This window comes from Cupressus sempervirens, chromosome 7 (genome assembly GCF_028749045.1).
Source record: "Cupressus sempervirens isolate cs-2001-9-10 chromosome 7, ASM2874904v1, whole genome shotgun sequence".
Classification (NCBI taxonomy): Eukaryota; Viridiplantae; Streptophyta; class Pinopsida; order Cupressales; family Cupressaceae; genus Cupressus; species Cupressus sempervirens.
Genome location: NC_143124.1, coordinates 40,694,605 through 40,838,783, shown reverse-complemented (window position 1 = coordinate 40,838,783; position 144,179 = coordinate 40,694,605).

Here is a 144,179-nt window from a genome sequence, read left to right as displayed (position 1 = left end):
ATGATACTCTATTTATAGAAAATGATGACTTATGCAAAGAATTTATATAAGAAATGAGTAAAAAATTTGAAATGTCCATGTTTGGTGAGATAAAATTCTTTGTTGGTTTGCAGATTCAACAGAACAAAAATGTTGGCTATATCACTCAGTCTAAGTATATGAAGGAGATACTAAAGAAGTTTGGAATAGGAGGTTCAAGACTAGTTGGAACTCCCATGTGTACTCGAAATAATCTTACCAAAAATCATGACTCCAAAGAAGTAGATTAGACCTTATACATATTTGTGATTGGGAAACTACAGTATGTAGTACATACAAGGCCTAGAATTGCCTTAGTAGTTGGGATAGTGGCAAAATTCTCAACAAAATCTAGAGAAAACCACGTCATGAAAATCAAAAGAATCATGAGAAATATAAAAGGTACTGAAAATTATGGCTTATGGTACAAACTTGGAGGTGATCTAGACCTAAAGGTTTTTACTGATGCTAATTGGGCAGGAAGTCTTGATGACAGAAAAAGCACTAATGTTGGAGCATTGTTTCTTGGTAAAAGACTAGTATCTTGGACAAGAAAGAAACAAAATTGCACATCCCAATCCACAACAGAAGTAGAGTATGCGGCAGCAATAGTAAACTATTCTAACATTGTTTGGTTCAAACAATTGTTGGAAGGAATGAAGGTTGAAATCAAAGAGCTAGTAGTCATATATTGTGATAGCACTAGTGCAATCAACATATCAAAGAATCTAGTGATGCATTCCAAAACTAAGTACATTGCTATAAAATATCATTTTGTAAGAGAATTAGCACATGATAAAGAAGTTAGATTGGAATATGTAAATATAAAAGAAGAGATTGCATACATATTCACCAAACCATTACCTAAGGATACATTCTTGTATCTAATAGGTAAGCTAGGGATCATTTCCCTATCTGAATCTCACTAAATAAAGTTTAGTGATGCATCAACAGGAACTAAGTTGAAGATCAATCAATTGATGCAACATTGTCAAGAGCATATTGCAGATGAATTAGTACTCAAAGTACATTGATACTAATCATAACTATTATCTTTGGCATGTGTTGTCAAAGATGGAGAAGTGTACTGTCATATTTGTATGTATGAATTGTGGGCCTTTGAACCTCTCACACACTTCAATGTGGTCATTACTTGTGGAGTCATGTTGGAATAAACATGGACTTGTTTATCCAAGACACCTGACAACATGACCCATTGCCTTCTAAATAGAAGGATATTGCCTGTTTATCCTCTCAAAGTTGAGGTGTAGGCAACTAGACCGTTCTAGAACAAAGGGTTTTGAATGCAATTAAGTCTATATGATATGCAATTATTCAAAATGAAAGATGCAATTAATCTAATAACTTGTAAAACAAATTAGACTATATGTATGCATATTAAAGCTATATGATATTTTAAATCTAGGAAATGAAAATCTTATGCTAATGATGAGAAAATGAGTGCACGATTCAGTAGAGATTCAATACTAATTAAAGTCAACCTCTGTAATGAGGAATTAGGAGTCTCTTAAATAGAATTCCTGGAATCCATCAACGGTTGAGATCAACTCAGATTGACGGTTAGGATTGAAGCCAAGATTTAGTTAAAGTGGAAGATTCCCAATACAAATGTAGTTAACTAACTCTAATCCTGAGTGCAAGAAATAGTTAACTCAGATTCACTTTAGTGTGGGAGTAAGTGATTTAAGTCACTTCTAATTCAAGAAGTAGTTAACTAGGAATTTCTATTTTGACCTGAGAAATAGAATTTGGGAAAGATATTTAATTTAATAAAATGAGATATGACCTCATAAATACCTTTTTCATTTAATTGAATAATTACATTCAATTAATTAAAACAAGCATAAATATTAAATTAAATAAATTTAATTCCTTAGTACATTAGCCTTAGAAGATAATTTAATTTAATTAAAGTATAAATACTTTAAATTAAATTAAATCTTAATAAAAAAGGTTTAATGTGACTAATATGAGTCAATACTATAGAAATTAAATAGCTAGCATGATTAATGTAGATTAGGGTTTTCTACATTTGACAATTAAGTCAAGTAGTGAATATTAGAATAAGAATTGCCTAGTTAAATAGGACTTTAGCATTGATCAGATAGACCAGAATTGTTAGTCATGGCAATGAGCCAATTTTGGGGTATTACATTTTGCCCCTCTTTGAATGAATGTGAGAGTAGCACATTCAATTCAAAGAAAATAAAAAAGCATGGTACAAAGATCAAGCTATGAGATTGGTTCCAAAATTGATGAGACAAAGACCAATTGATAAGCTTTTAAAGACTATCTCCAAGACAAAGCTTAATCCTAAGGGATCCAAGTAGAACACCTAGATACCTGAATTGATAAGCATTTTAAAGGTTTTCTCTAGAATTAAATATAACCTTTAAGGGTTTAGATAGAACACCTAGATACCCAAGATTGATAGAATTTTAAAGATTATCTCTAAAACTAAGCTTAACCTTTAAGGATCCAAATAGAACACCTAGATACCCAAAATTGATAACATTTTAAAGCTTTTCTTTAGAACAAAGTTTAACCTTGAGGGATCTAGATATAACACCTAGATACCCAAGATTGATAACATTTGAAAGGTTTTCTCCAAAATGAAGTTTAACCTTTAAGGATCTAGATAGAACACCTAGATACCCAAGATTGATAGCATTTAAAAGGTTTTCTCTAGAATAGAGCTTAGCCTTTAAGGATCCAGATAGAACATATAGATACCTAAAATTGATAGCATTTAAAAGATTATCTCCAGAATGGAGCTTAACCTTTAAGGATCTAGATAGAACATCTAGATACTTGAATTGATAGCATTTAAAAGATTATCTCTAGAACAGAGTTTAACCTTTAAGGATCCAGATAGAACATCTAGATACCTGAATTGATAACATTTAAAAGATTATCTCTATAATAGAGCTTAACCTTTAAGGATCCAGATAGAACATCTAGATACCTGAATTGATAAAAGATAGCAAGATTGAATTATGAGTGATGGAATCATCCTTAGAATGAGGCTTGATCCTTAGGAGTTGGGGTTTAGATTTTCCTGATACTTGTCCATCACACTCTTTATAAGATGCGATAGATGAAAAAGATGTAGAAAGAGGGGAATAAGATGCCTTGAGTGATGAGGACATGAGATGGGAACAAGATGCCCAAAGCAATAAAGATTCAGATTGATTTGAGATTCCAGTTCAATGATATAATCATCCTGTCCCCTCGAGAGTGAAATCGAAAGATGACACTCTAGAAATATGATGTAAAGTAGTATGTTGATAGATACAGAAGAAATATAAGAGTTAGAAGAATAGAGAAGAGATTAGAATGATCAAAAGAAAATTTAGAGTCAATTCAACGTGATTTTAAGGTCTAGAAGACCAAGTTTAACCAAAAGTTGACCAAAATTGACTTGAGTTGACTTTTTCCAAAATAAATTTTGAAAACATGAAGAATTTTGAGTGGAAAAGATTCAAGAATCACAAAGTATCAAAAAAATTGGGATTGTCCAAGTGTTCAATCGCGTCAGTCCCAAAATTTTAAAACACATTTTTGAGCTGCTTAGGTGTGTCAGATTTCGAATTCAATCCTGAAAATGGATCCAGAGTAGTCAAATTAGCCAAGGGGTGATTTTCATGCAAATCAAAGAACTTTGAAAAATTAGGTCAAAACCTATATAAGGGCCCAAGGGGTCATTTTCAAATCATTTATGCTTTTTGTCTTTAGTGAATAGGACCTCTAAGAGGAAGATGGCAGTCTTCGTGTGATTTCATCATTTTGAGCACTCCTGATGGCATAGCTAGTTAGTGGACTATGAACCTCTAGTGAGTGGACGATAACCTTGCTTCGTACTTTCATTTTTATGAATTTTGAGGTCTATTTAGCACATTTTTACCATGTTTTAGGAGGTTGTCAATCGAGTCTCACACGAGATTATCCTTTCTCGCGTAAAGCCATTCTCTTCTTGCATGAAGATACACCAACTCGGTGTTTCTTCGCATGTGTTGGTGGAAGATCTCACACAGGAGATACCCACTTCTCATGCAAGATGCATGAGATTAGGAGCATTCTTCACACATGACATTTTCTTTCTTGCGTGAAAACTTGATTTCTCACATGAAGAAATGAATTCTCACATGGAGAATTGGATTCTCGCACAAAAATCCAAGACAACATTTTAATTTAAACTTGCATTTTTTTGATATTTAACCTTGAATTTGCTTTCATTTCATCATTGTTTTGACTTGTTGACTGAGTACTAACTATTTTCTTGTTGCTATTGTTTGTGTGTGTAGGATGTCTTTGATGATGTCACATTTAGGTCCCATTATCTACCCTACGGAGTTCTATTGTGGATTCTTAATGACGTAGACTTGGCCCACATAGATAGATTGGGCTTATCTTCCTTATGCTAGATCTTAGTAGTGCTGGTGAATCACAACTTACTAATAGCTTTGGTGGAGCATTTCCATTTAGAAAAAAATGCATTCCACTTGCCCTAGGGAGAGATGATAGTCACTCCAGTGGACATTTATAGGATCTTGTGCATACCCTTCCATGGACAAAGGGTAGTCTATGATGTCTGCCTTGAGTATGCATAGAGGCATTGAGGGCCATATTCTAGAGAGAGTTAGCGATAGGGTGAACCATCTACTAGAATGAGCTCATCCACACATATGGTCTGATGCACAGGTTGGATTTAGTGTTAGCCATTTCTATCAGCTGCTTCTTGATGCTAGATAGAGGATAGCATAGATTAGAGTATGGGTGGGGTGTCATGCTCCAGAGGATGCTCGACTCACCTGAGAAATTTTGATGGGGTGAGTGCATGCTCTCTCATATTTTTTACGAGATGCATGAGATTTTCTATGATGGGCAGAAGAGTATGGCCACCGATGTGTATGTACTTCAGATTTGGGTTTGGGAGAACCTTCCTATGTGCAGACCATTTTTCAAGGATGCCAGAGAGCCCATGGAGCCCTACATTTGTAGATATAGAGGGCATCTTACCTAGATAGGCCTGGGTAAGACAAAGCATTGGAGTACCCATCTTGATGACTTAGTCTCTGTCATATGGTGGCCCTAGAAAGAGAAAGGGGATCGGGATGACACTCCTAGAGAGCTTAGTTGGATATTTTGCTTGTGACCATTGTTAGGCCAAGCATCGTAGATCATTGAGTGGTTCCCCATCACATAGATATGGAGATAGTAAAATTGTCCTTAGGACATATCTTGGGAGTACTATACATATGCTAGGTTGGTGCGAGACTTAGTGGGGTTGGTTGGCACAATTGGATCTCAGGTGTTCCATGATTGATGTGCACAACCTAGTTGTGACATAGTGGGACTACTTGCCCAAAGTATTAGATGCAAGGATAATTCTTAAATATTAGGCACACTTCATGAGCAACCCCTTCCCATGATTCATAGGTCCTTTGGAGATAGCATCATAGGCCCCTCAGTAGGCACTAGTATAGGGTCTAGTACGACAGTCGGCACAATAGTAGCCACCTCAACAATAGTCACCTTAGGTTCTACACAGGGTCAACCATAGTAGGTGAGATAGAGGGTATGATAGGTCTAGATTCCCCCATGGTAGATGGGGTTAGATCCAAGTGTTTTGGGTAGCAATGGAGAGTAGGGTAGGTGGTAGAGGCCATAGACAGAGGAGAAAGCACCCGCAGAGCAGGCACCTGAGATGCTAGATGAGGAGATGCTAGAGTAGCCTACTATTGGGCCACAAGATGTACTATGGAGATACAAAGAGTGGATCCACTAGGCCTCCTAATAGTTGGGGGAGCTGTAGATATAGGTAGTAGTGAGAGATGCATGGATTGTTGAGTAGGATCAGGAGATCCTGAGATTAAGAGATTCAGTGGAGGCTACAAGTAGAGGGAAAATAAGCTGTAGGATGAGGTAAGATTGTAGGTGGTGCAAGAAGCCTACTATTTCATAGAATACTCTACCATAGTGCTCGATGAGGCTCAAAAGGTTCCACATTTTCACAGTATGCTTGCGGGTCTGGGGGTACATGTCCTCTTGCCAAACTAGATGTGCTGCCTCCTCCTCCTCCTCCTGCTCTTCCTAGAGCTAATGGTATGAGACAAAGCTAGATGTGATGTTCCTTGCCTTCGATTTTAATATTTGGCTATGTATTGATTAGTATGCTAGCATCATTTTGTACCATTTTGATTAAGAGTGCTTGAATGGTGCCCCTTTTTTGTATTGACACATTCTTTTGATCATGATATATATATGAGCTTTTGAGCTGAGTATCCCTATGTACATGTCATTTTTGGTATCTATGTTTTGCTTTGATGTACATGAGATGTTTATGTGATAATTATGAGATGTAAAATGTTATATAATGGATGCATGTTTGATTTGATGTGATGTGATTATGTAATGTAGATGACATGAGTATATGGATGCAATGCATATGGAAATAAACTGACATCTTATGAAGTGTTGCATGCTTTTGCTTGACAGTGACAAGTATCCCATCGAGGAACACAAGAATATGAACCAAAGAACCAAATGCTTGTGCAGCTATGAAGAATCCTGATACATTTGAAGAGATCCTCAATTCCCCATCACAAGGATAGAAATGGAGATGCAATTAAATCACATGCTTATGCAAGTGAAGTATGCAATGCAAGACTATGCTAAATGCAACCCTAGGTCTGGTTACCAAGCCTCAATAATTTATCATCACTGAGCATAGAATAAAATCCCATATGTCCTACAATTCCCATTGATATTGTAATCATGGAAATATGAATAGGACATATGTTATTGGTTTGTTGGGATTAAATGCAAGCATTCAAGGCATAAGAAGCCAGAATGACTAGAACATTTGTCCCTTTTGATATAGCAAGTCGACATAAGAATCAAAGCATAAAGGCTAGGATAACCAAAATGTTGCTTGCATGTAGACACACCAAACACATGGAAGATCCTTCTTATCCCAAGTAGCTAGAAAGTGTGTTGCCTAAAATGACCATTGCATCTATAACCTAGGACAAAATTCGTCATATATACTCATAGTGACCTATGCATTTAGTTAGTAGGATGAGCATCAAACATTACTGTAGCATAAAAAGTTCACTTCAATAGACAATGAAAAGAACCAATCTTATTGATTTATCCTTTTAAAAGGAGTCGAGGTACACATGGTCATCTGACATGAGATGGAGGCACTTATAGTGGACACCCCTCTTTCATGAATATTTCAAGTTATTTGAAAATAAACCACAAATAAAAAATAAAGAAAAGATCATACCCCCAGTCCTTGCTTCCCTAGTCGATAATGACATCATCAACTTGCTCGAGGGGACATGAAAAAATAAAAAAGAAAAGAAAACTAAGAGAGATCAAGCTATCCAAAGAAATTCATCATTTTGAGTCTACAATTTTGTGTTATAGGATTAGTGTTACTATCCAAAAATTTAATGGAGAAGATCTCTTCAGGAGAGTGACAACAGTAAACAGACGCAACCAGGATGACTAGTGACTGAGGTCACAAAGGAATCTTTGAGATGAAGAACCTAAAGAGGATTGGATGATAGCAGAAAAACATAGTCAAAATGACTGGTGACTGACACAAGAGAGATCTTCGATGAAAGAGGCTCAAAACATGACACAAGAAACAGTAGGAAAAAACAGTTGAGACAACTAGTGACTATTGCGAAAGAGATTCTAGAAGGAGAATCTTGACAAAGAGTGACAATAATGACTGTAGGGAGAAATAGTTGAAACAACTAGTGACTATCGCGAAAGAGACTCTATAACACTATGGGATGGTTCCCTTGAGTTATGACAAGATTTTAATCCATGGATCCATGAGTGAAAAGTAGGAAAATAAAGTAGGAATTGAAAGCATGAAATAAACTATACATGAAGTTAGAAGATGTGCGACAAGATGGAGTGTTAGGAACAAGAGGCACTTGTTTACTAGGTTTTCACCTTCTTGGTAGAACTTTTCTTTTTTTGCTACCATGACGCCTGTTTCTAGGTTTTCATTGATGACACTTTTCTTTTTTTTTTTTTCAATTTTTTTTGTATTTTTCTCTTTTTGATTTTTTTTTGTATTTTTGGTTTTTTCAAATTTTTAAATATTACCAAGGCACCTATTGCTAGGTTTTTACCAGGGTAATGATTTTTTTAGGACTTTTTGCAATTTTAAGGTTTTTTTTAGGATATATAAATATGTACATAGATCTTCTGAGACCAGATCAGCTGTAGAACTATTTCAGGTGGAGAGTGTTGATAGGCTCCTTGAGCACCTCTCCCTTGGCTATTGAAATTTGGTAAGCACTAGATCCAAACACTATAGTAATGATGTAAAGACCAAGCCAATTTGGTTCAAACTTCCTTTTTGAACTTGTTGTGATGCTCAGGATTTTCTCTCAAGATGAGATCACCTAGTTGGAAGTTGCATGGCTTAACTTTCTTATTGTAACTTCTTGACATTTGTCGCTGATAGGCTTGAAGATGATCATACACCACTTGCCAACATTCATCCAATAGAACTAGCTCTTGAAGCTAAGATATTCTATAATCTTCATCAGTAATGAGGCCTTTCATAGAGATTCTTAGAGTATGAATCTCGACCTCTATCGACAGCATATCATCCTCTCTATAAACTAAAGAAAAGGGCATTGTATCCATTGGAGTTTTGATACTTGTTCTATATGCCCATAAAGCCAAATTAATTTGAAGGTACTAGTCCCATCCAAATTTATTGACTATGTTATGCAAGATCTTGAGCATCGCCCTGTTGGATGCCTTTGCTTGGCCATTACCCTGGGGGTAATAGATAGAAGACCAATGCTACATGATTTTAAACTTGTTGCATAGTTCCTTGAGGTCTTTTTTTTGAACTATCCCCCATTATTAGTAATAATGGAGGAAGGTACATCATACTTGCATATGATGTAGTTTTTGATAAATAGAGCTATAGTTTTTCCATTAGCTATTGAGAGAGGTACTACCTCTACCCATTTTATGAAGTAATCTGTAGCTATAATAATGAACTTGTGTCCATTAGATGAAGATGGGTGAATCTAACCCACCAGATCAAAGTCCCATTGTTGAAATGGCCACAGTGTGATAGATGGAATTAGCTCCCTGGCTAGAGCATGAATCAAGTTCCCATGGAGTTGGCACTATTTGTAGGACCTGGTGTACTTGATTGCCTCTTGCTCCATGTTTTTCCAATAGTAACCAGCTCTAATAAGTTTGCAAGCTAGTCTCAAGCTATTTGAGTGAGACCCACAAATTCCCTTGGAAATGTCAACTAATGCATGTTTGGACTCTTCAAACTCTAGACACCTAAGGAGTGTTCTATCAAGAATTCTCCTAAACAAGTCATTAGCAATAATGACATATTGTGAAGCATTGTGGATAAGGTGATGCTTTTCATTTCAGGTTAGATCATCTAGAATGGTTTGGTCACATAGGTAGGAATAGATGTGATGATAGTGAGATGAATTATGTCCTATAAAAGAACAAATCATCCTAGATTTAGGGGTATCATAGGTAGGGTAGAGTGATGCTTCCACCAAGAACTCATGTCAAAGATCATTCTCTGGCATTTATAGTAAGGAGGCCAAAGTAGCCATAGCATCTACTATTTTATTATCTACTGGAGGAATTTGTTGGAAGGTGATGTGAGAAAAGTACTTCTTCATGTCACCAACCATGTGTTTGTAAGGGAGAAATTTCTCATCCTTTGTTTGATATACATCATTAACCTGCTTGATTATAAGCTAAGAGTCTCTAAAGAAATTCAATTGATCCAATCTCCATTCAACTACGATCTTCATTCCATTAATTAGTGCCTCTTATTCTGCAATATTGGTTGTGCAAGGAAATAAAATCTTGTATGCTTTAGGCAAACAAATCTCTCCATGGTGTTATGAAGAGTATCCCAACACTAGATCCCTGTTTTGTGAAGGAATTGTCAAAGAACATTACCCATATTTGGTGTGTGAGCATTAGAATTGATTCATTAGGAAAATCAATGTTCATCGGGAGAAGACTCTGCATCGGTGCATCCGCAAGTCGATCAACAATTTCTTGTCCCTTGATAGCCTTTTTTTCAACATACTAGATGTCAAACTTTCTCAGTATCATGACCCACTTAGCTAATCACCCTGTTAGAGCTGCCTTGCTGAGTAAGTACTTTAGTGGATCAATTTTAGTTGCTAGTTGCATAGTATGAGCAAGCATGTAGTGTCTCAACTTCTAGGAAGCAAAGACAACTCTCAAGCAGGCTTTCTCAATAATGCTATAGTTCATCTCATAAGAGATCAACATGCAACTTAGATAGTAAATAGCTCTTTCCTTATTATTGTTACCATCTTGAGCTAGAAAGATACCTAGAGATGTTTTAGTTGCTGAAATGTATAGAATCAAAGGCTTCTCATAAATAGGAGGCATCAGTATTGGTGGATTAGCGAGATATTGTTTTATTTGCTGTAAGTTTTGCTCACAATCCTAACTCCAGTTATATTTCACACCCTTATGTAGAGTCTTTGTAAAAGGTTGTGATCTATCTGCCAAATGTGAGATGAATCTACGAAAAGATTAGAATCTTTCCTGTAAACCTCTCATTTGACTGATGTTATGAGGTGGACGCATATCCATGAGTTCTTGAACTTTTTATGGATCCACCTCAATTCCTTTTATAGACACAATATATCCCAATAGTTTTCCTGATGTGATGCCAAATGCACATTTCTTGGGATTAAGTCTTAAGCTAAATTTCTCCATACGATCTAGAATGGATCCCAAATCTTGAAGATGAATATTGCACCTTGCACTCTTGACCAAGGTATCATCCATGTAGTCCTCCATGGTCTTATGCATCATGTCATGGAAAATTATAGTAATATCTCTCTGATATGTAGCACCAATATTTTTCAAGCCAAATGGCATCATGTTCCAATAGAAGGTTCTCCATGCACAAATAAAAGAAGTCTTTTCTTGATATTCTAGTGCAATTTTGATCTAATTATAACCAAAAAATCTATCCATGAGTGGATACATCTCATATCCTGCTATCATGTCCACTATCATATCAATGTTTGGAAGTGGAAAATCATCCTTACGATATGCTAGATTTAGATCTCAGAAGTCTACACACACTCTGATAGATTTTTCATGTTGGAAACTGGAACAATGTTAGATATCCACTCAGCATAATCAATGGCACGTATGAAACTAGCTTTTAGGAGCTTCTCCAGTTCAGCTTTGACGAGAAACACAACATGAGGATGCATTTTTTGAAGCTTTTATTTAACTAGTTTAATGCCTAGTGCAATAGACAAGTGATGCATGTTGAGATCAAGATCTAATCCTGGCATGTCAAAATATGTCCATGCAAAGTTGATCTTCATTTCTTGAAAGAAAGCAATAAATTCTTCATTTTCTTCTTGAGACAATGACTGTGGAAGATGTATCATGTGGGGGTGTTTCTCTATTCCCAAGTTAATCAGATTCAGTGATGATATTTCTTGAAAGTTACTTTGAAGAACTTCAAATATCTCATGTTAGGGCACCTTAGAGAGGTTTTTACCCTTGGATATGTCTTTTATTTTTACTTTTTTTGGTTCTGATATTGCCACAATGTGGTTTTCACCATCAGACCTTCTATTTTTCTTCTTTTTAATTGTATGAATGAGATATTTGATATTAGCTTCAGTCATATTGACACTTTGTTCACTGGTGGAAGATGTTACTTGTTCGATAGCATTTAGATATCAAGCAAGAGCATTGTCATTCTAGAATGTTGGGACTCCATTGGGTATATTGGAATTCTATTCTATAAGCTTAGGATATGTGAGTGAGAGAGTAGTGGTAGGTTCAATTGCATTCACGGTATAGTCATGGAATTCTTGGACCAGCAATTTGAGGCCTAGAGCAGCTTTCTTTGTAAGTGTGTTTGAATGCATAGGAGCACTAACATCATCAACTGAAGACTTGAGAACACTAGTTGGATCAGACTCGTTAGACATAACCCTAGATGCTTCACCCACTTTGAGTTAGTTTTTGTAGACATGAACTTGGTCAATGTATTTTTCTATAGTAGCCTCTTAAAGAGAGTCAAATTCATATTCTCTAGAATCCGTGCTATAGGGTGATAGACTGTAAAACTCTCCAAGAGTGATTGGGACATATTCTCCTTCTTCCCCCATATTTTTACAAAGATACTCAATACCCAAAGGCTAAATAGACTCTCCTTTCTCTAGTTCATTATGATATGTGTTAGTAGTGTCCTTAGATGAGTTATTGGTGCTATTTATAGCATTGGCACATGGCACAAAGTCATCTAGTTCAGAAAATAACTTAGCCAAATCATGAGGAATAAGATAAGGATAAGGATCCTCACTATCATCACTATCTTCATGAACGTCAGATTCATCTTGTGATTTATTTTCAATGAACTCTTAGGTTTTGGTATGAATTTATTGATCCCTAAGTGAAAGGGGGCTTTCTTAAAGCCTAGACTAGAATTGTCACTATTCCTTCGAGCTTTAGCTTTGAGAGGATCTATTAAACCATTGTTATTGCATTTGATAGGACCATGTCCTTTATAGCTGTAGTGCTTCATGAGTCTAAGACCAAGACCATATTTCTCAGGTGTGATCTCATGAGCCTATTCTATGAGATCAACTCGTGTCTCATCTTTGTAAAGCTGTGCAACAATAGCTCTATTTTCACTCTAGTCTTCTAGAGGATCTGTAGCCTTGACAAAAGTACCATCCAATTTAGTCTGAGGTGTCAATAGAAATGGCTTCTTTGCCTCAGATGGTCTTCCATAATGACATTGAGACTTAGGAGGAGCATTCGATGACACGATTGGTTCCATCTAGTATTCACCCATTCTAGTTTATTTCTGCTGTAGTGACTATTCAGTCTACTTTAACTTGTTATCATGGTAATCTGTAGATTCCTTGTTGGTAGGTACAAAGTTTTCAATAGCTTTTAGCATGTTGCAAGTGTAGCTAGTACTAGTGGGAATAGTGACTTCAGAGCCATGGAACATAAATTTGATGCATTGGTGATAGGTAAATAGTATAACATGCATCTCATGTATCCATGGCCTTGCAAGCAAGATATTATAAGCTAAGGGAATGTCAAGAACTTGACAAGTGACATCCCTTTCTATAGGATTGACATGAAGAGGCAACACCACAAGACCTAAGAATTTTCATTCAAATTCATCATATGCTTTAATGGTGATCTTGTGATGAGGATTGATAGACTCTTTAGAATAGTCTAATTGTCTGAGCAAAGCTACATAGACAATGTTCAAGCTAGCTCCATTATCAATGAGCACCCGATAGACACGTTTCTGTTATATCATGACCTTGATATGTAGAGGTTGATTGTGCGGGTGACTCAATGAATTGTCATCCTCCTCAAAGAAAGGCATGTAATAGGGTGAGGCTAGGTGACCTATCATGGATTTAAATTGCTCATGATCAAGATCTTGAGGAACATTTTCCTCAATGAGGGCTTTGTCTAGAATCTACCTATGAGAAGGGAAGATTTTAAGCAACTCAAATATTGTGATTTGAGTGTTAGTTCATTGTAGTTGATCAATAATACTGTAGCTAGCAACCACATTATTTTTCATAGGTTTTGTATCTTTTCCAAATGGATGAGCAAGGGGTTTATCCTTATGTTGTTCTAGTTTAAAAGATGAAGGTGCAGGGCCTTTGAGAACCAACTTAGCACAAGAAAATGTGATACGGTTAGCATAGTTTTGTGATAGTTCATAATCAGATTTATTCAAAGAAGGACCCCTTAAGACAAATGGTGTCTTAGGTTTAGCGTTATCTTGTTTTCTTTTAATGGTAATGACATTATAGTATTCAACATCTATAGGGTCAACCATGTTAATCGCGTTGTCATTGTTGGAATAAGTGTAGTTGACCTTGTTGTGAGGTTTTGGTTTTCAACTTTCTCCTTTTTCATAAGATGAGAATGGCTCTTTGAAAGCCTTATGATCCATATTTTTTTTGTTTCCATCCAAAACTATATCACCATCATCTATTAAGTCCTAGATCTTGTGACATAGATTAATGCAATTGCTAGTTTTGTGACCCTTGTTTTGGTGATATTCACAAAATGATGTCTTGTTCCACCATGGTGGTCGAGGTTGCAGATCGTAAGGATGTAAGTTATCCATTGGGGATATGAGTTTTTTTTGCAATAATGTTTTGTAAACCACATCAAGCAATTCACCCAAAGGTGTATACTCTCTCCTGGGATGCATAGCCCAAGAGTTTCACAGCCTATTCCTAGATGTCTATTTGTTAGAAAGAGGTTTTTTAACCTGTTTAGATGCTTTGAGATTATCAATAAGATTGAACACTACCTTAGTAGGTTTGGGAGTTATGTTGTCAACAATTCTATCATGTACAACTTCTCAATTTTTACTTGCTAGAGGTGGGGTCCTTGTCTTGTGTCCTTTTGAAGCACGAGTTCAACTTTCTTGACCATGAATTGCTCTATGCAGATAGCTTATGTTACCATGTCTTCAAAGGTGCGTTGACCTTGAAGTTGGACTTTGTACCTAAAATCAGGTAGTAGGTTGCCAGTGAAAATGTCAAGCTTTTTCATTTTAGAAATCTTGTGTGAGAATTTAGTGTAGAGTTATCTCTACGTTTGGAGGAATGTGAGGAAAGGTTCGCCAATTTTTTGTTTAAGATTACACAAATCTCAGATATTAACAGGGTGTCAAATGTTGTATGAGTATTTTTGTATGAACAAGTTGGCAATCTCATCAAATGTCTTGATACCTAGAGGTAAGTGTGAAAACTACTCCATAGCCTGACCACCTAGACCCCTAGGGAAAAAACACATGAGATATGCCTATTTATGCATGAATTCTATAGATAAGGCCCCAAATTTTTGTAAGTGATCTTGGGGATCTTTGGTTCTAAAGTATTTGTCATACTTAGGTAGTTCTACTCCTCTTAGAGAAGGAGGCATATCTAGGTTTTTGTCAAATGGAAATGGACAATGAATATAAGGAGTGTATGTCTTTACAGGGTTGTCTTTGTCTTTCAAAACTTGAGCTAGTTGGTCTTGCATGATTTTAAACTATTTTTGAAGTTTAGAAGTTTTAGTTTCCTCTTTAGGTGTGATTATAGTTTCAACATTGAAGTGATGAGGCAACTTAGCTCCCTCTTGTGCAAGTTTGATAAAGTATTTCTCTTTCTCTTTGTTGAGGAGGATTTCCATGACCTTTTGGAAGTTCTCATCTTTACAACATTTTTCTATGTGTTTGATAAGTATTTCCACCTTTTCCTATTCTTCATCAGTGTCATGGTCTTTTCCTCTATCATTCTTAGGTTGATCTTGATGTCTACTGTGATTACCATCTTTAGATTCATGATCAACCATTACAGGAATGCATTCAGTTTCAGTATGTTGTGACTGGAAATGTCTTTTAGAAAAGAACTTAGTGGTGTTATTGACCCGCCTCAAAATAGGTGTATCATAGTCATGCTCTAGGCCATGCTTAGGAATAATATATTGAAACTAAGGACTATTTTTTCCACTATGAGGTGCATTTAATCTTGTCAACCTAGAGACATAAACTTGAAGTGGTTGGCATAGTATGTGCACTAGGTCTCATAATGAGTCTCTAAGCTTATGCTGCAGGAAAGTAAAATGCAAGAAAAAGAATTTACACTATTACTATAGGAAACTAACACATTTAACTCTATGAATACTAGAAATACAATGAAAGGAAATATTCCAACTTGGTTCATCCACTAAAACTATTCTCACATATGCTACAAGAACATTCACAAAGTGCGATGCTATAGGAAGGAATTTACAACTTCTACTTACAAGACTACAAATATTTGAAAATTAATCTATTCTATTGTAATCTAATCCACCTTCCAAGTGGTCCCCCTTGGTCCACTTCTCTAAACTACTAACACAAGATAGAAGCCAATAACTATTTCATTCCATTTTAAAAATTCATTACATAACACAAAACTATAAAAATGCAACTGTAAAAGTTAACAGTATGTTCTCACAAACTCTTTCTTCTTACTAGCTAAAAATAACTAACACACTTAGGTCAATTCCTACATATATAGGAGATCAGCACTTATTCCATAACTGAAAAGTAAATGACCTAGCTTAAAATCTATAGGAGAGAAAATAGGAAGATAACAACTGAAGACGGGAAGAAGGAATAATGGGTTAAGGAAGGATAATAAAATTTGAACATCTACTTGCCATAGAATAAATGTAGAGAAGGCAATTAGTCTTCATAGTTCCTCCTTACTCACTGCCGTGTCGTCTGTAACCATTAAAATTTCCTTTCCCTCCATTGTGGCTGTTCCTTAGTGTTCTCTTCTCCTTGAATGAGGTTGGCGCTTACCTTTTGAATTCCTCCAATCATCTTTCAGTCTTCATTAACAAGTTAGTTACAATATAAAAAAATGTTTGTAAATAAACATTTATCAAATTAAATTCAAATATAAGATCACACATTCTGATAAATATATGAAATACTGCATACTATATATAATACTAGCAAAAGATGGCATAGTTTCTACCCATAGGTTTATCGTAGGTTCGGTAAACATAGGTCCACAAATGTTTTGATAGAAAAAAATAAGAGTATCAACAAAGTATTTAAACAACATCATGAAATAAAGGAAATTTATGGTCTCACAATTTCTTTAGAGGTGTAGGACCTCTATTGATTTTAGGAACCTCTTGAAACACAGGATTCCTAGTTTACTTCAGATTTATAGAGAACCGTCTCTAAATTCGAGGTGATCTAATAGGTGAGGGAGATTTTGAAGTCTCCTCACTGGATGAACTAGAAATAGATTGTGTGTAAGCTAAAAAGTGACCTCTACCATGATTATGACCCTTAGCTCTACTTTGTCTAAGCCTAAGGGGATAAAACACATTTCCACTCGTTGTCGCCACAGTTGTAGACAAGGACAAGAAGCAAAAAATTGGACAAGGACTGCACTAGGACTAAGTCTCAAAAATGACAAAATAAGAGTGTTTTATACTAAGGCACAAATAGTCTAAGTTGAAGACTAGAACAACCAAAGATAATGACTATTTTAATACAAAGTATGACAAGCACTAAATGAAAGAAATCAAGATAGCTCAAAGATGAGACTAGTCAAAGTATGGATCACAAATCTTTAGCTAAGAAAAATGTTGCTATGTGGGACTATTTACAGATAGAGTACTAGTAAACTGATGTAAAAAACATATATGGTATAGAGTGAAAATATCTCTAATAGATCAATATGATAGTTTTGACTCAAGGTCTCATGCGAAGATACTCTGGGAGGCATGTGAGAAAGTTCACAAGGCCATGTGAAGACTTAGAAAAACTTGCAGATTTTGCATGAGGATGTGCTCTAGGCCTCACAAGAAGATTTGAAACTGTTCATACGAGAACCTAGATTGAGCTGTGTGAGAAAGTGATAGGACAAATTGATTTTGCATGAGGACTTGCACAACTATGTGCAAAAATCTAGACCAGACTGACAATAGAGTTGGATTTCAAAGAGATTTGTAAGATGTTTAGACTATTTGGACAGACTTACTAGACTAATTTGTTGGACAAACAACAAGGTTAACTCTAAAAATTGTTTGGACAATGTTTACATTTCAACCAAGACAAAGCATTTTTGAACAAGACATTGGGAAGCAAGTAGTAGTTGAATACAATCTGATCAAGGACAAAGAAACTTAGAGGGATGGGGGAGTCTAGATCTTTGTTTTTTTTAGATAGGTTTGGATTGTTTATTAATTGATAAAAAACATGTTGTATCCCTAGAAATAGAAAATGGTAGAGAAGAAAAAATCTTTGTCCCACATCTTATGTGCATGTGTGCACCTTTCATAGACGTTTCACCCCCTAGAGGATGCCCATGTTTTTGATGTATTCAAAGGACTCAATAGTATATGCTAAATGAGCACCCTTGTGGTAGGGGACAAGCATGTGTACCACCTTCCAATGTCCAATAGCATGCTTATGCTGAGTTCTATAGGAGAGATTCTTCCCCCTCCTTGCACAAAGATTATGCCTCCTTTTGGAGGTGAGCTAGGTGGCCTCTAACTAAATGTTTTTTACTTGGCTTCCATTCAAATTAATCCCCAATGGCTCTGCAAGTAGAGTTGAGACTAGCAAGCCACAACATTTGTTGGCTCCTAATTTAACAGTGTTTGAACAAATAAGTATGCAAGGCAAGAATGCATCTATGGGAAGCTATCTCCAATAATGGAAACAATTTACCAAGAACCTGGGCCAACTATAAGGCTATAATCCTTCTGCACTTCAGGCTCTGCAAAACCTAGGCAGGTATACCTACAGATTCTTTATATGGTACTAGTTGTCAAAGCATACACTGAATCTAATATGAAGCAGATAAAACCCTTATTTCTCCTAATAACTCATGAAATAACATCAATCTACAGTAGCTAAATGTGGATCTAGGAACCTCATAAGCTGAGTGAGGGCATTCTATTATAGCTCTTCAACATGAAAGGGGAAAAGCATTTGATTATTGATGTTGAGTTTCAAAAAATCTTCAAACATGCAGCAATATAAAAAGTGATCCTATAATTGATCAGTGCCTAATCCATTGGGAAATTCCATGAATTCAAAACATACATCTATGATATCAGGACATATTTTGTATACCTAGACATTAGATCTATCTAATCCCCTTGTGATTCAAACATCAGTGTTCATTTAGATCTCATTCTCACAAAATATCCTTCTCAAGTAACTAATAACCTTGTTAAACATATCAAGCATTTATTTGGCCCTTTCGTCCAATAGAAAAATATATCAAACATACAACTTGAAGGGGATGCAAATGGATCTTAGATCTTTGTTCTAAGACCATATAAGACTTACAAATTGCTGAGACATGAGACAAGAAACAGAATGAAACTAATGAAATTATTGCTCATATGTATTCATTTTCTTTGAAAATATACATTCAGGTGCATGAAATAAAAACATGAAACAACCTAACATCTCAGAACTATCCATATTATCTTTACACTTTCTGTTCACATAAGAGAAAAATGCTGAAGAATGAAGGTGGAATCACAGATCTGGATCCAACTAATTGGTCTCATAGAAAGAATGAAGATTTCCAACCCACAATGGTCTCATAGTAACAAAAAATTGGAACCTCTACAATGAGAAAGAATGAGAGATATATAGAAAGAAGGAAATTTTGGATTGAATCTGCACTCGACATCTGTCCTCATGAAATTCCCTCCTTTGCACTAAAAAGACTCTCTCTAATCTCTCTCCCCTTTGATCTAATTTTTGTTTCATCATTGTTCTAATTGATTTGAAAATATCTTCTTCTGAATGGTGAAAACCTATGTTGAGTCACCAAAATATCTAATCCACCTTATGAGAATACTAGTGAAATTGGGTTTTTACTGAGTGAACCTGACCCTAACTACATTTTTTACTACCTTTTACTAATATTCAAGTTATTTCCATGTTAAAAATCACAACTGAATTTTGATACTTGAATTTAGTTCCAAGATAAGAACCTAAGAGAAAACCTTGAATAACTTGAACCCACTACATCCTATGCACAAAATAACCTTGGAATCAAAAATTTCATCTTCTCACGATTCTGGTAGTATATGATAAGGCATACTTTGCATACTAGGAGCCTCTAGAATCATAGTTTGAAAAAGTCCTCCTCTGCCAAAAACTTCAGGTCTGTGACTCTTCAAATTAAAAATTTAAAAAATTTAAATTAACCTAAAGTTTAGACTTTAGGCTAATTTTTCTTTGAATTCAAAATTCCTGCATGTCAGTCTCTTGAAAAAATAATTTTAAAATGAAAATTTTAAAATCATTTTATTTTTCCTAGCCTCTTTAATTTTGGGTCAACTCTAGGTTTGACCAATGCCACGTGTCACTTCCTGATTGGACACCTAATTTGTATCATTTGTCATGTCAACATCTACTCTGGGACCACTTTCCACATGTCATTTCCTAATTCTTCCTCGCTATGTCACTATCTGACTCAACAATTGCCACATCATTAGAGATAGAATGAAACGTGTCATCCTCTGTCACATCATCACTTGCTTTGGGCCCAATGACACGTGTCGATACACTTCCACCCTCACTATGTTGCCATGGTTAACTAGCGAGCACCTCCGGTTGGCGAGTAAGCAATAACCCTCTGATCGGGACACTTGTCATCATCTAGGTGCATCTAGTTTTTTGGCACCATGTCATCATCATTCTATGGTTGGTCAAAATTTCACTTATGTCTCACGCCAGCTGATGTCATCCATGACTAGGCTAGGCCACGGGGGCCCCATGCTCAAGTGGCCTTCTAAAAAGCCAATGTATTTAAGAAATCTTAATGGTATTGTGCAAGAGTATTTAAAGTATTTAAAAATTTTCACCTACTCCATGTGGGATTATGTGTTTGAACAACACTTTATCTATTCATTTGACAGTTTCTTCCCAATACTTTGTTGATTACTCAAAGCTCACTGTAACTTTGGCACCGCACTCTCTATGTTTTTCTTTATATGAATGGTGGTATGCTTGACTTGTGTGAGCTTTTTTTTGTATAATTCATGGCGTTCTCCTTTGCGCAGGGTTGCTCTTTACTTGTGTACGACTGCCCTATTTATTGGCCTCTCCCTCTTTCTTGTCACATTGAAACTCCCATGTTCATCTTTTTTGCATGCCATAACCTTTATCTCTACTGTGGGGCTCCTCTTTTTCACCAACGTGGAAGTCTTCTTTGTTTTAAAACATAGAGGAAAAATAAAAACATTTATCTCTACATCACGTGTCAATTCCCTTTGTTCTTTGAAAACCCGTGGGCTCTCTATTGGAGGCTTTCTTTCTCATTGGTGCCCATTCCTCACTATGCAATCTTCCATAAAATGGTTCCTGCCAAATGTGAAGAACACCCTCTGTTCTACCTTCCATATATTGCGCTATGTGCTCTTTTCTTTATTGCCTGCAACTTCTCTCTACATTGCATGGGCATAGCTCTTTTCTGCTATGGTCTAAGGCTGAAGTTCTTTGTCATGGCATGTATATCAATGGGAAATCCACTTCTCATTCATAGGATGTCCCTCTATTACCTCTGCTCATGCAAATGTAATTGTCTCTACCCTCTAACAACTGCATTGACTTCCTTCAATGTAGGGTATTCTTTCTACTTTGCCTGCGTACTTCATGGGTAACTTTTAAGTTGGGCTGCTCCCCTGTAGACTGCATGAGTCTCCCTCCTTGCCGCAACCTCTCTATCATTTGAATGTTTTTTTTTGCTTGGGTGGCTTCATCTACAGCTTCTCAATCCACCTCTTTACATATAACACAGCCCATATCCAGTCATGAAATCCATTTAATGAATGTACAGACATTGATGAAGTAGATAAGTCAACATCTAATGCTATCCATTTTGTTTCCTCTACTCCATCATGAGAAATATCCACACCCTTTGATTTACTTGCATTTCCACGTCTACATAAGCAGGGCAATCTATTGTTTGATAGATGTGAGTGATGGATATTTCAACATCCAGGGTCTGATGTATTGAATAGAGAAAGAGTATTATCAACACTAGTATGACAGTTAAGACAAAAACTATCAATTTGAATGGGATAATAACTAGACATTGAATGTCTTCTCCTTGCTTATTGGTTGATCCTCTTTTTTAGTTCTAGATGAATTATGATATTGTAATACGTCTTTCAAAATGGACCAGACATCAACTTCAAAATAGTCTTTAAAATAGCATTTGTTGCCTCTCATAGTCCATCATTTAGGGTATATCTCACTCACTTTAGTGTCATCAACTGTTAGAACTCTTTTAATATTTCCTTTTTCTACCAATTTACTTGCAATGATTCCCTCAGATCATAATATTCTAAACACCATATCAAAAAGCTACTTCTTTGGAGTTGTCGACACCATTAGTTTTCTTGCACATGTCATATCCTTTTACTTATTTAAATTCAAATGTTAACAATGCACTTGATGAAACACTCTAACAATAACAATTACTACCATATCCCCTTTCAAAGACTTCAACTTGCATAGACCCTCAATCAGTCTGATGGAATCAGTCAGACCCCAAAGTGGGTCCGACTAAATTTTTTTTGTTTTCAAACAACTGAACCTTCAAACTGATCAATCGAACCCATCATACTGATTAGAACCAAGTTCGACCACTGATCAACAAATTGAAACTCAATTTATCACTTTCTTGCAGACTATCAAATTTGTGTTAGGAGGTCTGTTGGATGGCCTTAAAAACTGATCCAAACACCTGACCGGGCTCTAGAAATTGACCCACTGAATCTCTACTCCGCACTCTTGCAAACTATCGAATCTCGTCTCATGACGAATTCCCAGTCAAAATATATTGATTATCAAAGCTGCCTTCTTAGATTTATCTACAAGAAAACATGTTAGAAAACAACAAACTAGGCTCAGAATTGGCTCAAAAAATTGTGCAAATGAGCACACAGGGAAACAAAAAATGGGACACCGGTTCTCTATCATGAGGACATTATGAATATGCGATTTAGGCTCATGATGAATAATAGGGCGCAAATGGTGGATGTTCAAAGTGGGCTACCTTGATTTGTCGATAGGAAACAATGTCAGAAAGTGATTTTTGCAAATGAAAATGACCTTGAAAAGTGTGCAAATGGATTTGTCAAAGATCAAAAATTGACAAACTTGTAGTATTTTCAGAGGACAACATAGGGGTACAATCCATTTAACTTGAACAATCACGGATCTCAACATATAACATCACGAATAGGGGTACAAATAAATCTGCAAATGCTAACACCAGTAAAAGGTTACAAATTGCGTTTGGAATTGAGTTTGAAAACTAATCAAACAGATTTGTCAAGAGCTAAAAATTGAAACATAACATGTCTCTGATGTTTACAATGCAATGTAAAATAAAATTTAACATTTTGGTCAATTGGTCAAAAGTTATAGCACGTCAAATAGGGCTTCCTAGAATTATGTGCAATTTGCAAATGCATGGAAACATTAAACTACCAACTTTGAGGGACTCAAAACCTAGTCAAATGGACTCAAAATGACTCAAAATCTAAAACATAGGCTCTTAGGTATGGAGACTAGACACTCCCAAAGCAGTGAGTCATGACACATTTCTGGGTGCGAGATATTCAATAGCAAATGCAGCCTCCTATTGCTATTTGACACGGGAAAAAATGCAAAATTGATAAATGCTCAAAACAGGACTTCACGAAATGGTTCGGAGTGTCAATTTATAATCATGAAACACTTAAATGCACTAGATGGAGGGTGTTAGAAATATTAAACACCTTAACGGCTCAAAGGTACAGTCGAGTACAACCAAGTACATATGCATTTAAAAAATGTTTAAGGGCATGATTTTTTCAAAGGTACTCAAAATTTGGGATACAATTTTGAGCGCCAACACCATCATCTAAAAGTGCACACACTTGCTTAGCAAGATTGGGGCCGGCACTGGCCAGTGCAATAGACAGAGCCTCTCCTTGACATGTGATATCAAGAGTGAAGGAGAGGAAATTAATTAATCTTTGGAGTCTTTTTCTCTACAAAGCTTCTTTATTATAGTAAGTTGGAATCTTTGGCGAAAGGAGTGTGCTCACATGTGTCATTCTTGGAGGTTGGATCACTCTAACAGGCCCTCTAAATGATTGACTTGGACTGGTGGTTTGGATCTAAGGGTCTAAGTTTCTGATTTCCCTCAAGGGGAAAGAGTATAATCCTCTACCTTATTCCCTTTCCCAAACATGCAGAACATATTAATTATTGACTTAGTTTAATCAATCCAGACTTTTTGTTTTTCAAGATTTCAATCCCCTAAAAGGAAATCATCATCCCTTCATAAGAAAGGAATCGTACTAGAGAACCACTAAGCTACTTGCCTCCCTTAGAATGCCATCTTTCAGAGGCATCTAGGTTACTAATTTACCCTTAGTCATGACCTCCAAGTGGTAAAGAGCATACTCCTCTATTCCCTTGTCTTGCACCCTAAGAAGTTCACAAGCCCTATTTAGACTATGTTTATAAAATAGGGAAGAAGACACAATGTTTTGTGGGTTTTAATGTTTTCTTCAAAAACCTTATCTTCCACAATCATCCTACAAAAAAATAGTCAGTTAATATTTGGAGAGTTTGAATAAGGAATCTTTGTCAAAAATCCTATGTAGAAAATTAGAAAAATAAAATAGTAATGCTTTAGAAACAAACACGTCAGTAAAAGATAATGAACATCATGCTAAAAAATAACAAAATTAAACTTGTTGTTTCAATACTTTGCACGAAGTCTTACACAGGACTATGCAAAATCTTTCACTGATCCATTTGAGAAAATGAGGTACCGCATGAAGACTTGTGCAATAGGGCACTTTTTTCACATGAGGAGGTGTAGAGGTTTGAGTGAGACCCTCAAATATTCATGCAAAAATGAAATTTCTCATGCAAAAATTTAGAAAATTGTATGAGACAGTACAGATAGAGCAATAAAAAATGACATAAATTAATGTAGATGAGGCCAGAAAAATTAATTTTCTCGGCCCCATGTTGGGTGCTAGAAATGTATGTATGGATTGTGGGCCTCTAAACCTCACACACACTTCAACATGGTCATTACCTATGGAGTCATCCTAGAATACACATGGAGTCATTTATCCAACATGCCCGACAACACTACCCATTGCTTTCTAACTAGAAGGATTTTGCCTATTTATGCTCTTAGAGTTGAGGTGCAGACAACTAGACCATTCTAGAACGAAGGGTTTTGAATGCAATTAAGTCTATATGATATGCAATTATTCTAAATGAAAGATGCAATTAATCTAATAACTTGTAAAACAAATTAGACTATATGTATGCATATTAATGCTATATGATATTTTAAATCTAGGAAATAAAAAGCTTATGCTAATAATGAGAAAACAAGTGCAGGATTCAATAGAGATTTGATACCAATTCAATTCAACCTATGTAATGAGGAATTATGAGTCTCTTAAATAGAATTCCTAGAATCCATCAATAGTTTAGATCAACTCAGATTGACAGTAAGGATTGAAGCCAAGATTCAGTCAAAATGGAAGATTCCCAATACAGATGTAGTTAATTGACTCAGATCCTAAGTGCAAGACATAATTAACTCAAATTCACTTTTGTGTGAGAGTAAGTTATTTAAGTCACTTCTAATTCGAGAAGTAGTTAACTAGGAATTTCTATTTTGAACTGAGAAATAGAATTTGGGAAAGACATTTAATTTAATAAAATGAGATATGACCTCATAAATACATTTTTCATTTGATTGAATAATTACATTCAATTAATTAAAATAATCATAGTTATTAAATTAAATAAATTTAATTCCTTACTACATTAGCCTTAGGAGATAATTTAATTTAATTAAAGTATAAATACTTTAAATTAAATTAAATCTTAATCAAATAGGTTTAATGTGACTAATACGAGTCAATATTATAGGAATTAAATAGCTAGCATGATTAATGCAGATTAGGGTTTTCTGCATTTGACAATTAAGTCAAGTAGCAAATATCAAAATAAGAATTGCCTAGTGAAATAGGACTTTAGCTTTGATCAGATAGACTAGAATTGGTAGTCATGGCAATGCGCCAATTTTGGGGTATTACAATATCTCTCTAATTTTTTTGTTATTTCATAGAGGGAGAAGTTAGTTTAAGAGGGAGAATTTTGCAAGAAAAAGAAGTTCTATAAAGAAATATCAAAAGAGATTGGAATTGGTAGAAGATTGTTGCAAACTAAATCTTACTAGTAGAGGGAGTCTTTTTCTGAAAATTTCATTGTGTATGACATGTTGTGTTTCCATCAATGCCAAGGAGGGAGATTTTTGGATATAATTGATTAATTGTGTAATATCTTTGATCTTACAACAATGTCATATTAGTTAACAATCAGTGCATGCAATCTTACTCGAGAAGTGAAGACTATTTTTCATGTCTACCGAGCATTCTCATGCAAAAGACAATGTCTACCAAGTCCATTCAGGCATTGAAGGAACTCATGTAGAGAAAGAGTGTTAACTGAGCTTAATCAGTTAATGAAGTAAATTTGGATGGTATCAGTGGTGATTGAGTTCACTCAGTTACTAAAGGATTTTTGCAAGTTCACAACATTTACTAAGCTTCTATTGGTTAACATAGGAAATCACTTCTAAGTTAGTTTCAAACAAGATGGGTTGGCTAATGAAGGATTTTCTTGTTTTGGCATATGAAGCTTAATTATTTTTTCCATTTGTTCTAGTTGACTATGGTGATGAATATTAGTTATTCTAAATATATTTGAGCCAACTTGACAATATGGAAGGAACAAGTAAAAGGTCAAGTTGTGATTTCAAAGTGTACAAATTGTATTGAATCAATTGCAAAGGATGAAGAGAAGAAGAAAAATTGTAGGTTAAGCTAAATAACCTTGTGGAGTAGAAAAGCTACATTCAATCAAGAATGATTTAGTACAAGCCATAACAAAGATATGTAATCAAAAATTCAATTGCATCTCAATTAGGTTATTTCATTATTACTCTCTAACCATTGTAGTAGTGATCTAAATCTCTTAATAGAGTTGGTTTAACAATCATTTGTAAATCCTCTAACAAGTTGGAAATTCTATTGAATTATTTCAATATCGCTAAAAGGCCACTCATAATAGGGTGATTAAATCCTTTAATAGGGTCACACCTAATAGTGTGTTTTGTAACCTTTAACAGGGTTGGCTTCTAATAGGGCTCACTTCAGAAGAGTGAAAAATAATAACTAGTTACAATTGGTGGTTTTTCCCAAATTGGGTTTCCACATTAAATTCTAGTGTCATATGTTGTTCATGTTATATCTTTCATGCTTGCATTTAAGATTAAGTAATCACTAACAATATCTTATGATCTGCAAAGTTAAGTGGTTACTAAGTACATTCAACATTTACCGAGTTACAGTATCTTATGCATGTTTATTAAGCATCAACAATATTCAATTTTTAGATTATAATTTGTATTGACATCTAAGGGATTTGAGATTTACTTTAGTAGTAACTAATTCACCCCTCCCCACTTAGTTACTCCTCTTATATTTCCAATAGATATTAGTACAAGAAACATTTCCCAACATATTCATGTCACCTAAAAATGCTCATCCTAATAGAATATTCTCTATATTTTTGAAATATACCTCTATGTGTTGGAATATTCTTTCTTGAGTTGTGTGAAAAGTGCATTCATTAAATGTAGTTCAGAATATTCTATAGGAATCACCAAGTAAATTCAACAAGCCATGGGATGCCCAAAATGTATGAAATGCATGTGATCTTTGTAGCATATGGTAATATCAATGTGATGTGCCCCCCACCCCTCCATAAAGAATATGTGAAGCTATGTTTCTTTGAATTGAGTATAAGTTTGTAAAAAAGTCTTCTATTTAGGAAATATATCCTAAAACTAGCCATTTAATACCATATCAAGCATGTATGTGATGTGAAGGTATGATTCTGCAAGAGAGGAGAAAAGATGGGGCAAATGACTTGAGTGGGGTATGATTCTATGTCTAATACCTTTCCCAAGTCCTCACATTTATTTGCTAATTTAATCTTTTTCCAAACATGAAGTAACTTACTAATTGATTTTCATAATTATTAAATTCCTTTACAATAACAACTCATCTTCAAATGTCTTATGTTGTAGATTCTGTTGAGATGTTATATACATCACAAATGTTGGGTTAGAATTTTAAAGTAACTAATATGTTCCTAGACATTACTAATCTTAATTATTGTTCGAAGATAAGGCACAAGTAAAGATCATTTGTCTTGATGTTCTAACAAAACCCACTCTTGTAATTGCTCCTCTGACCACTCTTTGATCCAATACCTAATTGTCTAGTAAAATTTTTCACATATTTCACATGATGACATCTCTTGAAGCATTTTATCAGACAATGCACGTGCTTGTATTTACTATCATATTCTACATATTAGTTAACTAGGGTGTCTACAAAGAAAATGTTCATTGCAATTCCTCTATCCTTTGTATATTGATGGAGATAAATACTCTATTTGAAGCTCCTACCAATAGAAAAAAAACTTGTAAAGACTATTGAACTAGCTTCATACTAGCCACCTACATTTTATTGAAAGTTTTTGAAAGTCTTTTCAACACATCCATTTTGTGCATTTCCTACAATCATCACACCATAGGACAGTGTTTACTCAAGAAATTCCTTCAAAAATTTCACATGCTTTATTTACATGCATTTCAAGTAGGGTGTATTCAAATACAACATCTAAAAAAAGGTTTACATCCTTTGCACTTTGTAATTCCTTTAATATTTCATGTTTCCATACCAATATCAATTAAAATATTGGACAAGATTCCTTATTCTTTGTGTTTAAATTAAAGTCTATCTATTAGTGTGCATTTTTGCATAACAAATATTCTTAGAAGTTTTAGATTTCCTTTGAATAAGTTCATTTTGTGTAAAACTTGTGATAGTTTCACTCTACATGATGATATTATTTGTTGTAGCTTTAAAACTTTCAAAAGCCCTATCAAAAGTTCTATTTTGTGCATATCCACAAAATAGTAAATTCAATCCTTAAGATGACATCTCTTGATGACATTTGCCAAATAATAGACACCAATATATCTTGAGTTTTTGAGTTTATAAAAAATTGTGATTGATTTTAGTTTAAATTATCAACAATTTAATGCATATTTTAGACCATATAGATAACTACATTAATAAATTTATGCTCTGGTTGTTTATAATATGATGGATTGGTAACCAAGTCTGAGTATTGACATTCATTTGTTTATCATTTGGTCATTTTGATGGATTGTCACAGCCATACAATATGTAAACAACATTTATTTATTGGTCATAACAATCTATCATTGGTATAGTTCAAAGTTATCATGGATTTTTAGGCCAATATTGTAGGTGTGACTATTATTATGTAGATGAATTTAAATTATAATAATAATAATTATTTGGGTAAAAGAGGGCCATTTTATAAGTTTTCAATGTTAAAGTAAAAAATGTTGTCTCTCAGCTTATTTTACATAGATTGTTTAAAATACAGGTATGGTAGGCAATATGATTTCATGCATGTTCATACCCTATCATAGGAATTTCATGTTTCCCAAGCAAAAAAATGTGTTTTCTAATGTGGAGACTATCCAATTTATATGTTCCATGCATTTGGTCAAAATTCAGAAAGTCTTTTTAGTAAAACCATTAAGCAAAAATGTTGTGAGTAATATCTTTGATGCAACTACCATTTTTTAGGTGTTCAATTTAAAATAGTATAATTCTTGTGCAAGTGTATGTTATCACATTTTGCATGCATGTCTGGAAACATATTTTCAATGCTCCTAGTTTGCACAAATCACACAATATTCTAGTAGTGGTTCTACTAATTGATGCTGCTAGCCAAGGCCATTTTCTTCAAAATTTCACATTCGTTTTCAAATTTTTTTTTTTTTTTGCTCTTACGACATAGAACACCAACATGCCACAAGATCATATTCCTATGATTCATTTTATGAAACATTTAACATTCATTTTAGATTGTGCTTATTTGAAATTTTGTAAAACCTTTTCAATTTACTACATTTTATGCATGCTTGATAGTGATTTGATTTATTTCCCTAAGGATGATGAAGCAATCTCCATTTTTGATAATAATTGTAATTGATGCAAAGTCAACATTTATTGAAATTCCTCTATCCTATATGTATTTAACATATAGTCAGTTTGACCCTTTGTTTGATGTAGTAAAAAAACATTTGTCACATCCCATAAAAATCTCATTAATTCCCCTACACAACCCCTAGCCCCAATATAATTTGGACAAGGGGTCGATATTTTATTTTATTTTATATGAACCAATGTGTATATGTTTATTGTGAACATTGATGCCAATATTTATTATTATTATTTTATATTTATCATTTGTAACTTAATCCATTAATGTTATTTTAGTCCAATTTGGATTGAAAATATGGTTGGTGGACTTATGTGAGGTTTTTTTTTTGGTTGCAATTTGGGATACAAGATGATATGGACTTTATGGTTGTGTTGGTGAGAGACAATTAATTTTGATCCATTCTTTGTGTCATGACCTTCATTCTAGCTTGCTTCTACACCTTTTAGGTGTTTGGGTGTTTCTGTTTCAAACGAAAAAAAATTATAATGTTATGTTGGCTTCTTTTTAGTATTATGTCAATCTCTGGACTTGAAAATACCTCTCTTTGGCTACTCATATAGTCCTTGAATAAATGATTCAATCAAGAGAGCTTAAATCACAAAATCCTAGTAACTACCTATTCAAAGATGAGTTAAAATTTACATAACTAGTACAAGATGATAAAGCTACAAAAGTTAACTATAAAAATAATAGGTGACCAAAGTCACTTTCAAAAATGGGGAAAATTGAAATGTTGAACTTGGAAAGTGTCACATCCCCAATAGTTGACCCCACGATAGATGTTTGAGAAACAATGTTTATAAATAATATTTAACATTAAGAAATAAGAGCTTAGTAAACCACCATCATAAGGGAGCATGTGCTAGGATATGGTCTAGCTGTGAGCATTAAATTCAATATGATAATAGTAGAAAAAATAAAATTAATGTGTATGGTCTAAGAGAAGGTTTCCAAACCATAGATAAATAATTTATTTTCATCCATAAAGACAGTATGGCATTCCCTTCTTCCTCATCAATGAACCCATGCTAGAAGTACTAGTCATTAACATCTTAGATGGAAAGGATGATGACAATGTATCAATAAGACTCAAAACCAATAAAGATACCTTAATACTAATCGCAAGTTGGGATTTACTACGAGTTTTGAAGCTCAATTGGCCATAGTTTCAGAAATCCTTGACACTTCCTTCAATGAAAAATTAGATCCACTAGCCCTATCCACCTTAGATTAGAATTAAAATCCCATTCATATATATTGGAGACCAAGGGATAAAATTGATGGATATCTTTTAGCATGTTATAATACTTTCAAACAAAGCACATTGATCATTTGAAAACTACTAATCACAAGTTGGTTGTTATAAGTTTTTTAAGACCTTGTTAGGCCACCATTAAACATTAATCACTACTAAAATACACTATTTGACCCAATTAACATCAAGAAAAGGTAGATTAAAACTCCTAACCTTATAATCCTCTGGCCTTTAATTACCAAACCCCTCAAGTTTATCATAAAATTCAAATTCATAGACACAATCACTAGTCATAAGAAATAACATAACTTCATGAAAGTTAGAAACCTAAGGCATCAATCCACTCCCTTAAAACTCCGTAAATCACTCTAAAAATAGTCTTAATTCTTAGAGGACTCTCATAAATATCATTTCAGCTATTTGTACAATTTTCCCATACGGAAAAGAGGAGAAATCACACTTTTTTAATACAAACTTCAAAAATCCTATGTTCAGGTAAATTATTAAAAATGGATCTATTTGACCCTTTAAAAAAGTGTTATAAAAATTATTGTAAACAAGTTTTTTTTTTTGTTTCAAAAAAATCAATATCTTCCCATTGATCCAAGTTGTAGGTCTACAAATGTCTATATATGACTGTACTAACACATTTTTTTGCCTATAAACTCAAGGAAAATGTTTTTGGAACTGACCACCTTCACCAAAATGGATGTAACTTATTCAAAACTTAATAAACACTTATCAAACTAGAGTCATTGGAAATGGGACTCATATACCTTTTCATAAATGTAGGTTGTAGGGGTTCAAGACACTATAAGGATCTATACAAAGAAATAAAACTTGCATAAATTAGTTATAAATTAAAAAATCAGGTAAACTTGTATTGATTTATCTCCCAATTCATCCAAAAACCTCATGTCTTAGCCGAAAGAGGAATTTTATACATTTTACATCCTTCTCAAATTTTGCATCTAGCCTTTGGATCTGTTGGAAGTTAAAGATCAAAAGTTGTAATCCTTGCACAAAAAGTTATTGCAATTTTGTGTGACTTTTGCACTTTTTGTCTTAACACTACCAATCTAGACCAATTAAACCTAGACATGATAAAAACAACCCAAAAGGACCTTTTACATCTATTTTACCCATATTGGGAATTTTTTGAGCATCTTGACCAAATTTGACCTATTTAGGACCTTAAGTTTACATTAGACAAATGAATTTGTATGCCTTACAGATTGAGCTATAGTAATTCCACTTGTTCCATAAGAAATTATTAGAAGAAAAAATAATACTAATGACCTTACCATTGCCTTATTACATCCATCAAACAAAAATAATAGAATGACCTTGGGTGCTCTTGTGCTAAAAGAAATAAGAACTAATGTCATTTGATTTCCACAATCCATTAGTAATATCATGAGAAGATTTTCTGGAGCTTGATTGTGTCAAAATTTTTAAGCATCAACATTTCGGATCACACATAGTGATCCATCATCAGGATGAGGAGTGCAAGAGAATAGAGAAAAAATATAAAGTATCAGATTGGAGGGAGAAAAGAGATATAAAGGAGGAAGAGAGGGAGAAGGGGGTAGCTGAGGTAGCACACAGATTGAGAGGGGGAACACAAGGTAAGGAAGAAGAAGAAGAACCTAGATTCAAAAAACAAAGGGAATTAAAAAAATGAAAAAACTAAATAGAGGGCATTTGGTGTATAGGAGAGAAGTTCGAGATGCAAAAAGAATAAAAAATAAAATAAATAAATAAAATTAAAAACTGAATAATATTAAAAACTATATAAATAATATACTAATTTTTAATATTATTAAAAAACAAAATATTGCAATAAAAAGAACTAAAATTAAAAACTAATAAATAAAGAATTATGAAAATAATATTAAAATAAGAACTAGCTCTACATGGGATGGGAAGGGTGATATTGTTAGAATATATAGTCCACCAAAATAACTAAGGAGGGGGGGGGGGGGGGGGGGTGGTGAATTAGTTATCCAACTAATATCACAATTATCAACCTTAATAATGTTTAACCATATGAGAAATATAATAAAAAACTACAACAAGATACTCATGCACAATTAACACTAGATATGTTAAATAGGGAAACCCTTGATTAGAGGGAAAACCTTTGTGGGGATGGTACCCACAAGATAATATACTAATAAGAATATTCATAGTTAGAGGATGGATACTAAATTAGGAGTCCATAAAAATGTTTAGTACATATCAATCTCTGTTAGGAGACTTTGAATCCCTATTAGGAGTTGTGGAAGACAACTGGACCCATTGCCTAAACAACTTCAAGGTTAAGATCAATGAAGCCATTGTCCAAATGATCTCCATATTATTCCTTGTAGAATAATAGAAATGAAATATCCTTCCTTCCTCTTCTTGTTAGGATGAAACCATAGACATAAATAAAAATTACATGAAAATATAAACAATATTAGAAAATATTGAATTGCACATAAAAGAACACAAGACACCAAAATTTAACGTGGTTCACCGAATCTCTAGGCTATGTATAGAAAATAAAAAGTCCAATATTATTATGATCTAGTTATTACAACCTGATTACAATCCATAATCCCTTATAGCTCAATACCATTGCAAGAAGTAATTTTTGCATCACACATCATGAAAAGATACCTAACCCTAAGCCCTTTTATACAACTATTTTTGCCACTTTAGTGTTATAACATGTCGGCCATATGTTGGCGATAATTTATAAATAATTATGAAGTACACATAGTACTTATCTAATTAGTCACCACAAACTAATAATCTCCCACTTAGGCTCCACACTAAACAACAATCTCCAAATTAGAGACTGATCTTGTAGCACTATCACTACCACTGGGGGTCCCACTATATCAAACCACCCTAGACTCAGTTATTCTTTTATTCTGTTTAGTCTAGAAGATTAACCAGAGCTAAAGAGGAGTTCAACTTCTCCCTTGCCACTATCTTTGTAAGAATATTTTCTAGATTGTCATTTATATAGATCTTGTCCAACTTTAACTATTCATCAACCAAAACTAACCAAATGAAATGGTACCACAACTATTTTTTGTCTTTGAATGAAAAGCTGAATTCTTTGTAAGATGAATGAAAATCTGACTATTTGTAAACAAATAATTATCCTTTTGAGGGTGTACCAATTCTTCCATGAAGGACTAAAGCCATATAATCTCATTAGATGCCTTTGTAGTAGCAACATACTCTACCTCTATAGTGGATAAAGCATTCACCTTCTGTAACCTAGAAACCTAGCCCATGGCTACCCCACCAATAGTAAATACATAACCTGTAGTACTCCACTTGGTATCAAAATATCCTACCAAATCTAAGTCAACATATCCTTAAAAATTAGTGATAGAGCCCCCAAAATGTAGACACTTACTAGATGTTCCTCTCAAATATCTAAGAATCCATTTAACTGCATTCTAATGCTCAAGCCCTGGATGACTCATATACCAACTGATGACTTCCACTTTATGTGCAATATCTAACCTTGTACATACCATAACATAAATCAAGCTTCCTATAGCTGAAGTGTAAGGTACCTTGGACATCTTATCCTCCTCTTCTTGTGTAGTGCCTAACCTTGTTCACATCTTTTCTAGACATTGTTGTTGTTATTATCAGACTATGATAGACTAGTTTTATGGTTGATGGATTAGTGGTTTTGTTTTGAGACTATCATACATTATGTTATGGATTTAATTGGTATATGATGAGATCATTTAGACTTTACATTTCATGTACGCATGATGATTATTACATTTCTTTTAGTTATTGTTGATGATTAGTTAGATGGTTTATTATCTCATGTGCTTTATTATGGATACTTACCCCATACTTGCATGTGTATGGTGTCTGTGTTTTCTTATTGTATGGCATTTTTGATGTGATTAAGGAAGGGAGTCATAGTCACCTACTTAGTTAGGATCTACACGATGCACCACTTCCTGCCATTGTCTGTTTAGCTTAGCATTATATATATTGTATGTACATGCATGGTTTTTTTGCAGGTTGCAGGTACCGGGTATCGACTTCCCTGAATTGCCAAGATGAGCATACCTTATTATACTATCTCAATGATAAGAGAAGGGAGATAAATTCTCAAGTCCAAATCCTAAACCCTTAAGCCATTTGTCCTAGTGAGGTAGGACAAGTATCTGAATATTTTACCCATCGAATGTGTCAGATGACATAATTCATGATTTTTAACCCTTTAGATTGATTTTGTGTGAATTGCTCTATGATGGGTTTTCATATTTTATCTTGGAGGTTTATGATGAATTTTCAATTAATTAAGTCTTAATAAATAGATTTAATTAATAAATTAATTATTTGAGAAAATTACTTTAAAATATCATGGTCTTTGATACTTTGATTATAATTAATTAAATGTGAATTAATTGAGAAAAATGAATTAAATAAAAGAAAATTAGAAAATTAAAATTAATAATAATAATAAAATAATAATAAAGTAATAAATAAATAATAATAATAAAAGTTATAAGAATTAAAATGAAAGTTATAAATATTTGAATAGAAATTATATAAAAAGTGAATTGGAGTTATAAGCTTGCATGGGAGTTAACGTAACTTTCTATTTCTCTTATGTCAACAACACAGAGGTTAGTGCGTCAATTAAGCACATGGTGTCTACAACCCTATGACTCATGTAGAAGGTTGGAAAAGACCCATGCTTAGTTGGTGACACCTTCTAGCTATTTCTAGAAGCATTCTAGATGTTTCCTGAGAGCTCTTTATATTCAAGCATTCCTAGAAGCTTAGACATAGCGTTGGAGAGCAATTGGAGCATTGGAGGACTCAAGAACTCTGAAGAAGGCAACTTGCTTTGCAGGTTTTTTGAAGAAGAGTGAATTAACATCAGAATCCGAGTAGATTCTTGTGATTTGACTTATGCTATTTCCGCATCTTGCATTCCTTGTCTTCTTCATGTCTTCCATATGTCTTCTGAGGATTTTTCCTATTTTTATTGTATGCATTCTCAATATGGATAGTTAATTTATTTAAGAATTTTATATGCATAGATCTCAAAGAACACGAGGCTAGGGTTTAGATTCATAATCAAACCCATTAGATTAATTATTGGAAAAATTTTGAGATCAAAAGTTTATAGAAAAATTCTGAGGATTTGAATATATATATATATATATATATATCTTGTATATATATATATGTTTATATTTTTTATTTGCATACACATACACACACACACACACACACATATATATGTATACATGTTTATATGCTGTGATGTTTTTAATTCTGCATCTATATATATATATATATATATATATATATATATATATAAACATATATATATACATATACCTTCATATATATATATATATATACATACATATGTATATATAATATATATTTATTAAATTATCAAATATTATACCATTAATTGAAAACGTTTTGAAAAACGTTAAACTTTATTAAGAACCAAATCGCATACCCGAATGGAAAATCGCAGAAGCGATTTTAAAAAAAGTAATATGCATAAGTGGAGGGGGATGAGACCCGCGCCCCTGTGCCACTGCAGTCACAGTGTACCGGTTGTCGTAGGTACTATGACGATAGGGGTACACAGTACCCGCTGACATCGTAGGCCCTACGACCACAAGGTCCTACGTACCGCCAGTGGTTTATATGTTATATGTATGTTTATAACACTTGCCACATATGAAGTCGAGTTTTTTATTGTTATTAAATTTTTATATGTTAAATGGTATTAATTGAGTTTATTAATTTGATTTTGTAAAATGTAATAATAATTTATATATTTATATATATATGTATATATAGATATTTAAATATAAATATATATATGTATATATATAATATGTAAATATGTTAATAATAATTTGAATTATAATTATATAACTGATAAATGATTTATACCAAAGGTTCATTTCTTTTATAATGGTGAACTCTTGTTTAATTTTTAAGATTTAATTAATTGTTTTATAAAATATATGAAATTTAATTGTTAGTTTGGTGGGGGACGTTTTCAAACAAAGATTATAATTGGAAGATGGAATTTAAGAAAAAAAATTTATTCATCCAAAACGTACAAAATGTTCTTCCATTCATTCTCTAAATTTGGGAAACGTAAACTGAGAATCTTACATTCAAGATTGTAAACTTAGCAAAACCAAAACAAGTGTTTGCATTGTGTATTCTCTATGCTATTGTTTTGGTTATGGGTTGACTAGTGTTGACCAGTTATAGGATGTCTACCAGAGGCTTGAGAGTTATGTTATTTTGATGTCATGATGATGTTTTAATCTCGATCTTTACAGACCCAACCATGGTTATGTGATGGAATGCTCTATGTATTGGTTGTAACTACTGATTGTTATAGTTGAGATTCTTATGAATGAGACACTTGACTTAACCAGTTTTGGTCATCGATCAATTATCCTTGGTTATTTTCTAGTCACCATGATGGGACTATAATGTGGATTTTATTCTTGATGATGTCATGATGTGACATATTTGACTCAACCATTTTTGGAGTCTTTGATCAATATGATTGAGATATATTTTGGTTATTGAGAACCATTGGATACTTTTGATTATCAGTGAAACTTCAATTTCCAATGGAGAGCTGTTGTGTTCATGATTTTCTATGGATGCTTGCTCATGGAGATTTGATGCTTTTATGCACATTTGATGATTTTATTATGGATTATCTTTTGTGATTTTGAGATTTATGATTCCATGAGCTTAGGGTAGGATATCTGCATGTAGTGTCGGGAAGTGGCTTGCAATGGGGGCTGGGGCCCTAAGAGGCTGCCAGGGTAACTCATTGTAAGTTGGATTAATAAGTGATAACATCCACACCTAATACTAACTAAATGAACCTAAAAAGATAAGAGTTTTTTTTCTCGCCCATGCCTTGAGTGCTTGTATAGGCTAGGATGGGAGTAGTGAGAATGCATGGTTGCGACCTTGCATTCCATAGTATGCCTTGTCAGTATGAGAGGATACTAGTGGCTGCATGAGATCAGTATGGACCCGTGAAGTTTAGCTAACTGACATGGTAACTTGTACGTGATAAATGCGATGACACTTTTTCGCTTGCATAGTAGGTTCCTACATGTCATTGTGTGCCTCTAGGATTAGATGTTGATTTTGTGTTTGGAACCTTTGAGTTAGTATACTTCTAAGATTCCTAAACTTATAGAGATTTGTGCTACATGTTTTGAATAGTCTGTTTGGGATTTGAGATTATCTCCTCAGCACGGTGGGAGTGGACCACTTAGGTACCACATGGTTGAGTGTTAGTGTTTTTCCACTCTTATCATTTGAGATTCATTGAGACATTGTGGCTGATGCACCCTTCATGATGGTGGACATGTATCCTTTCATTGATGATTAACATATGTTGGATGATGTTATCTTATGCTTATAGTTACATGTTAGATTACTTTCTACATATGATATAGTATATGTTAGGAGTGACATTCCTACTATGTTAATACTGATGATCTCTTCGGTGATTGGGAATGTTATGCACGGAGGGATGGCTAGGGCCCACGATGGTCTAATGATGCTATTAACGGTTGGGAGGAACCATGCACTTAGTTTATTATGTTTGATCTTCTATGATGATGTATCATGTGATTATCTTTACTTTGATGTATCATGGATTAGAAAAAGATGATGTACCTTATTCTACATATTTATATTCTTTTGAGCTTTTCATACCCTGTGATATGTATAGTGGATGATTGAGCATTTGACATGTAATGTATAAACATTGGACTTATCATTATTATTTCATGTGGATATTGTACTAGATGGATTCATGTATGTTAGATGTTTTAGATGTAATTCAACGTTAAGGGATCTTTAAAGAATGTAATCTATTATGTATGTTATGTTTACTTTCAAATGGTCATTGCTATTTCTTCCGTTATTGTGCATAAGTTATATGTGGTATTTACTTTCATGTTTTTGAAGAAAAAAAAAATGTTACCAAACTTAGTGAAATTTTAGGTTAATTCTTTGGATCCCTTGGCGGGGCATTACATTTGGTATCAGAGCTTGAGTTTCTACATTGGGAGCTCTAGGTATTTTGAACAATTGGAACTTTGAACTAAAGTGTATCTTTTCAACTTGAAACTAGGTGAACTGAAATAGAACTTGAACTATTACTTGAATATTTTTCATACTTCAACACTTAGTTTCAAAACTAAAAAGTTTACTTAAACCTAAACATAGATCTGAACTTAGTCTATTGCAACATGTGATTGTAATAGTACTTTGTACTGTTGTAGGATGGTATCTGGGACTAGGTCTTCTATTAGAGGTCATGGTAGAGGCTGTGGTAGAGGCCGTGGTCATGGCAGAGCTATTAGTGTCCATGAGTCTACCCATGAGGGATCGGCTCATGTAGAGAGTAGGGAAGAGCACTCTAATAGGCAATAGGAAGAGAGATGTAGAGAGGACCAAGCTGAGTCTGAAGAGGTTGGTTTGAGATTGATGATGCAGACTATTCTAGAACATCTACCTCCTATTCAAGAATAGCCCAAAGTGCACTAGAAAGAACAAGAGCATAGACCTAGATCTAGGAGTGCTCAGAAGGATCGTTAGATGTCCATTGTATCCACTCAGATGAAGGATCTTTCAAGATCCAAGGTTAAGCCTTTCAATGGGCAAGGTTCTGGTTATGTGGTCGAGCAATAGTTTATTTCCCTCGACAGGATTTTTTCCATGCAGGAGTTCAATAGCAATGTTAAGGCAAGATTTATGATCACTAATTTAGAGAATTTTGGGGCCACTTGGTGGATGATTGAGGAGAAGAAGATGGGAATTGATATGAGCAGTGTCACATGGGAACTATTCTTAGAGAGTTTTCGTGAACAATTCCTACCAAAGGAATGGAAACAACAAAGGGCTGATGAATTTCATAATCTCAGACAGTAGACTATGTCAGTGATCAAGTATGAGCATAAGTTTTATGAGCTCATGTCTTTTTCAGGGTTCAATGAAAATTCATCTCAGTTGACACAACATTTTATTATGGGTTTGAATAACCATATTATTGGGGGTGTCAAGGTATTTGAGCCAAAATCCCTCAAGGATGCAGTACATTGAGAAATCCTTGTTGAGCAAAGTGTTAGCCTTGGTCAAGGTGGTTTTGTAGGAGTGCCAGCAACATCACTATCTAAAGGCAAGTAAAATTTAGGTGGTAACAAGAAGTTTTCTTTCTCTAAGGGGAAATAGTATCAGTAGTAGTCTCAGCAGATACAGCAATAGAAGGGATCAAATTCTCAGGCTCAAGGTGGTGGAAAAGGTTCTAACACCAAGAACAACCACAATACTCTATGAAATAAATAGAATCAACCCAATCAGCCAGCTCAAAGTAGCTAGTCTTTTGTTAGCAAGAACAATCATCAGCAATCAAATGTACCACCTATGGGTAGAGGATCTGGTAGAAATACAGAATATTTTTCATGTGGTCAAATTGGACATTATGCAGCTCAGTTTCCATAGTGAGCACCTCAATTTTCAGGACCTAGGCCTACAGTTTTAGAGCCTACAGTGGGTGATGCAGGTAGAGCTCATAGAGTTTTTGCAGTAGTTGATCAATGTCAGGAAGATCATTAGGGGATAGTGGTTGAGACCATAGGTGCTATTCGAGGTATATCTCTATCAGTATTGTTTGATTTTGGAGCCACAGATTCAATTATTTCACCATCTATAGTTTCTAAGTGTAAGCTGGATGTGGTGAAGCAAGATCATGGTTGGCAAGTGGAACTAGCCTCAGGCATTAAGGTCTCCACAAATTCTGTAGTTCATAAGTGTGAGCTTAGCTTAGTAAACTTTGATATTGTAGTGGATCTTCGAGTCATACCCCTTGGTTCCTATGATGTGGTTTTAGGCATGGACTGGCTTGGATCTCATAGAGCCAGTATAGATTGTAGGAAGAAGACTATTATGTGCCAAGATGACCAAGGGAATGATGTGAAGATAGTTGGGATACCAAGGCCTATATCTTTGCAAATGATTTCTGCTATGCAATTGAAGCGGAGTTTTCGTAAGGGATGTCAAATATTTGCTGTTATGGTAAATGATCTTGATGAGGAAGATCATATGAGGAAGACTTTAGATCACCCAATTTTGTAGGAGTACACAGATGTCTTTCCAAGTGAGGTTCCAAGCATGCCTCCAAAGAGGGACATTGACTTTAGTATTGATCTGATTCCTGGAGTAGAGCCTATATCTAAAGCTCCTTATCGTATGACTACATAGGAGTTAGGTGAACTACATCTTTAGGTAGAGGAACTTCTTGCCAAAGGGAGCATTCGACCTAGTGTATCACCATGGGGAGCTCCAGTGCTCTTTATGAAGAAAAAAGATGGTTCTTTGCACCTTTGTATCGACTACAGATAGTTGAATAAGGTGACTATTAAGAACAGGTATCCTCTACCTAGGATTGATGACTTATTTGATCAGATCAAGGGAGCTACAGTATTCTCCAAGATTGACCTTAAGTCAGGATACCACCAGCTTCACATATAGGAAGCAAACATTCACAAGATTGCTTTTCAAACTCGCTATGAGCATTATGAGTTCACAGTGGTACCTTTTGGATTGACTAATGCTCCATCAATTTTTATGAGTTTGATGAATGGTGTGTTCCAATCTTATCTAGATAGGTTTGTACTTGTGTTTCTTGATGACATATTGATATATTCTAAGATTCAGAAGGAGCATGAGAAACACCTACGATTGGTATTACAGTGCTTGAGAGACAATCAACTTTATACTAATGCAGCTAAGTGTGAATTCTTCAAATCAAAGATTCAGTATTTAGGGCATGTTATTTTAGGTGATGGTATTTCAGTGGATCCTGCAAAGATTCAGGCGATAATAGATTGGCCTACACCATCTAGTGTGTCAAAGATTCATAGTTTCATGGGTTTAGCCGGTTATTATTATAGATTTGTCAAAAACTTCTTTAGGATAGCACATCCTATCACTTCTCTTCAGAGGAAAGGAAAGAAGTTCGTGTGGATAGAGAAATGTAAGGAAGCTTTTCAGAAGCTCAAGGAGCTTTTGACCAGTGCACCAATTTTAGCTATACCTAATCCAGAAGGTGATTTCATGGTGTGTACAGATGCTTCTCTTGAAGGGATTGGGGCAGTGTTGGTGCAAAATGTATGAGTGATTGCGTATGAATCACGCAAGCTCAAGGATCATGAGCTAAATTACCCTACGCATGATCTTGAGTTAGCAGCAGTAGTTCATGCTTTGACAAGATGGAGACACTTCTTGTTGGGGCATAGATTTGAGCTACATAGCAATCATCGTAGCCTTCAGTACATTTTCACTCAGCCTAATTTGAATGCTTGCCAGAGGTGATGGATGGAGTTTATGTGCGAGTATGATTTTGAGGTTAAGTATATTCTGGGTAAGGAGAATCTGGTGGCAGATGCTTTGAGTCGTAGGAGACATGTGGTATCATCGATGACTCTTAGCATGGATTTGAGGAGTTAGACTCTTCAGGCACTTCCTACAGATTCGTGGTATCAGGAAGTGTGCAGAGAGATGGATTCAAGAAGACCCTTGGAAGGTAGGTTTGCAGGTTACATTCGAGAATCAGATGGTCTTTTAAGACATTTGGGGAGGATTTATGTGCCATTTTTGGATGAGCTTCACACCTTGATTTTAGCAAAAGCCCATCGTACACCTTACTCATCACATTTAGGTGTCAAGAAAATGCATGCTGATTTGAGATGTTTATTCTTTTGGTTTGGGATGAAGCGAGATATTGCTGATTTTGTGGCTAGGTGCCTTGAGTGTCAGAGAGTTAAGGCAAAACATCAACACTCGACTGGACTTTTGCAGCCAAATCTCATTCCTTCTTGGAAGTGGGATATCATCTCCATGGATTTTATAGTAGGATTACCTATGACTATTTGACGTCATGATGCTATCATGGTCACTGTTGATTGGTTGACCAAGGTGGCGCATTTCTCACCAATCAAGTCTTCCTACACAACAGCTTCTGTAGCTAATGCCTTCATGCATGACATTGTGATATTACATGGTATTCCTAGAAAGATAATTTTTTACAAGGATCATGTATTCACATTTGCATTCTAGACATCATTGTAGCATGAGCTTGGAGCGCAGTTAAACTTTAGTTTGACATATCATCCAGAGACTGATGGTCAGACAGAGAGGGTGAATCAAATTTTGGAGGATATGTTACGGATTTATGTGATGGATAGGCAGACACATTGGGAGGACTATCTCTAACTAGTGGAGTTTGCTTACAACAACGGGTATCATAGTTCTATTGGCATGGCACCATTTCAGGCATTATATGGACATCCTTGTCGTACACCATTAAGTTTGGATAGCCTTGAGGATCGCATCCTATTAGGTCCTAAGATGCTTCATGATATGGAGCAACAGGTAGTGCATATCCGTGAGCATTTGACTACAGCATAGGATAGGTAGAAGAAGTATGCTGATGCACATAGGATTGATAAGTAGTTTGCTATGGGTGATAAGGTTTTCTTGAGAGTGCATCTACGAAAGAGTCCAATCTGATATGGAAAGGGTTCTAAGCTAGCACCTCGCTTTGTGGGACCATTCAATATTCTAGAGAGGATTGGCTCGATCGCTTACCTACTTGCTCTACCACCCAGCCTAGCTCGCATTCATGATGTTTTTCACATTTCAGTTCTTTGGTAGTATATTCCTGATATTATACATGTTCTTGATTGGAATACGTTGCAGGTAGAGGATGGGCAGCTGGCTTTGGAGATGGTTTGTATTCTGGAGCAGCGAAAGTTGACCCTCAGGGGTCAAACCATCGAGCAGGTAAGAGTCCAATGGGACCCTACTGATGATTCTTCAGCTACATGGCAGGATGTAGCTAGATTGAGGGAATTATATCCCTACCTGTTTGTAGGCTTCCAGGAGTAAGGTTAATCCAAGGGGGGGTGGATGTCGTGCCTACCCTCATTCACATCTTTTCTACACATTGTTGTTGTTATTATCAGACTATGATAGACTATTTTTATGGTTGATGGATTAGTGGTTTTTTTTTGAGACTATCAGACATTATGTTATGGATTCAATTGGTATATGATGAGATCATTTAGACTTTACATTTCATGTATGCATGATGATCATTACATTGCTTTCAGTTATTGTTGATGATTAGTTAGATGGTTTATTATCTCATCTGCTTTATTATGGATACTTACCCCATACTTGCATGTGTATGGTGTGTGTGTTTTCTTATTGTATGGCATTTCTAATGTGGTTAAGGAAGGGAGTCATAGTCACCTGCTTAGTTAGGATCTACACAATGCACCACTTCCTACCATTGTCTATTTAGCTTAGCATTATATATATTGTATGTACATGCATGGTATTTTTGTAGGTTGCAAGTACCGAGTATCGACTTCCCTGAATTGCTAGGATGAGCATACCCTATTATACTATCTAAATGATAAGAGAAGGGAGATAAATTCTCAAGTCCAAATCCCAAACCCTTAAGCCATTTGTCCTAGTGAGGTAGGATAAGTATCTGGATATTTTACCTACCAAATGTGTCAGATGACATAATTCATGATTTTTAACCCTTTACACTGATTTTGTGTGAATTTCTCTATGATGGGTTTTCATATTTTATCTTGGAGGTTTATGATGAATTTTCTATTAATTAAGTCTAAATAAATAGATTTAATTAATAAATTAATTATTTGAGAAAATTAATATAGAATATCATGGTCTTTGATATTTTGATTATAATTAATTAAATGTGAATTAATTGAGGAAAAAGAATTAAATAAAAGAAAATTAGAAAATTAAAATTAATAATAATAATAAAATAATAATAAAGTAATAAATAAATAATAATAATAAAAGTTATAAAATTAAAATGAACGTTATAAATATTTAAATAGAAATTATATAAAAAGTGAATTGGAGTTATAAGCTTGCATGGGAGTTAATGCACCTTTCTATTTCTCTTATGTCAACAACACAGAGGTTAGTGGATCAATTAAGCACATGGTGTCTACAACCCTATGACTCATCTAGAAGGTTGAAAAAGACCCATGATTAGCTGGTGACACCTTCTAGTTGTTTCTAGAAGCATTCTAGATGTTTCTTGAGAGCTCTTTATATTCAGGCATTCCTAGAAGCTTAGACATAGCGTTGGAGAGCAATTGGAGCATTGGAGGACTCGATAACTCTGAAGAAGGGAGCTTGCTCTATGAGTTTTCTAAGGAAGAGTGAATTAGCATAAGAATCCAAGTATATTCTTGTGATTTTACTTATGATATTTCCGCATCTTGCATTCCCTGTCTTCTTCGTGTCTTCCATATGTCTTCTGAGAAATTTTCCTATTTTTATTGTATGCATTCTCAATATGGGTAGTTAATTTATTTGAAAATTCTATATGCATAGATTTGAAAGAACATGGGGCTAGGGTTTAGATTCTTAATCAAACCCATTAGATTAATTATTGGAAAAATTTTGAGATCAAAGGTTTATAGGAAAATTCTGAAGATTGGAATTTATATATATATATCTTGTGTATATATATGTTTATATTTTTAATTTGCATACCCATATACATACATACATACATATATATATATATATATGCAATTATATATATATATATATATATATATATATATATATATATATATATATATATATATATATATATATATATATATATATATATATATATATATATGCTGTGATGTTTTTAATTCTGCATACACACACACACACACACACACACACATATACATATACCTTCATATATATATATATATATACATACATATGTATATATAATATATATTTATTAAAAAGCTGAATATTATACCATTAATCGAAAACATTTTGAAAAACGTTAAACTTTATTAAGAACCAAATCACATACTTGAATGGAAAATTGCATAAGAAATTTTAAAGAAAGTAATATGCATAAGTGGGGGGGGGGGATGAGACCCGCGCCCCCGTGCCACTACGGTCGCAGTGTACTGATTGTCACAGGTACTGCTACAGTAGGGGTACATAGTACCTACTGACCACAGGGTCTTGTGTACCGTTAGTGGTTTATATATTATATGTATGTTTATAACACTTGCCACATATGAAGTCGGGTTTTTTATTGTTATTAAATTTTTATATGTTAAATGGTATTAATCAAGTTTATTAATTCAATTTTGTAAAATATAATAATAATTTATATATTTATATATGTATGTATATATATATATATATATATATATATATATATATATATATATATATATATATATATATATATATATATATATATATATATATATATATATATAATATGTAAATATGTTAATAATAATTTGAATTATAATTATATAACTGATAAATGATTTATACCAAAGGTTAATTTCTTTTATAATGGTGAATTCTTGTTTAATTTTTAAGATTTAATTAATGTAGCTATCATCATCCAACCTTTTCAAATAAACACAATAATCTCAATGACTCCTACTATATCTATGCTCATGCATAAAACTATCAACTTTTTTAGATTCCATTGCCAAGGTGCTTGCTTCAAGCCAAATAAAATTTTCTCCAATCTACACACTAAGTTCTCCTTACCTTTGACCTCAAATCTATATGATTGTGCCATATGTCTCTTCATCCAAATCACCATTAAGAAAAGCTATTTTAACATCAAGTTGCTCCAAATGCAAATCTTTAGTAGCCACAATACTTAAAACAATATGAATAGAATTTATTTTAGCAACGTGATAGAATATCTCATCAAAATCAATTCTTTTTTCTATGTAATTCCTTTTAAAACTAACTTGGCTTTAAATATTTTATTACCTCCATCCTCTTCTTTCAACCTATAAACCTATTTATTTTGTAAAGCTTGTTTACCTATAGGAAACTTACATAAATTTCAAGTCTTATTTTCTAGCAAGGAGTCTATTTCATCTGCCATTGCAGACTACCACTGAATCTTAGTATCCACCTACACAACTTCATCATAACATTCAATTTGACTAGCATCTATTAGTAAAATAGAGTAAAAAGGAGGAAAAAATGTTTATAGAGGCCTACTTAGCCTTGATGACCATCTAACATTCATTGTGGTGTGTGGTATTTGTTGTTGTAGTCTTTGTAGATCATGAGGAATTACTAGAACATCATTTGCTAGAGTATCATCCAATACTACATAATCATCTTTTTTTCTTCTCATGCTGCTACAATAGATCTTTGTACAACACTTTCTCATTGAATATGACATCCCTACTTCTTATAATTTTTCAATTTTCAAAATCCCAAAGCATATAACCAAATTCATCAATTCCATATCCAACAAGACACATTTTTTTGACTTAGCTTCAAACGTGGTTCTATTTTCAGAATCTATATGAGAAAATGCTTCACAACTAACAGTTTTGAGAAAATAATAACTCACCTTTTTACCACTCCATGCTTCATCTAGAATACCACAACCCAAAGGAGTAGAGGAACTTCTATTAATCAAATAAAATAGTATTAATAGCCTCCACCCACATTTTAAAGGGTAAACCAACATATAACCTCAAACTCCTTACACACTCCATTATAGTCCTATTCATGCGTTTAGCCACTCCATTTTTCTATGGAATCCTTGGAACAATTTTTTGTTTATGAATACTTTTAGTGGAGCAATAATCTTTAAATTCATGATTGAAATACTTACCACCGTCATTAGATCTAAGACATTTTAATTTCTTACTAGTCCTATTTTTAACCAAGCATTTCAATTTCTTAAAAGTTTGAAATACATCAAATTTCCATCTAAGGAAATAAATCCATACTTTTCTAGTTCCATCATCAATAAATGTAAAATAATAATAAGAGCCACTAGGGGAAGATTCCTAAGCTTGTCTACATACATTTGTATGCATAAGCTTTAATTTATCACTTTTATTTTCCTTCCCATTCTTCACAAAACTCACTCTCTTTTATTTTCCATACACACAACTTTCATAGAAATCCATATCGACACATTTTAGACCTAGTAAATTTTTTTTTAAATGAATTAATTTCATACCTTTCTCACTGATGTGCCCAAGTTTATTTTGTGAGAGCACTGTATCCAATTCTACAACAACTGTTTGTTCTCCCTTCTCAATTGCAACAACTATTCCTAAACATTTATTTTTCTTTGAAACAATCAAAGTAGAAGGAACAATATGACCTATAAAAAGATATAAGGTGCCAAATTTTACACCTTTTTCTACTACAAGGGAACCTTTTAAAACCTTCCAATTTTATTATTAAAAGTAACTACACAACCATCATTACTGAGTTTCCCTACTGATATTAAATTCCTACTCAACCTTGGAACATGTCTCACCTCATGTAGTAGCCAATAATTCCCATTTTAAAACTTAATCTTAACTTTTCCCTTTCCAACAATCTAACAAGATTCATTATCCCCCAAATAAACAAGCAAAAATTCCCCTTGGACATAACCTCTATGAGGTATAGCATGAAATGAAGCACCAAAATCTAAAACCTGTGAATCATCAACACTTTCTAAAGAAAGAAGCAAAGCGTCCTCTTTGAATTTTTTACTTACCACAATTGCCTTCTTTTTCACTTTTGGTTTATCTTCTTCATTGTTCTTTTGAGTCAAAAAATCTTTCTTCTTATGCCATAGTTTACTATAGTACTAACAATCTCTTGGTCCTCTAGATTGAGACCTCTTTCTCTTTGAATTTCCTCTTGATTTCCCATGATTTCAAGAATTATTTCCTCTTAGTCATTTTGCCTCTACTTTGTGCATTTAAATAAATTCTTCATGTAGATCCACTGATGTTTTTGTATGAGTTTCCTCATTCAAAATAACACCAATCACATCATCGTATTTTGGGGTATTAGATCCAGAAACACCATTAGTCACAACCATTACCAATCCATTCAAGATTTTAGGCAAAGAAAACAAAATCAAGAGAACCCTAATTTCTTCGTCATAATTAATACCCACAGAAGATTATTGACTAGTAGTAGTATGAAACTCATTTAAATAATTTGTAATAGATCCAACTTATGTCATCTTCATATTAAATAACTGATTCATGAGAAATATGTTATTTGAAGCAAAGGGCTTTTCATACAATTTTGCTAAGGTTTCCATAAAATATCCGAGTCCTCATCTGTCATAGTTCCTCATTTTTTTTTTTTTCTTCTAATGGATTTCATAAGTCCTTTTGACAAAGATAGTCTTCCATTTCCATCTTCCATAACTAAAAATTCCACCCATTAAACTTGTCAACCTTCATCTTACCCTCATTTACCATCGCTCCCACTCAATTGTGAGAATCCTACTCAATCGTGAGACTTTCCTATAGAGGATAACTAAAAAAACCACCTCACTTTGATACCACTTGTTAGGATGAAACCATAGACAAAAATAAAAATTACATGCATAAATAAAAAAATATTAGAAAATATTGAATCGCATAGAAAAGAACACGAGACACCAATGTTTAACATAGCTCACCCAATCCCTAGGCTATGTCCACCAAAAAGAAAGTCCAATATTATTACAATATAGTGATTACATCCTAATTACAATCCATAATCCCTTACAACTCAATAACACCACAAGAAGTAATTTTTGCATCACACACCATGAAAATATGCCTAACCCTAAGCCCTTTTATACAAGTATTTTTTCCACTTTAGGGTTACAATACTTCCCTGATTAGTCACCTAAAACTAACACTTCCTTTGTCCTATCAACCAAAATTTTTGTCCTTTAGATCTTTTAACTAGATCACAAAAATCGCATCCAATAGTCCCTTGGATTGCTTATTCAAATTCATAAAACACTCTTCTCCTTTTCGTACTTCACATTCAACACAATGATTGCCACTTTTATTACAAACAAGGAAAGCAACTTTGTTTTCTATCATATGTTCAAAATAATTCTTTGAGCTGGCCTTGAGGCTTTCTCAATTAATTATAATAAGGTAATTAATTAATTTACAATTACAATATAACTATTGACTCACAGTCTATACAATTTCTCACACATGTAATACTAGGGCTTGCGCACTTGCTGACATCACTATCAAACTATCTTCAGTCACTAGTTGACCACACATCTCTAGATTATATCTCTACTAAAAGATATAATGCAATCATCTAAAATTTCTTAATAGTTACTCTATTTCTACACCACTCTCTATGAATTAGGTATATCTTTTGTACATATTCAACTTATGTCATGCACACTTATCCACATTAAAATGACATAGTGTAAAAAATATCCATGACCACACATTATCAAACAATCAAAACTTTGTCCATACAACTAAGATCTCTATTTACTAATTTGTTAGTCTTCATAGACTTACTAGTATGTTGACATCAATGATGAACATAGTCATGAATGCAACATGAAAATACTCTCTAATGCTTAGGATACTCCCCAAATTTAGTATCATCATATTTCATGCTAACAATCTCCCCCTCTTGCATTGATGGCAACATAGATGAAAAACACCTAAGTTCCAAGGATACCAAATAGTACTTTGCTACTGCTATTCTCTTCTTTTCAAATCCTCTTCATCAATCAAATCTAAAAACCTCTAGAAAATTTCTCTCTCTCTTCTTCTTCTTCTTCTTCTTATTCTTCTTAGGATCAACAACAATTGTTCACAATGAACAACTAAGCATACATATCTCCCCCATAGAGATATTCCTCTTTCATTCTTACATGAATCTTTCTAAATCTCCCTAATAAATGTCTCTCCCCCATTTAACTGGAGGGTTTTTTCCATGTACATTTATCCTCCATTGACATAAATGAAAAATACATCATTATATCAATATTTTATCTTCAATTTAAAACCAACACATGTGCACAAAGATACTATTCAATACCAAATACCAAATACTAGGAGTCCTCAATAACTCATCTCATTACAGATGCTCCTCCATATAGGAAGCATCAACATACAATTGAGCCTAACAATAGTGCTTTGTGCCACTAGACTGATGCACTCTCTACATCATCTACTCATAAATGGGTAGGGGAAAAACCCTAAGCATACCTTTCAAGTACTGAAATGTATCTTTAGGTAAGGGCTTCATAAAGATATCCACAATCTGACCTTTAGTGTTCACATACTCTAATTTGATCTCCTTTTTTACTTCCTTCTCTCTCAAGACATGATACTTAATGGACATATGCTTTTTCATAATATGCAATACATGATTCTTGGACATTATTATAGTACTTGTATTATCACAATATATGATAATAGGTTCTGTAAACTTAATCCTAATATATTTCACCATTTGCTTCATCTACATAAGTTGATTACAGTTATTTTATCCTGCTACATCTTATACCTTAGCTGTACTCTATGAATTGCAATGTTGTTTCTTACTCAGCAAAAAGACCAATCTTCCTCCAAGAAAAAATGTTCCACTACTAGTGCTCTTTCTATCATCCATACTGCCTACCCAATTCGCATTTGTATATGAACATAAAGTGAAATCATTTGATCTATCATACCAAATTCCATAGTGAGATGTTCCTTTCAAATATTTCAATACCCTCTTTACTACTACATAATGATAATCCTTAGGATTAGTTTGAAATCTAGCTACAATCCCAACTGCATTTTCTATATCTAGTCTTGTGTGAGTTAGGTATTGCAAACCTCTGATCATGGATGTATACCTCTTCTACTCAACTTTAGGTGTCTCATCCTTGCTAGACAACTTGTGAATAGTTATCATAGGTGTACCAATAGGATTACAACTTTCCAATAAAAATATTTTCAAAAAATCTTTCAAGTATTAGCTTGTGAAATGAAAATACCATCACTATTTTGCATAATATGCAATCCTAGGAAAAACTTCATTTCTACTATCATACTCATTTCAAACTCATTCTTCATATCTTTAGTAAACTTATCACTTGATTCATCATTGCCTCCAAGTATTATGTAATCACAAATATTACTATGATTAGCAAACCATTTTCAATTTATCTCAAATAGAAATTACCATCTGCCACACCTTTAAAAAATCCAAGCTCTGTCAAATACTTATCCAACCTTGCATACCAGGTTTTAGGTGCTTGCTTTAAACCATATAGAGATTTTTTTAGTCTACATACCATCTCTTTGTCTTTTGTCAGAGGGAAACCTTCCGGCTACTCAATGTAAACTTCTTCTTCAAATTCTCCATTTAGGAAAGTTGATTTAACATATATCTAATATACTTTGATCTTCTTATTCACTGCATAATCCAAGAACATTCTTACCACTTCAATTCTAGCTACAAGGACACATGTCTTCTCATAATACTTTCCTTCTTGATATGAATAAAATATGCATACAAGTCTAAGCTTATTTTTCACAACTCACCCTTTTCATGCATCTTTTTTTTGAATACCCATTTGGTTCTTATTGTGTGCTAAAATATTGATACACTTCTATGACTCATTATATTCAAGATTTCTCAAGAATGAGTTATCAAATGGTGACTCATGGCTCTTTATTCATGGAGTGCAAGGGTTTATAATGGAGGCCCTTAGTTTGATCTAGTTTTTGCTCATGCAGGTACACCATAAAATAGGAGATTCAAAGATCAAAATATGCATGAAAAGGAAGATGCAAGCTAATCTCAATGATAACAATGCAAAGCAATGCAAGAAAGGAAATCTAATCTATGAAAGGAAATAATAATGCAAGATTAATCTATGAAAGAAAATATGACTCTAAGATAATATGAAAATGCAAGGATCAAGCATGATGATGGAAGCCATGGATGCATGAGAGAAGAAGACAAGAAGAGAGAAGCTACAATGAAGCTCTAATGTCCAAACTCTAATGCTCAAAATTCTTCTCCAAAATCGTTCTCCAAATCTATAGCATGAAAATACTATAGCAACTAACATCTATCCAAATGAGAAGGAGAGGGCTCCTTATAAAAGAAACTGTGGAGGTCAGAGACTTCTCACAAGAACAATGTGGGATAAATCCCTAAAAAAACATGTAAGAGGAAAAAGCTCACCACTTAGAGATATGTAGAAAAAAGAAGAATGTTTATTTGATTAATTTGATTAATTTCCTTTTTCATCAAAAAGAGATCTTTAAGTGGGGATTTATTTAATTAATTGAAAGAGGGATTTTCTTTTAATAAATAAGATTAGATTATTTAATTAAAAGGGATATTTTAATCAAATAAGATAAAAATATTTAATTAAAAGAGAGATTTTCTTTTAATTAAATAAGATTATTTTATTTATTTAAAATGATTATTTTAAAAATTTAATAATATAATATTATTTAATAAAAAGAAAGATTTTAATTAAATAAGATAAAACTATTTAATTAAAAGAGAGATTTTCTTTTAATTAAATAAGATAAGATTTTTTACTAAAAAAGAAAGATTTTTTTTCGATGAAGAGTCCCTTCCTTATATTAAATACAAAAAAGTTACATTATTACGAAAAAGGCTAGGGGAAACAGGATTACCCGGCGAGTTCAGATGGTTATAGGTCAAAATTCAACTAATCATCAAAAAACATATAGAAAATTAAAAATTCAAGCTGCTAGTGTAGCGCCAGTAGAGGGATGAGGATCTTTATCATCAGAACCCCAACCAAGGGAGGGGTGAGTAGACAGCTAAAGTGGATCCCAATTGTCATCAGCAACAACATTATCTTCATCTTGCTCTCCCTTAGGCATGGGAGGAGAAATGGATAAGTCCAATCGAGGAAACACCCACTTAGGGTATGAGTGTGTAGAGGGCCAACTAGAAGAAAGAGTAGGAGGATGAGCCATTGGGGACCAACCCAAACTAGACCTTCAAGGAGGTGAGGTAGAGTGGTGGTAGCCATTAGATCCTCTAGGAGAGTGGTGCCAACCAAAAGCACCATCGTTGGGAGAGCGACACGACTGAAAGTGAGGTGTGTGCGAGTGGCGAGTAGAATTGCTATGTCCTCAATAGTGACCATGAGGAGTATGGTCACCAGAGGCCAAATCTAACAAAACATGAGCAACTATATAGGGGGCATTTCTCCAATGAGCCAAAAGCTCCTGTAAGTGAGCCAACTCCAAAGCCACTTTATCTATTTGTACTTAAATTTGCAACACGACATTGTTATAAATACATGCTTAAAAATACATGATCACATTAATGTCAAGCATATTGTGAGCATAAATAATTTAATTATGATGTTTTCAAATAGTAAATAAGATCTCCAATCTAAAAGCATGCCAAATTTTGGCATACTTGAAAGGTATTTGAGTATTATCACTTAGAACAACCATATGCCAAGACAAGGGTTCTAGGTGGAAGGGGAAAAAGAGATCATGGATCCATCACCAACAGCACTGAGCCCATCTACAGAACCAAAAAAATGCAAAAAAGTCTTTGGTTGGTCATAGAAAGGGCATCAGGGGTTAGAAACTCCTAGGTGCCACAATTGAGGGCCCAAAGGAAAGCCCTGGGAAAGAATACACTAGGAAAAATGAGCAATTTTGGGCTCAATAATGGTAGTCCACATAGTGGAGAGTCTATTACTCCAAGTACATTGAGAATATTGCAAATGCCAACGTTGGTTAAGAACTACAACCATGGGCAAGTAATGAACTAGCCACTGGTAGCCCAAAAATATTTTAATTAAATAAGATAAAACTATTTAATTCAAAGAGTGATTTTCTTTTAATTAAATAAGATTATTGATGAAATGATCAAACCTTATGAAATATTGAAATAATTAAATTAATTACAATTTTATCAAGGAAAATGATTTGAATTGATTTAATAAAATATTATGATGCATTAATTTAGGAAATTGATAAATTGAAGAATTGGGGCACATAGTCTAGGCGACCATTTTAGGGTGCATACACTTTCCCATCTTTGACTAATGTGCGATCATTTTGGAGACACATGTAGTCAAAGAATGCAGTTAAAGTTGAAGTTGAAGTGTGATGTCGATGTGGGATCACAAAAAAACACAAATGTATGGTCAACTTAGGAACACATCAGGACAAAAATAAAATTATTTATAATAATTTTGTCTTAACAAAGACAAGGTTGTCCTAGGTGGAACAAAGATTGATAAAGCTGAATCAAGGATTGAAGTTTAATAGGTAATTCCCTCATGATAAAAAATGAAATGAAATGGAGAAGAAGCAACAAATTGATAAATTTGATCAAATCAAATTAAAGATAAAGTTCTTGATGTAAGATGAAAAATATAAGGATCACAAAACCAAGATAGATCATCAAACATGAAAGATTATGCCCCAGAGTTGAATTAGAAGAAAGGAAGTGGGGTGAAAGCAAATGGAAGATAGAAGTTTGAAAGAGCTGGAAAGAAATGGAAAGAAGAAAGAGAATTTTCCTCAAGAAAGAGAATGCCTCAAAATCAATCAATTGTTTATGATAGAAAATTTTGATTGAGATCATGAAAGAAGATAATAAAATTAAGATCAAGACATGACCACAATTGATTAAAAATCCACAAGAAAGATAAAGGAAAACCCTCTCAAACTCACAATGCAACCTAAAAATGAAGTCTAATAATGCAAGCTACATGAAAATGGAAAGGTGTACTTGCAATAGAGAAACTATAACATAGGATTTTGTGTTCATCATTCATTGGAGAATATTAAGGATCTTATTTTGATCACTGGGCCATTATTAACAAACATCAAAAAATCACACAATCATCACTAGTCACTAGCACAACTATAAAGATATGAATGTGATTTATATCAGATTGGTATGCGACAAGATTTTAACATAAGAATCAAAGACATAAAGGTCAAGATGAATTTGATGTTAGCTCACCCAATTTAATCTAGAAAAACTAAGCTCACATTAAGGCATGGATGCCAAGATGACCATAAGAATGGTTGTGTAGAAAAAATCAAGGATGATGCCTCAAATCTCCTAAGTGTTTCAAGGGGACAACATGAGACACTCTAGAGTTTTAAGACAACACCCAAAAGAAAAAAGAAAAGAAAAATATGCCCTATGTCCCAAGTCCTCTAGCTATGCATATTAGAGATAATTTTTAGACAAGAACACTAAAGAAAAATAAATAATAGTCAACATACAAAGAAACAATCATGACATAGCTCAAGCATTAAGTGTTTGTGTTTAAAAATCTAAGTGAGTTAATTGATATTGAGTTTCAAGGATAAGGATCAAATTCTTGCAAATATGTAAGATCACAAGAAAAAATTGGGTAAGACCAAACCAATAAGTGTTGAAAAACACTCGATGTTAGGAGTTGTATTGAAAAATATAGTTGGGGTGGTGTTGAAAACACCATTTACGAGGTGTCCTAAAGACCAACACATCCAAGAGACCAAAGTTAACATAGTTATACCCCCTAGACAAATAGAAGGACTGATTCTAAACCAAGGAAACAAGAATAAGGAATGATGGAGAAAGACTAAGTGTCAAGGATATGTGCTAAGAAATAGGGGTGCAAAGGCCTTAAGTAGTGCTTGCTTCCAGGTTTTCAACACTTGGATTTTATTGCAATTTTTTTCATTATTTTTAATTATTAATTTTAGGATTATATAATTTTTTTTGGAGATACATCAAATCGCCTTATGCTGGGTTTTTGCTAAGATGATTATTTTTCAGGACATTTTCTGATTTTTAAAAATTTTGGCAATATATAATTTTTTTAGATTTTTGAAATATATCATTTTTTGGCTTTTCAAAATATATCATTTTTTTTAAAGGATTTTTTTAGGATCAATAAATATATACAAAGGATGCCCCCAAGCATCATGGATAAAAATTCTTTAGGTGTAAGACATTGGTGGGATCAAGGGGTTTCTCTCCCTCTTCTATGGATAGTAAATAAGCACAGGAGCCAGAAGCTGCTATAATGACATAAGAGCCAATCCAATTAGGTTCAAATTTCTCCTTTTGATCTTGCTGTGGTTGATTCTTAGGATTTTCACATAGGACAAGATCTCCCACAAGATCTCCCACCTGGAGATCTTTAGGGAAAACCTTTTTGTTGAAGGCTTTGGACATGCACTTCTGATAAACCCTCATATGGTTAAATGATTCTTTACATTTCTTATTTAGAAGTTCTAAATATCAAAGTATTATGTTATAGTAGTCTTCAACTGTAACTAAACCTTTGAGAGAAACTCTAAGTGAAGGAATTTCAACCTCTAAAGGTAACACTGCTTCAATGCCATATGTGAGGGCAAAAGGAGTAACCCCAATAGGAGTACGAATACATGTTCTATAGCCCAACAAAGCTAGATTTATTTGTAAATGCCAATCTCTACCAATATTATGAACTTTTCTATGTAGGATCTTTAGTATGGCCTTATTTGATGCTTCTACTTGACCATTTCCTTGTGGAAAGTAAATGGAGGACCAATATTGTTTAATCTTGAATTTCTTGCATAGTTGTTTAAGGTCCTTATTGTTGAATTGACCTCCATTATCAGTAATAATATTGGAAGGCACTCCATATTGATAGATATGATTCAGAATGAATAGAGAGACTATTTTTCCTGAGACAACATAAAGTGGTGTAACTTCTAACCATTTAGTAAAGTAATCAGTAGTAGTGAAATAAACTTGTGCCCACCTAATGAGTTGGGATGAATCTACCCAACAAGATCAAAGGTCCAACATTGAAACAACCAATGAGAAATAGAATGAATGAGCTTCCTACCTGGAGCATGTATTAGGTTACCATGTTTTTGACACTTTTCACATGACTTTGCAAAAGTTGCTACATCAATCTGCATTGTAGGCCAGTAGTATCCTATCCTAAGAAACCTTCAGGCCATGGAAAGACCATTGGAATGTCTCCCATAGATGCTCTCATGGATGTCAACTAAAACTTGATTAGATTCTTCCTTTTGTAAGAATCTAAGAAGCATTCCATCTAGACCCCTCCTATACAAATCACATTCTTGTCTTTAGGTCTAGGAATTAAATTCCATGTTTCATTCTTCACAATATGATCCAATTCTTCCTTCATTGCTTGAATCCAATAATCATCTTTACATGCTTCATCTACACTTTTATGCTTAACTTGAGAAATTAGACATAATTCCTCATTACCTCTATTTCTTGTCATCACACCTTTATCTTTACTTCCAATTATCTACTTTGGAGGGTGATTCTTTGTCATGTTCTTGTTAGATATAGGAGTTGCTAACTAAAATCTTGTCTCTTCTCTTTGTTTAGATATTTTTTCTCCTCTTTGGTCAATAATTAAATAAATCATTTTGTAGATCATTGTTAGTCTGAAATCAAACTTCAACATTCTTTCTAGCAATTCCAATATTATCTTCTTCTTCATCAAAATTGTAATCTATCATCTTTTCATTAGTTCCAAACTTTTCATCAATCTTTACATTTGTGCATTCAACTATTGTCTTGGTTTTGTGATTAAAACATTTGTATGCCTTACTTTTCAATGAATAGCCAAGAAACATACCTACATCACTTCTACGATCAAACTTTCTAGTGTCATAATCTTGTTTAATGTAACACTTTCTTCCAAATATTCTAAAATATTTAACTATTTCTTGCCTTCTCATCCTTGTTTTCTATTTTTGGGCACCTAGTAGAAATGTGACTAATTTCTTCACAAGAAAAAAAAAATTAGAGGAATTTTACCTTTGTACTCTCCTCTACCTTTGGAATATTTTCTTGCAGGGAGGGCTTCAAAAACTTCAAGATCACTTTCAAAAATTTCTTTAGTTTCTCCTTTACTTTTTGATTGATTGGCCTTTGATTTATTACTCTTTCTCTTGAGTAAGAGTTTGGCTTCAAATGGAGACTCAATACCTTTGGAACTAGTATCATAGTTATCCAACTCAAAAGCTATCAATTTTCCAACTAGAGTATCCAAAGTTATTTTTCTATTTGGATCACATCTCATCTCTTGAATAATAAAAACTCTAATTGCATAGATAGGAAGAAGTATTCTGGCTACCTTTCTTACAACTATTTTGTCATCAATGTCTTCTCCAGATGCTTTGATTGCACTTACACTTGCTTTGATTCTTTCCACATATTTTTCAATATTTTCATCTTCTCTCATTTTCATTTGATCAAATTGACATCTAATAATTTTTGCTTTACCTCTTCTTACATTGTCATCTCCTTCATAAATGTCTTTCCATTTGATCCACATTTTATGAGCTTATTTTCAATCTTTTACTTCATCAAATTCAACATAACTAAGAGAAGATACAATATCAATCATCATGATGTTACATTTTTTCTTGTCATCAATATCTTCAACTAATAATGTTCCAAAAGGAGTCTTGTATTTGGTATCAAGATACTTACAACTTAAACCACTGATAGTTTCTAGATGTAACATCATCAGTCCTCGCCATGCTGCAAAGTTATCCTTGTTCAACTTGGGAATATCTCTTCTGTAGGACATCTTGATCTTTAGCTTAGGTCCTTGAAACCTTCATTGCAAGCACCAAAATCTTTGATACCAATTGTTGGAAATACAAGAGGAGTAAATGATTTACCCATCCCCTCTTAGTTACTCCTCTTATATTTCCAACATATCAGATGGATGTAAAATCAACATTGTTAATGGATTCTTAGAAGAGGAAGTCTACAATGAGAAACCAAAAGGTTTCATTAATTCTAGCAAAAGGGAAATGGTTTGTAGAGTACACAAAGTTTTATATGGTCTAAAAAAAGCCCCTAGAGCATGGTATAAAAGTTCACATAATTATCTAATAAATATTTGTTATCAAATAACTAATTATAACAACCTATTTATCAAATAAGGACCATATAAGAAGATTGTGTTGGTAAAAATCTTACATTATTTATAGGAAATGATGACTTGTGTAAATATTTTTTTGATGAAATGAATAAGGAATTTTAAATGTCAATGTTTGGAGAGATTAAATTCTTTGTTAGATTAAAAATTCAATAGATGAAGGATGGTATCTACATTACTCAATCAAAGTACATCAGGGAGATAGTAAAGAAATTTGTAATGGAGGATTCTAGACTAGTTGGAACACCTATGTCTACTAGACATAAGCTTTCAAAAAACAATGATTTCAAAGAGGTGAGGTTGGAATATGTGAAAAAAAAAGAGAATAGATTGTAGAGATATTCATCAAGCCATTTCCTAAGGATGCATTTTTGTATCTAAGAGGTAAGCTAGGGGTCATTCCTCTATGTGAAACTCACTAATAAGATTATAGTCATGCATCATTTTTCCTGCAAACCCAAAAGGAAAAATGATGTTAGATTCATTTCCTTTTCTTCTTGGATAAATAAAATTTTAGAAGGGGAGGGGGAAGTTAGGATTAGGATAAAAGTAAAAATCTAGATCCAAAAGTTCTTCAAATAGTAAACTACTTGAAAATATTAATTAAAGATTTTATTATGAGAATGAATTAAATAATAAAATCTTTAATCATTTTTAAGACAACTTCTATCCCTTTCTCTTTCTTCTCTTTTTTTTTTCAAAATTGAAAAGAAAAGAAGTAGATACAATACCAAAGATAAGTTATATGCCCAAGGGTGGAAATGTAAGAATAACAATTACTTTAGAATGTACTAGTTGTACCCAAGGTAGTGTTGAAAAAAATCAATGGGTATTTCTAGATATACGACTCAAAAAAACAATCACAATACTCCTCATTGATTGGAACTAAATAAATTTTGTCCTTGTTACAAGCATACCATTCATGGAGAAATAAAAAATAGATTGAGTCTAACATTTCTACCTAGAAATATATATTGGGTAGATATTTATTTCTTTATCTTTGTATATATATTAACAAAATATGTCACTGACAATATTTCTTTTTGAAATATTTTGAACCAAAATAAATAGTATTTGAAAGGTTCATAAAACAAACTATGAATAAAATGAAGCCATCTTTTCGAAATACATATAAACCATATTGTAAAAATAGATCTAATAAGTTTAGAAATAGATCCAAATTGAGAAGTAGATCTAAATTGAGTAGTAGATCTAAGTTTAGAATTTGAGAAGTCATCTTTTTGAAATGCATTGAAGCAATTCTCAAAATCAACATTGTTTTCAAAAATGTTTATTGCCAATTCAACCTGCAGAGAAAATGGATTATAAAAATATTAGCTTAATTAGTCGATTTATTTGTGAGGAAGGAAAAATACTATCTCATCAAAGGAATCAATTAATGTTGAAAAGACAATACTTAATAGCTAGAGTTACTAAACAAGATCATATTCTATCTTTGATACCCTTTCTTTCTTTCAATTTAAAAGTAATTAGAGCCCAAGACTCCTCCTTTTAATTCATGCTGGGAAATCTAACATAGATAGTGAATTTTTTTTTCTATTTCTATAAATAAAATGAATAATTTCTTTATCTAAGTTATGTCAAATTCATTTTTGTACTGTCTTTAGTTTTCCAGATAATTTCTTTGGGAGATTGGATGTTACTATTTCATAATATAGGAATATTTTTTAGCATCATAGATAAACAATTATTATTTATTGCAACTATTTGTGCAAGTGTTCTACGATTTGTAAGAAAATTCATTTTGTATAAAAATTGTATAAATTTATTATAGGAGAATCCATTAGCATAGGATGATGCATTAATCTGAGTAATCCACAAATGATGAAAATATATCTTACGCTTAATTCTATCTTGGTGAGTGGAAACAAAAGCTCTCATTTTCTATTGGTTCGCAGTCCTAAAAAGTTTTGAATGGGCTCCCCAAGAGCCAAATACAAATGCAATAATATTTTTTTGATATTTTTTTGCGATATGCCCACGTTTAACTATGGTCATTGGAGTTGATTCTTCATAGATGACTAATCTCTTTTTTGATCAATCATTTTTCTTTTAAGAATATAAAACTAATTTTTCTAATGTATAAAATATATGACTCCAATGGCATTTTCTACTCTAATCTTCCCAACCATAATTTCTTTTAGTTAGGAACCTTCTAAGTAGGTAGGAGATTTGATCTTACATTTAAGTAATATACAAAGAATCTATCATTAAAGTACCCTGATGCAAGTGGTATAGATCATTTGGCTACCTCACAAAAAACTCTACATATATCATTATGTTTTGGGAAGAAAATTTTGAGATACAATATAGTATCTAATAATTCTAAGTCAAGATCTTTGTTTTTGACATATGGAAAAAGTCAGTTGGCTGTCATAGTTTCACTGCCTAATCTTTTCTTATAAAAAAAATGAGACGCATTTTTAAACTTGGAAACCCAAGGAGTTAGTGGCATATTTTCAAGCTTGAATTTCATTCTCCAAGTATAAATATTTTTGGCCATTTCCTGATAGGCTAATCTTTCTTTTTGTAAATGTGGTTCCACTACTTCTTCTTCCCCAGGTTTCATCCCCTCCTTTATCTCTTCCTCTATTGCAAGGAATTTTGCCTCCCATTGCAAAATTTTTTGTTCTTTTAGATATTTAGTTTTGGCAGTTTTGAAATCTATCTCTTATTCATCAAATTTCTTGGGTTCAGTCTTGGTTTTGAAGGATTTGTGTACTTTTTTGTATTTATCATCCAATTTTAGTGTAACTTGATCCCATGCTTTCTTATTACCCTATGATGCTTTCTTAGCATCTTATCTCAAAATAATCTCCTTTATTGCCATTCAGACTTTGTATTTTTCTATATTATTTTTATCAATATTTATTTTTTGATAATAATTATTATAGAAGTCTCAAACAAGAGACTAAATCTCTTGCAGATGTATCTTCAAGTCACTCACTCTCTTTCAGAATTGTAATAGTGTATTAACTCAACAACCATTAGCTCTCCCTAAAAAGGAGGTAATCCAGCCACAACTTCTAGTATGGCTACCTTGTTATGACTTCACTCTTGTCACTAGCCATGCCTTGGTCATCTCCCTCCTTATGGTTAAGATAATGAATTTGAGCATGGAACATTTCCCTACTATGATGGCTGGTGTATACAAGGCCTAAGAACAAATTTAATGCCTTATGGCTGATTGATGATTACTAGTGATTCCTACTTTATGAAGGCAAGTTGTAGTCTCCAATCTAAATTAAGGCTAGGTTTTGGAGGTTAGCTTACCCTCATAGGGTCCAAGAACCTTGAAGATCAAGCAAGTTGATGCACTATCGTGTTGCCTAAGTTTTAGTCCATATGTTTTTTGTTTAGGGTTTGAAGTCAAGTCAAAAGTTAAAGACTTGAGTCTAAGTCTAGATTTCCCTTATGATGGCCTTTCTTTTCATCTCCCTTTGAGTTAACCTAATATGGGAAATCATATGAGCAATAAATTATTTCTTGGCTAGGTTATTAGGTTTTGGGAGGGTTTTTTTTGCATTTTCCTAATGAGAAGAAGATTTTGATTTTTCTAATGATTCATAATTCCTTGTTCCTGATCATGTTGAAGACAAATATTCATGTTGAGAAATAGTTCTTTATGAAATCATTTCTTCATCTCTAAAAGTTTTGAACTCCATGGTCAAAGAACTATACCTAGATAAGGATACATTTTCATAGATATATATAGAGAAAATGCAAAAGAGAAAATGAAGACTAAGGTAGAAGATTGGTATATAGATCATAAGAATAGTTTAGAATCAACTTTAGTTGAATTCAATATAGAATGAATGCTTGAAAATGCAAAAATGGTGAAGGAATAAAGTCAAAATTGGTATGAATCTTTGAAAAATAAAATTGATGGCTCAGATGTGATCATGACATGCTATGTGGAAGAAAAAATTCAAATGAACAAAAGAATGCATGTCATTGGCTAGTTGACAAGTCAAATAGTTTAAAAGAAGAATGTGGATCATGCATGTTCTAAGTTGTTTGATTGAAATAGATCAATGCTTTTTGATATGGCACTATGGAGAGATGCAAAAAAATTAGTCATAGCAACATAATGAGAGAAAGACATGTGTCTAGTGGGTCATTAATTTTCACAATGCATAGTAAGAATTAAGTCACGAGGTACTATGAAAGACTATGTCAAATCTTTTAGCCAATAAAGTACTACTACGTATATGCCACAATATACATAGTTGGAAAGGTGGACCCAAACAATAAAAATAAAGAAATGTAACATCATTTTATTACCATCGTCAGATTGAGATAGATCAACCATCATTGCTATCTTTGTATAAAAAGTTCCTTGACCATTATTCTATGCAAAAAAATGATAGTTCAACACGTGTATAGGGAGGCACCCATAGTGGAAATTATAAAATAAGGTCTCAATATTTAAACCATAATTGTTGATTTAACATTAATGGTCAAAATTTGACAATGCAGTGACCATTGGAATATGAAATTAGCAGTTTGGTATGAAACAACAAAAAAAGAAGAAATAGTGATTTTCCACAGGGTTTTCTGAGATTGCAAGAAGTTGAAAGGTCATGGAGTGTTTTTAGGAATATATTTGATTTATAATCATCAATGGAGAAGATGTGACTTGGTCATATTATTAGATAATGCCATATTTTATCCTCATTTTATTTTCTATTTGTGACTGTTACTTTGCCAAAATTTAAAAATGATAGAGAACTATAAATGTAATTTCACTTGACATAACAAAGGTCAAAAAAATTAAGGGTGAATGGTTCTATAATTTCATTTATAGTATTTTCTTTTAATGTTTTATGGTCCATGCATTAGGAAGTTTTATACTTTGCAATAGAAAATAGTTATGTATGATCCTATAAATAATTGGAAGGATTCCACTTCATTTTGATATTTGTAGTTTAGTAATTCTATTTGTTGTTTCATATATAATTCAATTTCTTCTCTTGATAGTTTCATAAATTTTGGAAAATTCATTGGGGATTAAAGAATGATGTATGTGAATCTATTTAATAGTTGTTGAATTTCATTTCAGTCAAGTCTAATAGATAAATCAATTCCACCTGCCTTCATATGCAAAGTTCTTTCTTTCCCACTTCTACATTTAGATGAGTAATTTTCATTTAGAATAGAATTAGAAGTCATAAAACATCAAAATAATGATAAGATATTCATATACATCTTTCTTGAGTTTTTTGTGCCTATAATCAATTTGGTTATCATTTACCACTCTTAGATTAAGAGCTTATAATGTTAAGACTGTTGATCTCATAAAAACACATTCATTGCATATCATTGCAAATCATAGGGAGTTGTACCTAATCTAATTTAGAGGTTAGTGATAGAGTACATATACTGACCCATTTATTGGTAAAAATCCTTTTGTTTCTCCAAACATTGGGTATCAAAGAGTCAATATTATCAAATCTAATAGGAGAAAAATTGTTAGCCAATAGTTTTTAGCAACTCTACTGTGGAAATTTAGATGAAATCAATGAATAATTTTCTTTCATATTAAGTTGAAATATAGTTCTACATTTTGGTAGCAATGTATTTGCCATAAGAACTTGATACCAGTTTTACAACCTCAACCTACTGAAGAAAAGAAGAAAATACAAAGTTGGAGACTGGTAATATAAATTCAAAACACCATTTTCTAAACATTTGATACAATTTAGATTCTAAATATACTAGGAATGCCAAGGTGAAAGGAAAGATTTCCCCAATATACAAAGAACTCAAGAAGGCTAACTTTTTTATCCTAGAAGATCTTTGCAGAAGAGGAAGAACACATGCAAGGGAATAATCTTTAACTAAACAACTTCAAGATACTTTTATGTCTATAGCTATTCTTCCTAATAGAGCACATAGAAGTCAATCTTGTTAGAGTAAATAATTAGTTATTAATTATTTATTCTATTTACTTAAGCTTACTTAGGTAAATGCATTTATTAATTAGTTGTAGTCTAGGAGTTTGTTGTCAGTTGTTGACAATATGGGAGTTTGTTCTCTCCTAAGTCATACTTATCCTCTCACATTGTTCGAGGAATTTCCACCTCTTGTGGATGTATGCTTAGTTGTCACACTTAACTCCTAGCATCTTCTAGCTCATTCTACAAGATTCCTTAAGCTCTTTATATTCGGGCTCCCTCATTGTATTTTTATAACATCTCATATTGCATATTGTAAATACGTATTCCTCTTGTGTTTGCATATTGTCTCTCATGTCCGTTTAGGTTTTTTCCCTTGCTCCACACTCTTCCTTCCTTGCCTTCTCTTTGACAGGTCCTTGCATGCAGGTGATCTTGGGCATCTTTGGAGTTGGAATTCATCAACTCCAACATGGTATCAGAGCCTCACTGCTGCTGCTGCTTAGTTGAAGATTTTTGAAGCTATGATTTGAAGTCACAAAACCTAGTTTGTTTGTGCATTTTTTCTTTAAATTAGGATATCAGTGAATTTTTGGAGCACTTTTAGCCCAAATAGATGCTGCCATTGGATTTAGAAGGCCATTTGCAATCAAGATTCATATAAAACTTTTCATTTTTTGAGACAGGGCTCCGGGAGGCAAACTTTTTTAGCCCTACAGGCTGTTGTACAGACTATACATACATTTTTGACAATTTTTTTTTTATTTGGGGTGCAGCGCTCAGCGGCCACCGCCACACCACTACGGGGCTACCACCACACCACTGAAGTGCAGCCTGCAGTGGCCACCATAGGTAGTGTCACCTTGGGCACCACCTCCACCGTGATGCTCCTATCCACTGCTGATGTCCACCACTTAGCCTTGAGATTGCTGCCCTCCACCCAGCTCCTCTAGTGGTTCCTCCGCTCTGCACTGCTCGAACATATTGCTTCTTGCATGGATTTCATGCCTACTTAGCTTTTGATGCATGGACAATTGTGACACAGTCAACCTTTCACACACTCAGCAACATAGTCACCAGGTTCGTTAGCACTTTGTGCATAGTTAGCACCATGTGGAGGTGACACGTGGTATGGGTGCCATGTGGACCTTGCCACATCACCTTCTAGCTACATGGCATGCCATGTGGCATCTTTTTTGCACTGACGGCCATGTGGTCATCAAATTTAAAGCCATGACTTTCTAACATCAACACTGCATCAACATCCTTCTCCTTGCACCTCTTCAGGTTCTATTTTGGAGCTACTTGTAGTTTTTTGGCCGTAACTTGAGCATACAGAGGTATTCTTCCAATTCAAAAGAAGCGTTGAAAAGATAGTTCCAAGACGGAGACATTGGTGCTAGTATTTTTAGGTTTTGATTCTTTTTTATTGTCCATTTTGTCAGTTAAATTTTGAAGCCGTATTTTTGACTCTGATATGCATATCTTTTGCGTCCCACATTATTTTTTTGAAAACTTTATATTTCTGGAAAGGTGGTTCTGTCATCTTTTCAGAAATGTGGTTTTTTTTCTTAGTTTTTGGTCCATGCTCTTTCTATCATATTTTTGGCATTTTTGCTATATGGTCGATATCTTGAGTGTTTTAGTCCCGAGAATCATTTTCTTGGCATGGTTTCCTTTGTTTTCAGTTGTACTATGTTTTGTATTAGCTTGTTTTTAGTTTTGATCATTGTAGACATCATTATGAAGCACTTTTATGTATCACACTGAGATAAAGTTTCACTCTTGCATTTCAGGGGTCATGAACGTTGTTTTGAGTCAGTTGTGCATGCACTATTTTTTATAAAGCACCATGGGGGGGATAATTGTTTTCTATTTTAGGAATTCTCTATTTGTTAAGTGAGTGTCCCTTCCATGACATTAGCCCCATGTAGCATCAATGTGACTGTGTCTTTATAGGTGTCTGTACCTCTTCCCTCTCTTGTCATTCTTGGTTCATTTGGAGGAGACTTTGGCCCACCTTTTCAGTTTCTTGTCATCTCACCTCATCTGCATTAAGGGGGGGGGGGGGGGGGGGGGGGTTATTCTATTGTTCTAATTCATCTATGGTTCAATGGTTTGATAGTTTGAACTATGTATTCAGTGGTTGATCCTATGTACAAGGTGATTGCAATGGATGGCTACCTATGCATTTCAGTGAGATGAATCATCTACCATATAAACATTCTTAGTTTGTGCCTTCTTCTTCGATGGAGGTTCTTCAGATCAATAGTTTGGCAGATTTGTAGCTTCTTCATGCTTCAGTGATGCTCTTGTGATCATTCCTTGTTCCTATTTTAGGGGACATTCCCCTAGTTGGATGCTTCTTTAGTTCTTCACTAGGTTCTTACCTCTTTTTCGGGGAAGGTTTTTTTACATGGTTTTCTCTCTTTCCCCATTTATAGAGGTTGCATCCTTTGCATTCTTTTGCATTTGTACATGGGTACCTAACATGGCCTTGTTACTGGGACCCATTCTACATTTCTTAGTTTTGTGAGCTTAAAGAATCTCCCTAAGTTGCACTTAAGGGAAGGTGTTAGAGTAAATAATTAATTATTAATTATTTATTCTATTTACTTAAGCTTATAATGTTGAGACTTCTTATCTCATAAAAACATATTCATTGGATATCATTTAAAATCATAGGGAGCTATAACTAATCTAATTCAGAGGGTAGTAAAAGAGTACATACATTGACCAATTTTTTGGTAAACATCCTTTTGTTTATCCAAACATTGTGTATTAAAGAGTCAAGATTATCAAATCTAATAGGAGAACAAACTATTAACCAACATATTGTAAGAACAAATTGTATATGAATCTATACATTAGGTACATGGAAACTATATTGATTTTTGTCTTGGACATTAGATGTCAAAGAGGGGTATTTTTCTATATATCCGTCATACATCAAAGAAATTTTTGTGTAAATTTCAAAGAGGGAGAATTTGTCATATTGTTGTATCATAAATTTTGAGTTGATATCAAAGAGGGAAATTTTTCTATCAAAAGGAGATGTCTGAGTCATTGAAAAAAAAGATTGATGATAGAGGGAGTTCAAACTGATAGGGGGAGTTCTCATGGATGAGAGTCAAAATGAAACTAAGGATATTATCCTCACTTATATTTTTCTCTAAAATTTCTATGTATCATGACATGTTGTGTTGCCATTATTGCCAAAGAGGGAGATTTTTGGATATAATCATTCAATTGTATGTTGTCTTTGATGTTACACAAATGTAAAGTATATACTAAGAAATTAGTGTATGTCAAGCTCACTTTAGAGTCAAATGATTTTTCTCTATATGACAAGCATTTCAATGTTAACTAAGTTCAGAGCTAGTATCTATCGAGCTCACTTGGTCACCTAAAGAAATTCTACAAGGAAAAAGTGTTAACCAAGCTCACTCGATTACCAAAGGATGTTTACAAAAAGATAGTATCTATCAAGGTCACCCAATTACCAAAGAAAGGTTGGCATGGAATTTTTTTAAATCAAGCTCACTCGGTTACCAAAGGAAGTATGAAGGAGAGTCATTTTTGAGTTAGTGTCAACGGAGTTGGGTCAACTAACAAAGGATTTTCCTGAATCAGTTTATTTGATCTAATAGTTTTGTTGGTTAGTTCTAGTTGACTCATGGGATGAATTTCATTTGTTTGAAATTGTACTCAAGTTGACTTGACAAGGTAAATGATATAAGGTCAAATTATGGGATTAAATTGTGAGAAGCATGGGATTGAAAAGACAAATCAAGGAAGTGAATTGGAAGGATATCTGAGTTGACTGAGCTATAAAGAAAATTCTAATCAAGGAGGCTAAACTATTCAAACCAGAATAGAGATCTAAAATCAAAAAATATAGTTACATTAGCAATCAAGTTATATCATTGTTGCTATCTAATAATTGTAGTAGTGAGTCAAATATCCTAGCAAAGTTAGCTTAATAGTTATTTGTTAGATCCTCTAACTAGGTGGCATTTCTAGATTGAAGTGTCTAGAGACCTCTAACAAGGCCACTCCTAATAGGGTGAACTAAAACCTTTAACAGGGTCACACTTAATAATGTGTTTTGTAACCTTGAACAATGGTGGATCCTAACAAGGCTCACTTTAGAAGAGTGAAAAATAGTAACTAGTTGCAATTGATGGTTTTTACCAAATTGGGTTTCTACATTAAATATTGTTGTCTCTTGTATTCATTTTCTTTATGGTTATGTAACTAAGTTGATTAAGGTTAATCACACTAAACATCTTAAGAAGCAATTATTTCAGTGTTTTCCAAGTGCCAATAATTCTTAGTGTTAACCGAGTGTTCCTATGTTAATCGAGTTACAACAATATTTTAGTTTCAATAGAGCTTGATTTTGAATTGTATTGACATCTTAAGGGGTCTTGGATTTATTTTTTCGGTAACTAATTCACCCCTCTGATCTCAGTTACCCCTTTTATATTTCCAACATATCCATTGAGAGCTTATTCATGCCATCAAGACTCTTTGAGTAACTATGCTTTGATACCAATTATTAGAAATAGATAATGCTAAGAGGGGGTGTTGAAATAATTGATAAATTGTGTATTGTCTTTGATGTTACAAAAAATGTCATCTCATTACCAGTTAGTGTATGCTAAGCTCACCCATACATTGAAGATAGTTTTCTATGTCTACTAAGTATCCCTGAGTTTTCCAAGTTTAGAAGACAACATCTATCAAGTTCACTCAAGCACAAAAGGAAAGTTTATGGAAGTTGAGTGTTAATTGAGCTCACTTAGTTAATGAAGGAAATATTGGATGAAACCAATGTCAACCAAGATCACTTAGTTAACTAAAGAACTTTTCAAATATGCATTGTTGACCCAGTTCACTTGGTTAACATAGGAAAATCATTTCTCAATTAGTTTGTACCAGCTAGAGTCAGCTAATGAAGGATTTTCTTGTTTTGGCATATTTAGTTCAATTAATTTATCTAATTGGTTCTAGTTGACTATGAAGATGAATATTAATTATTCTAAGTTTTATTCTAGCTAACTTGACAATATGAAAGATATAAGGTCAAGTTGAGGATTAGAAGTGTGTGAATGAATGGAAGATAATTGAAGATGCTAAGAGGAATCAAATCAAAAGGATAAGAAGAATATCCTTGTAGAGCTGAAAAGATATATTTGATCAAGAAGGAGCAAGTATACAAGCTAGAATTGAGATCTATAATCAACAATTTAGTTGTAACTAAATTAGGTTATGTCATTGTTGCTCTCTAACCGTTGTATCAATAATCTAAATGTCTTAACATAGTTGCCTTAATAGCTATTTGTAAATTCTCTAACAAGGTGACATTTTTATTGAATTGTCCAAAGACCTCTAACAAGACCAGTCTTAATAGGGTGATTAAATCCTTTAACAAAGTCACACCTAACTATGTGTTTTGTAACCTTTAACAAAGTTGGCTCCTAACAGGTCTCATTTTAGAAGAGCAAAAATTAGTAACTAGTTTCAATTAGTGGCTTTTCCCAAATTGTGTTTCCATGTTAAATCTTGATGTCAAATATGCTCATGCTATTTCTTTTATATGTTTGCAACTAAGTTAAAGTATTGGTAATCACAAATAACATCTTATGTTTTTCATATTAAGTATTTGCAAAATATTTTTAGTGTTTATTGAGTTACAACATTTGTGTGTGTTTGTCAAGCATAAGCAGAGTTTAGTTTTCATAATTTATTTTTGTACTAACATCTAATGGATCTGAGATTTATTTCAGTGGTAATTGATTCACCTCTTCCCTCTTAGCTACTCCTCTTATATCTTCAACAATTGGTATCAAATTATTTTGTGCTTGTAGAAGGGGTTTCAATGACCTAAGTTAAAGATCAAGATATCTTACATAAGAGAGATTCCTAGGTTGAAAAAATACGTTACATTTGGCAACTATCAATGATTCAAGTTGTAAGTATCTTGATACTAAATACAAATTTCTACTGAAACATTATCAGTTGAATATATTGCTAAAAAGAAAAATCATAGCATCATGATGATTGATATTGCATCTGATCTTAGTTATGCTAAATTTGATGAAGTAAAATACTACACTACAACTCATGTAATGTGGATCAAACTAAAATGCATTTATGAAGGAGATGAAAATGTAAGAAGAGCTAAAGTGGAAAGTCATACAGAAAAAATTGATTAGATGAAGATGAGAGAAGATGAAAATATTAGAAAATATGTGGAAAGAATCAAAGCAAGTGTACGCACAATCAAATCATCTAGAGGAGATATTGATGATAAAATAGTTGTAAGCAAGGTACTCATAGCTCTTCTTCATATCTATGATTAGAGTGCCAACTATTCAAGAAATAAGATGAGATCCAAATAGTAATATAACTTTGGATGCTTTAGTTGGAAAATTAATAGTTTTTGAGTTGGATAACTATGACAACTATGTACTTAGTTCCAAAGGTATTGAATTTGCATTTGAAGTCAAACTCTCACTCAAGAAAAAGAAAAAGAAATCAAAGACCAATGAATAAAGAAGTGAAGAAGAAGAAGAAATATTTGATAGTGATCTTGAAGTTATCGAAGCCCTACTTGCAAGGAAATATTCCAATGGTAGAGGAAAATACAAACTTAAGATTCCTCTAATCTATTTTTCTTGTGAAGAAGTTGGTGACATTGATGCTAGGTGCCCAAACATAGGAAACGAGGATTTAAAAAAAAGTATAAAGGCTAGAAGGAATTCATAAACTACAAGGACTACAAGGAAAAATGTAAGAAATCTTGTTTTATGGCTAAAGATTTCAATAATAGTAAAGATGAAATGGCATATATTGTTGTAAAAGATGAATCTAATGATGGAGGAGATAAGATGAAATTTATCTCTCATGTTAGCAAAAATGATACATGGATTCTTAATAATGTCTACTCACATCATATTACTAGAGATAAAAACAAAGTTTGAGCACATGAAATATTATGATGGTGGCAATGTGAGATTTGGAAACAATGAACCTTGTTGTATAAAAGGAAAATGATGTATCTCATTAACCAATGAACTTATATTGGATAATGTTTATTGGGTTGAAGACTAAAACCTGATCTAATGAGTGTGGCATAGTTGAATAACATTGGATTCAAAGTGAAATTTATGAATGGGAAGGCCAAACTACTAGATGAAAAAGGAAATTTGGCTGGTTATGGAAAACAAACAAAAGGTAATATATTCTATCTTGATCTCAATGAAAGTTCATGTTTTATTGCTCAAGTAGAAAAAATTTGGTTATTGCACAAAAAATTATGTCATGTAAACTTTGATAATTTGGTTATGATAATAAAATATAAAAGATGTATTCCTAGCTTGACGAAACCTGATATGGGTCTATACAAAATTTTTCAAATTGGTAAGATGGGAAAGACTAGTTTCAAAAGCAAAAACAATCATTCAAAAGAAGTCTTAGAGCTTGTGCATACAGACTTATGTGGACCTATTGGAATAGGAAGTTATAGTGGATATAAGTTTTTTGTTCTTTTTGTTGATGTCTATTCTAGAATGATGATTGTAATGTATCTAGAATAAAAATCAAAATCTTTTATAAAATTTAAGTTGTATCTAGCAAGAGTAGAAAAAAAAGTTGAAGTGTTTAAGATTAGATAGAGGTGGTGAATTCATCTCTAATGAATTCAATAAATTTTTCATTGAAAAAGGAATTAAAAGACAAGTATCAACCCCTTGTACACATTATTAGAATGGTATTGCTAAAAGAAGAAATAGATCCATCATGGATTGTGCAAGACATTAATGATAGAAAAGAATGTTGTAATCAAATACTACAAGAGGGCAATCAACATTGCAATACATACCTTGAACAAAGTACAACTAAAGAAAGACTCAAATCAAACTCATTATGAACTATGGTATGACTATAAACCTAATTTAAGTTATGTGAAAGTATTTGGTAGAAAATGTTATATCTTGAAAGAATCTAGGAAAGGTAAATTTGATGTCAAAGGTGATGAAGGCATATTCTGAGGATACTCCTATAGAAGTAAAGAATATAAGTATTTGAATTTTTCTACTCATAAAATCATTGAATGTTCACATGTGAGAATTGATGAACTTGAAAAAAAGAGTGAAGAAGAAAGCAACAAAGAGTCTAAGGATTACATAAGATTTCCTTGCAAAACCTCTTTGGAAGAAAGAAGGCTTCACCTCCTAAATACTTAAAATCTCCAATAGCTATCAAGTTATAGACAGTATAGAATAAGTCGTAGTTAGAGTCTACTAAGCTACTATAAGAGAAAACTAAGTCTGATGGATCTAAGTCATGGATAGTGCAACCTAAGCTTGATACTGAAGTTCATGATCAAATTAGTGAAATGCACTCCAAATCCAAAGAACCCATGTTAGAAAAATATGTTAGGAGGCATCATGCACCTGATAAGATCATTGAGACAAATCAAATGGAACAATGACAATAAAAAATTAAAAGGTACATGTTTACTTGTTGAATTTGAACCTAGAAATGTTGAAGACGCATTGGATAATGAAAGTTGGATTGCAGCAATGAATGCAGAAATAGAACAAATAGAGAAGATCAAGACTTGGACTCTTGTTCTTAGACCCAAGGATAAAAATGTAATTGGCACAAAGCGGGTATTAAAAAACAAGCTAAATGAAGATGAAGAAGTATCCAAAACAAAACAAGGTTAGTATGTAAAGGTTATTCTAAAGAAGAAATAATTGACTATGGTGAAATTTTTTCTCCTATTGCAAGATTAGAAGGTGTTAGAACTTTATTAGAATATGTAGCACACAAATGATTTAAAGTTTATCAAATGAATGTAAAATGTGCATTCTTGAATGCAATTCTTGATGAGGAAGTCTACATTGAACAATCAGAAGGTTTTGTAGATCCTAGCAAAAAAGACATGGTCTAAATATTACACAAGGTATTATATGGTCTCAAGTCAGCTTGCAGAGCTTGGAGTGAAAGACTTCATAAGTACTTGGTACATATTGGTTTTTAAATAACCAATGATAACAATAGCCTATACATCAAAGGAGGACAAGATAAGAAGATTGTGTTGGAAGAAATATTTGTGGATGACACTTTATTCATGGGAAATGATGACTTGTGCAAGTCATTTTCATAAGAAATGAGTAAATAATTTTAAATGTCTATGTTTGGTGAGATAAAATTCTTTGTTGGATTGTAGATTCGGTAGAAGAAAGATGGTATCTACATTACTCAATCTAAATATATCAAGGAGATACTAAAGAAATTTGGAATGGGAGATTCAAGACCAATTAAAACCCTTATGTATAGAGCACATAAACTTTCCAAAAATGATGATTCCAAAGAGGTAGGTCAGACCACATATAGATCAATGATTGGAAAATTGTAGTATGTAGAGCATACATGGCCTAATATTGCATTTGTAGTCGGTATGGTGGCAAGATTTTCTATAAATCCCAAAGACAATCATATGATGGGAATCAAGAGAATCATGAGATATATGAAAGGTACTAAAGACTATGACTTATGGTACAAAATAGGAGGCAATTTGGACTAAAAAGTATTCACTATTTCTAATTGGGTAGGAAATATTAATGATAGAAAAAGAACCAATGGTGGGGCATTCTTTCTTGCTAAAATACTAGTGTCTTGGACAAGGAAGAAATAGAATTGTATCTCTCAATCCACAGTAGAGGCATAATATGTGGTAGTAGTAGTCAATTTTTCTAACATTGTTTGGTTCAAACAATTGTTGATAGGTATGAAGATAGAGATGAAGGATCCAATAGCCATATAGTGATACATACCAAAACAAAACACATTGTATTAAAATATCATTTCTTGAGAGGATTGATACAAGATAAATATTTTACATTGGAATATGTAAATAAAAAAGAACAAATTATAGACATATTCACAAACCAATTACCTAGGATACATTTTTGTATCTAAGAGGTAAGTTAGGGATCATTCCCCTATTTGAAGCTCACTAAATGAAGTTTAGCGATGCATCAACCAGAGCATGTTGAAGATCAATTAGTTGATGCAATATTGAAAAAGGCATATTGCAAATGAATTAACACATGAGGTACATTGATATTCACTAAACATTGTCTTTGGAATGAGATGTCAAAGAGGGAGAAGTTTGTTGTCATATCTCATAGAAATTTTGTAGAGAAGTTTTCTATCATAGAAATTTTGATGTCAAAGAGGAGACTAAACTTAGTTTGATATCAAAGGTAGAGTTTTTCTATCTAAAGAAGTTGTAGTAGACAAGAATTTTTCTAACAAAGGGAAGAAAGAGATCACACTAATAAAGGAAGTTCTCATAGATAAGAATCTGAATGAAAGTAAGGATATGTTCCTTACTTTATTCTTGCTCCAAAATCTCATTATATTATGACATGTTTTGTTGTCATCAATGCCAAAGAGGAATACTTTTGAAATAATTGATTAATTGTGTATTTTATTTGATGTTACACAAAATGACATGTCATTACCAATCAGTGTATGCTGAGATCACTTGGGCATTGAAGATAGTTTTCTATGTCTACCAAGCATTCTTAATTTTGCCAAGTTCAGAAGATAGTATCTACTGAGTTCACTCAGGCACCAAAGGAAATTTTGTGGAAGTTGAGTGTTAACCAAGCTCACTTGATTAATGAAGGAAATGTTTGATGGAACCATTGTTAATCAAGATCACTTAGTTACCAAAGGAAATTTGCAAGTATGTAGTGTTGACTGAGTTTACTTGGTTAACATAGAAAAATTGTTTCTTAGATAGTGTCTACCAAGCAAGGTCAACTAACGAAGGATTTTTTTTTTTTTTTTGGCATACTGAATTCAATTGATTTATCTAATTAGTTCTAGCTGACTAAGTCTATGAATATTAATTATTCTAAGTTGTATTCTATCTGACTTGACAATATGCAAGATATAAGAATAAGGTCAAGCTAAGGATTAGAAGTGTATGTGAATGAATGGAAGATAATTGAAGATGCTATGAGGAAGTGAATTAGAAGGATAAGTAGAATATCCTTGTAGACCTAATAATATATATTCAATCAAGAAGGATCAAGAAAACAAGCCAAAATTGAGATCTATAATTAGCAATTCAGTTGCATCCAAATTAGGTCATGTCATTGTTACTCTCTAACCATTGTAGTAGTAATCTAAATCTTTTCGTAGAGTTGGCTTAACAATTATTTGTAAATAATCTAACAAGGTGAAATTTCTATTGAATTTTTCAAAGACCTATAACAAGGCCACTCCTAATAGGGTGATTAAATCCTCTAACAAAGTCACACCTAACAATGTGTTTTGTAACCTTTGATAGGGTTGGCTCCTAAAAGTGAAATCAATAACTAGTTGCAATTAGTAGTTTTTCCCAAATTGGGTTTTCAAGTTAAATATTCATGCCAAATGTGTTCATGCTATTTATTTTATATGTTTTCAACTAAGTTAAAGTAATGGTAATCATAGATAACATCTCAAGTTTTTCATATTAAGTATTTGCCAAGAATTTTTAGTGTTTACCGAGTTATAAAATTTGTATGTATTTTTTGAGCATCAATAGAGTTCAATTTTCAGCTTTTATTTTTGTACTAACATGTAAGGGATTTGGGATTTATTTTAGTGGTAACCAATTCATCCCTCCCCTCTCAGTTACTCCTCTTATATTTCTAATAGGGAGTGAATTAGTATTCTACCAAAAAATTTCTACAACTGAATATTGTGTATTGCTTTATAACATGCATATGAAAATAAACCAACAATGTTGAATAGTAAATAAATCTATATATGAAGAGAACTTGTAACATAATATCTTGTTAACTAAGGAAACCCTAGCCAAGGGAAAACCTTAGTGGGGATGGTTCTCACAAAATGATCCACTAAACAAAAGAATCTAGTTAAGGATTGTTGGTGTAAATAAGTATTCACTATTTACACCTTACTTAAATTTACTTAGGTTAATGCATTATTCTATTATTTATTAGTTAGTCACCTAGGAGCATGTGTATTCATCTAAGTTTTCTTTTTGACAACACAGGAGTTAGCAACTCTTTTATGCACATGGTGTTTATAACTTAGGAGTTAGCATCTAATTTAAGTACATGGTGTCTACAACATATCTATATGAGATACACCTTGTCATACTTATCCTCTCATTGATGCATGTACATTTATGTATAATGAAGTATAATCCACTTCTGGTGGATGTTTGAGTTGTCATGCTTATCTCTTAGTTAATTCTAGAGACGTTCTAGATGCATCTTAGAGCCTTTATATATAGGCACTCCTAGTGTGTATTGTACAATAGAGAGCATTCTCATTATTGTTATACTAATCATACTTTGGTCTATTTTTATGCTAGTGTTTGAGCTTCTTGATCTTGGTGTTATTTTTCCCTAAGGAAAATTCTTACATGGTATTAGAGTTGAGGGAGATTCTCTTCACATAGCCATTGGAGAACTTTGTTGCTTCACCTCTCGAAGGACCTAATTTAGATCTAGAGCATCTGCTATCATTGGGGGTGTCTAGAGCCAAAGTGGACCTTGCTATTGTGTTTGAAGCACTTATTTGGTAAAATTTGACTATAAATACGCTTGCCCTAGGCTATAGTCAAATTTGAGGCAATATTTTTTTGCAAAATGAAACCTGAAGGTGCAATTTGCAAATTTAGTATGATCTATTAGATCTGCAATTTTATTGTTTTAGATCTGTCATTTTAATTTTCTTTGCAATTCATCAATTCATCTACATTTTTTGGAGCAAATTTTTGAAATTTTTTAGGCCTATTCGGCTACAAAGAAATTTTTTTTCATGATTCAAGTGGTGAAACCCCTCCCCTTGTAGAGAATATTCTCACAATATTTGTAGTACAGTAGCATTGGCTCAACCTACACCATATAGATAGTCACAAATTAGCCACAATATCTGGCAAGTTCGTCACACCTACCAGTAGATTGAAATATTTCTAGCAACCCTTTAATCATAGTGGGAAACACTCAATTCTCAGTGACTTTGTATAAACTCCCATGGCTCATATATTGTATTTACTTCTATGTGCTTTTGCATAGTAGATGTGGGACTAAACTCCCACACCTATCGAGTGTATTCTTTTCCAATGACCCATAATACCCTCCATTGCTGGAATCAACAATGTTTCCCAAGCACCACTTCTTCAAACCTCCGACATCTTTCTCCAATAGTCAACATTCCTGACCTTTGACAAATTTTGTCCAACCTCGTGTAGCTAGATAAGCTATACATGGCGATTATAGGAGACCCCTCCACATTGGTGTCCTCATCACCTGTTCATGCCATGTGACCCAATCAAATTGTGTATCCTAGTAAATAGCAATCATGCACAATGTAAGAAATTTTACACAACAAACAGGCATTCTGTATTGCTAATATCATCATTGACATAATCTACCATGTTAGTAAGGGACCCATTTTTTATTGATGTTAGCCAATCATGAGCATTCATTTGACAATCATTTGACTATTATTTACAGGCCAACTTACACTGCTATGATAATAATTTGGATGTCAAATTTAACACAATATTTTCCTCTATAGACCCCTCTCTAGATTCAATTTTGATTTGATAGTCTAACTTTGAGAGGCAATAACTTGATCATCTAGAGTCCAAATTAGGTGCGATTTTTTCAAATTTGGGTAGAATTTCTTGAACTTTAGTGATGCTATTTTTTTCTAGTTTTGATGCTATTTTTTTCTAGTTTTGGTGCAAGTACAAACAATGTTGAGGAATGGCTTCTTGATTCCAGAGGTACATTATATGGGTGCTTCAAGGGAGAATTTTTCCTCTTTGCAATCATCAAATTTACCTTACATCTATGTGGGAAATGACACTCAAGTGGAATTTGAAGGGAAGAAAATGTTGAGTTGGACAATGGCATCTTCAAATATTTTCTGCATGTTCCTAACCTTAGCACCAACCTTCTTTCCATCTACCAAATTACTCACTATGGATGTGGTAACAAAGTGGAGTTCCTTCCTAATATAGTTGTGGTGAAAAATCTCAAGGATGATTCTATGGTGCTGATTGGAAAGGCTAATCATGAGACAAAACTTTATTCTTTTTCTCATTGTGTGCCTAAGTCTACTTCCCTTGCCTTGTTGACTCACTCAAATTCACAAAGTAAACTATGGCATGAGAGATTTGGACATCTCAATTATGGGTACCTTCAACAACTTAGCAACAAGGATATGGTAATTAGTCTACCTCAAGTTAAGTATTCAGAGGGTGTATGTCTAGGTTGTGAAGTAGGAAAGCATCGCGAAGAGAAATATGACAAGGGGAAGTCTTGGAAAGCTACTGTTATTCTTGAATTGGTTTATAGTAATGTAGCTAGCCCATTTCTAGTACCATCATTATGTAATTTCTATCTTCTCACCTTTATTGATGACTTTTTACACTACACTTGGTGTTAGTCTTAGAATGATTTTGACATTCAAGTGTCAACACACTTAATCAATTCTACCATATATGCTGACTCATAGTATGTGCCAAGTCAAAATTTCAACATGTGCCAAGTGACTTCAGGTGTCGAGTCACAGTTTATGCTGAGAAAAAAAAAATAGAATGCATTGACTGATCTAGGAATGTTCATGTGCTAAGAAATATAGAATATAACATGTGTTGAGCAATACAGAGTATAACATGTGTTGAGAAATACAAAATATAACATGTGTTGGGCAATATAGAGTATAACATGTAGCAAGAAATATAGAATATAACATGTACCAAGCAATACAAAGTATAATAGGTTCCAAGAAATCCAAAAATTTAATAGGTGCCAAGCAATCTAGAAACATTCATGTGCCAAGCACCAATAATGTAACAAGTGTTGAGTTACATAGAATCAACATAGTAGTTTGTGCCTTCACAAACTAAGATGCAAAACTAGTTTTGCATGACTCATGAAGGGATAAGAAGATAAGATCAAGCCTTTGAATTTACCTATGATATCAACATGCAACCAATTAGAAAATTGGAGTTAACATGCAACCAATAGGTGAAATCCAATGATTTCAGTGGGAATTTTAAGTTCGTGATTACATTGCAAACCTTAAGCCCGCAATGTCTTTATAAGGACACTAGGATACCATAAAGATGAAGTTGTTGACAAATTTTTTGAAGTTATCAAGTTAACAAAAGATTGTTACAAAATAGAGAAATCAATAGAGGTGTCAAGGGGTTAGTGAATTGAGCAGCATCTACACATCTAGTTGATCAGAATAGAACATGGGACATACACAAAGATCAGATCAAGCAAGGATTAGGATAGGAAGAGTAGATCTAGTACTTGAACCCAAAAATTAGAGATTTCATTCTATTAAGTCTTTTGTTCGAATACTTTCTTACCATTGTATTAGATGTTGAAATCCTATGTTGATAGGTTAGCGTAACAGCTAGGTGGGAAAACCTTTGGAGAAGGTGATGAAAATCCTATTGAATTAGGTGGGTTGAACAACCTATTGTAAATCCTTAATAAGGTGACACTTCTTGTAAAGTGTTAGTAAATTATTTAACCAGGTCACTATTGACATAATGTATAGCATTTAATAGGGTAGACCATCAGAAGTGGTTGAACATATTGCTATAGTGATTTTGCCAGTCCAAGAATGTAGAATCACGTTCCTCTACTTTGGAAGAAACAAAGTCAAAGGTACAACCCTAAAAATGTATGGTAGCCCTAAAACCTACTCAAGAGTCTATAGAATTTGTTCCATAACTATCTCCTCCACTAACAAAGAGACCTCCTCCAATTATTGTACATAAGTATCCACAATCACCCTAACCTATGAAGATTGATCATGGAGAGAATGGACATGTGGGTCAGAGTAAGTGCTCGAAAAAATTGTAGAAGGATCATCTTCAGCAAAGAGAAGATGAAAATCATCAAGACTATCTCCCAAGTATGCAGTATGTGACTCCATGAATAAACCTATAATAGCTAACAAGAAGTCATCAACTAAAGCTGGAGCTAGAAGAAAACATATACCTTGTTGTGCTAGACCTTTCACTGTGGCAATATAAGCATGTGGACTACCCTGATGTTGTGACCTCTCACTACAACTATTGATAGAACCCCACATATCTAAATCTATTGAAGTACTATCGCTGGTATCACTATTAGTCTCTATAGTATATGAGGTGCAAAGAGGATTAGAGGATAAGTTGGTTGAACTTTCCTCAAAGTGTACATCCTTCTCCACAAAGATCTCACTTGTCTCTAGATCCATGATTTAGTATGCCTTAATTCTCTCTTTGTACCCAATGAAAGTACAAGGCTAAGGTGCTAGTGCCTTGCATCCCCTAGAAGATAGGTTTGCCCATGCTAGATAATCGAAGACTCTGGAATGATTCACAACTAGTTTTTTTCTGCACCATGCCTCAAAAGGAGTCTTCCCATCTAAGGCATTATGAGAAGACCTATTAAGTATGTGAGTGGCACTACTAATAGCTTTGAATTCTAATGAAGGATCAAGAGACTTGGTCTTTATCATGTAACTTGTCATGGATTTGAGAGTAGTAATCGTCAGTGCTGCAACATCTAGCTTGTACAGACTAAATGCTAGTGGATTCCAATTCGCTCAAGCCTATAAAAGTCCTTAAGTATTTGGTCCACATATCTATTCTCATTTTCCACCTATAAAACCTTGATGGCTTTCTTGTATTTGTGTGAAACATGAGTCTTAAAGGCTTGAAGCTTATGAACCACTTCACTCTTGTGATTAAGGTAGTAGACCTAAGTGAATCGTGAAAAGTCATCAAGAAAAGTGATTATATAGTGGCCTTGGCTGACTGATGTCATTGAAAAGGATCCTACTAAAACCAAGTGAACAAAATGGAGAAAAAATGATTCTCATGAAGACTTAACTTTATCATACTTCTCCTCGAGATGCATATCCACTGAAAATGATGAATAGTCACCCTTAGAAAAGTCAATTTTAGGTAGACCTTTGACCATGTGTTTGAAGAAAATTAATGTAGTTTGTGAATTAGAGTAAGTCAAAAAGGCTTGAGAAGGAGACTTAGGAACAAAGTGGGAGAAGGAATGAAGCCTCTTGTCATCATTAACTTTCCCCACTATAGCCAATGAATAATCTCTAAGACTGTGCACCATTACTAAATCTGAAAGGAACTGAACTTTGTGACCACCTCCAAGGTGAGTGATTTGGTAAATTGAGAGTAGATTAGAGCTAAGATTTGGAATGTAGAGAACATCTATGAATTCCCCATTTTCCATTTCTAGGTGTCCTTTTCCTTTAACTTCCATTTTAGTATCATCTCCCACAAAGATGTGTGGTACCTATGATTGCTTCAATAAAGAAAAGTCTCCCTTTGAAGAACCCATATGGTCGGAAGCACCTAAGTCAAGTATCCATTCCATAGAAGAACTTGAGTTGGGCATAAGTGCTTGCCCTTTTCCCTTTGAAGTGGGTGGAGTTGAATCCTTGGAAGTACTTAACACTTGAATCTTGTTCTTCCTGAGTAGATTTTCTAATTCATCAATTCTTTTAATTTTGCAATGATGCTCATCATGATTTGGCTTTTTATAATATGCACAAAAAAGTTTGTTCTTCTTGTCACTGTTTCCCTTCTTACTAGAAGAAGAACTACCTTGTTGAGAGGAGGATTGCTGTGTCTCAGAATTATAATTTCTTCTTTCACTACTTCTTCTTGTTGTTGCTAGAAATTTTCCCACCTTGACTTGATTTGTGCTCATCATTAACCACCAAGGATTTGGTCTTTGATGTCTTGAGAACTCCTAAATGCATAAATTTAGTAATGCATCAAGTTAGTTTGTTCAAAAAATCAACATCTTTGCAAAAGCATCAAAAATAGGCTTCTGGTAAGCACTTCCCATGGTCAACTTGTGAGTATTGAAACTCAAAAAAAGTAAAGCATACTCTGAAGGTAACCTCTTCAGGATTTGATGAATCAACTTTTCATCCCTCATGGGATTTCAATAGTCTTTAAGTAGTGCCCTATACTCATTTTCTTTGGTGATTTAATTCTGAATTGTGTCAATGTTCTTCAGATCCAGTAGAAGTAGATTTTCCTCAATCTAAAATCTCTTTTCTTCATCCACCTTACCATACAATGCTGCAAGTTTATCCCAAGCTAGTTTGGATTCCATACAACATGTAATGTGAAAGAAGAGATCTTTATGCACATAGCTCCTGATAACTCCTAAAGACTATTGGTGTTGTTTCTTCCATTCAAGGAGTTCTTTAGCATTAGTGGGTTTAGGAATTATAGCTTCAACATACAAACTATAACCTTTCCATTAATCTACTCTAAGCAATATCTTTCCATGTAGAATAATTGCATGAAGTTAGAGGTGGACATTTAGGTGAACCTGATGCAAAAATGTAAAGAGCACAAAAAAGAGACACAAAAACACAATACACACCCCCCTCTCACTCAATTAAAAGAACCCCCCTCAAAAAAGATGCTTTGGCACTTTATAAGTAGTGTGTATACAATAGGCCACTTGTTAAAAATTACAAAGTGGACTTCTAATTTTTCTTGCTACAACTTCCTTTTAAGGCCTAAATTTGGAACTAAGCACTGTCGCTGAGATATGCAACAATTTTGAAAAGAAATGAAAGCAATATAAAGCAGAAAAGGCCCTATTTCTAAAAGTGAGATTTATGTCCACACAACCCATGAATTTGACTACATATATGGAAAGTAGACAAAAATAATGCACTTTCAAAAAAAATGGAACCTATTTTTGAGTCCAGATGAGGCTGTACAAAGTGTTTCAAATTGCAAAATGTAGGATTGGATATGTATAGTGGCCAAAAGATGCAATCTCTAAAAAGTCCTTGCACAAAAACTAGAAAAGAACACCACCACTAGAAATTTTAGGAAATTTTACCCAAAATAAAAAAATTGCACATGAATCAGAGTCTAGATGTTCAAGTTATGGCCTCGCAAAGTTAGGTTACCAATTCAAAATTGCATTTGAAGAGGGGTCTGGTAGGAAAATTGCATGCGTAAATTTGATAGTCAAATGGCTATTGTAGTAGTTATATTTGGCCAAATTTTGATGGTTAGATGGATGTCAAATTTAACCTAGAAAAATGATGATGTCAGAAAAGAATCCCCTTGGCTAATGTGCCAGTAAAAAAATTTGACATGGCAATGGAAAAAATGATGTGGTTGTCGTACAAACTATCCAATTGGCACTTATGAGGTAGTACAACTGCCAAAATGGTAGAGTCTACATGACAGGGTTGGCTAAATTGTCTTTGACTAATGTGGATATTGATTCATATTTAACATGTTAATCGGTGGTATGTGACGTGGATTGGTCCACATGGATGGGTTACCTAGGTGAGTTAAAAAATGCCGCATGGTACTGAGCTATTATAGAGTTTTTCGTGTGGAGGTTTAGACTTTTTGACACCAGAAGGTACACTTGCACTGCCGATGATGTCCCAAGTTTAAAAATGGTAGAGTGGGACTGGACTTTAGTCCCACATTGCATAGGATGGGGAACTCTTTGCTGTTTAAAACCTCGTGGCCACAGTTACCAAAATAAGTGGCTATGGATATGTTGTTACCAGTATTTGTGAGTTACCATTTTTAGCCTGTCGATGAGTATAAAAGTCTACCAAAATATATTGTGGTGCTTATCAAAAATGGATGGAATATTCTATAGAATAATCCCTATGTAGGGCTAGGATCTGACAACCTCACACTTGTGCAAAAAAAAATTTCTCTACTACTCAAAGGGAATATTTTTTTTGAAAAAATACAATAAAAAATGCAAAGAAATAAAGTACAAATCCAAAAAATAACTAATGAAATTTGTAGAAGACCATACCCAAACTTGCAAATTGGGGCCTTTGGGTGCTGATTTATAAATTTTTTTCCCTTACAATTGACTTTCGGCTAGGGTAGTTGAATTTATAGCCAATTTTTGCCAAATCAGCATTCTATATGCAATGGCTAGGTCATATCTATCTCTAGACACTCCCAATGATGACAATACTCTAGATTTAGGCTAAGGTGCTAAAGCCAGAAGATGGTCTCGAATGGCTTTGTGAAGAGAGATTCACCCAAGATCATAGAAATCAACACAAGAACAACTATAGACAGAAAATTGATATGATCAATTAATTAGAGTATGTCCTCATACATTTCTCTATTCAGTATGTACAAACACACTAGGAGTGCCTGTATATAAAGGCCTCTCAGGAAGCACCTAGAATGTCTCTAGAAGGAACTAGGAGATAAGATAAGCATCATGAAAACCAAGCACATGCCTTATCCATCATTCTAGATGAGAATATAAGAATGACAATGTTGTAGAGACCATGTGCTTAATTAGTATGCTAACTCCTATATTGTAGACACCATTTGCATAAAAGAGCTGTGGACTCCTGTGTAATCAACATGATAACTTAAAAGAGTACGCATACTCCTAGGTGGCTAAGAAATAAATAATAAAATATGCATTGACTTAAGTAAACTTAAGTAAGTGTAAATAGTAAATACTTATTTATGCCAACACTCTCCCTCTAGATCATTAGATTGAACTGCCAAATCAAAAATTGCAATTGGTTTCTCTCCTGTTAAATCACTAGTTTGAACCTCCTCATCTATTGCTATAGTTAATTGCTCCTCTCTTTTTTCTTCTGTTTGAGCTTGTCCATCAATTATCTATAATTCATTTAGATCAACACCATTTTCATCATTTTCTTAAATATCAACTAATTTTCTTGATCAAGATCTGACATCCATATGTTGAAAAGTGAATCATCAAGGCAATTAAAGTTCAATTTATTTTTTGATGTTTCTTCAAGATATCTTCTCCTAATTTCTCAATTTCAGAAAAATTGCTTTTAAAAGAATCAAAAAATATTTGTACCTTCTCAATTTCCTTGGTTGTCTTGGCAAAACATATTTGATCCATTTCATTTACGACCATATTGAGTCTAATGCATATCAAATCATCCAATTCCTTAGCCCATTCTTCTTTGTCCTTCAACTTATCAACAACCTTAAGTGCATGAGGAAAAATTCAAAAACTTTCACCAAGATATTTGAAAAATGATTTATAATTCTCCTCTAGAGAATAATTCTCTTATTATCAGAATTAGAGAGACCATTAGTCATGTCAAATTTTTTTTCTACCTATTCACAAGAAAGACTAATGAATGAAAAACATACAATACTGACACCACTATCCCTACTATTCTATTTTTTCACAATTGGTTTCAAAAAGGCTTCATTAATTTTTAGCTCATTCCATATATCCATTAGTTTTGACAATTTCTCATAAAATGTAGGTCACCCTATCCTATCTACCAATATAATTTTATTTCTTATTTTTTCTTCATACTGAATATCCAATTCCACATGCATGGCCCATATTTTGTTCTTTTCTTCCTCAAGCTCTTTAGCTATGTACAATTGGGGTTCCTATGGAGTAGATGACTTTTCAACAATTGGTGTTGTGTTGAAAGGTAGAATTAGGGGACTTAATTTTGGGTTTACTTGTCTATCCTCTGTGTCTTGCCATTTTATTCTCAAGTTCAATCCCCTTCTAGGCTTTCCTATTATAGACCTCTAGGACCTTCTTATATTTCTCTTGCAATTCTCTCATATGTCTTTTCTCCTTCTTGGTAGTAGCAAAAGTGAGAATAGTTGTTTCAAGACTAAATTCTAGTGCTTCATCATGTAGAGTATCTTCTACTCTTGAAAATCAAGTTTCCCACTAATTTTCTATCATCAGATTGAGAAAAGTTGTCTTTAGATCCTCCATTTATAGACCAGATTACTAGAGCAACATGATCTTCACTAAACTTGGCACCTCTAAGTCTTTTCTTCATTTTCTCCCCAACATTTAATTTCTTGGTGACATTGTTAGAAAACATTGCATCTACAATATCCCAATTTGGAAAAAGTAGAACTCCATATGATTTGACCATTCTTCTTTCTTCTTTAGGAGTCAAACTTTTGAATTCTTGCATCATTTCCTCTTTTATTTCACCTTGTACAACTACATCTCCCTTCTCTAGCTTCTCAACCTTTCTTTTATTGCATCTTTCTTCAAAATTTTGCATATTTGTCCTCCAAGAAAATTGGTAGAAAGCCTTTGATTTCCCAAAGTTATCATCTAATGGAAATTCATGGCTAGCCTTTTCTAGCATAAGATCTAAGTCTCTGCCTTTGAAATCTACTACACTTAATTTGAAATCTTCCTTTGAAATATATTATAGTTTAAATAATATTACACAAGGTAGAGTTAATTTCCATAAGACATATGGCTTTTGTGAAATCCAAGTCTACACATGGGCCAGTGATTGGCCAAAGGGATAATAAAGGGTGATGTCAGTGTGATGAGACCAAATTTTAAACAAAAAAGTAAACAAGCTGATGTGGCATCGAGAATGAAGACTACATGAGATTCTGACACGTGTACAGATCGATCATGCCTGTTTCCCCATAAAAATAAGTTGCACCTAGGTTAAATAAAGCAAGAAAGTAGGATTGTGCCATGTGGCAACTTGGGACCCAGACACGATAAGATGGCATAGACAAGTAGGTTCAAGACAGATCCATAGGATGTTGCCATGTGGCAGATCCTATGGTGCCTGCATTCCCTCAAAAAGAAGATGCAAGGAAGATAAATAATGCAGGAAAGTGGGAAAGTACCACATGGTGTAGGTCATAGTGGCACTGATGTGGTGGATGATGCAGAGTGCTCGACCAATCAAATGGAGACATGTGGCAGCTGATCAAAGTTAGTTGACCACAAATTTGAAGGTGGTGGTAAAAATAAAATGATTTTAAAATTTTCAATTCTAAAATTGTTTTCAAAAGGATACGTGCAGGTCTTTTAAATTAAAAAGTTTATTTTCTAAAGTCTAAACTTTAGAAATTTTAAATATTTAAAGAAATTCAAAATGCAGACTAGAGCCTTTAACAAAGGGGTATGATTTTTGAAATGACTTTTTGGGCATTTTTTGAAGGCAAAGTATGCGATATTATATATTGTCGAAATTGTGAGAATCTAAATTTTTTGATTCTAGGGTTGGCTTTTGTATAGAATGTAACCGATTCAAGCGATAAGCGGATTTGTCTCAGGTACCTAAATTGTAACTGTATTCAAGTAATCAAAGTCCAAAATTGATTTTTAACATAGTAATGACCTAAATATTAGTAAAAGGTAGTAAAAACTCAATTTGGGTCAAGATTTGTTCAGATTCATTCAATAAAAACTGAGATTTCACTGGCATTTCATGAGGCAAATTAGATATTTTGGTGAATCAAAAGGTTTTCATCATTTGAACAGAGGATATTTTCAAGTTTGTTACAAGTAATGATGAAAACAAAATCAGATCAATGGTAGAAAGATGATTAAGTATGCATTTGATTGATAAATTTGCCTAATGGATTAGGCACTGATTAGCTACAGGATCATTAGGTCTTACTGTTTCATATCTGGGGTTTTGCTGAATTCAACATTATTAATCAAATGTTCTTTCTATTTTATGTTGAAGGACCTAAATGTTTAACCCTCACTTAGCTTGTGAATATTCTAGATCTACATTTAGCTACTGCATATTGTTTCATTTCATGAGTTACTAGGAGATATAAGGGTTTCATCTGCTTAATAGATTCAAGGATATGCTTTTGCACTAGTACGGTATCAATTGAATCTGAGGTCTACCTGCCTAGGTTTAGCAGAGCCTAAAGTAGAAGAAGGGTCATGCCTTATAGTTGGCCTGTTGTCAAAAATGGCATGTTGAGAATGGGAGTTAGCTACCCCTAGACATGTCACATTCTCAGTGGGATAATTGAAAACCCTCCAGGATTTTCAAACACCAACACCTTCTTTTCTTTCATTTCATCCATGATCTCTAAAAAGGTCATTATTAATTTGTTCACTTTGTTAGCTGATGTCTTTGCATACTTTAATGGATTATAGTCCTTATCAAAGTAATTAATGAATTTTGAAACCCTAGAATAAACTCTCTACTTTTCTTTCTTGATTTCTTATTCTTGGTGAGAAAATTCATTCCTTATTACATCCTAAGAGAAATATAATTGATGCTTGCAAGCACTGGTCTTGGCTCTCTGTCTAAATATTTTAAAAAATCCCTCACTATCATAAAATCTAGAATGAGAGATTTCCATTTTGTACGGGTTTAAAAATTTGTGCAAGAATAACTAGCCACCCTTTCTAATTATAAATTGGTGAGCCATGATGTAGGATGGAAAAATGGAGCCCCTTGACCTACCACTTAATTTTGTCTCCTCCAAACCACCTATCTTCCATAACATCTTAACTAGCCTATCTTAAGAGGTACTTGGTAGGGGAGCACATGCGGATTTCCTTGGAATCCATACACTCTAAAGACTATTTATACTAGATATGGTATAATATCTACCATAATTATGGGAAACCTTTTGTTTTCTAGGGTTATCAATAGGCCTAATGAAATATAACAATGCTTTAGGTATCCTAGGATTATCTTTCAATATCAAGCTTCTCAACCTAGATGCAAAATACCTATAAAATATTACAAATTTTTCCTCCTCTACATCCCAAGTCATGTCTGCACTCCATAATTAGACTGGGAGTGACTTTCCATCATGCTCTCTTGTTAAAATCCTTTATTTGTCAAAATATGTAACTCCCTTATACAAAAAAATATGCATCAACATAGAGTAAAAATGAAAGGTCTTCTCAATTTTGCCTTTTGCAATCCCTATCAGACCAATATGAATTTCTTCAACTATTATTGAACCAAATTTTAAAAAAATATCAACCCCAAATGACAAAATTTGCATCATCATATACATGAATTCTATGGGCATAAAATATCACTTATCATCACTAAAAACCTTACACAAAGTCATGTATATGTCTATAGCTCTAGAATTGAAAAATTGTTTCTTAAAAGGTTCCTTGAATGAGGATGTGATAAATATTTAGATTTCCAATTATGGATTAATGTCCTCTTGATTCCCCTTTCCCAATATGATCTTTGCAAGATACATATTCCTTTTCCAAACCCTAAAAATTGATGACCTTGTGATATTCTGAAACAAGATCCATCCCAAAAAATTCTTGGATTTCTTCTACTGTAATCTTCACCAAACATCCTCCATTTATTCCTCTCATCATCCTAGCTATTAGATCATAATTTTGGTATACCACAATGAGGAGGTTTGAATCCATGAAAACTTTAGGAACTACCATTTTTCCTAGATTAGAATTCCACATATTTCCATGGAGTGCGAACAACTTTCTCTCTGAAAACTATTTTTTGAATAATTGTAATTTAGTTTTAGATGTCACTGCATCTTGAGTCCAATTCCCTTTATCATATAAACCATCTGTAACTTGCAACCTAGGGTTTGCAGGGACTAACTTCTTTATTTGGGATGCCTCATTCATAGATTCATTTCATTGTTCTAATAAATCATCATGAATATTTCTACTAGCATAATCAACCTTCCTAGAAAAACCATTCTTTGGAGGCACAATGAATGTCAATGAGAAAATTATAGAATTCTTATTTATATGCAGAGGAAGATACTTACCTAGCATTTTTGTTGGTCTTAGGGTTGTTTTGAAAATTGAGTGTCAAAACACTTAACTAATTTTCAAGTTGAAGCTAAGTACACTATACATGCTTAGCTATAGTGTGTGCTAAGCAAAAAATACAATAGGTGCCGACTGATCTATATGTGCTATGTCACAATTGATGCCAAGCAAGACAAATCAGTATGTATGCTGAGCAAGCCAAAAATCCTATATGTGCTGAGCATTAGCAATTAGTATGTGCCAAGTAACATAGAATCAACATATGAGTTTGCACCCTCACAAACTTAGATGTAAACAATTTTTAGGATGAATCATTAAGGATTTTAGAGATAAGGTCGAGAGAACATACACACACACACACACACACACACACACACACACACACACACACCTATGTAATATGCATGTAACCAATAATAAAAATGGAGAATGCATGTAGCCTATAGGAAAAGTGCAAGGATTTGAGCAAGAAAATAAGTTGGTGGATTCAAACCTAACCCTAAGTCTTCAAAATATTTATAAGAAGGTAAGACCCCATGATTGAATGTTGTTGAGCACTTAAATTATTGAAGAAAGAAAATTTCAAAAGGGGTTTCAAGACTTAGATAATTGATCAGCATTGCATAATATAGTTGGTTAGAATAGAGCAGAAGGGTTACGCTTAGACATTAGATCATAGAGGATTAGAAAAAAGTGAGTAGATCAAGAGCCTAAAATTAACAATAAAGGATTGTAAGCTATCAAGTCAATTCAATCTAATACTTTCTAGAAATTTTATTAGGAAGGAAAATCCTATATTGATAGGTTAGCTTAACAACTATGTTGTAGAACCTTTAACAAGGTGATAAATCCTTTGATAGGGTAACACTTCAAGTAAGTGTTTGAAAATCTTTTGAACATGTTACTTCTGATAGAGTGTAAAGCCATTAATAGGGCAGGCCTCTCATAGGGAAAACCATTGGAAGTGGTCAAACTATATTGCTATAGTGATAATTTGTGGGTATCATCCCCACCCTAGTTTCACCTTCTCATTTTGCAAAAATATCCATATTTTTCAACTTTAGATGGCCTTGTTCACCTTGCAAAAAAGACAGCTATCCAGCTCAAATCCCTACGAATTTCATTAGACAATTGGGAGTCTACTCTGAAGATCATTTTGGAGGTAAATAAAACTTTTTTGGCTAAGTATTCAATTCATCCCTAGGATCCTTTGACATAAGTGTCAAAAAGGGAGAGAATAAAAAAAGGAGAGAATAATAAGGGAGAATAATTACATTCTTTGAATTGTTTCATTCTTTTTGGGAAAATAACCAAAGGGGAAGATTGTATATACCCTATGATAGCCAAAAAGGGAGACATGATGTAAGTGGGACACTGAATAAAAAATTCAAGTTAGAATAGGAAAAAATAGGGCAGTTAAGGCACAACAAGACAAGGCAAAGCTATATTAGCATGAGAAAGATCCATTATAAAGTCTATTAGATTTTTAGATAAAGAAGTGGCACATCAGCTCAGGGGGAGTTACAAGACTTTGAGGTAGATTGTCTTATACAAAATTTTGAATTTTTTTTTGAAGTTTTGTACATATGCCAAATAGAATACATATTGTACTCATAAGATCGGATAGATAATGCTTAGTTAAGTGTTTTTGACACTCATTTCAAAGGGGGAGATTGTTGGTCTTGAGTTGGTTTTGACAATTGAGTGTCAACACACTTAACCAATTTTCAAGTTGAAGTCGAGTACACTATGCACGCTGAGCTAAAATGTGTGCTAAGCTATAAATCCAATAGGTGTTAATAGATCTATATGTGCCAAGTCACAATTGATGTAGAGCAAGACAAAATTACTATGTATGCCGAGCAAGCCAAAAATCTTATATGTGTTGAACATAATCAATTAGTATGTGTCAAGTAACACAGAATCAACATATGAGTTTGTTTCCTCACAAAATCAGATGTAAACCCTTTTTAGGATGAATCAATAATGATTTTAGATCTAAGGTTGAATCTTTTACTTTACCTATGTAATCTGCATGCAGCCAATAAGAAAAATGGAGAATTCATGCAACCTATAGGAAAAGTGCAAGGATTTGAGTAAGAAAATAAGTTCATGGATTCAAACCTAATGCTAAGTCTTCAAATCCTTTATAAGAAGGTAAAGACCCCATGATTGAATGTTGTTAAGAACTTAAATTATTGGAGAAAGTGAACTACAATAGGGGTGTCAAGACTTAGATAATTGATCAGCATTGCAGAATATAGTTGGTCAGAATAGAGCAGAAGGGTTATGTATAAGAATTAGATCACAAGGGATCATAATAGAGTGAGTAGATCAAGATATTGAAATTAGCAATAAAGGATTGTAAGCTATCAGGTCAATTCAATCTAATACTTTCTAGCAATTCTATTAGGAAGGAAAATCCTATATTGATAGGTTAGCTTAATAACTATGTTGTAGAACCTTTAACAAGGTGATAAATCCTTTGACAGGGTAACACTTCAAGTAAGTGTTTGAAAATATTTTAAATAGGTCACTTTTGATAGAGAGTAAAGCCTTTAATAAGGAAGGCCTCTCACAAGGTAGACCATTGGAAGTGGTCAAACTATATTGCTGCAGTGATAATTTGTGGGTATCATCCCCACCCTAGTTTTACCTTCTCATTTTGGAGGGTTTTTGGGTGACCAAAATTTGGTGTTATGTGTCTTGATGCATGTCTTTACTTTATGTTTATTTGATATGTTTACATGCATGCAATTTATTTTAGTTAAAAAATTTTATGGCTAAAGTGTGTTACTTCTAATTCACCCCCCCTCTTAGAAGTAATCTTCCTAGTTTTATATTCCAACACTTATCACTTCTTCTTTGAACACTGAAATGGATTATTGATACAAGAAAATTCACAGCTCAGCAAGCTGAAATAATAGTTTTTTCAATAGGTACTAGGCTCCAAGATTTCATAAAATCTATTTGCAAAATAAAATTCTCAATCTTCTTCATTACATTCCCTATATCAGTTTGCATGAGAAGCTTTTAATTTCCCATAAATGGGTGTAGAGAAGAAAAAGAGTGACATTTCCTTTTGAGTTTTAAAATGGGCTATGAATTCATAAAAATCTAATGATAAGGAAATAAAATGCAATTTGACTCAGCATCAACCTTCTGACCTTGTAGTCAAGCCAATTGAATATTGATATATATATCCTTTTTCACCTCACTAGAAACTTTGATATTACTCATATATGTTAGAGGACATGTGTCGATCTATTGTTATGTCACTATGGGTAAAAATTTTGTAGTTTCTATTAGTGACATAAGGATAGCCTTTATTTATTTTTTTCTTTGATGATCAAGCATGATACTTTAAAATCTTTTGAAAGTGGGCCACCATACTACGTGTCACATTGTCACTATGTCATCAAGAGTAAAAACCTTGCAACTCTAGATAATGACATAGAAACATCCATTGATTAACCTTTAAACTAATAGTAAAAATAAAGTAACCATATTATAACTATGATGGGCCTATAGAATACACGTTGTATTGTTACTATCTCACTATGAATATGTATCATGCAACTTTCTTTCATGATGAAGTGACATTCATTGATCTTGAAAGGATCTAATATTTTTGACAAAATACTTTTTATCTATAAGGCTTATCTCTGTGCAAAATGAAATTTTGATAGCTAGAAAATGATTAATGATAGGAACCTATGGAAAGTTCTTGCAAGGGCTGGTCCTACTACCTTCCACACATCCAAATGTCACTATGTTGCCAAGAATAAAGAACAAGCAACTTCATTAGCAACATAATAGTGTTTATTGATCTATCATCTGATCTATGATGATGATTCTATTTTGAAACCTTGCCATTCACTAGGTCCCACAAACATATGTTAGTTTGTTGCTATGTTATAAAGGATTTTTAATTCAAATATTCTACAAAATATTGACATCATCATGACACATGGGTGTGGCACCTTGTGGCTTCTCCTTTGACACTTGGATAAGATATGCCATAATCTATTCCATTCTTATTCTCTTACACACGTCCATATTTTGCTTCCATTCGTCATAGATTCTTGGCTTTAAGTGGGTTAATTGAGGTGTCATATGATGCATCATAGATTCTCTTACCTCTTTAGCCAAGTTTGACTTCCAAGTGTCATACAATCCTACATTTGGCATCTTGTGTTATATGCATCATAGATTCTCCAAGGAATCTCTTTCCATGTCACATATCTAAGGTGACAATTCCAATGCTCTTGTCCTCTGTGTTGATTATAAACTGAGCATTCTTTCTCTCATTTACAATCCCTAGTTTTCTTATGTTTTCACTCTTACTCTCACACTTAAATCATATATTCAAGTATTCTCATAGAATCATCACTATCCTAGGCTTTTCCTTCATGATTTTGTGTGCTATAGGCAATTTGGAGCTACAACACATGGAGAAGAAAGAAGGATGCAGGAGCTACAAATGAAAGAGTGGGTTTCTAACCTTATGTTACTTTATTTTTATTTATTTGGATTTCATGGTAGACTAGAGGGTGTTACTGTATGTTTATTGAGTTTGTGATTTTCTCATAGTATGTTAGACATTAGCCCATTTTTTGATCCTACATTTGGTGAACTTGATGTGAACATGCTTAACTAACTTGCATTTCTTGTGTTTGTGCTTGTAGGTGCAAGGAAGGAGCTCACTTGGAGGGGTATAATCATTATTTTCTCTCCATTATCACACCTATTCTAATTAGGGGACCCGGTAGCATGCTTGTATGCTCTTTTTTCATGCATTCTATTAGCTTACTATCCTAAGGTGCACTTAGGACCCCTAAGAGGTAGTTTTAGGGGCCTAAGAGACACCATAACCCCTTTCTATTGTTCCTAACTTACCAACTATGCCTAGAAACTACCAAGTTCTCCCTTCTAAGCCCCAACTACACCATTGATATAGTCTACACTATCTAAGTGCACTTGGGAGGGTAGAATTCAAAAATCTAGTTTCTAGCTATTATTTAGGGAATAATTCCCCACAGTCTACACTTGGGCTCCCAATTGTGCCCAAAAACTATCAACTACACCCTTCTAAGCTCCAAGTGCACCATGGGCATAGTTAGCACTTTCTAAGTTCACTTGGGGGCATTCTAGGCCATTTTGGCCTTTTGTGATGTAGTTTTCTCTGTCAGAGCGTACTTAGTTCATAGAAAGCACTTGTTTCAATCAAAATCTTCATCTAAGGTTTCCATTTTCTTCTAGGACATAGGTTAGATGTTTTTGTGTTACTGATGGTCTATTTGTAGCATGTGGAAATTGTTGGATTAAGACTACACATTGAAAAACTAATAATGTTTATTTGAAGGACATTGTCGAAGACCCTGTGTGTTTGTCAAAACCATGTGTCTGGATTTCCTAGATTAGATAACACTTCATTTGGTGCATAAAATGAACCTTTTCTTTTCTTAGTGTGTCTATAGTGTTTAAAACCCTAGGGGTTATATGGATGTATCATCTACCCTAGCCACTTGTGGATCCTTGGTGTAAGAGAAGTCTGTGTGACTTATATAGGAAGCTTACCTTGGACCAAGATACTCGATATTGGGTATGCCAGGGGAAAAATTTAGAGTGGTAATGAGCCAAAAGCTAGGTCAATGTTCCAACCACTATATAAAACTTGATTATAGTGAAAGTCATGTCGGTGGTATTGTTGAGTGATAGCTCTCCTCCAATACCTTTATAGTGCATCAAATCTCATTTCTTGGAGCTAGGAGACCTTTTGAGGAAGTTTACCATTCACTTGTTGAATGGAATGCCCTTACTAAAAATTATGTTTTAGTGGCCAAAATCCTTTCTATCCACTAGCTCAAGGGGTCACCCATTCCTGTGAAGACATCTACATTCTCACAGTCCTTAGTAGAGACAATAGTCCCTTGGGAAGCATATCTTGGTAGCCTTAAGAAGTGAGTGCATTGTAAGGGGGAGCCTATGGTGCAAAGATCCTAGGTTGTCTATTCTAAATAACCATGACCAAACTTTGGTTCATGTAGAAATTTAGTTGATATAGTCCTAAAGCATAGGTTGTGGTTTGTTTGTTTATTTTTAACAATAAATATTCTTGTCTTAATGTGTCTTGCATGTGTGTAAAAAATTAATCAAGATAAAATCCAACATTCAAATTTGCACCTTTTCAAAACATCAAATACTATCAAAATGTTGCAACTCTTGTTAAAACTTTGTAAAGCTTTGTCCAATAAATTCAAAAGTTGGGAAACATGGCAACTTGTGATCCTAAATGTGCTTGGCATAACATAGGTTTCATCCCTTCATAGAACCCACTTGTATTCACACTAGTTTAGGCCTCATACTTGCATCATATACACTTCATCTTGAATCTTTAGGTCCTCACTTAGTATTCCTCATCTTTTAGATTGCATTCATTAAGGGTTTAGCCTACATTCTTTGCATTTTAACCTCCAATTTTTCACTTTGCATTTTCCATCTTACATATTTGCATACCCAACCCTCATCTTGAACACTTTAACCATCATTTTAGGTGCATACACATAATTTTGAACCTTCACTCTAGTCTTAGCATTTTCCTCTACTATCTAGCTCACCGTGACATCAATTTGGAAACCATAGCACCTAAAACTGCCTTAGTTTCAACCTAGCTTCCCAACTATTCTCTAAAACTACCAACTACATCCAAACTAGCCCCAACTGAACCTACTATTTGATCACACTTGGTAGTCTAAGAACCTAGTTTGGGCTTTGAGACAACATTTTGAGGCTTCAAAGGTGTTCATAGCTACCTAGATAGGTCCCCCTATAGTAGCATGCCCTGATTTGAATTATACACCACATAACCTTCATTTTTTTCACTTAGGACACCATTCCCTACATTTTAACCTTCATTCTACATCTCCTAATCCATCATAACATCAACCCCATCATCTTAGCTTCATGGCATAGCAACTTGACAACCACCCAACTCAGAATTAGCAACCCTTCAACCTAGTCTCCCAACTACGTCCTTCTAAGCCTCAACTAGAACATAGGCATAGTTTGTACTATTGGAGTGAACTTGGTGATATAAAAGCATATTTGGTTAGCTGTATGACAATTTTGGGCCTCCAAACTGCATTTTGAGACATTAAAATTGCATTTGGATGCCACTGTAGGTCCTCATTCTGCATTTGACACAAAATGACATCTTGAACCCAAAACCTCATTTTTCATATTAGGACCTTTACATATTACATATCCTCTGAGCATCATCATCATTTAAAGCCTCCTAAAAATAATTTTGAACCCAAATCCATTGAATTTAGTCAAATCTGAACAAAGTATGAGTCCTAGAGTATCTCCTAGTGTTGATGGATGATGGATCTTGATTAGTCATTTTTTATTTTCTTATCATTTTCTTTGGTCAAACTATATCTATGTATTGGTAGATTTGACCTTGTCATCTTTATTAATTTGATCTTTTTTTTTTTTTGTTTATCAATTTTTGGTCAAGATCCAAAGTCCATTATCACAAGGTTAAACTCCTAGAGAAAATAGCTTTTAAAGATTTCACCTAAGTTCAAAACATTGCATATACCTTTATGATTAGGATAATCATATTCCTATTGCCCCTAAATGTTATTTTGATTTATCTTTGTGGTATAATCCCCTCATCTTGCATTAGTCAAAACTTTAGCATCATTTCCACTATCAAACCCTATCAACTTGTCTGTCAACCAATTTGTCTTCTTGATCATTTATTCACATTTTTCATATCCCAAATGTCATTATAAACCCTAGAACACCACCCATTTCATAGTATACCTTGCATACATCAACCTCTAGCATCATTACTAAGTCCAAGGTCCAACCCTAACCTTCATTTTTCATACCCTAACCTTCATTTTGCATATCTTCAAAATGTCACTTTGCATTTGCATTTGCATAACATCCCTAGGACATTTATACTTTGAATATCAAAACCTTATCTCATTTGACACTTCCTCACATTACATAGCATCCCTAAACACTTAAAAACCTAAAAACCCTCAGATCTTGCATACCCACATCCTAATTATCAAAATTTTCCATATTTTACCAATTGCACCTCTGTTTTACCAATTGCAGATTGCAGGTTCATAGTTTTTTTAGTTTTAGAGTGTAGTTTTTAGTTTTAGAGAGAATTTGGCAATTAGGTGTTTTATTCTAGGTTCTAAAACCCTAATCTATAGTTCAATAGCCTTCATAGCATCCCAAAACCTTAGAAAAAACTAAAAATCACCCAAAATATTCATTTTTTTCATTTTAGGTACCCTAGTACCTCTATTTACTAGTTGCATACCTCCTGCTTACCAAATGCTTACCTTTAGGACCCCAAGTGTACCAAGGGTGCACTTTGGTGCACTTGGGTACTATCTGAGCATAGTTGGTAGTTTAGGTGTGCACTTGGGAGGGAAAAAGTCCATTTAGGTTTCCCTCTACTGCATCTACATCCTTAAGTATCATGACAACACTCACTAGGACACAATCAACTCAGAGACCCAAAGGAATTTATCAACCATTGTATTCTGAGGCACCAAGACAACCAAAACCTCATCCAAGACAAAATAAGAGAAAGAAAAACCAACAAACCTTTTATGAAGACCAAATCAAGGCATCACAACCATTACTAGTAGACCCCTTAAATATGTATTTGCAAGATCACCATAATCAAGGGATGACACAAAAAACTCAAAGCAATACATGTACCATGAGGTTTCCTTCAAACACTTCCCCTATACATGGGATGGTTCATTGGAGTCCTAACTATGAACCTATATTTGTGTCAATACCACTTGGAGGTGGAAGTGTACCAACCACACTTGAGGATAAACGAACACATTATTTTGAATTTAGCAAACCCAACATGAGTACCTTCAACCCCAAATCATCAAACATATAGAAAGGTATTGTACACCTAAGTGATGATTTTGACACTGATTATGACTTCAATGATGAAGAAATGGCTAGGGCATGTCAAGAAAAAAAATTCCACAAGAACTTTAGACTTTTGGCAGCCCAAGAAATTGTCAAATTCAACCCAAACATGGAGGGGCCTAAGTCCAAACATCAAACCAAAAAAATTAGTGAAAACATACAACCCATGATCAATTTGGACTTAGATAAGAGAAAACAAACTTTTGAGTTTTCAAACACAATAATGGTCCTTATAAGGTCCCATCAAGAATCAACCATCAAAATCCTCCAAAGTACATTTGAACACATCAACATTAATCCCTTGTTTAATGAACCACAACCAATGAAGGGAAATAAAACTCTTCCTAAGAATCCTAAGAGGATGTTAAGAATTGACCTCAATCACATGATGCAACAACAAGATGTGCCTAAAGAGACTTGTACTCTAGGGATGCCAAAGACACCTCCTTTGGAGGAAAATCTACAAAGTGCACCTTTTCTCCTAACTCTACCAAGTGTTATGGCATCAAATGTTATGGAGCCTCCCACAAGTACACCATGTGAAATTTCAACTACAACAATCCCTATTGATGCACAAAGGAAAAGTCTTATTGACATTACATCAATTCCCAAAAGGAACACGTCCCACTGTCAAGTCAATATGGTGTCCCAAGGAGAAACATCTAATGCACAAAGATACCAAAACAACAACTCAAATTTGATGTTCATTTCTCAATGACATAATCAACTCCAAATACAACATCAACGTACTATGGTACAAGGATTTAATGTTTCTAATGCTCAACCAAGTATAAATCCAATTAATACACATGTGACATATCAAAAACAATATCAAACACAATAAAAACAACCTCGAGTGGTGCAAGCATCCAATGTCCATAACATGCACTCCAGTGTAAATCCACTTGACTTACATTCAATGTATCAATAATTCCGACAACAACAAGCCATGTTTTCAAAACAATAAGAGCAACTCAAACAATAGTTAGAATACGAACAACGCCTTGAGAAAAAAATTATGTACCAAAAACATTTGTTAAAACAAAAAAATGTGCCACAAAAACCCCAATAGACACCTTTACAACATCAATCACATATATCATCTCACATGCAACTGACAGAGGCATCTTAACAAAAAATGCAACAAATGGCACAATGAAAACACATTGTACATCAATCACAATCAATACTACAAGTGCCACATCAAATAAAATAATAAGTACCCCAACATGTGGTACAATAGGGACCCTTTTATCTTTGAGGTACTAACATACCTCCACCACCTAGTGAAACATCACCAGACTCATTAGACATAGAAATGTTAGAACCCAGTAGACATAGCTCCCACCACAGTAAATGGTCTACTCATAGACATAAAAGACTTGAAGGGAAGAATATCATGCAAAACCCTAATGAAGAGTTATTAAAATAATTCAAACAAATTTCCAAACAAGTTGAGGTATTGGGAGTTCCAAAGAAATAGGCTCTATATATAGAAAGGGACTTACATCCTAATCCATTCGATTAAAGTCTATATATGCCTCCATTCCCAAAACACTTTGAGGCTCCAAGATTTGAAAAATACTGAGGAAAAGCCAACCTTGTTGATCATGTTAGAGAATTTTGTGCCTCATGTACCAAACTTAGTAATGAGCCCACCTACCTCATGAGATTGTTCCCTCGTTCTCTAGGTGGGTCCACACTTGAATGGTATTCCAAAATTCCTAGTACTATCAAATCTTGGTCATAGTTGGTAAACAAATTTATCTACCACTTTTCCTTTAACATAAACAAATGAGGTGACACTCTCTGATTTGTGTTCAACTAAACAGAAAGCAAGAGAGCCATTTATCACATTCTTACTATGATAGAGAATATTAGTTATACAATGCTCACTAGACATTCCTAAAGAACAAAAAATTAACTTGTGCATTGAAAACCTAGTTCTCGACTTAATGTATGAACTCAAAATCAAAAGTCCAAGCACCATTTCTAAATTGATAAAAAAAGGGGCTAGTATTGAAGATGCTCTTATCCATAAGGGAATCCTCAAGATGAACAAGGAAAACACAAACATGAATTTTTCTAATGACAAGGAAAAAATTTTCTCCAAAAGAAAGAATGTGACCAATGATGGCATTGTGGATGCACTTATGATTAGTACTACACAATCTCAACTGGCCTTGAAAGGTGCAAACCTAAGAATTCACAAACTCCCAACCAAACACCACTTCCATAAGAGAAAATAAAGACTTCCACCCAAGATGGACCTCAAATACATCCTAGAAAAAAAGATAAGAAATTCACACCATTGGGGATACGTCTTGAAACTACACTTCAACAATTACTCAGTAAAAACTTCTTGTAGTTACCCCCAATCAAAGATGAGCCATTGACTAAAGCTTCTTGGTGGGATGAATATATATATTTTTATTACCATAGCACCGAAGGACATAAGAATTGATCATGCTTCCAACTAAAGAATGCAATACAAGACCTCATTGATGATGGTGTAATCATAGTTGATCCATCACTGCTAGCATTCAACTATGATCACACTATCTTTAAAGATCCTTTGGGAAATCATGACAAAGAGAAACCCTCTAGTTCAAACTCAAACTCACAAGGTAATATGAATTTCATGCATACTAGATATGTTTACACTATCAACTATTTCAATGAGTCAAATTCTCACATATCCACATTCACCTTAAACATTGAAGACCCTCATTATGCTATCACTACATGCCATACTAAGATCACCCTACTTGGAGCTCCTGCTAGACCTATAGTCTCTACTAGACTTGCACCCCCTAGTAGACCTAATGAAACTAGTTCATCTAATTATAGCCTTGTTGAATAGCTTAGCAAGACCCTACACAAATATCCATCTTGGACCTACTATGTACATCCCCCCAACATCAGAAGATCCTAGATCAAGCCCTTAAAGAGTCAATAATACCAAAAAACATTGATGTTTCCTAGTTGTAAGCCATGGTGGGGAATCTATCTACATTACAACATATCATCTTTTCCCCTTGGGATATTCCTAAAGATAAACCCAACTACAATGATCCCCTTAATCTTGAAGTCTTTATACATAAAGCCAAGGTTAGACATGTCTTGATAGATGGTGAAGTAGGAATGAACATCTGTACCCTTAACATTATCAAGGGTTTAGGTTACTCTGAAGATGTAGACCCCTCTCATAGAATCACAATAAATGATTATGATTATTGAAAACACTTCTCTAAGGGTGTCATCATATTACCCATCAGAGTTGGTCTAGCCACAAAGAATACATTATTCTAGGTCCTAGATATAGAAATGAATTGCACCAAGATACTAGGATGCCCTTGGCTTCATGCTATGAAAGTAGTTCCCTCTACATATCATCAATGTCTAAAGTTTTCCTACAACAATGTATAGGTCACCATTCTGGGTGATCCAGATCTCTTCCAACTCTATGCCAATCTTAGAGGAACCATTGCATACCAGGTCCTAACAAACCATGCAACAAATCCACTCAAGTCCTCTAAGTATGTTGATCCTACCACACTTATACCCACATTCAAAGGAAAGCTCAAAATACAAGACCAAGGTTGTGGTGAGTACTCCATATCACATGGCTTTCACATTGGGAAACTTCCTTTATCTCCCAATTCATATGGTAAACCTTAGCTTAAACAGAAAAATCCTAAGTTTGCATTTCAAAAGAAACCTTTTGTGGCCTTCACTAGTGGAGGTGGACTACATGAAGAACATGTCTATTAAAATACCTCTACATGATTTGAAAAGGCTAAAGTAGAATAAGAACTTGCTCCTATATCCCCTAACAAGTATGGACCTAGATTCAACATCATGCAGAAAAAGGGATATGATAGATGTAGTGGCTTGTGACCTCAAAATCAAGGCATTGTTCAACCCATCATTGCAACAAGACAACCTCATAGCTTCGGACTTGGATTCAAACCATATTTTGGGGGTCTTCCTAATACTGAGTCCTCCTCATCTAAGTATGTGAATGCTTCAATTGAGAACAAGGAATCTGAGAACACCCAACCCAAACCCACCCAATCTGTATCCAACATTGATGATCCTGATACCTCCCTTGGTCTTGATCATATTTTTGCTGACTCCACTAGCCTGCATATGGAAGATAAACATGTAAATCCACCTATCACTCAAACCAATTCTTCAACTTGGATCAAAATATTCTAGGGCCCAAGCCCTCCTACTTTTGAACATGATCCTAATGATATCACTAAAGTAGATATCCATATATATGCCTTTGACCAAAGCTTATTCAACACCGATGATGGCATTTCCATAATTTTTCCTTGAACTTATTGATTGGGACCAACAAGTACCACCAACATTTGACCAGTTCGAAAATGATGATGCCATCATATAATTCTTTGAGCTCCATGAAGAGTTACCACACGGTGATCACAAGTCTATATTTTACATTGATCTAAACATCATGGCATAATTTAGGGATTCAACTCCATATTCAAATCATAAAATTGAGAAAATAACAAAAAAGAAAAAATTAGGTCTCTTGGTGAAAACTAAAAGGCACCATTAGACCATGAAAAAGTAAAAATAAAGGACGTATTTGAGGGTGAAAACCTCTCTGAGGTGCTCAACGATAGAAGATTGGACACACCCCAATTAAAGGAAAGATTAATGTTACTTGTGGAAATGATAAAAGAGATTAATCTAGGAACTCCTAACAACCCCAAGCTCATGCACTTTGTAGCCTCATTATCACCAGAGGAAAAAGATGAATTTGTTAGATTCTTTCTAGAGAGGTAGATCAACATTACATGGTCTTATGCAGATATGCCCAAATTAGATCCTGAACTAGTCCTTCATCACTTATCATTAAAGCTAAGAGTGAAACTAGTAAAGAAAAAGTTGAGAAAAATGCATCCTGAAGTTGCTCTCCTTGTCAAAGCTGAATTGAAGAAATTATTGGATGCCAGCTTCATAAGACCCATTGATTATGCTAAGTCAATATCTAATTTAATACCAGTAAGAAACCACTCTAGGGGCATTTAGATATGCACTGACTTCTATGATCTTAACAAGGCATGTCCCAAGGATGATTTTCCTTTACCAAATATAGATATCATTGTAGACAAGACAGTTGGGTATGAGATGTTATCACTGATGGATTGTATTTTTAGCTACAATCAGATAAGAATAGCCCCTAAACATGAACACAAAATAACTTTTACATGCCCTTGGGGAACATACTACTATAATGTTATGCCATTTGGTCTTTAAAATGCCAGAGCAACATATCAAAGAGCAATGACTACTATCTTCCATGATTTCATGCACATCCTAATGGAAGGCTATGTTGATGACTTATTTTTTAAATCTTATAAAAGAAAAGATCATTTGGGCATCCTAGATCAAATATCCAACAAAATCGAAAGCTATAAGCTCCTTCTAAATCCAAAAAAGTGTATATTCAGGGTTGTTTCTGGAAAGCTCCTAGGATACATTGTTTCTTAATGAGGCTTTGAAGCAGATCCTAAGAAAGTAAAAGCAATACTTGACATGCCTCCCCCAACAAATCTTAAAACCTTAAGAGGACTACAAGGAAGATTATAGGCTATCCACAAATTCATTTCACAACTAATAGATAAATGTCACTCCTTTCAACACCTTTTACATAAGGGAGTATCCTTTCAATGGAACAAGCAGTGCCAGGAATCTTTCCAATAGCTCAAGGATTATCTTCTACATACACTAATTTTAATGGCCTCTATTCTAGGCAAGAAATTCATTCTATACATATCTTCTATAGATATAGTGTTAGGGGCTCTCTTAGCACAAAATGATGAACAAAGAAGAGAGAGAGCCATATATTACATCAGTAAAACACTTGTGGGCTATGAACTAAATTATTCACTCATAGAAGGAGCTATCCTTGCTATTTTTTTTGTAGCCCAAAAGCTAAGACATTACATGCTCCATCAAAAAATAATGCTCATCTCTAAGATTGACCCACTAAAGTATCTCCTAAGTAGGGTTGCTCTCATAGGATGCTTAGCCAAATGGGTCATGATCCTTAGTGAATTTGACATAGAATATGTAGAAAAAAAGGCAATCAAAGGGCAAGTGATAGAAAATTTGTTAGAAAAAGAACCTATGGCATATGATCATCCCATGTTGATTGACTTGCTAGATGAAGCCATATTTAACATGGATATAGCTAATAAATGGAAGATTTACTTTTATGGATCACATACACAAAATGGTTTAGGAGATGGAATTATGTTTATCACTCCCCAAGGATAGATAATCCCCAAGTCATATAGGATAGCATTCCATAGTACCAAAAACATAGCAAAATATGAGGCACTGATCACAAGACTCAAGATAGCTATCTAATGGAACATTCAACATTTACAAGTTTTTGGTGACTCCTAATTGTGTTAGGATAAACCACAGACAGAAATAAAAACTACATGCAAATATAACCAATAACAAAAAATAATAGAACACATAGAAATGAACACAAGGAACCAAGATTTAACGTGGTTCACCCAATCCCTGGGCTACGTCCACCAAACAGCAAGTCTGATCTTATTACAATCTAGTGATTACAACCTGATTACAATCCATAATCCCTTACAGCTCAATACTGCCGCAAGAACCAATTTCGTATCACAACATTATCAAAAATACCCAACCCTAAGCCCTTTTATACAAGTATTAAACCACTTTAGGGTTATAACATGTCGGCCATATGTCGGCTACCACCCCAGAAAAAATTTTGGGATGATGCCTCGAACCCCACTATTTATGAAGTATGTACAGTACTTTCCTGATCAGTCACCACAAATTAACAATCTCCCACTTGGGGACTGATCAGGCTCCACACTAAACAACAATCTCCCACTTGGAGACTGATCCTGTAGCAATACCACTACCACATGGGGCTCCCACTGGATCAAACCATCTTGGACTCTACTGTTCTTTTATTCATGTTCAGTCTAAAAGACCAACCAAAGTTGAAGAGGAGTCCAACTTCTCCCTTGTTACAACCTTTGTCAACATATCTGCTAGATTTTCATTGGTATGTATCTTCTCCAGCTTTAACTGTCCATCCTCCAAAACTGACCGAATGAAATGGTACCGCAACTGTATGTGTTTGGTTTTAGAATGCAGAGCTGAATTCTTAGCAAGATGAATGGCACTTCGACTATCTATAAACAAATAATTATCCTTCTGAGGATGTCCCAATTCTTCCAAGAAGAACTGAAGCCATATCATCTCCTTGGTTGCCTCTGTAGCAACAACATACTTTGCCTCTGTAGTGGATAAAGCATTAATCTTCTATAACCTAGAAACCTAGCTCACGGCTGCCCCACGAATAGTAAAGACATAACCTATAGTACTTCGCCTGGTATCAATATCCCCTACCAAATTTGAGTTAGCATAGCCCTATAAATCAGTAGTAGAGCCCCCAAAGTGTAAACACTTATTGGATGCCCCTCTCAAATATCTGAGAATCCACTTGACAGCATGCCAATGCTCAAATTCTGGATGACTCATATACCTGCTAACAACTCCCACTGCATGTGCAATATCTGGCCTAGTGCATACCATAGTGTACATCAAACTTCCTACAGCTGAAGCATAGGGTACCTTGGACATCTTATCCTCCTCCTCCTGTGTCTTGGGACACATCTCCTTAGTCAATTTTAACTGACCAGGTAAAGGTATGCTGACAGCTTTAGCATTCTCCATAGAGAAACGTTGCAACACCTTCTCAACATTATTAGCTTGAGAGAGCGTCAATGTTCTGTTCTTCCTATCTCTGCAAATCTTCATACCAAGGATTTTTTTTTCTGCCCCCAAATCCTTCATAGAAAATGCATGTGCTAATTGGAGTTTCAACCCCTTAATATGATCCATGTTAGACCCAGCTACAAGCATATCATCAACATATAAACATAAAATAATGTAGCTATCATCCACTAACCTCTTAAAATAAACATAGTAATCTGAATGACACCTATTATATCCATGCTCATGCATAAAACTGTCAAATTTCAGATACCATTGCCGAGGTGCTTGCTTCAAGCCATATAAACTTTTCTTCAATTTGCACACTAAGTTCTCCTTACCTTTTACCTCAAAACCCTGTGGCTAAGCCATATATATTTCTTCATCCAAATCACCATGAAGAAAGGCTGTTTTAACATCCATCTTCTCTAAATGAAAATCTTTAGTAGCCACAAGACTTAAAACAGTACGAATAGAAGTCATTTTAACAACAGGAGAAAATATCTCATCAAAATAAATTCCCTTCTTCTATGCAAATCCTTTTACAACTAACCTGGCCTTAAATCTTTTCTTACCTCTGTCCTGTTCTTTCAACCTGTAAACCCATTTATTCTGTAAAGCCTTTTTACCTGCAGACAACTTACACAAATCCCATGTCTTATTTTTCAGCAAAGAGTCCATTTCATCTTTCATTGCAGACTCCCACTGAATCTTAGTATCCACCTGCACAGCTTCATCATAACTTTTAGGTTCACCAGCATCAGTAAGTAAAATACAATACAAAGAGGGAGAAAACCTTTGTGGAGGTCTAATTTGCCTTGTTGACCATCTAACATTCACTGGTGTGTGTGGTATTTGTTGTTGCAGTTGTTGCACATCATGAGGAATGGCTGGAACATCAGCTTTTGGAGTATCATCCAGCACTACATAATCATCTTCTTTCTTCTCATGTTGCTGCAATATATCTTTGTACAACAATTTCTCATTGAATATGACATCTCGACTTCTAATAATTTTAAGATTTTCAAAATCCCAAAGCCTATAACCAAATTCATTAATGCCATATCCAACAAAGACACATTTCTTTGATTTAGCTTCTAGCTTGGTTCTATTTTCAGAGTCTATATGAGCAAAAGCTTCACAACCGAAGGTCTTGAGAAAAGAATAACTCACCTTCTTACCAGTCCATGCTTCCTCTGAAATACCATAGCCCAAAGGAGTAGAGGGACCTCTATTAATCAAATATACTACAGTATTGATAGCCTCCTCCCACATGTGTAAGGGCAACCCAACATGCAACCTCATGCTCCTTGTGCGCTCCATTATAGTCCTGTTCATGCGTTCAGCCACTCCATTTTCCTGTGGAGTCCTTGGAACCATTTTTTGTCTATGAATACCATTAGTGGAGCAATAATCTTCAAATTCATGACTGTAATACTCAACACCATTATCAGATCTGAGACATTTTAATTTCTTACCAGTCTCATTTTCAACCAAGCATTTCCATTTCTTAAAAGTTTGAAATATATCAGATTTCTGTCTAAGGAAATAAACCCATACTTTTCTAGTTGCATCATCAATAAATTTAAAATAATAATGAGATCCACCAAGGGAAGATACCTGGGCTGGTCCCCATACATCTGTATGCATAAGCTCTAATTTCTCCTTTTTGTTTTCCTTCCCTATCTTTACAAAACTCACTCTCTTTTATTTTCCATACACACAACTTTCACAGAAATCCATATTCACACATTTTAGACTTGGTAAAACTTTCCTTGAATGAAGTACTTTCATACCTTTCTCACTCATGTGCCAAAGTCTATAGTTCCACAACACTATATCAGAATCTACAGCAGCTATTTGTTCTCCCTACTCAACTGCAGTAATTGTTCCTGAATATTCATTTTTCTCTAAAACAATCAAAGTAGAAGGAACAATATGATTGGTACAAAGATATAAGGTGCCTACTTTCACACCTTTTGCTACTACAATGGAACCTTTTGAAACCTTCCAGTTTTTATCATTAAAAGTAACTACACAACCCTCATCACCGAGTTGCCTTGCTGAAATTAAATTTCTACTTAATTTTGGAACATGTCTTACCTCATGTAGTAGACAATGATTCCCATTCTGCAACTTAATCTTAATTTTTCCCTTTCCAACAATCTGACAGGGTTCATTATCCCCCAAATAAACAAGCCCAAAATCCCCTTGGACATAATCAATGAAATAACCTCTATGAGGTGTAGCATGAAATGAAGCACCAGAATCTAAAACCCATGAATCATCAACACTCTCTATAGATAGAAGCAATCTCCATATGATTTATCTCCATATGATTTATCTCCTTCATTTTTCTTTCAATTCTAGCAATCTTTCTTTTTGTGCCCTGGTTTCCCATAATACCAGCAATCATTTGGTCCTCTTGATTGAGACCTCCTCCCCTTTGACTTTTCTCTTGATTTCCCACGATTTCCAGAGTTACTTCCTCTTTCAGTCGTTCTACCCCTGCTTTGTGCATTTAAAGCACTTCCTGATGTAGATCCACCTGAGAATTTTCTATGAGTTTCCTCACTTAAAATAACACCAATCACATCATCATATTTTAGGGTACTAGATCCAAGAATAGAATTACTCACCACCATTACCAAGCCATTCCAGCTTTCAGGCAAAGAACACAAAATCAAGAGAGCCCTAATTTCTTCATCAAAATTGATACCCATAGAAGATAATTGACTAGTAATAGTATTAAACTCATTTAAATGATCTGTAATAGATCCACCTTCTGCCATTTTCATATTAAATAAACGCTTCATGAGAAATACCTTATTTGAAGCGGAGGGATTTTCATACAGTGTCGCTAGGGTTTTCATCAAATCTTCTGTCATCTTTGCTTTTGTAATATTAAATGCCACCAATGGTGCCAAGCATAACCAAATGATTTCGAGTGCCTTTCTATCCAAAAGATCCTATTCAGCCTCTGACATAGTTCCCTAATTCTTGGCTTTGCCTTCCAACGGCTTCCATAAATCCTTTTGATATAGATAGTCTTCCATTTGCATCTTCCATAACTGGAAGTTCTGCCCATTAAACCTATCAACCCTCAACTTACCCTCATCTGCCATCGCTCCCACTCATCTATGAGACTCCCACTTAACCATGAGACTTTCCTATAGAGGATAACTGAAAGACTACCTTGCTCTGATACCACTTGTTAGGATAAACCATGGACAAAAATAAAAACTACTTGTAAATATAACCAATAACAGAAAATAATAGAACACATAGAAATGAACACAAGGCACCAAGATTTAACATGGTTCACCCAATCCCTAGGCTACGTCCACCAAACAGCAAGTCTGATCTTATTACAATCCAGTGATTACAACCTGATTACAATCCGTAATCCCTTACAACTCAATACCGCTGCAAGAACCAATTTTGTATCACAACATTATCAAAAATACCCAACCCTAAGCCCTTTTATACAAGTATTAAACCACTTTAGGGTTATAACATGTCGGCCATATGTCGGCCATAATATGTTAGCTACCATGTCAGCTACTACCCAAAATTTTGTTTTGAACCCCACTATTTATGAAGTATGTACAGTACTTTCCTGATCAGTCACCACAACCTAACAAATTGGTCATCCACCAAGTCAATAATGACTATGAGACCAAAGATGATAAGTAAATTCCATACAAGTAGATGGAAGACTTCCTCATGTCTAAATTTGTAACTATGTCTTTTCATCAGCTACAAAGAATACACAAAAATCAAGCTAATGCTATGGCTACCATTGCTTCTACGATTGATATGCCTCAAAATGTGGAACACTATGAATTCCTTGTGGAGCAACTTTTGATTCTAGCATTTGAGCTCCCTCAATTTGAGTTTGTGTGTGAACTTGTTGGTCCCAATTCTCATTAGTATCAAGAAATTTATGATTACCTACATGCCCATATCCTACCACCCAACTTATCCAAAAATGACCATCAAGCCTTTATCCATCAAGCCACTAGATATGTCATCATTGGTGACACCCTTTACAAGAGATCCTTTGACCAAACTCTTCTCAGATGCCTTGACTTGTAAGAAGCTAAAATTGCCTTACATGAGGTTCATGAAGGTATATGTGGAGGTCATTTAAATGGTTTGAGTCTAGCTAAGAAGCTTGTCAGAGCTGGATACTATTGGCCAACCATGGAGCAAGATACCCATAATTTTTCCAAATCATGTCATAAGTTTTAGAAACATAGCAATCTGGTCGATGCACCAACACAAGAATTGTAGCTAGTCATATCACCATGGCCCTTTTCATAATGGGCATTTGATCTTATTGGAGCTATTTCTCCTCGATCCTCTAATGGTCAAAAGTTCATTATCATAGCAATAGAATATTTTACCACATGGTTTGAAGCTATCCCTTTGACGTTCACCACTAGCAAGTAGATTTTAAGGTTTATTCTAAACTACATCATATGTCGGTATTGAGTATCCTTGGTTATTATCACTGACCATGGTAGTTCATTTCAAAAAAAAGATGTAGACAAGATCTGTGAGAAGTACAACATATACCATGGATATTCTAGCATTTACCATCCATAGGGCAATGGCCAAGGAGAAGCATCTAATAAGACCATTGTTAAGATTCTCCAAAAGACTATCAATGATTCTGATTGAGACTGGCATCTACAACTAAATCTAGCTCTTTGGGCCTATTGATCAAGTGTACATGCTCCTACTGGGGCAACACCATACTCTTTTGTCTATGGCATTGAGGCCATACTACCCATTGAAGTTGAAATTCCATCATTGAGATTGTCCCTACATGATGTTGGTGATGATGAAAACTATCACATATCTAGACTCCACGAACTAGAAATGCTTGATGAATGGAGAAGAGATGCCTTGAAACATTTGTAACCTAACAAAAAAAACTCAAATGGTGCTATAACAAGAAAGTTTGAGGTCATCATTTTGAGATCAATGATTTGGTCTTGAAGATGAACTACAAGACTCAACAGCATAGAGAAAAACAAGGCAAATTTGAACCCAATTGGAAAGGACCTTATGTAGTTACTGCATCATTTGGGTTTGGAGTATATTGACTTGTGACTTTAGAGGATGAACCACAACCCATGTCCATCAAAAATATTCATCTTCACAAGTACTAAACTTGATTCTATCTAAAAGTCATGAAAATTATCAAAAACATTGAAAAAGTCCTAAAAAATATAAACAAAAATAGCAAAATGTCATGAAAAAAGTGAAAAAAGTCATTAAAAAAATGGGTGCCTTGATGAAAACTTAGAAAATAGGCATCTTGGCACTAAAATTTTAGTCAAGACAAAAATTTCATCCAAAAGTGAAAACCTAGCAAACAGGTGCTTTGGGCAAGTACCATGGTGAAAACCTGGCAAACAGGCACCATGTGTAATCAATTGTTACTCCTCCATCTATCAAGATTCCATCTAGTTTTGCCCCCCTTTTCATTCCCTATTCATATCCTTCAAATTGCAAGACATCCCTAGTCCCTTATCATGTCTCACGAATTGGTTAATGTCCATTGTTATCTTGCCGCAACATCACCAGTCTATACATACTATGTCATTGGCCTTTGTACATAGTCTATGTCTTGTCTAGGGGAACATCACCCACATAGTGCATGAGTTTGAGCTTGAACTAGGGGCATGTCCTTAAGAACTTCTTACCCATTGGAATTATCACATATCATATTGAGCTAACAGTTCTAAAAAACATAAAATATCTTGAAAAACTCCTAAAAATTCAAATACATTCATGAAAAAAATCCCAAAAATCATAAAACATCCTGAAATAGTCACTAAAAATCATAAAATGTCCTAAAATAAATACTAAAAATCATAAAATGTCTTGAAGAAACTAGTCATGCAAAAATATCAAATATCCTCAAAAACCTTAAAAATCACAAAACCCATCAAAACTTTGTAATAAACCTTGTACATAACCATCCCTTTTGCATAAACACGCACACTTTTGCAAATTTAAATTCAAGGCACTACACTTCCATGACAATCACACTATCTATTCAACTGATGGTCAATCCAACATGTCACTGCAAACCTATCAATTGAATCAACAACCAGAACTATCACATGATCAACCTATCAAGCACTATACAAAGACCTTAAAAGACTAAAAGAAAGTAACAATGGACAATAATAGTTGTTGGCTCATGCTATTTAGTGAGTGACTTATTTTTTCTTTGTTTTTTCTTTGATCATGTTCCTATGCCACATGATGATATAATCTGATCTATGAGAGTGGCTAGTATGGTTCATGGTAATCTTTTCTTTTCTATCAGTTACAATGTACCTTTGAGAGTCTGGGGCATGTATATATGCCTTAGGAAGGACAAGGTCATTTTATTGTCTACATCATGCTTGTTTATGCAAAAGGCTTGTATTTGTGCTCTAGCCCTTTATGCCATGATGCATTGCATTCAATTTTCCATATCAAAATAAAGCTCCATTTGACATATAGTTCACTTTACCAAAGCAAAAGTCTTCTCATCATACTAACAATTCCTCATCTCATCTCATCCATCTTTTCTATCTTCTTCATCCACTACCTTGGTCTCATACTTTGATACATCAAAAAGCATTGTCATCTTGCATTCTTGCATATATAAAAAGTCCAAAATGATCCAAAGCAATAAATATTTGCATAAGCATGGCATTTATATTATCTTCACATTTCATTTTCATTCATTTTACATTTCATTTGCATTCATTCCATATCATTTTACATTTCATTTGTATTCATTTCATATAATTTTACATTTCATTCATTTCATATCATTTATATTTCATTAAGCATTCATTCATGAGAAAAACATGTGGCAAACATAAAGATGTCATAACACGTGATAAACCAATAGATGATGTCATCATATAAAAGCCCACATAAAAAAGCATAAATGCTTCCATATAAAACATATAAACATATGCATAAACAATCTGAATTAGTCATGATAACATAGTTGCATCTCGTAAGTGTTTCAAAAAGTATTAGAGTATGTGATGATGGTTTACATTAATACTAATTACTAGTAGGCATGAAACATGAAAGACCATTCCCTAGCCTCATAGCCTCTATCTAGCCTTGAGGATGATCCCTCTACTATCTATGGTGGTGTCATAGGCCCCATCACCCTTGCACTAACTTTTTGTCCTATGTGTTCAATGGGAGTGAGATCTCAATGCATGAAAACTCTCTACTCTCTGCCCTAATGGAATCACTCTCTCATAGTGATCCCTCTAGTACTATGCTTCCATGTGTGTCCTACTCATCTTCATCATCATCACCTAGAATTTTTCTTCTTTGAAGCTACTAATGAACTGCTGAGACTCTATACTACCATCTCTTCCTTGCACATTGTGTTGTCTCTCTTAGCCATAGCCTAATCTCTTTTTTCTATAACTACATCCCTCTCTCATATCACTATGTTCCTCTCTACTACAACTTGGTCTAACTGACTCTGTAGAGCTCTAATCACCTCCATCAGCTCTGACTAGCTAGGCCCAACCCATATTGGTACTAGTGTCCTGCCAATGTAGTCCATTGGATCCCCCTTCACATCTATCATAGCTACATCTACACTTGCATCATCCTTATCACCTCCCTCACCACCATCATCCCCAGTCTCCCAATAGTCCTCCCCATCCTCTCCCCCATGACCAAATCCAACACCATCTCCACCCCCACTGTCTCCACCCTCCTCATCACCATCTCCCTCATCCTCTTCTTGAGCATCCTCCTCATCATCTCCCTCATCCTCTCCCTTAGTACCCTCATCTCATCCCTCCTCATCTCCCCCCTCCTCATCATCACCCTCCTCTCCTCCCTCCTCCTCTCCCTCATCTTCATCCTCCTCATCCTACTCTATTTGAGACCTTGCTCATGGTACTAGTACTACTAGATCTTTTAAAGGTTGTGGATGATACTATGCAAACCATATGTCATATGCTACCATCATTCTTGCATGCACTACATTTGTTGCTACCCAAATATCCTTAGTTGTAACTCGTCTAGCCATGCATATGCCACCTGTGTCCTGATGGGTGCTCCCCACTCTCAAACCCCTGCTCTAGATAGGGAAAATAATGCTAGACTAGTTGGTACATTATGTATCTCAACAAACTATCTTTGTACCTGCTCTGGTAGGTACATCTCTATCACCAAGTGCCCAATCACTATGTGCCCTATGAGATAGCACTCCTATCTATATTATGGTAGGTGAATATCATCATCATCCCATTTGAGGAAATCCTTGTAAGATCTCTAGATAAACTGTGTCATAGTGTCTATCTGATGTTAGAAGTACCTCATGTACCTAATGGTCCTAGTGCTAGTACACCTCTATAACTATATGCATATGGCATGTCATCCACAAATCTCTTTCTATAAGAGGCGTAAATACTCTAATGTGCTCATAATCCCAGATCTATAGTAATGTACCCCTAGTACTAAATGTTAAACCACCTCTATATGCCACTTGTTGTAGATATTAATACATCATCCCTAAAATGCATGGGCCCTAGGTAAACATAGTCCCCTCCATCACCATCCTCTCTAACTCTTGACCCCATTTTATGAAAAATCCATGTCCCCATCTATCTAGTATCAATAGTGTTGGGCGTTCATTTTTCATGAGGTCAATGACAGGAATCCATAGTGTAATTCCTCTCTTGAAAAGAAAATCTTTTTAAGGATCTGCTCCAAGGTTCAGTGTTTGTCTTGTGACGTACCAAAATCTGCTCAGTAGAAGATAAATGTGAATGTTCATGAGGAGGCCTTTTCTGGTTCCAAAAGCTCTTTTACCTTGGAATCAAGTAAAATCTGTTCGCTATCTCAAAATATCACACCAAAAGAACAATGTTTTTGTATTTTCTATTTTTTAATGAATGCAACTCTAACAATGCAGCTACTATGAGGTCCTATTCTAATAGGGGGGTTAGTAAAGAAAATAAAAAAACTGAAAGAAAATAACATGCAATCAAGAAACTTGAAATTGAAATTCCTAAATGGACATAAGCTATAGAACACAACATGCTGCGAGTTAAACCTTTGAAGAAATCAGTAGGAAACCAATGAAAATAGGAGCAGCACTTCCTAGAATCCACTAATGCAATCATCGGTGAGAATCTATAACAAATAAAATGATGTTTCACTCTTCATCAAATCGCAAGGCCACGGAAAGTGCACTCATGCAAGACAAAAAGCTATGTAGACACAATTGGGTGATCTCTTCTCAAGCTTGTTACATCAACAGAATTCATACATCTATAGAAAACACCAGAACTAAAAGATCACACAACCAGAAATAATGCAATAAACCTTTGGATCAATCAAAATCTCATGAATAAATCCACAAAACAATGACACATTCAGGCAAGAATAACTACACTCCAAATGTGAGCACCAAAAGCATATTTTTATTGCATAATAATGGTGGCCCTTTTTACATTTTACAATGGGGTATTTATAAGAAATCATCTCCTCAATTTGTGTTGAGAGTGAGAGATATCTTAATGCAATAAAATGCTTTTAAAACATTAAAACAAACTAAATATATACAAACTAGTAATCTAACCGGTGCTTAGAGGTACTCCATCCATATTTTATTCATTAATTGGATGCATGAGCCCTTTACATGTCAAAAACAATGAAATCATGAGAGAGAAAGTAGGAGGAAGCCATCAGTTGAAGTAGAAGTGCATGGAGACACCAAAAATAGAAGTTGGCCCTTCACTAGGCATGTGTCAAAGTTAACTTACCATTAGAATGTGCTCCCAATGCATGGAAAGTGATATTTTTAGAACTGATAGTCAACTGTCGGCACACCTTTGAATTGTAGAGCTACATAAAAATGCAGACCTACGGACCTATGGAGCTGCAGATCTGCAGAGCTGCAAAGCTCAATTCGCCAAAAGATCAAAGTTCTCAATTTTGAAAACAATTTCTGGGTTTTGCTCAAATGAGGTTTTAGATCACTTTTTGTACATTCTTCATGCCCCTTTTTGATGATTTACACCCTCTTTATAGCCAATTAATTTCATAAATTGCACTCCCTCTGTTTCTTCAATCAAAAATCTCAACGCACTTGCATTGAATCTTGTCTCCAATAGCTGCATAAGAAGAGAAACCTGATTTCCTTTATATTTCAAACCTTTGTATCTTTGACCTTTGTCTTTTCTCCACCTATCCAATCCTTCTCGACAAGAAACCAAGTGATCCAGATTATCCAAGATGATCAAATATTTGCAACTCATCATATTTTTTTCACAAATTTTCTAGGTATTTTTAAATGACCTTTTTGGAAGTCTTTTGCTCAAAATTTCAAGTCAAAACTTTCATCGGTCCTTAAAATTGGGTAGACAAAGGCTCACTATTTTAGGAATTAAAATTAGATCTTCAGTTCTTCTTTCCAATGGTGTAAGTGGTTCTGAATTTCGAGGCTCGAGTCAAAAGTTATGATCTTGACAAGCTGAGAATGCCATTTTTACCTACAAAAGAAGCAAACATGAGACCGTAAAGTTAACAATGCATAGTAAAGACACTAGCTACTCAAACAAAACTTGAAGTGAATAATTAAATCTGGCTAAGTGTAAAATTTTGAAGCTCTAAAATTTGGCTAAGTCTGAAATCGTGAAGCCCTGAAATTTGGCTAAGTATGAAATCTTGAAGCCCTGAAATTTGGCTAAGTGTGAAATCTTCAAGCCTTGAAATTTGGCTAAGTCTAGATTTCTGAAGCCCTGAAATTTCTTAGAAACTTTACCTTATCTCTAGGAGGCCTGAAACCTATCTCAAAAGATTCATCACATATATTAAAATATATTTTAAGTATAAGGAATTAAATATACATCAACTTATACTTAAACGATATATTTTAAACCCCTTTTATGGCTATTCGAACAAAATTGAAGGTGAAAAAATAGCTTGACAAGCACACAAGGCCCTTGGGAGCGTGATGGCACAAATGCACATGAGGCGCCTTTGGTCATGTGCATGCACTTTTGGCACGCAACCCTTCTTGGTGGTGCACATGGCCTTTACATGCGCACGCTCCTCTTGATGGCACGTGCGACCTTTATGGGCGTGCACGCACTGCCCTTTGGCGGCACGTGCGCATTTTTAATTTGTGTTTTTTTTTTTTGTAATTTTTTAAAAATTTATTATTATTATTATTATTTTCTGGGTGATTTTTTTATTTTTTTATTTTTTTGTGATTTTTGGACTCAAATTTTAAACAAAAATTCTTCTCCTGACCTGAATTGTGAGTCTGGGAGTCAAAAAAAGTAGGGGGTCCCCATTCCTCACTAGGAATGGGCCGTGTGTTGTGGAGACCACAAAAAATAGCCCACTAATCACCACTATCATCTTCTCATGGTGTGCCACTAATAGGTCCCATCTAATCTCATAATCGAAAATGCCTAGCTCTACATCTCCACATCCAAACAATCAGTGTAAGGCTACTCATCCAACCACTAGGTCATACATTGTTAGCTCCCCATGAATCAATATCCTTAAGATGTTCTATACATTCTTGAGGGTCACTATAGACTCTCCTATCGGTAGAAGGAATGAACTTGTCTCTCAGTACCATCTCTTAGTCAATGTTGTCAATAGAGCTCTATTCCCCCCTCACCTCTTGAATGAAAGTAATATGATATAACTCTAGACTAGCAAAGATCCCCTACTCACCATCTATCATCTACTAACATGACACAAGATTCTATGGCCTATGTCCCCTCGTTTTTAATAGGGGCAACTCCTCTTGCATAATCATATAGCCTAGTCAACCTCCTATGGTTTTGCATCCAATTTACCCTACTTTTGACCCAAGTTTGACTTAGTTTGAATCTATTTTGACTAAGTTTGACCTTTTTCTATGAATTCTTTCTAGGGTTTTGAACATGTTTACTAAGTTTCAATTCATTTCGAGCTCATTTGCATTATTTTGACCCTATCCCTATCCATCTGTCACCCTTTTTCCTCCATTTGAGCTAAGTTTGACTAGGTTTGACTTTTTTTGACCATCCTAGCCTCAGCTAACCTATTTTTTCAACTCTTCTAAGTGTTTCAAACATGTGGTCCAAGTTTTGAGTCATTCCAAGTTTTTTTGCACCCTTTTGGGCCCTTTGCACTATTCTCTGTCAGCATTTAGCTGAGTTTGACCTCCATTTTCCCTAATTTTGATCCAATTTTGACCACTTTGACCACCTTTGACTGCATCTTAAAAATTTTCTAACATCCCCCTAGGGTTATGGTAGTCTACCCCAAGTTTCAAGTCGATCTAGGATCATCTGGACCCCATTCGGACCCTTAGAGCATCCTAGGGTGCACTTGGTCATACTAAGTGCACTCAATGCACACTTGGGCATTCCAAGCATGTCCACTATGTAGTTGGCTTCATTGTGGGTGTAGTTGGGACATTTGGATGCCCTAAATTGGCCCTAGAACCCCTATTTGACTCCATTTGACCCCGACTAACTCCTAGGTGCCTAAAAAGAAGGAAATAGTAGGAAAAGCATGAAAAAACATGGAAAAGCATCAAAAAGCATAAAAAGTACAAATATGGCCTTGATGTACTCACCAAAGGTCTTGCATCTTCCTACCATCGAAAGGTACACACTCGTTCACCATGATGTTGCTCCCTAGGTAGTTGGTCCATTCTCCTTGCTCCAAAGCTCTTTTCTTCCAAAACTAAAGATAAAAATGACTTTCAAAACCCTCTCCAAGCCCTTTTATAGTTTGTTTCTACCTATATGGATGTGCAAGTGGCCTTTTTTGTGTTGGTTATGATGCCAATTTGCACTCTAGAGCCCATAATTTTTATATTTTAGCTCTAGTTTTTGATCTGTTTGTTGCTATGGATTTGTTTTCTCATTGTTAATGAAATTGACCTATCACATGCCTATGTTGATCAATTTCTTAAGGGGGCATAAATATATACCACATTGCTAGGGCATTTTTTTATGACTTTTTCATTAGCATTCTTTGACAAAATGCTCTAAATCACATTGTATGAAAGAGGGGCAAAATGTAGATGGTAAAAAATGGTTCGCATCTATGGTTTCATCATTTCTTCATATTGATTCATCCCATTCTCACATTCCACTAACTTTGATCTTTTCATCAATTTGATCATATCTCATCATTCCTATCCTCATTTACATCAATTACATGTCATTTTGGAACCATTTCAACATCATCAAAAATCATATCAAATCAGCTCAAAATCATATCAAATCAATTTGGGATTAGTCCTAATGAGCCTAGAACATGTCAAACATCCCAAATCTACCATCATTTGTCTAATCCTAGGCATTTTTGTGGGTTTTAATGCCTTGGAAACTTATCAATCTATCAAATCTTATCAATTTAACCTTAGTACTATCATGGCTCTCAATGCTAGGTCAAACTATCATTAATGTCACTTGATCTTTGACATTGTTGAGTCTCTTAGTGTTAGATCATGGCCTTATCAATAATTTAATAACATTGATAGTGTTTGTTAATATTATTATGATCAACCTTGTCAATCAATCTTGATCCTATAAAATTTTACAATGTCAACATATCTTTAATTCATGTCATGTTTCCTTGGCATGTTATCAATTTCAATCAATCAATTTGACCATGGCCTTGGTCTACCTATCATCATCCTAGTTAGTCTACATCATCCTCACATTTTCATCAAAGGATATTGTCACACTTATTTAATCAAATTGGCCAATCATTTACTAATTTTCTTTATAGGATTAAATAACCCATAATTTGATCCTATGTCATTTTACTAACTATTCTTCCTAATTATTGTCCTTAATTAATTAATTTCATTAATTAATTGGTTCATCATTCACAAACCATGGAAATTTCTAATTTCCTAAGTCATATTTTCCAATATTAATTCCATTTTCATAAATTTCTATTTTGTGGAATAAAGGATTTTTAATTCAAATATTCCACAAAATATTGACATCGTCATGACACATGGGTGTGACACCTCATGGATTCTCCTTTGAAATTTGGCTAAGATATGTCATAATCCAATACATTCTTATTCTCTTATGTACATCCATATTTGGCTTCCATTTGTCATAGATTCTTGGCTTTAAGTGGGTTTGAGGTGTCATATGATGCATCATAGATTCTCTTCTATATTTCACCAAGTTTGACTTCCAAGCATCATACAATCCTACATATTTCATCTTGTGTCATATGTGTCATGGATTCTCCAAGGAATCTCTTCCCATGTTGCATATCCAAGGTGATAATTCCAATGCTCTTGTCCTCCGTGTTGATTATAAAATGAGCACTCTTTCTTTCATTTTTAGTCCCTAGTTTTCTTAAGTTTTCACTCTTACTATCACACTTAAATCACATCTTCAAGTATTCTCATAGCATCATCACTATCTTAGGCTTTTCCTTCATGATTGTGTGCACTATAGGCAATTTGGAGCTACATCACATGGAGAAGAAAGAAGGACATGGGAGCTACAAATGAAAGAGGGGCTTTCTAACCTTGTGTTGCTTCCTTTTTGTTTATTTGGCTTTCATGGTAGAATAGAGGGTATTAGCATATGTTTATTGATTTTGTGATTTGCTCATAGTATGTTAGACATTAGCCCATTTTTTAATCCTACAAATAGAAATGAATTGTCCTTCCTTCCTCTTCCTCTGTCCTATCAACCAAAATTCTTCTCCTTCAAATCTTATAACCAAATCATAAAAATTGCATCCAATAATCCCTTTGATCTCTTACTCACATTCGGTAAATATTTTTCTCCTTTTTACACTTCATATTCAATATAATGATTACCACTTCCTTACAAACAAGAAAAAAAATTTCATTTATACCATATCTTCAAAATAATTCCTTGAGTTAGCCTTGAGGCTTTCATAATTAATTATAATAATATAATTAATTAATTTACAATTACAATAACAATGTCATCTTATAGTCTATACAACTTCCCACATGTGAGACACTAGGGCTTGCACATCTACTAAAATCATCATCAAATTGTCATATGTGCATCAATAGATTATATTTCTGTTAGAAGATATAATACAAACATCAAAAACTCCTTCTTAGGTGCCCTGCCTTTATAATGCTCTCTATAAATCATTTATATCTTCCATACATATTTGAATTATGTGTTGCACATTTAACACCATCATCAATACACAGTGTAGAATATTTCATGAATGTGCATTACCAGACAATCAAAACACTATCTGTAAAACTAAGATCTTCATCTACTATTGTGCTAGTCTTCACAGACTTACGACTATGTTGGCATTAATGAAAAAAAAAGTCATGAATGCAACATGCCAATAAAATACAATGCTCAGGATACTCTCAGAAGGAATACCATCATAATTCATGCTGACAATCTGTTGGAAATACAATAGGGAAAGTTGAATAAACACTTCAAACTTTCAACCTCTAAAACTATTCAACACACATCTATCTCATAATCTATGCATATAAATTGAAACACTAAATTAAGCATATACATCCATAGTATGGAAGTAAAATATACAACACATGTATGAAACAAGATATTTGGTTACCTATAAACCCTCTAAGGAGAAGGTAAAAGTAGGGTGGGGATGAAACCCACAATTATTCACTACTGTAGTAATAAAGTGTATCCAATAAAGGTTACAATGTTTGACCATGAAACATACCCTATGAAAGGTCTACCATGTTAAAGGCTTACAATATTGTGAAGTCTTACCCTATTAAATGATTTAAACACCCTGCTAAAAGTGTTCCTAGTAAAAGGACTTTAACTTACAATGAAGTAAGCACCCTATTAAAGGATTTATAATAGTATGTTAAGACTACTCTATTAAGAAATTTCGTTGATTCACCTATTAATATGTCTCAACAATGATCCTTCAGTTAGAACTTTGTTGCTTGATATTAGATCACCTTTATACTAATGTGTACTTGATCCTTTATGATAAGATATATCTCTACTATCCTTTAATTCCTTTCCTCTATTCTACTTTAACCAATTTTGTAATGTAAGTCAATTCATAACACCTTAATCACCATGAATGCTCTATTTATGCATGAAAACTCTCTTCAATTCTCTTTAGCATTCATTAAAAAGTTTAGAGTTTATCTTCCTTAAGAAGACCTAGGCGACTTAGCATTAGGTATGAATCAATAATAGCAATTCACCCAAATTGGAACTTAAATCTTCTCCTTTTTTGATTGGATACATGTAATGCATAGGGATTCACAATCAATATTCATCTTTATCAACAAAGATCATAAAATTATCCTTAAGTTGGCTAAAAAATGGTTTACATAGTAGTTTGTGCCAATACGAACAACTATGTCAAAAATATATTACTAAACATTTGAACTCCCTAGTTCGCAACACTAACTATAGCTTCAATGCTATCACTCAACATCTAAATGACTTGACATACATATCTTGCTCAACACTTGAATCACTCAACACATAATATCTTCTCGACATTTGAGTTACTTGGCATGTCTTATCTTATATGTTATGCCCAATATATGTTACTTGTTTGCATGAACTAAGTAAATAACTTATAATGACTTAAGTGTATATATAGTCATTTGTCAAAACCAATCTAAGATTAACAATATTTCCCTTTGACACGAGTGTCAAAAATACTTGATTATGCATAAATGATCTTATCGTTACGAGCATAACTAAGATATCTAATATCTATTCAACTTCCATAAAAAAATTTCAAAATATCAAAAGTTTACAACACATTGCTTATCAGTTATTCCTCAAAATTTAATAACTTCCCCTAAGTTGATTGTTTTGTTCTATACTTAATATCTCAATCAAAATTTTTCTCCTACTATCTAGGTTTTCATAAGTTGAGCTAATACTCTATCTCTATCTCTATCTCCTTCATATTCTTTCTCATTTCTTATTCTCTTACTCCCCCTTTTCTCATATTCCCCCTTTTTGACACTTATCTCAAAGGGTTATATAATAATAGTGTGTTTGTCTAGAAATGATTTTTGGATCTCTAGTATAATCTTCAGAGCTGCATCTAATTATCACAAGCTACCTCCAATGACTTGATTTGGATGGCCAACTTGGAAACAAGGTGTACTAAGCCTTCAAGTGTAGAAAGATGAGGATCTTTGTTCATGAGATTTTTAGTGTAGGCTAGTTCCTTGTATAGTATCTCCATGTGTGGAGTCAATGGAGACTGGATGCATATTAGTTTTGCCTTGATGTTTCTATTTGACTTTGGGATTATAGGATGGTGTTGAAGTGTTTCTCACTTTGGGCTGGAGACTATGGTAGAGTTATGCCAAATGTTTACATAATGATCTCGAAGTTTAGATATGACTCCTAACTTTCCTTGTGAAGAGTGTAGTATTATTAAATTTGGTATACAAAGAGAAAATATTATCTAGTACCTTCTTCACACTCTCTATTTTGGTTGCTAATTCAACCTATGATAGTGTAATAGCACTGGATATATTTTTGTTAACTTTATTCTAAACCTTTCTCTTAGACCATTCAAGTACTTTGACATTTGTATCTAGGTTTGTATCATTAACTATATCCACTATACTAGTTACTTGTTTAATTATTGGCTCTTTTCCCTCTAGAGCTAGTGGACTGAATGCATCAAGAAAAATCTCTTTGATATCAGTCAAGGCTTGTCTCTACCTATGCTCCCTCTAAGTAGTTCTTATTTTTTCTTCTTTGCTAGAGCCCCTTGAAGAATTCCCATCTACTCAATTTTGATGGCTACAAGATCAAATTTAGGCAACACAATCACTTCATCTAAGCTTATGTCACCATATAATGTTACGTCATTTACCTTAGATATGTTTGGAATTAGCCTTGATGACTATAATGGTGTAGCTTCTATGCTTAACCTCTAAAGACCTTGACTAGTTGGACTACCAAATTTTGGTAAAGTTACTAGTGCTTGTATTGCTCATTTCTCCTCTGGCTTTGTTTTCAAACTTGACTCTTCATTCTTTTCCTTCTCTTTCTCTATATTACCAATAGCACCTTGATTTTGTGTTTTAGGTGTAGGAGTGACATCTTGACCTATTTGAGCTTGAGCTCCATCTTTATCTAATATTGTAATTTCATCCTTCTACTCACTGGATGTTTTAACTTTGTCATTTTCCTTTGTAGGTTCATCTCTAATGACTAGAGTAATTTTTACTATTAGAGGAAACTTCTTTATCCTTTTAGTGATACACCACAATAGGTAATGATGTTTTTACCATGGTAGATTGAGAAAGGGGTGTAGATATTTCTAGTGTTTTTGTTTCCTCCCCTGCATATGCCTTATTAGTCCTCTCAATATCATCAACACTTAGTAGGATAGGATTATCACAAAGTGTAGCCTGTGTAGTGGATCTTATCAAAATCTTTAAGTCTTTCTCTGAAAGGGGATTGATGTTTTGAGTGATAGTCTCATAAACATATTTTATCATAATAGTGTCAATAATTAAACTTGTCTCCTATTGATGAATAACACTTGACACTTGTGTATCTGGTACACTCTATTCTATTTGATACTCATCTACAACTAGTGCCTGGGTGTCTATGTTCATGTTCATGACTCCCTCAACTATATCTCGCTCAATTTATTCTTATTTTTCCTCACCTACTTCAATAGCTATTTACATAGCTTCCTCAAATGTTGGTAGTCCATTTGTTAGCTTCCATTTTTTTTTGACTTCACTACAACATCTTCAATGTCATTTTACAATATACTAAATTTCCTATACTTTGGAACAAAATTTCTAGTATATCTCTTAATGGATTTTTCCATTGCAACCTTACTTAGCTCTGGCATTAACTATTAAAGTTTTGTCTCTCATATTTTTCTTTTAGTATCCACACAATAATGCCACTTCTATTCAACTCTATCATATAAAATTTTGGGTATGGAGTTGGCAAGTTCAAGAGGAGACTTTTTAAAAATTACCATCATAGCATAAATAAACCAACATTATTTCTAAGATTATCACATAGTTTATCTAAATCTAAAGAAGAACTATGACTTACCAATTAAAACTATCTATTTTCATTAGATTTAGTCTTTTCTTCATTAGATTCAACTAGGGAAACATATTTTCTCCTTGTTCTCTTCTAAGATTCTTCACCCTTGCTAGCTTGACTAGATCTTTTTTTTTTTGTCTTGGCTTCTTACTTAGCCTTTTGTGCAGTGGATCTTGTGCTGGCCCTTGTTATAGGTACTGTAGGGTAAGTAGGTTTTGTAACCTTCCTTGGTTTTCTCATTGCTAGTAGTTTAGATTTTCTATTCTTCCTTTCAATAGCTATAGGTGCTTTAATGGATTCTTCTCCCTTGGAACCTTTTATAATTTAAACTTCCTCTGCTTGTTTCCCTTCTCCTTGACCTTGGGTGATGGGAATTGGTGCTTGGACATGTGGAGTTTCTTCTTCATCATCATCATCATCTTCTTCTGCTCCTTCACCAATTTTTTCTTTCATTTTCTTCTCTATCTTATTCTTCTTGCTAATGACTAAAGTAATCTTCAATTCCATGGTGATTTTTGACTTAGTCACATCATAGTTCCCAAAAGTTGTAGCATCCTTGTCCACTTCTTCTACAAGTAATGCGGTGATTTCTAGAGAGGCTTCATTAACATTGATTTTATATCCCAATGGTCTTAACCATATAACTCTAGGAATTGCTTCCTAGACATATGTAAAGTCAGTGTCAACTAGGAAGCAAACATCATCAAAATTCTTCTAAACTAGTGAAATTGGTATCCTTATCTTTTCTTCATTGTCTACTTGAAGTCTTTGAAGTATCTTGTCATAACTGACTAAAAATTATCACCTAGTTGCTCAATGAATTCACCTATTTTCATTGTAATAGTTTTTTTACTTTCCATGTAACTTTACCAAAAATAGGAAATGTATTATGTACATAAAATAATATACATACTATTGCCTAGGGTTTTGAAACCTAAGTATTTCCCCTTTTCATTCAACTATGTGAGAAGTAAAAACAAGGTAAGCTTTAAAAAAAAAAATTATTTAAAAATTATTTTACATTGTATATTATTTAATTCTTTCAAGAATTAAATATTATCACGTTAAAATGCAAAATAATTAAATAATCTATTTAATTTAAACCAGCATTTATTTCTAACATAGTTAATTCTAAAAAGGAATTAATTATTTTTATGATATGAGGGTGAAAATAAGAGAAGTACAAAGGAAAATGTTAATTCTTTAAATAATTAACATTATTGTAAAGTGCCAAATAATTTTTGTACTTTATATTAAAAAATAAACATGCAAACTAATAAGCTAAAGGGGGTAAGATAAATTTTAAAGAAATTAAAATAATTAGTTCTTCAAAAGAATTAATTATCATTGTAACATGAGGCATTTGTAGAAAACTTTTACAAAGAGAAATTCTTGGGGAATGAGCTAGATTGGAAAAGGAATAATTAATTCTATAATTGAATTAATTATTATAGTAATGTACCCAAGAAGTTAAAAGGGAGTTTGGTAAGAAGTTGGGGCAGTTGCCAAATTTATTTGAAAAATTAATTAATGGGGACAAATAGTTGCCAAAATTCTTTGAAAAATTATTTTTGGGGACAACCATTAATACTGGTCTCAACATTTTCCCCTACTATTTATCTCTTTGTGATATCAATCTGGAAACCATAGCTTCCAAATTGCCTTATTTTCAGCCAAGTTTACAAACTGCACCCAGAAACTACCAACTGTACCCAAAAACTACCAATTGCATCATTGACATAGTTTTCACTATCTAGGCACACTTTGTGGTCCTAAGATCCAATTTTAGGTTCCATATAACATTTTGGGGCTGCAACAATGTCCTTAGGTACCTGGTTAGCTCTCCTTGCACTAGCTTGCCCAGATCTACATTCTGCATCACCCAGTCTTAAGTACCTTCACTTAGGACATGATTATATAGGCCATAACCTCTATTCTACATCTCCCAACCCATCCTAACATTAACTCCAACATCTTAGTTTCTTGGCATATCAGTTTGGCAACCATATGCTTCAGAATCAACAAACATCCTTCCTAGCTTACCAACTGCACCCATAAACTACCAACTGTACCCAAATTAGCTCCAAGTGCATCAATTATGTATTTGGTACTTTTAGGGTGCACTTGGCACTGTTAGGGTCCACTTGGGTACCTACATGACCATTTTGGGCCTCCGAATTGCACTTTAGGACCCCAAAACTGCATCTAAGAGCCTCTACATCTCCCTGTTCTGCACTTAACCCAAAACTATATCTTGCACCCAAAATCCCATTTTTCATCATATTAATTGTCCATATCACACATCTTCTCAGTATTAACGCCATTTTGAGTCATCAAAACATCATTTTGAACCCCCAAAACCTTTGAATTTAGTCAAAAATCTAGACAAAGTGTGAGTCTTAGAGTATCTCTTAGTGTTGACAGATAATGGATCTTGACTAGTTTTTTAATCTTTTGTTATCATTTTCTTGGGTCCAAATTTTTATATGTCTTGATATATTTGACCTTGTCATCTTTTATCAATTTGATCTTTTCATCTTTTATCAATTTTTGGTCAAGATCCAAAGTCCTTAATTACAAGGTTAAACTCCTAAACAAAATACTTTCTAAAAGGTTTTACCTAAATTAAAAACTTTCCCTATACCCTTTTCATAGCATGATCATATCCCTAGCATCCCCAAATGTCATTTTGACTTACCCTAGTGGTATATCCCCTTCATCTTGCATGGTCCAAATCTTAGCATCATTAGATTATCCAAATTGCCTTCTTGGTCATTTACCCTCATTTTGCATATCCTAAACATCATTATCAACCCTTGGAAACCATCCTTTTCATATTCTACCTTGTGCACACCTACCTTTAGTGTCATTACCAAGTCCAAAACATAACCCTAACCTTCATTTTGCATACCCTGAAAACATCACCTTGCATTTGCATTTGCATAACATCCCTAGGACATTTGCACTTTTCACATCAAAACCCTAATTCATTTATAATTTAATCATATTGCATAACATCCCTAAACACTTAAAAATCCCCCCCCAAAAAAAAAACATTCATATCTTGCATATCCACCACTCTAAATCACTTGAAACACTCAAAATCTCTATTGCATCTGCATTCTTAGGAATCATGCCAGCACTTACTAGGGCACAATCAGCTCTGAGACTCGAGGAAATTTATCAACCTTTTTTTTTTTGAGGCACAAGCAAAACCAAAACCTCATCCAAGATAGAGAAAGAGCAAGAAAAGCAAACAAACCTTTGACAAAAACCAAATTGAGGCATCACAACCATTACTAGCAGACCCCTTAAACATGTATCCGCAAGATCCTCATAATCAAACTATGGCACAACAAACCTTGAACAATACATCCATCATGATATTTCCCCCAAATACTTCCCCCATACATGGGATGGTTCAATAGAGTCCTAACTTTGAACCTATATTTGTGCTAATGCCACTAGGAGAAGGAAGTGTACCAACCAAACTTGAACCTGAACAATCACATTCCTTTGAATTCAACCAACCTAACACATAAAACATACAAAAAGGTACTATACACCTCATTGATGACTCTAACTCTGATTATGGCATCACTGATGAAGAAATGGCTAGGGCATGTCAAGACAAAAGTTTTCACAAGAACTTCAAATGTTTGGCAGCCCAAGAAATTGTCAAATTTAACATAAACTTGGAAGGTCCTAAGTCCAAAAAACAAACCAACACAACTATTGAAAACATACAACCCATGATCAATTTGGACTTAGATAAAGGAAAACAACCTTTGGAGTTTTCAAACACGATAGTGGCACCTATAAGGTCCCATCAAGAATCAACCATCAAAATCCTCCAAAGTACATTTGAACACATCAATGTCAACCCCTTGTTAGATGAAATACCACCAATTCCTAAACACCCCAACAGGACATTAAGACTTGATTTTAGTCACATGATGCAACAAAAAGAAGCACCTAAAGGGACTTGTGGTCTAGGGATGCCAGACATAACTTCTCTGGAGGAAAATCAATGAAATACACCTTTTCTCCTAACTTTACCAAGTGCTATGACATCAAATGCTATGGAGGTTGTCAAAAGTACAACATGTAGTGCAACCATCCCTATGGACACACAAAATAAAAGTCTTATTGACATTACACCCATTTCCAATAGGGACATGTCACATAGTCAAGTCAATATGATGTTACAAGTAGGAACATCTAACATGCAAAGATACCAAAACAACAATCCAAACATGATGTTCAATTCTCAAGGACTTAATCAACCCTCATGACAACAACAACCTATAGTGGTACAAGGACTCAACACTTCCAAGGTGCAACCAAGTCTATATCAACTTAACACACATCCCACATATCATCAACAACATCAACCGCAATGACAATAACCTCAATTGTGGCAACCATCCAACATTCCTAAAATGCAATCCCATGTGAACCCACTTGACTTACACACAATTTATCAACAACAATTTCAGCAACAATTCCAACAACAACATATGATTTTACTAAGCAACAAGACCAACTCAAGCAACAGCTGGAATACCAAAGACGCCTTGAAAAAAAAATTACATACCAGAACCATTTGTTACAATAATAACATGTGCCACAACAACCTCAAAAAATACCTCTACAACAACAAGTACATACATGGTGTCACATACAACCAATAGAGGTATCCCAAAAACAACCACAACACATGGTACAAAAATCATAGTCAATCCCACAAAAAGTGCCACATTAAATACCACAACAAGTTCCCCAACAATAGGAACCCTTCTATCTTAGAGGTAAAAACATACCTCCACCCCCTAGTGACACCTCATTAGACTCATCAGACACAAAAATGTCAAAACCAAGTAGACATAGTTCCTGCCATAGCAAACAGTCTACTCACAGAAACAAAAGACTTGAAGCAAAGAACATCATGCAAAACCCCAATGAAGAACTCTTACAACAATTCAAACAACTTTCCAAACAAGTTGAGGCATTGGGAGTCCAAAAGAAACAAGCTCTATACACGGAAAGGGACCTACGTCCTAATCCATTCAATAAAGGTTTGTATATGCCTCCATTCCCAAAACACTTTGAGGCTCCAAGGTTTGAAAAATAATGACGAAAGGGCAACCCTATTGATCACATCCAAGAATTTTGTGCCTCATGTACTAAACTCAGTGATGAACCCACTTACCTAATGAGATTGTTCCCTCATTCTCTAGGTGGGCCCACACTTGAATGGTACTCCAAACTTCTTGGTAATATCAAATCTTGGTCAGAGCTAGCGGACAAGTTCATCTCCCACTTTACCTTCAAAATTACAAATGAGGTGACACTTTCTAATTTGTGCTCAACTAAATAGAAGATGGGAGAATCATTCATCACATTCTTACTATGTTGGAGAAGCTTAGTTAGTCAATGCTCACTAGATATTCCTAAAGAACAACAAGTAAACTTGTGCATTGAAAACTTAGTCCCAGACTTAATGTATGAACTTAAAATAAAGAGTACAAGCACCATTTCTAAACTAATGAGAAAAGGGGCTAGTATTGAAGATGCTCTTATCCATAAGGGAATCCTCAAGATAAACAAAGAAAACACAAACACCAACTTGTCTAATGACAAGGAAAAAAATTTCTCCAAAAACAAGAATGTGACTAATGATGGCATTGTGGATGCCTGCATGATTAGCACATCACGACCTAAACTGATTTTAAAAGGGGAAAACCCTACAAATTCACAAACCTCTAATCAAACATTAGCTCCACAATAGAAAACTAAGACTTCTAGGCAAGACAAAAGACGTCCTAGAACCAAAGACAGGAAATTCACACAATTGGGAATACCACTTGAGACTGCATTACAATAGTTACTAAGTAATAACTTTCGGCAACTACCCCCTATCAAAGATGAACCATTAACTAAAGAAGATTTGTGGGATGAAAAAAAGTATTGTGATTACCATTGTACCAAAGGACACAAGACTTCGTCATGCTTCTAATTGAAACATGCAATACAAGACATTATTGATGATGATGTAATCATAGTTGATCCATCACTATTAGCGTCCAACTCTAATCACACTATTTTCAAAGATCCTTTGGGTAATCATGACAAAGAGAAACCCTCAAGTTCAAAAAAAAACTCACAAGGTAATGTGAATTACATATGCACCAGCTATGACTACAACATTATTTGATTTAATGAGTCTGATTTTTGCATATCCACATTCACATTGAAGGCTGAAGACCCTTGTTGTGTTGTCACTACATGTCGTAGCAAGATCACCCTACCTAGAGCCCCATCTAGACCTACTACTTCTACTAGACTTGCACCCCCAAGTAGACCTACTACTCCTACTTCATTTGATTATAGCCTTGTTGAACAACTTGGCAAAACCCCTGTACAAACATCCATCTTGGACCTACTGCGTGCATCTCCCCAACACCAGAAGATCTTGGAGCAAGCCCTTAAAGAGTTAGTAGTTCTAGATAACATTGATGTTGCCCAATTCCAAGCCATGGTTGGGAACCTATTTGCCTCACAACATATCGCCTTTTCCCCTCGAGATATTCCTAAATAAAAACCTAACCATAATGATCCCCATCATCTCGAAGTCTTCATCCATAATGCCAAATTCAGATGTGTCTTAATAGATGGAGGAGTAGGACTGAACATCTATACTCTTAAGGTTGTCAACAATTTGGGTTATTCTAAAGATGATGTAGATCCCTTTCAAAGAATCACAATAAAAGCTTATGATGATGGTGAATGCTTCTCCAAGGGTGTTATCACATTACCTGTCAGAGTTGGTCCAGCTATTGAAGATACATTGTTCTAAGTCCTAGATATATAAATGAATTGCAAAATGATACTAGGATGCCCTTGGCTTCATGCTATGAAATAAATCCCTTCTACATATCATCAATGTCTAAATTTTTCCTATCACAACATAGAGGTTACCATCCCCAGTGATCTAGATCCTTACCTAGTTTTGTGCTAATCTAAGAGATGCTATTGCATTCCAAATCCCAACAAACAATGAAGCACAACCCATAAATTCCTCTAAGTATGTGGATGCTGATATATTGCTTAGTAAAGCCAAGGAAAAGTTGAAGATTGAAGAAAATGAGTGTGGAGAGTACTTCATGTCTCAAGTCTCTCACATTAAGGAGTCACTAGTTTCTCCCCAATCTCATGGTAAATCACAACCACTTCAAGCACAACATGCAGAGATCAATACAAAGAATGATACTTCTATCAATGAGAATACATCTGTATGTATTGAGAAAGAAAAAGCAGAACAAGAACCCACTTTGATATCTTCTAGCAAGTATGGACTTGGGTTTACCATCATGTAGAAATAAGGCTATGATGTCTATAGTAGTATTGGATCTTAGAAACAAGGAATCATTAAACCTATCAGTACAAAAGGATGACCTCCTAGTTTGGGGCTTGGATTTAAACCATTACGAATAGGTCATCCTAGTACTATGGTACCGATCTGTAAGACTATGGATATTTTGAATGATGAAAAAGCATTTGAGGATATCCCACATGAAACCAACAATCCTTTGACTTCTAAGCATAACCCCAAAAATACAACAGACCCTAATGCCCATATCTGTACTTTTAACCAAAGTCCATTCAATACTAATGATGAAACCCCCTCAAGTTATCCTGAACCTTTGGATTGGGACCAATGTGGACCACCAATTTTTGATCGATTCAACATTGATGATGCTCTCATAACAAACTTTGAAATCTATGAAGGCATTATGGTTGACAAACATAAAGAGGCAATTTATTCTAAAGAGAACATATTGGCATACTTTGGGGAGCCAACTCCACCTAGTTACAAAGCAAAAAGAGAAAAAGATAGCAAGCATAGGTCTCTTGGTGAAAACCAAAAGGCACCATTAGACCATAAAAAATCAAAAGCTAAGGAGCTCCCAAGGATACAACATGAAAAAGATGATGCCATGAATATCAATGTTCCAACATTCAACATCCACAAAGTCTTTTGGAGCTCTCTCAATCAACATTCATATGGAAGGTCATTGGTGTCAACCCTCCCAACCCTCCCTTATATCCATTTGTTTATCCCCAAATCCTGCTACCTAATTTGTCCAATAACCAAAATCAACCCTTTATCCCATAAGCCTTTCTATATGTCATCATTAGTTACATCCCACATGACATTTGTTTTGACCCAATTATCCTTAGATGCCTTGATTTGCAAGAGACAAACATTGTCTTACATACAGTACATGATGGTATATCTTGAGGCCTTTCTAGTGGTTTGATTTTAGCTACAGACTTGGAACAAATCATGCATAGTTATGGTCAGTCATGGATCTAGAGCTCATCAACTAGTAGAACCAACAACATATATCTTCTCAACATTTTTCAGTGACATTCTTGATTCCATCTAAAAGTCCTGAAAAAATATCAAAAAAATAGTAAAAAGTCCTGAAAATAAAAAAGAAAAAAGTGAAAAAAAGTCATAAAAAATGGATGCCTTGATGAAAGCCTGGCAAACAAGCATCTTGGCACAAAAATTTGAGTCAAGAGAAAAATTTCGTCCAAAAGTGAAAACCTAGCTAATAGGCACTTTGTGCAATTACCATGGTGAAAACCTTGCAAATAGGCGCCATGTGTAATCAGTTGTTGCCCCTCTATCTATTTGGATTCCATCTGTTCTTTTTTCCCCTCTATCATTCATTGATCATATCCTTCATATTACAAGACGTCCTTGGTTCCTTATCAAGGCTCATGAACTGGTTAATGTTCTTTGTTATCTTTCCTAAGCATCACCAGTCTACACACACACTCTGTCATTTGGCCTTTGTACATAGTTTGCATCTTGTCTGGGGGCATATTACCTACACAGTGCACAAGTTTGAATTTGAACTAGGGGCATATCCCTAAGTGATTTTTATCCATTGGAGCTATCACATAATAGATTGGAGCTAACACCTATTTATGGTTTTATGATCCTAAAAAAATCCTAAACATTCAAATACGATCCTGAAAAAATCACTAAAAATCACATAATGTCCTGAAAAAATCTATAAAAATCACATAATGTCCTAGAAAAAAAAATCACTAAAAATCATAACATATCCTAGAAAAGCATTAAAAATCATAAAATGTCCTGAAAAAACCTAAATATCATAAAATGGCCTGAAGAAATCAATCACAAAAAAAAAAATCAAATATCTCCAAAAACCCTAAAAATCACAAAACCCATCAAAAACTTGCAATAAACCTTGTACATATCCATTATACATAACCATCCCTTTTTACATACACACTTGCACTTTGTAGGTTGAATCTCAAAGCACTACACTTCATTGACAATCACACTATCCAAGCAACGTGAACCAACAATCAATCCAACATGTCGCTACGAACTTATCAATTGTATCCACAACTAGAACTATCACATTATCAACATGTCAAACACTATCTACACACCTAAAACATTAACAAGAATGTAATAATGAACAAGAATAGCTGTTGGCTCACTTTTTTTAGTGAGTGATTTATTTTTTCTTTGTTTTTCTTTGATCATGTTCCTATGCCACTCAATGATATAAAACTGATCTATGAGAGTGGTCGGGATGGTTCATGGTCATATTTTTCTATTTCTGTCTGTTACAATGTACCTTTGAGAGTCTAGGGCATGTACATATGCCTCAAGAAGGACAAGGTCATTCTCTATTTGCATCATGCTTGTTTACGCAAAAGGCTTCCATTTGTGCTCTGGCGCTTTATGCCATGATGCATTGCATTCCATTTGCCATATCAAAATAAAGCTCCATTTGACATATAGTACACTTTCTAGAAGAAAAATTCTTTCCATCATACTAAAATCTCCTCATCTCATCTTTTCTTTTCATCTCATTCTCCATCACCATAATCATGTCTTTTGATTCAACAAATCATCTTCATCTTGCATTCTGGCATCATCCTGCACTGCCAATCAACTTTCTCTGGCTTTCCACCTGGTTCAACCTCAGTCTAACATTTGTCTCATAATCTTTTACCAAATTTGACCATTTTTGATGATTTCACTCATGCTCTAACATCTTTCCATCATTTTGGACATGCACACAAAGTTTCGGGGCATTTCAAGTCCAATCAGGCTATTTTTGGCCCCTAGAGCCTTCTCGGGCACATTTTTCATTTTTGGAGACCACTTGGGCTTCCAAAGTGCATCATTGATGCACTTGATACTTTCATGGCACACTTGGGCTTACCAAGTGTATCAATTATGCACTTGGTTGATTTTTGGGCATAGTTGGGGACCTAGGATACCTAGAACTGCTCCCGGAGCCTCTAGGTTGCACTCTGGAGCCCATAACTTTTGTGTTTTAACTCAAATTTGCAATCCGTTAGTTGCATTGCATTTGTCTCTTAATTTTTGAATACATGAGCTATCATTTTAATCATTTCATGTCATTCTTGAGTGATAACCCATGAAATTACTCTCAGGCTCTCGATTGACCTTGTTCTGCACTCTAGGCCTCATAACTTCCACATTTTAGCTCTGATTTTCATTTTGTCAGTTGCTATGGTTTTGTCTTTTTGTTGTTGAAAAATTGACTTATCATATTCTTATCTTAGTCAATTTCTCAAGGGGGTACCCAGATGTATCATCCTTATTGGGGCATGTTGTGGCTTTCTCATCAGTGATTCTTTGATACAACACTCTAAATCACATTGTGTCAAAGAGGGACAAAATGTAGATGCTCAAAAATGGTTTGCATCTATGGTTTCATCACTTCTTCATACTAATTTGTTCTATTTTCTCATTCTAATAACTCTAATCTTTTGGCCAAAATTGATCATACTTTATCATTTGTACTCCCTTTCACATCATTTCAAATCAACTCAAAATCACCCCAAATAACCTCAAAATCACCCCAAATCAACTCAAAATCACTCGAAATCACACCAAATCAACCTAGAATCAGTCAAAATCACCCTAAATCAACCTAGAATCACTCAAAATCACCCCAAATCAACTTTAAATCACTCAGAATCAGTCCTAGTCAACCCAAAACATATCAAACTACTCCTAGGTATTGTTATGGCTTTCAATGCCTTGGAAACCGATCAACCTATCAATCTTATCAATCTGACCTTAGTACTATTGTAGCTCTTAGTGCTAGGTCAAACTATCATTCATGTCATTCAATCTTTGACATTGTTGAGGCTTTCAATGTCAAACCATGGCATCATCAACCATTTTAATAATATTGACAGTGTCCGTCAATGTTATTATGATCAACATTTTCAATCAACCTCGATCCTGTAGCATTTTCAATGTTAGTTAAATGTTATGTATCAATGTTATCAACTTCAATCAATCAATGTGACCATGACTTTGGTCTACTTTTCATCATCTTATTTGATATCCATTATCATCACATTTTCATCAAAGGGTACAGTCACATTCATTTAATCAGTTTGGCCAATCATTTACTAATTTTCTCTAGAGGATTAAATAACCCATAATTTAATCCTATTATTCTTTCTAATTATTCTTCCTAATTATCATCCTCAATTAATTAATTTTATTAATTAATTGATTCATTATCTGCAAACCATAGAAATTTGCAATTTCCTAAGTTCTATTTTCAATCATTAATTCCATTTTCTACTAATTCTTATTTTGTGGAATAAGAGGATTTTTTCATTCGAATATTCCAAAAACTATTGCATCATCATATGACATCTCATGGATTCTCCTTTTTTCCATTTTGGCTTATTCGTCATAGATTCTTGGCTTTAAGTGGGATATGGCGCATCATAGATTCTCTTTAGCATTTAGCCAAGTTTGACTTGCATGCGTCATATTCTGTCATATGTGTCATGGATTCTCAAAGGAATCTCTTGCCACATTGCACATTTGTGGGTGGAAAATCCAACGCTCTCATCGTCCATGTCAATTATAAATTGGACACTCTTCCTCTCATTTTCGGTCCTTGGGTCCTTATCTTCTCGAATCCTTGAATCTTGGTTTTCTTGAGTCTTTGAAAATCACACTTCTAGTATTCTCATGGAATTATCAATATCATAGGCTTTTTCTTCAATCTTTTGTGCCTTATAGACAAATTGGAGCTACAATCATTCGGAGAAGAAAGAAGAACATGGGAGCTACAAATGAAAGAGGGGTTTTTTATTGCTTTCTTTATTAGTTTGGGTTTCATGGTAGACTAGAGGGTGCTAATATATAATTATTGAGTTTTTTGATTTTCTCATAGTATGTTATGCTTTCAACCCATTTTCTAGTCCTACACCTTCTTACCTCCATTTTTCTTTAGACTTAGGTTAAGTTCTACTATTGTTAACTCATGTTTCAAAATCTTATTTTCTTTCTTTAGATCTTCAATATCATCATCACTAGTCTTCTCACTATATCCTTTTTGCTTCAAATTATCTATCTTCTCCATTGGTTTACCAATATAAGCTTTTGCAACTTCATATCTATCGTTTAGGCCATCTTTTTCATCAGTAAAGAGGTTAATTTTTCAAGAGCTTCTTCAAGATTATTCTTCAACTATTCCATATCCATAGGGATTTTATTCAAGTTATTAAGCCTCTTTTGAATAACTATGGTTTGATACCAATTGTTAGAGATAATACTGGGGGGGGGGGGGCTGGTTTGTGAATCAGTATTTTCAAACTTATTACCTATAACTAGATATTATTAATTACTTTGCCACATGCATATGAAAGTAAACCAATAATGTTGAGTAGTATAAATAACTATACACAAAGAGAGCTCACAACACCATTTTTTTTTAACTAGGGAAAGTGTGGCCAAGGGAAAACCCTAGTGGGATGAAACCCATAAGATGATTCACTACATAAAGAATCCAGTTAAGGATATTGACCTTGTTAGGAGTCTATGAATAATTCATAGTGTCTCAAGTCCCTATTAGGAGACTAGGCCTTGTTAGAAGGCTCAACCTTATTAGGAGTTGCTTCAACCTTGTCTAGGAGGTGGTAGATCATATACAAATATGTGCAAGAAGAGCACACTTCCCTAACATGCAACTATATAGTTAAGTTCTTCAAAAGAGTAGATATACATACAATAATATATTATTTATTGTGCTTCACAATTCTTCTAATTAGATATATCATATTTTCATACAAGCCTTTAGTAGACTGTAGACAATCTTTCCTCTAGTTCACTCAATTTCATAAACAAGGGGTAACTACGCATATATCAACTTGCATCATTTCTTGCATTATCATATCATATCACATCATATTACATTATACCACATATTACTTTACAAAAGAAGTTCTTTACTTATATCAAACATATTGATAAATCCTTCCTTAGTTTTCTCTCATATTATCCTTAGAGTTAGCTCATCAAGACTTAATAATCAAAATAATTCTTTTAAGTCATATAACTCAATCTGTTGACATGTTCTATTATGTACTATGAAGTGTCTACATTGATATTTCCTTCATAACTTAGAATCAATTATCCATACATACATGTGCACTGGTATACATCATCAAGATGATGTCATGCATCACTAGTCAACTGTGCAAGAGAATATTCTTCTATCGATAGAACTCATCATGTTGTTGTAACATTTGTCTAATACTTAGACAATTTTCCATCACAAATAATCATAACTATGCTATAAAACATATATTTCCATTAATGACAACCACATATCTCATCTTATTTGATTGATTAGCCATATTGCCAACAATCTAGGCTTTACAATCACACCATGGTTAAAGATTAATTTCATATCCTTGTTCATATACTTTTTCCAAATAGATTCAAACTTTCTATAAAGATAACTTCCTACATCTTTCAAATATACTACATGTTACAAGAAAGAGTTTTCATTACACCAAAAGATTGACCTGTCAATGCCTGATACAACTAATAGAGTTATAGAACATAGGAGTTGGTTAATCAATGTCACAAATCTTGAAGAGAAACATTGGCAATTAGTCCAGATCCCCCCTCAGTGTAACCGAAGGAGATTCAAACTTGTGACCAATATTTGATACTACTTGTTACAAGCTAGAGTTGTTGTTGCACCAAAAGATCAACCTATTAATGCCCAATACAACCAATAGAATTATAGAACACAGGAGGCAGTTAATCCATGTAATTAATCTTGAAGGGGAACAATGGCAGTTAGTCCAACACTACATTGTTTGGAGTAATGGATAATTCTACATTAGGGTTTCCTTTTATAGGTTTCACAAAAAATAACCTTCAATTTTGGTCTGTCTTCATTCTCAACATTATGAACTAATGACATATTGATGATTCTTACCAATTTAAGTTTTATCAAATTAATTTTTTGGATAAATGATAAAATACCTCCTTTTGAAAATAGGGTTTTCTTTGAAATCGCCTTGTCAAGTCACTTCTGAGTGCTCTATGATTGTGATGTAATTGCAATGAAGTGGTAATCAATTTTGTACTCCATTTTATTCCTTCAACTTAAATTTGCATTAATTTTATACTTTGCAAACACAAAAAACCTATTAATTACATTCTAAAATCAAATATCTACTCAGGATCTTCTATCATATCTTTAGATGCTACCCCAGGTTTAACATAGCTTCCTTCCATCATGGCAATGCTCCATAAAACTTTTCTTTCACAAAATTCTCTATAAAAACATAGTATTTATCTTTTGCTATAGAATTACTTTTTTCTTTAATAATAGTAACTCTTAATTCCTTCATAACTAGTTTATATAAGATCTAAATCACAAGTGAGCTTATTTACAATCTAAACTTATCTTGATACACCTTTTTCCAAACTTTGCTACTTATAGTTTGATCTCTGAATGAAGTTTAAAATTTTGGTGTTGTGAACAAGCTTAGTTTAACTTAATTTAATCAAACTTTATTACTATCTTTGATCTTCATATCTCATCATCTTCTAACTTTTCTTTTGAGGTGTCTAGTCCTTTTATAAATGGCTCATTTAGATTTTCTCAAAGTCCAATGACTACATTTCTTTTTTCCTTGTTGTCTTCATTAGTTCTAGAGCTCTCATGCTTCCTTCTACCATTTCTAACATTTCTTCCATCATTCCTTTTACTTCTAAAGTTTCTTCCATTGTTATTTCTATCTTCAAAGTCCATTCTGCAATACTTTGCTATATGTCCAAAGTTGTTGCATAATTGACATACTAGAGTTCTACTTTTAGGATTTTGTAGATCATTAGGGTACATGAAAATTCCTAGCTATGTGCCCAAAGTTGTTACACTTATATAATATGATTTATCTTCTTTCATCATAAGGCCCTCTTTCTCTTGATGTCCTTTCATTGGATCTTCTTCTATCTATAGGGTTAGTATTTCTAGACATTCTGTTATTCCTTCTATCATTATTATATTTAGGTTTCCTACAATCATTTTCTCTATGACCCATACCATGACAATTATGAAAATAAAAATTTGTAACATGATTAAATGATTTATTTTTACAATTTCTTTTCATATGACCTATTTCATTACCTGAAAAACACTTACCTCTAAATTCATACCTAGTTTCGTTAGGAAATTCCACTTTCTTTGGTTCATCTAATATCTCAACTTCCTTGTCTTGTATAACTTCTTTATATTTATCAAAGGATTGACTGGATTCAATCTTATCATCAAATTTCTCTTTCACTTTTAGGTCTAATCTAATTTCGAGCTTCTTTGTGGACATGTTAAATAGATAACTATGGCTAATCTTATCATAAGTAGGTCTCTATATTGATATTGAATCATCAAGCTTTTGTATGCTAGATTTCTCAAGCTTTTATCAGAGAATTGACTAGATTCAATCTTATCATCAGATTTATCTTTATCTTTTGGATCTGATCTAATTTCAAGCTTCTTTGCAAACATGTTAAATAGATAACCAAAACTAGTCCTATAATAAGTAGGTCTCTATATTGATATTGAATCATCAAGCTTTTCTTTGCTATTGATACTAGAGTTTTTCTTCTAGAATTTTGTAGATCATCAGGAGCATGACAATTTTGAGCTATGTGTCCAAAGTCGTTACACTTGTAGCACATGATCTATCTTCTTTCATCATAAGACCTTCCTTCTCTCAAATTCCTTTCATTGGATCTTCTTCTATTTATAGGGTTAGTATTTCTAGACATTCTATTATTCCTTTTCTCATTATCATATTTAGGTTTCCTACAATCATTTTCTCTATGACCCATACCATGACAATTATGATAATAAAAATCTATAACATGATTAAATGACTTATTTTTATAATTTCTTTTCATATGACCTATTTCATTACATGAAAAACACTTACCTCTAAATTCATACTTGGTTTCCTTAGGAGATTCGACTTTCTTTGGTTCATCTAATATCTCAACTTCCTTATCTTATCTAAGTTCTTTAGATTTATTAAATAGATAACCAAGAATAGTCTTATCATAAGTAGGTTTCTATATTGATATTGATATTGAATCATCAAGCTTTTCTTTATTAGAATAAAGCTTCTGAAGTTTCCTCTTGTACTAAGTTAGTTGACCTTTCTGAATAATGTTGTACTTTTGAAGTTCTTCATAATCTTCCTTCAATGTTTCAAGCTCAAATGTCTTTTTTGCTAGAATTTCTCTAAGATCCACATTATCATTCTTCAAATCAGTTTCAAAT